This window comes from Sciurus carolinensis, chromosome 7, assembly GCF_902686445.1.
Source record: "Sciurus carolinensis chromosome 7, mSciCar1.2, whole genome shotgun sequence".
Classification (NCBI taxonomy): Eukaryota; Metazoa; Chordata; class Mammalia; order Rodentia; family Sciuridae; genus Sciurus; species Sciurus carolinensis.
This window is the reverse complement of record NC_062219.1, coordinates 141,708,343-141,833,056: the sequence shown is the minus strand read 5'-3', so window position 1 is coordinate 141,833,056 and position 124,714 is coordinate 141,708,343. Positions and strand designations below refer to the sequence as shown.

Below are 124,714 nucleotides of genomic sequence, written 5' to 3'. Positions count from 1 at the left end.
CTTTGTCATGTGCATAACCAGTTCCAACTGTTACCACAGGGAGGAACTCCAGTCAGCCTTAATATGTACCATAAACCTAGAACTTGACCCTGACACAATTCAATATGTAAACGTCTGAATGGAATTTTCCTGTTCAAAAATCCTTTGAAAACACAGCAGGACGTCTTTATTCTCTTTTTTATCTGTAGAAGTTTCGAAAAGACATTTCCTCAGATTTCCACCATCCTTTAAAAGAGTTTCTCCATCACATATCAGGATAGGAAAATTTCCATGCATGGCAATCACTGTAACATCAGTGTTTTAGTAAATTTTCTACATTTCAGTGATGAGTAAATTTCCTACATTTCAAATACTTCTCTATTTTGTGTTTAAGTTATCCTGTTGCTTTCTGTAGCTGTTATCCCTAAAGAATCTCGTGTTATTACTGTGGTTATTCTTTAAACTATTCCTCTTCTGTTGAGTTATCTTTGATGAACAACACTGGCAAGTCTAATGTGAATGCTTTCTGCCGGGTTCTCTGTAAAAGCCATGGTGTGAATGCTAATCATGGCCTTACCTCACCTCACCTGCTCAGAGGTATGTGAAAGGGGATCACAAAAGGCATCAAGCACCAGAGTTTAAATGTGTAGCCATGGCAATAATGAGCGCTTTCCCCCTCGCTCTCAGTGAGCCATTAAATCTACCTAGTAAGAAACGAATCTGAATCCAAGGTTTATAACCACTGACCTATGAGACCACAAGTCACATTTTAACCTCTGAACACCTGCTATCTTCTGTACCACTTTCTTGCGAGTTTGGAGGTTTTAGCAGGAAAACCATAGATATTCATACACCCTTGAAAGAAGAATGTCCTCTGATGGTATGCGAAGCTTCAGGAGGGACACACGTGGATTGGTTAGGGAAGAAGGGGATACCGGCCTTGCCAGCCTAATCAGCCCAAATCAACCCTGGCAATCAGTGGGGTGACAGATGTCACAGCTAGAGAGCCCTCGCATCCTCTTAGCGATATGACTATAGATCTTCTCTTCTCTCTTATTCTTCTAAAGCATCTCCATATTTGAAATAGAGATATATAGAATTTCCCTGTTGGAATGTGTCTGTTTGGGTAGCTGTTACAAAAATACCAACAACTGGATGGCTTATAAATATCAGAAATTTATCTCTCACAGTTCTAGAGGCAGGGAAGACACCAGCCAGCTTGATATCTGGTGAGGCCACTTTCTGGTTCATAGATGGCACCCTCGTGCTCTGTCCTTCCATGGTGAAGGGGTGCGGCAGCTCTCTTGGGACTTGCTTATAAGGGCACAGTCTCTATCACCTCTTAAAGGGCCCACCTGCTAACACCATCATATTGGTGATTGGGTTTTGGTGTATGAATTTTGGGAGCGCTCTCAAAATTGTCAAGGTCATCAAGAACAAGGCAAGTTTAACAAACAGTCACAGCCAAGAGGAGCCTGTTGGAGACAGGATGACTAAATCTAGTGTGGTATCCTGGGTGGGATCTGGGATAGAAGAGCATGAAGTAAAACATAAGGAAATCCGAAGTATAAAGTTTGATAATATTGAATTGACAGTGGCTCATTCACTTTGACAAGTGTATCATACTAATGTAGTGTGTTAATATTAGGGGGGAAAGAATGCGGGGTACATTGTGAACTCTACTTTCATTTTCTAAAGTTATTCCAAACTAAAAAGTTGGGGCTGGGGAGATAGCTCAGTTGGTAGAGTGCCTGCCTTGTAAGCACAAGGCCCTGGGTTCGATCCCCAGCACCCAAAAAAAAAAAAAAAAAAAAAAAAACCAAACTAAAAAGTTTATTTTAAAAAGGTCCAAAATAGTAGGTTGCAAAAGGATATAATTTCTATTACATGCCCATATAATCAACTTATTTTGAAAAAAGTATGTGTGTATTTCCATTCTCTATAAACACGTACAGGTAAGTGCTTTCTACCTTCAGGAATGTGCTGTTCAGTGCAGCAGCCATGAGCCACATGTGGCTATTTAAATCAAGTAAAGCCAAAGAAGGTTAAAAATAACATTTCTCAGTCATATTGAGAAATACTGGCCACACTTCAAGTGCTCAGTAGCTCCTGGGCATGGTGGCTACCATATTGGAAAGCACAGGTGAAAAGAATTTGTTACCGCAGACGTTCTACTGGACAGCACTGCTGGAGCATGCACACATATACAGTGTGTATGTCACTGAGTGCAAAAGTACTTCCAAAGACACATCAAAGAAGTGATTGCCTCCAGGGAGGGGAGTTCACTCTTTATTCTCTATTATTCCATGTTATTTCACTTTTATTCTGTATTTTGTATTATTTTCAATTTTTGAACATCTATTCTCATTACTTTTGCGGGCTGAAATGTTTTTCATTTTAGCTTTAAGATATTTTTCACTTAAACAGGGATATGTGGGGCTGGGGAGGTAGCTCAGTCGGTAGAGTGCTTGCCTTGTTAAGCACAAGGCCCTGGGCTTGATCCCCAGCACCCAAATAAATAAATAAATAAACAAGGGTATGTAAGATGCCTTTAAGTGGTTATTTTCCATAGTATTTATTATTTTCCATGTGTCTGTCAGAGGTGATGTTCATTTAGCAAACTTACAGCTAAAGTGCTGCTCAAAAACTTTAGCATTTGACAAGTAATTAGGATAGTATTAACACAAAACTTTTTCCTAAATTATATCTTGAGTTTAACAAATGAATTCCCAGGATAGGCAAATGGGGCAGGCAAACTCAAATTTTAAAATAGTTGTGTCCAACTTAAATAAAGCTGGTCTTCCATTTTGCTTTCTCCTCTAGCATTTCCAATTACTCTCCCCAACATCCTGCAAAGGGTAAGTTTAATTGTTTCTCAGGAGATGGAAATTTTTAGACAGGTATGTAAGTGTGAATGTATTTTGTTTTTCTTTTCTTTCCTGTCCTTCCTTCCTTCCTTCCTTCCACCCACCTAGGACAATCCTTTGTTGAGTAGGCTCTTATTGGATTTCAACTAACCACCAAGTAAACATACACAATATCCCCAAATGTGTAAAACAATATATTAATTTATTTCAGAGAAAAAAACACAGAACATTGTCATAAACAAACTTGGCTACAGTAGTTTCAGGGTATCTTGATGGGCTAGCAGAAATCCACTAGCTCAAACACTCCACTCCACTCTTCCAATATTATTTAAGATAAAGGAGAGATGACCAGCGATGGATGTGTAAACATCTTCCATTCCAGAAAACTCCTCATGCTACATGAGAAAGATCCAGTGTAAAACATTTCTTCTTCTCAGATGTTTCACTGAACTAATAAGTTGAAAAGAGACAACTTCATCTTGACCCTGGATGCGTTCCTTACCCTTCCACCCCTTACTACCCAATACGGTTCCATTTTTTTTTCAGTAGCAGGAAAAAGAAAGTTTTATCATAGTCATTCCCTTTAAATATGATTTACATTCAACAGGAATAATTATAGCAAAAAATAAAATTGTGTTAATTAAATCTATCATCTGTTGTAGTAGTTGTTTTCATTAGAATAAATAAATATTTAGGAGCTCAGAGGATTAGAGGAATACTAGAGTAGACTTCACATCTTTCTGAGGTGCCAGGACTTTTTCTCAATATTAACACTGAGACCATTCTTAAAATCTACCTTTTCTGGTATATAAATATGGCTTTATTTCATCTTCTCTCAATATGCCAGTTCAGGAAATGAAGACCAATAAGAGAATCCCAATTTTCAGATGACGAATATGCTTGCTAATGCTTGCTAACCTGAGTCTCGGTTACTTCAGCTGCAAAATGGGGGTGAATCATGCGGACCCCACAAGAGGGTGAGGGTGCTGAGGGTGAATGAAATGAGACGTTCAGGAGCCAGCAGAATGCCTAGAACCCTACCCGCTTCAGATTCTGCATCCTCCTCCTGTCTTCCAAATGATCTCTAACTTAGCCCTCATTTTATAATTACTGCTTTCCTGGGCCTGATGCCACAATATTTAACTGTGCCTAGGGATGTGTGAAATACAACACTTCGTAAGATTTTCCAGAGCAGGCTTCTCATTATTAACATTATTCCCAAGGTTTTGAGAGTGAGAAACCTGCCTTCATTTCCTTCTTGCCTCAGCATGGGTCTGAAGGATCATAAATGCTCAAGAAATAGTTTCTGAATGCAGGCTGAATGAATGGGCGAGGGATTGATGACAGTCACCCACAACTGAAAGCCCTTAAAAATTGAGACTCTCCTTATCCACCTGGAGCAGTGTATGGCTACTCAGAGAATAATAGCACGATATAGTTAAAAGCCTGGCAGAATTTGGTCTCTGTTTTGCAAGAAGGATAACCTTGGGGGAAGGGAGTCACAGAAGAAGTCATTCATTCTGAGGGGTTTCCGACTTGAGACTAGACCCATGCAATAGCACCTCTAGGAATGCCTTCATTCTTGTGAGGACTCCTCAGTTCTCTCAGTGGAAAAGATCCAAGAGAGATCAAAGAACATTCTGGCACATGATGGAGAAACGTTATTGCCCCCGAGATCCTTTCCCTGAAGTAGCAGACGGTGACTCCTATCTTAGAGCACATCCTCTCTCATTAATGGCTTTACACTGTATACATAACTTCAGACACCGGTAAACTGAAAACGTTAGTGTGGAAACTCAAGAACAAGGTCCATTTTTGTTTACAGCAAATTGGTGAGTTACCCAGAAAGCTGTTTCTGTGCCCATGTGTGGTTAAGCACAGAGTAAAGACTATTAAGGTGTTACAGAAGATTCCTTCTTCAAAGAGACTAAATTCTTTTTTTTTTCCTAAATAGGATCATCTACTATCCTCCTTTCTATTAGAATGTATTTATATGATGAGTATCTGGTGCAAAGATCCAATGATATTTAAATTCCTCATTGATCATAGCAAAGCCTAACACAGAGGTGATCACTAAGAAGGTGCCAGACTGGCCAAAGTGCCCAGGTGGCTCTGCCCCGCCAACCTGTCAGTGTGTTCACAGTGTCCAGTGGATATTTTAAGCATAATTAGGTAGCCAGGTCCTGAAGCTGTGACTGTGGTCCTAAAACCATCACCCTAACCAAGGCTAAAGTCTCCTACAAAGAAGGGCTCTTCTGTCCAACTGCAGTTTCCCTTCAGACGTGAGCAGCCGGAGATCAAAAATACCAGCTGGGTTGGATGGCGGTTTCGCTCTGATTGAGGGTTCTTTCTCGAAGCCTCAGTTCTAGGCATTCCACCGTAAGGGGATACCTGTGAAGCTCAAACTTGTTAGCAAACAGGCTTGGCGAACTCATCAGCCACTTTAAGTCTCCGTTGCCATAGATACAGATGCCATGGACGTAGTGGCCTGCAAAGGGCAGAACAGAAAACACAGTCACAACGTGCTTGTTCTCAAAAGCCAAGGGCAGGAAGGTAGAACTGACCCCCTGAGGAGGTAACGCCGAGCAGGTTCAAATGAAGTGTGACTGGGTAGTCCCGGCCCTCGAGGGACTTAAAGTCCCTCTAGCAGGACAAGAGCTCCAATTGTGCATTTGACAAAGAAGAGAGTTAAATAGCACAAGGAAATAGCATAGAAGGTGTCACCAGGTATGCAATGTGTTGGAGAATGAGGGTTGTGGGGTGCAGATGGCAGAGGTTGTTATGGGTTGCAATGGCTAAATCTCTTCCCTGGTCGAGCCTTTCCAAGCGCCGACTTTCACACCTCCCCCTAGGTGGGTAATAAGCCTCAGAATGTGATGTGACAGCCCTGAACTTCTTTTTCTTTTTTTCAGGTACTGGGGCTGGAACTCAGGGCTTCACGCATGCTAGGCAAGTGCTCTCCCACTGAGCTATACTCCCATCCTTTTTTTTTTTTCAAATTTAATTTTGAGACAGGGTCTCACTAAGCTGCCCATTCTGGCCTTGAACTTGCATTCCTCCTGCCTCAGCCTCCCAAGTCATCAGGATCACAGATGTGCATTGTGCTGAACTTCTTATTCTCCCTACAAACCTCCTCTTTAAGTCTTCCCCTTGGGAGTCCACACAGTAATTCTACTCTTCAGCGCCCCAAGGGCTTCTTCCCCTCTTTCTCACACCCCATGTCCCATCTGTCAGCAGTTGTACCCACTCGACCTTAAAAATACTAGTAGAGGGGCTGGGGAGATAGCTCAGTCAGTAGAGTGCTTGCCTTGTAAGCACAAGGCCCTGGGTTCAATCCCCAGCACCCCCCAAAAAAACAATACTAGTAGAATTTGACCACTCTTCACCCCTGCTCCCAGCACCCTGGGCCTCCACCATCTTCCTGTCTGATTTACTCCTCTGCCGCGTTCATACAGTCTTTCAGCACAACAGCCCGAGAGATTGTTTTAAAATATAAATGGAGCACGTCTCCTCTACTCAAGACCCTAACAAGGGCATTTCAGACTCAGACTCTGGTCACGCCTGGCCTTGCTGGATCCAGACTTCCCCTCTCTAACCTTTGCTTATTCACTTCAGCCACACTGGCTTCCTTGCCAGTCCCAAGCACACAGGTGGGCTCTCTGAGACTCTCCACCTGTTCCTCCTCCCGTCTGCCCTTCACCAGAGAGCCTTCGGGGCCCTCCAGCACACCCTCGGGACCCTGCTTCAATGCCACCTTCTCAATGAGGTCTCCCCGGACCACCATTCCCATTCCCTGCTGTTGTGGTTTAGGTGTGAGGTGTCCCCCAAAAGCTCACACGTGAGACAATGCAAGAAGTTTTAGAGAAGATATGAATGGATTATGAGAACCTTAACCCAATCAGTGAATTAATCACCTAATGGGATTAACTGAGTGGTAACTGAAGGCAGGGGGGTGTGGCTGGAGGAGGTGGGCATTGGAGGTGTGACTCTGGGGTACGTATTTGTCTCTGGCAAGAGGAGTCTCTCTCTGCATCCTGATCATCTGGGCGCCGCTTCCCTCTGCCACACTCTTCCACCATGATGTCCTGCCTCACCTTGAGCCCCAAGGAACAGAGTCTGCTGCCTATGGACTGAGACCTCTGTAGCTGTGAGCCTCCACATAAAATTTCCTCCTCTACAATTGTGCTGGTCAGGTCTTTTAGTCACAGCGGTGGCAAAGCTGACTAAAACACCTGATTTGTTTTTCTTTGGCACTGGCCACCAACTGATACATGCATATCAGTGCCAAGAGGGAAAATGGTATTTTGTTTATTGACTTGCAGCCCAGACTACACTGTAACCTCTGGAAGAGCCTGGAATTGACAGCATTAAGCTCACTTCTACCTCCTCTGCATCTGGAAACATGCCTGGCAAAGCTTAGGCATTAATGAATCACTGTGGGATGAAAACATGGAGAAGGGTGGGTACAGAGACCGTGGATAGGGAGAACTGGGCAGCACCGGGTGGCTTCAGACAGATTGGAGAAAGACCTCTGGAAAAACTGTAGGGTTGGGAATTTTCTCCTAGAATAGGGAATTTTGCTGGGAACAGGTTAGAGACAAGAATGGTAGGAAGTTGGAGCTATTTCCAGAGGTGCTCCTTGGCACATAATAGAACAACTTGGCCAAATGATGTAGAAGAAAGGGTGTGACCTCGTATCCTGTAAGCATGAATAATCCTTGAAGATTTTTGAACAGAAGAAACAAATGATAAAACTGATTATACAAGATTAATCCTGCAACATTTTTCAGGATGCAATAGAAACCAAGTTAACACAAATTAGATTTTATTTAACTCCAATTAGAATGGCTATTATCAAGAACACAATAATAAGTGTTGGCATGGATGTGGGGAAAAGGGCACACTCATACATTGCTGGTGGAGTTGCAAATTGGTGCAGTCACTCTGGAAAGCAGTGTGGAGATTCCTCAGAAAGCTTGGAATGGACCCACCATTTGACCCAGCTATCCCACTCCTCGGTTTATACCCAAAGGACTTAAAATCAGCATACTACAATGATGCAGCCACATCAACGTTCATAGAAGCTCAATTCACAATAGCTAGATTGTGGAACCAACCTAGATGCCCTTCAATTGACAAATGGATAAAGAAACTGTGGTATATATACACAATGGAATATTACTCAGTCATAAAGAAGAATAAAATTATGGCATTTGCTGGTAAATGGATGAAGCTGGAAAATATCATGCTAAGTGAAATAGGCCAAGCCCAAAAAACCAAAGGCCAAATGTTTTCTCTGATAAGTGCATGATAATATATAACAAGGTGGGTGGTGGGGGAGGGAAGAGAAGAATGAAGGAACTTTGGATGGTGTAGAGGAAAATGGGGTGGGAGGGGGTGGGGGATGGAAAGATAGTAGAATGAAACAGTATTACCCTATGTATATGTATGATTACATGAATGGTGTGAATCTACATTGTGTACAACCATAGAAATGAGAAATTGTACCTCATTTGTGTACAATGAATCAAAATGCAGTCTGTAAAAATAAAAAAGACATTAATAAAAAAATTAGATGATCAAGAAGAAAAGGACCATACTGTATTACTGAGTCACTATATGATATGCAATGTTCTACCTCCTTTGGAATCCACCTTTTTCTTCTCTATATAGTGGTTCGGAGGACCATTATTATGCCTGTAAACCATAAAGTTTGCAGACGTTTACTGGCATAATGGGTACTAAAAGAAGAAGAAGGGGAGATTTGTCTGAGAGGGAAGTGTGCCACCCAGATTTGGCACCATTTAGGAAGGTTCCTGGCTAGGACCATATTTTAGTCAGTTTTGCATTGTTTTGACCAAAATACCTGACAAGAACAACTTGGAGGAGGAGGGAAAGTTTATTTGGGGCTCCGGATTTCAGAGGTCTCAGTCCATAACCACAGACTCCATTGCTCTGGGCCAAAGATGAAGCAACACATCATGGGGGAAGGGCAGCTGCTTGTCTCATGTCAGCAAGAAAGCAGGGTGGAGGAAAGGCCGTGGGGAAGGACAACCTTTCTGAGGCACACCCCCGCAGTGACCCACCTCTTCCAGTCACAACCCCTCTGTTAGTCCTTCCAAGCTAAGATGGACTGATTAGGTTACAGGTCTCACAATCCAATCATGTCACCTACAAACATTCCTGCACTGACACAGGGGCTTTTGGGGAACAACTCATATCCAAACCATAACAGGTCAACAATCAAGGTCCCTCTGTCAGGTGATCAGTAAGAATCCTTACAAAAATGTAAGCCCAATGGGTTACACCTTCTCTACTGGAGAGGTCCTGGACAACAGTAATGGCAAGGAGACTGCAGGTAGCTCTCTACTTGTGGGATGGGAGCTTCTGTCACGGCCAGGAAGGCTGGAGCTGGAGGGTGATGGTGCCGTCCACACCACCTGGTGTGGTCAGGTGATGTCCTCTTGGGTTATAGCTGGGGATGCAGGGGGTGCCTGCAGGGGTCCAGGAGGGAGGGAGAGAGACAGTGGTTGATGGAAACATCTGGAGAAGATTACGTGTTGCCAATACTGGGAACCTGACTGGTGCTTGGGGTCAGTTTTCTAAAGAAAACTCAGGAGATCAAAGGGCAAAATGACCTCCTCCCCATCTTCCTCCTTTCGCCAGGGAGGACAGGCCATGATAAGAATGGAGGCGGGTGGAGCAGCCCCCCACCGGGGAGCACATGGGTTGATGAAGGAAAAGATGTGACTATGCCTTTGAAGAGATGGAAATGCCTGGACGGTGACATGAGGAGCTTGCTGTTCACAGCAGAGGGGGACGTCAAGAGCTGGCCATGAGGAAGAGGTCGGGTGTAGTTAGAGGAGACACAGTAACTGGAGGTTTTCACCTGGAACAGGTGTAGATAAGATAGGCTGATGAGGGACCCTGGACTGAATGGAAGGATGGACGCAAAGTCTGGTCACCCCAGGGAGAAGAGGCTGATCCGCATGTTCTCATTCATCCCCTCAATCACTCACTCACCCAGGAAATATTTATTGGGTGCTGTGCAGAGCTGAACTGTGTGCTCTTCCCGATTCACATGCTGAACCCTGTGGCCCAGCACCTCAGAGGGGAAATAGGATCTTTAAAGCAGCAATTAAGTCGGGTAGGGCCTAATCTAATCTGATGGAATCCTTACAAGGTATCAGGACACAGGCACACACGGGGGAAAGAACATGCGAGCACACGAGATGGTCATTTACACGGCAGAGCAGGAGCCTCTGAGAGAAGCAACTCTGCTGACCCCTGGATGTTGGATTTCCAGCCTCCAGAACTTAATCTCCATTGCTTACACCTCCCAGTCTGTGCTGCTTTGATATGGCAGCTGTCGCAGATGCATGCCCACCCAGTGTCAGGAACTATTCTGAATGGAACGAATAGCAGGATGGATACAAGTCCTTCTCCATACGATTCTAGAGACATGAAAATGACATAGGGTTTCTAGTCCTTGTCCATCTGGAAGGGGACCCTCTCTCTTTGGTGTCACCTGCCATTGCTGCCGCTCTCCAAGCCAGGTGGGAGAGAGGCTGACGTGAGGGACGAGGATGCAGCTTGCTTTGGTCAGAACATGACCTCACTTCTCCCAAAAACTTCACTCCCAAAGGAACAGTCAGAGGAAAGAGCGGTAAGAAGGTCGGAGCTTTAGTACTTTCTAAAGAAGCACTCTTATGGTTTGAGACTACATCTCCATCTCCACGGCTGTTTGGAAGCTGGAGAACGTCTGTGAGATATTTAAACTTATTTTCAAGAGACTATGACTTGAAGCCCCCGGCTTCCCTGTTTCGTAAATCCCAGATGGGCCTGAACGTGCTGCCTGAGAACCACGCACACGCTGTGTCCTGCCAACACCAGCAAGCACTGTGGCCAGAGCAGGACACAGATGGCTCACCGTGGCAGCCTCCATGTTTATCCTCCATGTCGATCCACTTCACGGCTCTGAGGTTACCGGCCCACGATGCGTTGGGCATAGAGCCAGGCACTCCTGCATGTGGAGAGAGGAGAGCAGAGATGAAGCATGAGACAAGGGCATCAACTGCATCCTAAGCGTCCCGATCCTGCTTATTTTCTTTCAGTGTATCTTCTTTCACATTTCACATGGATGGGGTGCCCCGATCCACACGTCTGGCTTCTTCCAGTTGATCTTTTGATCAAATTTAGTTGCTGACTCACTCATTGGTATTATATCTAATTCAATGGATGTACGGCTCCAATTCTAATCAACATACTAATATCAAACCACTAATTAGATATTAACTTAATATCTAATTCTTTGAAATGTAAAGAGCCTCAAAAACTAAAAGAGGTGGAGGTTGGGTGTCTCAGGTTGCCACTTCTCCAAGCCAGAGTCTCCCTACCTCTGCACCATGGTCGCTTTGGGCTGGAAGGACATCCTTTGTAGTGGAGGAATTTCCTGCTACTGTAGGGCACTGGGCAGCATCCCATAATACTCTCCCACAATTATGACAATAAAAAAAAATCTGCAGACACTGCCACATGTCCTGTGGGGGAGCACATCTCCCCATTTGAGAAACACAAGGCTAAGCCATCACAAATAGTCCTCTCATCTCCATAAATCTTGGATAAGTCACAGATTAAAGGGTTCATTACACCACACAGGGAATTTAAACCCAAAGATAATAATACAAACCTGACTACTGGAAAAGGAGTACTGTATCTAAAAATTGATACAAATGCAATCCCAAGAGGAACAACTTGCTTCATAAGAAGAGCATCGTTTTTCACCCAGGAGTGATAGAATCAGAACGTAATTTTTTTTTTTTTTGTACTGGGGATTTAATCCAGGGGCACTTAACCACTGAGACACTGCCCCAGTCCATTTTATTTTATTTTATTTTATTTTATTTTTTTATTTTTTTATTTTTTGGGTGCTGGGGATCGAACTCAGGGCCTTGTGCTTACAAGGCAAGCACTCTACCAACTGAGCTATCTCCCCAGCCCCCCATTTTATTTTGAGACAGGGTCTTGCTAACTTGCTGAGGCTAGCTTTGAACTTGTGATCCTCCTGCCTCAGCCTCCTAAGTCACAGGGAATTACAGGTGTGTACCACCACAACCATCCGGGAACATAATTTTGAGGTAATGGCACTATTCAAATATCCGTCCCCAAACTGCAACCATCCCTCTCTTAGAAGATGCTTCTTAAATATCAACAAGACACTCTAGAGTAGGCAGAATAATGTCCCCTTTTCCCCCAAACACACATACACAGACTAAAATGTCCACATCCTAATCCCTGGAACCTTGAGAATATGTTCCGTTGCATGGTAAAGGGGAAGGAAGGTTGCTAAGGAACTAACCTTGACCCAGGGGAACTTTACTGAATTATCTGGGTGGGTCTGATGTCCTGGCAAGGGGCGGCAGCAGTGGAAGAGGCAGAAGAGCTGGTGACAATGGTGTCCAGTGGTTAGACAGGACGAGGGTGGGTTGAGGGTGGGGAAGTGGCCGTCAGGCAGGAGTGTGGGCAGCTTCTAGGAACTGGAAAAGCAAGGAAGCAGATGGTACCCAGAGCCACCGGGAGGAACGTGACCCAGCCCGCGCCTTGACTTCAGTCCAGAGATCCGTGTCAGACTTCTGACCTCAGACCTCTATGTTGCTTGAACTGCCAACTTTGTGGTAAATTGTTGTTGAAGTAGCAAATAGGAAGCTAGTTCACAGGTTCACAAGAAAAAAAAAATTTACTGAAGACAATGGGTAGTTAATAAGAAAATAAATTGGACAAGAAAAATAGTCCGAAAGAAATGTAATGGAGTCAGGCATGTAGAATAACTTTTCCTCTTTAAAATCATTAATAAAAACATGCATTTTCAGAAGAAAAACAGCTCTGTTCTTTTGCCCTGTGATCACATGATAATTACAGGATGACCGAAATCTAGAATTGTACCCAAGTCTCACAACTAAAACTAAATTTTGTCAGTCTTCCCTGTAAATAGCAGGAATCCTTAACAATAATTCTCTGTATAGCAAGTCTTTTTTTTTTTTTTTTTGGGTTTTGGTTTATTTTTGCTGCCCAAAGTTGAAAGTATGTAAGAAGAGCATTGGAGTATTCAACAAAAACACTTTATTAGGTAACATTACTTCCTATCATTATACCTTGTATTTAATACTCTAAAATATGATTTTAGTGCTTGTCTATCCAAAGAGAATCTTCCCTGTTTTTAAAATTACTCTAAAAGAATTTAGATTAAAACTTGCCTTGGTTATGATGGGGGTTGAGCACAGGAGTCTGGTAAGCAAAGAGAGAATTTGGTTCCTTTTACTTACGTCAACAAGACTAGCTGACGTGTGGGATGTTTACAAGTCTATTTGGTTTGAATAACATCAGAAATGTGTGAATAAAATATTCCCAAGACCAAATGTCTCTTAACCTTTGGCTACATTTTTGAAAAGACATTTTCCTTCCTCTTTCATTCTCATTAATATTGATCATCCCAACCGACTCACCCTGAAACACATTCCATTTTTCAAGAGATAAGATGGTGCATGTATAATTAATGACCCACACTATCTTTCAAATAAACATATACACCTATTACCTTCCTGGTAATGAAACCCCAAACTTCAATTGCTCGGAAGTGTCTATGTTTAAATATTATCCACATTTGTGCATAAAAATATTGCATTTATTAAAGTGGAAGGGGAGGGAGGGGTGAGGATGGAGTTGAACTCCGCTTTGCCTTTCTGTTGCCAAAACTCTGGAAGGCACAGAAGGATCTGGCAGGAATGGACAGAGCCCCTTGCTGTTCAGGTGTGGTGCTGAGACTGGGAACACGGGCGTCAACTAAGGGCTAAGGCAGAATCTTGGGCTCCAGAACCAGCCTCTTTACAAGATCCCCAGAGGCTTGTGGACATGACCAAGCGTTGGAAACTACAAGTGACCGTGAAGAGGTCACTGCTTGACTTTGAGCATTGACAGTGCCTGACTTTTTTTCTCTTCTTGCAATCCTTTCTTTGTCTTTCAAGTTTCTGAGCTGGGTCTCTTCCTTGCTTTCCTCTTTCGCCCCATATCTGCTCTTATGATCCAATCTGCTACCTTTACATCCTTTGGTTAATTTAAATCATGTGTACTCAATTTTGGGAATATATGCATTTTTTAAAAACCTTTTTTCTCAGTGCTGGGGAGGGAACCCAGGGCCTTGCCTGTGCTGGGCAAGTACTCTTCCACGGAGCCCCGCATCTTAACAGACTTTTAAAACCACTCCCTTGAAGACATCAGTCCATCTATTGTGGAGAAAAGCTGTGGTCAGCAGAGAGCCAGTCCACCTGCAGCCTTTGATGTCACAGAGCACTTGGGGCCCAGGAACAAAGGAGTGACCATTCCCAGTGCAGAGGGCTGCCTCATCGATGCAGTGGTGAGAACCACTTAGCTTGTGTGTGAATCTGGCAGGTCCCATTGCTGTCTGGGTTTCCCAAAAGGCCACAGAAACTTAGGGTGTAGTAAAGTTCTTCTTCTTAATATTGACAAGTATTTCTTCTACCTTCCCAGCAAGGGACAACTCATTTCAGTCTGCCCCAAGGGAGTCACCCATCATCCATTCTCCACATCTGTCCTGCTAGCCCAGTGGTAAAGCCCTTTACTGGCATGCATGAGACCCTAGGTTTGATCCCTGGCACCACAAGATGGGAACAAACAAACAAACAAATAAAGAAAGATTTCTGGTGACAGCTCAATTTGAATATTTTGTAGGCATCACTTGGTTATTACTTTGAAGAGATAATGGCAAGTAAAACATTGAATAGGTCAAATACAATAATGCCCACTCTTTGGTAAGCAATTTAATTTGGTGTGGGTTAAAAGCTACATGCAGATCCCAAAGCTCCAATCCTATCCTTTGTGCCAACATCTAGTGGGACAGGTTGACATATTTGACTCCATGGAAATGTTATAGGCCAGGCTATATGGGCACTGACTAAACATTTTACCCTGAGATTCCATGTCATGTAGGAAATGCTTCTCCCGTGGGAACACCCCACCTCTGTACCCATCAACAGTTGCTTAGCATAGCAGGTTTGGCAGCATAAAATGACGATTCTTATATAATATAATATAAAAATTTTCTCTTTTTGATTCCTATTTTTCTTAACCAATGTACCATGTCAACAGTGATTGTCTAGATGTTAGTAACCATTCTTTGACTTGTACCTGAGTAAGGTCATTTTGACCCACTTCTCCTTCTGCTTATGAGTTTAGATCTCAAGATCTTAGTTTGCAGTTTTGAATCATAGCAACAGACACTTACGATTGAGGTACTGATTTATGGTATAAAAACCCTTGCAACCCTATGGTCACGGCTGTTCTCCCAAGTTATTTTGCAGGCAGTGTGTGAGACAGTCAGCCGGTCGGCTAATAAAGATTCTCAAATTTGAACTTTTCAGTGGTGATCGGTCTGTTCTTAAGTTGCGCCCCACAACACTATTTGCTCCCTCTACTCCCTAATAGGCTCTGCTAAGCCCAACTGGGCTTCCTGTTTTTCTCCAAGATTGACAGGCCAAACCCCCTGATGGCAGGGACAGTGGCTTCAAGATTAAGGAATTCTGTTCTCTTCCTAGCTTTGCTATTAACCAGCTGGGGTATTCTCGGGCATCTTTTAACATCTCTTGAGACTCACTCTCCAATGAAGTAGGTAGGATTAGATCAGTGGTTTTTCCTGCAACCCACAGCAGGGAAAAATTACATCATCTGTCTCTCCTACACACACTCATATAAAACAAACAGAAGTTTCACAAAACAATACTTAGGCTTATGACATGCAATGTGCTTGTTTATTTTGCTGTCTAGTCTCATTTCATTTTTTTAAAATACTGGTTCACAAACTACCAAAATGATTTCTGTATCTTGTAACGACACAATTACTACTTGAAAAATTCTGGATCTGATTCCATTATTATTGTTGCTGTTATGACTACCATTGCCCTTGTTTGTCAAGAATTTAGGAGGGTCATTATGGGGTATGTTGAGGGGTGTACCCTTGATTCACAAGTACCCTAGGAAAGGTCTATTTTTTGCCATTTCTAGGATGGGGCAAAAAGAAGACTGTCAATATTACCAGAGAAAATATTTCAAACTGCAAAATTCAATTTTCTCATTTACTCTTCATAGGCATATGTAAACAGATGAAGTTTGTAGAGTAACCAGGAATGTTTTTCTTGAGGTTCAGCCTTTATTGGTCAAATAACTGTATTTGTTAAATAAATGAAAATGATTCTTTGAAATGTAAGCTTTATTTACATTGACTGGCCTCCTTAGTGTTCTCAGGTGGTTTGGTCCTCATTTGGGGAGATCTAGGTGTGGTAGCAAATTTCAGCAAATGCTTATGATTTCAGGTCAGAGATGTACTTTTGCGTTTATTAAATAAACAAGAAATTTTGTTATTAAATGCTCAATAGCCAAGGCTGAGGAGACTGTATCAAAAAGGGTTTCTTACCATTTAATGTGGTGCTGGAAAATTGGGACAATCCTGGAAAATCAGTTTGGTAACATATAGGAAAAGCCACCGTAAGTGCCATTCCATTTTGCCCTTTATACCAACATCTTCAAAATAAGCTAAGGTAATAATTTGGGGGGGGGGGATTTACTGGGGATTGAACCCAGGGGCACTAAACCACTAAGACACATCCCCAGTCTTTTTAAAAAATTTTTTTTTAGTTTGAGACAGGGTCTCACTAAGTTGCCGAGGTTGGCTTTGAACTCTGATCCTCCTGCCTCAGCCTCCCAAGCTGCTGGGATTACAGGCATGGTGCCACCATGCCTGGCAAGGAAATAAGTTTTGGAAATGCAGAATTCTGCATATAAAGCTGTTCACTTTGGAATTATTATACATGAACTAATAGCACAGGCCCTGAAGTTAGATAGGATTTCCAATCTTTCTTTGCTATTAGCAGTTGCATGACTTCAAACAACTACTGAACTCTTTGAAGACATGGTATAATAACTTTAAAATCCTCACAGGATTTTGTTAATACAGTTATTACTTGGTATCCTTGGGAGGTCAACTCCAGGACCCTTATCTTTCTACCTCTTTGGATACCAAAATCCAGAGATGCTCAAGTCCCTCATATAAAATGGTGGAGAATTGGCCTATAAGCTTTGTACTCTGCCAGTACAAAGTACAAGTCATCTTCAGATGATTATAATATCTAATGGAGTGTAAATACTATGTTAATAGCTGTTATATTGTTCTGGTTAGGGAATAATGACAAGAAAAAGGTGTTTAGTGCAGATGCATTATTTTTTCCCAGTATTTCTGATCTGTAGTTGGTTGAATTTGCAGATACAGAACTAACAGATATGGAGAACTGACTCTATTAAACAAGATAATACATGCATTGTGCTTAGCATAAATAAATGTTCAATAAATGGTTGAAGACAATCTCCCTATTAGAATCATGTATCTGTGGAAGAAACTTGTTTTGTAATAAATCATTTATCAGTGGAAGACACTGGTTTTGTGTCTAAAGCAGATTTCTCACCCTTGGCAATACTGACAGTTAAACCAGGTAATTCTTTGTTGTGGGGGGTGTCCTGCATGGTTTAGGACATTAAGCAGCATCCCCGGCCTTTAACTAGCAGAAGACCTTCAATCCCAGTGTGTCAGTCAAAAATCTCTGCATATATTACCAAATACACCCTGAGAGGCAAGGTCATTTCGGGTTAAGAATATGTGCTCTGAAGTTTAAAAAAACATGAAATTGTATACTATTGAGACACCACACACAAATACTTGCATATGAAATGTAGGTGTAGGAAATACCAATTTTTCCCTATATTTACAGAACTTTTTAAAAACATTTTACTGTTTTTATGTTTTTATAAAAAAAAAAGTTTATTGACACACATCTGAGCCATATTTGTTTCAGTGACTTAGTAATTGTGCTTGTGAATGTGCTGAAGGCTGATGCAACGAAAGAAAAAGCACACCAAATATTCACGGCTGATCATCTTCAACAATAAAAAACTTGAGCATCAATAACAGGGAAAGATGGTGTTCAACAACGTATAGCCAGTTTTTCTAATTACTAATTTGGATTTTTTTTTAGAAATAAAAATATGTATATTTTTCACCTACTACCATTTCATTAATCTCTTAGGATTTTTAACCTGGGAGGTCCTGTCCTGTTTAACGTGATGTTTTCTAGAGTCCTGCAATGTCCAGGTGGAGGCCTAGATTTCTTAGTATGACATCTCTGTCTGTATCTCTGAAAACTGCCAATGAATTGACTTTCCCTCAGTGGGAAAAGGAAAAGATGGAATAGAAAAAAGAAGAAACCCTAGAATTTTAGAATTGAAGCAATTTTGGCAAATTTCTAATGTATTTCCCTTTGTTGCCAAGCTGTGCCCACTGTGAATTGCTCAGGAGCATGGAGGTGCTTAATAACTTTTTGTTTTTTCAGCGCTGGGATGGAACCTAGGGATTGCATGAAGCAGGTACTCTGCCATCCAGTTACACCCCTAGTCCAGCTTGTTGATTTTATTTCAAGATAACTTACTTTCTTACCCAAATGCTTTCTTGCATGCATCCTATGGGTAAAGCCATGCATGAGATATTCCTGGAGTTTGCAGCTTAGAATATCTAAAAGGGGAAGATTACATATACATCTCCTCAGTGCTGGGAATCTAACCCAGGACATTGGGCAGGCTAGGCAAGTGCTCTACCACTGAGCTATGTTTACATTTATGGATATTTTTCGTAGCAGCCCAAACACTTCGCACAAGACTCTTTCTCGGACAGTCTTCTGGTTTGAAACAGGAAAGCTTAGAGGAAACTGGAAACATGGGCAATCTTTGGCACAGAGCAGTTCAGATTTCATTACCTGACCGAAGTGCTTACCTTGACTTTGACCCGCTACCAGCCCCTCACTATAGGTTTATCACCTTTAGCATTTGTCAAATGCTCCTTTAATTAGGAACAATTTTCCCAGGTGGCAAAGTTTTTTGGCTTGTCAGTCTCAGACATATAGCCTGACAAGTTAGCCTTCTTTCCTCTGCTAAACCAAAGCATCTTTCCAAACCCTACACCCTCATGATTACTCCAGGTTTACTAATTAATCCCTTCCAGGTATGACTGTTTAAATTTTGTGCAATACAGGTGCTTTGCTGTTCCTGGCACAGGTACTTGACAGCTCTCACCAGTGCCTGCACACTGTTCTCTGCCTGCAGACTACCCACACTGTGGACAGTATCGCCAGCTGGCTCTTTCCATAGCCAGGGTTGATCCTGTCATTCTCCTGTTTTGGGGGTGTGGCTTGCTCTGCATGCTCCACCCTGCATCTGTTTCGGGAAGGCAGCCTGGGATGCTCACCAACTTCTCGCCCTTCCACAAATGAAAGCAAGATCTTGCCGTGGTCCCAGACTTCTCCTGCCGGTGCCCATCCCACATCTCATTAGAATTTCAACTCCTCACCCCACTATTCATTTAATATTTCGGGTTTTGCTCCCCCGGCACCCAGCTTAACACTTTTCTCCTTCCTCCGAATGTTGCCACTGAGCTGCCTGATGGTCACTAATCAAGCAGGCTGCCCCTTCCAGCTCCTCAGAACTGCAGCCTGGGCTTGGTGCATGACTTGGCTGCTGTGGATCGGTTCGGTCCGGGAAGGTGCCCACAGGCTGACCACAGCATGCTAGGGGCTTTACGGTCTTACAGCCTGGGAGCTCAGAATCAAAGTAGGTTGGTGGGTCTTTTGGGTTTGACCCCCCATAAGTTGGGTGGAATTGAGTCAATGCTGAAAAACCAGATTTCCCATGGAAGGGCAGACTCCCAGAGTCCCTGGAGTTACGGGCAGCCAGGAACTCTCCCGCCTCCCAGGGCCACACCCTGTTTCACTCAGCCACGCTGCCTGCCTAGCCCTGTAGGCATGGGGTTTGCGACCCTGGGTTCCAGGCCTCATCTTCCAGCACTGCCCTCCTCATCTTTCGTCACTGTCCACACACACCCGGCTCTTCTGCCACGCATCTGGGAATTCCTGATGGGTCTCCATCTTCCAAAGCTCTCTGTACCTTGGCTTATGCAAATGTCCAATATACGAAAACAAGCTCAACTGTGTTAGGAACTACAGTTACTTACATCCAAACCCTAAGACCAACTGTCCTCTTTTTGTAGTGTAAACCAGTGCGATTTGGGGAGCAACATGACATTCTGTATCAAAACTCTTTAAAATGTGCATCTTTTTTGACTTAGCAGTTTAAAATCTTGGAATTTGTCCTCAGAAAGCTATCCATCAATTATTAAGTAAGAGGCAGGGTAACGTGTTGTTAGGAGGAGAGAGTCTGACATTAGACTACCTGGATTCAAGTGCCTACTGTGTCAATTACTAACTATGAGACTGTTGACAGGGTAAACGCTCCATTCCTCAGTTTCCCTACCTGCAAATGGAGTTGCTGTGACATATGTAATATACTTTATGGTGGCTGGTACGTGGTAAGAGCCAAAGGAGAACTGGTCACCATTCATTATGACTACCCTCGCCCGGTTTGTCGGTGCCCAAACTGATCCAGATCTTCCTGGATTTGGGTGTGTGTGTAGAGAGAGAGAGAGAAAGAAAGAGAGAGAGAGAGAGAGAGAGAGAGAGAGAGAGAGAGAGAGAGAGAGATCTCAGGGACAGACCCAAAGTCTAAATGTGAAATTCATTTGTTTCCTATACATCTTATACACACAGCCAGAGGGTAGTTTCATGCGATATTTTTCATTTATGCTTAAGTTTCTACTGTGACCTGTTACAGGAGGTCAAGTGTAGAATTTTACGCTTGCGGCACCATGTTGGTCCTCCAAAAGTGACCAATTTGGGAACATTCTGGATTTTAGGTTTTCCAATTAGGGATGATCAGTCCGTAAAACGATTTATCACCAATAAGAGCTCTCAGCTGCTCAGAAGTTAGGGCTTTGCTAAATACATCACAGGGGACGCCAATGACAGCCTGCTGGCATTAAAGCCGTGGTGAGGGGCTCTTGGGGAGGGGGCACTCTGTAATGCAGTGTGCTGCTAAGCAAGGGCAGCTGGTTGTGAAACCAGCAAAAACGTGGGAAAATAAGCTTTTACACGAAAAATATGACTGTTCACATCCTGAGTCTGGGTGGGGCCCTGTGACTTGATTTGACCAGTGGGATATTAGCAAACATGACCCGAGCAGAGATTCAAATGTGCTCTTGCCTTCCCCTTGAGGCCACCAAGCGACACAACCCAGGTGAGTCTACTAGAGGAGGGCAGATCCTGTGGGGAGAAGGTCAGCCACGCCAGGTAGTCTGTCATCCGGGAACTCTTGACCCCAGGGAAGACATCCTTGATCAGAAGAACTCAGAGAATTATGACAGAATTTTTTCAAGCCATGAAACTCAGGAGGTCCTTTTCCTCCTAGAAAAATCTCAGCTTATGTGTGTGTGGTTCTTTTTTTTTTAAACTGGGTTACAAACCCAGGGGTGTTTAATCACTGAGCCACATCCCAGCCCTTTTTTTAAATATTTTATTTAGAGACAGGATCTCAGTAAGTTGCTTAGAGCCTCATGAATTTGCTAAGTCTGGCTTTGAACTTGCAATCCTCCTGTCTCAGCTTCCCAAGTTGCTGGGATTACAGGCACATGCCACCACACCTGGCCTTAGCTGAGCTTTTTAACAATAGCAACCAGTCGCAAATGGTATGGAATGAACGAGGGACAAGTTGACAAGTTAACAAACTCCATCGTTCAGTCTTCCTAACTTTAGCTTTCATCTCTATGGTTGTGCAGGACACCAGGGTGCACACCTGTAATTCCAGCAACTGAGGAGGCTGAGGCAGGAGGATCGAAAATTCAAGGCCAGTCTCAGCAACTTAGCAAGGCCCTAAGCAACTTAGAGAGACCTTGTCTCAAAAAATAAAAAGTGTTGAAGATGTAACTTAAAGATAGAGTGTTGCTGGGTTCAGTCCTCCCTACCAAATGAACAAACTCAAAATTATCTCTATGGCTCTTTCTTTACTCTGGCTGCACATTAGAATCACCTGAAGAACTTTCCAAAACCACTAGCGCCTGAGCCCCTCTCTCAGGGGTCAGGTGTGGGTCCTAGGCATTGTTTTTTGTTTTTGTTTGTTTAATGCCCTACATGATTATAATGTGTAACCAGGGCTGAGAACATTGGTTCTGCAGGGAAATCTGTTACTGAACGTCTCTTCATAGGTCTAATACTTTGTGGTATTACCTATGCTGCTCCTCTCCATTGCCCCGTATCATGCCTCAGTAAGGAGAGTTTACTTTTTCACCAAATAATAGCCACTTTCTCTATTTTAAGTTTCAGAAATTTTAAAAGCAAGGTTGAAAGAAGCAGCTGTTTACTTTCCAACTTGCTTAAATTAGCTAGTGTTACACTCGACTCATTTACCTGGTGAATCTTTATTTTTTTTTCTCTTAAAACTATTATTCTACTATTTGTGGAAAATAGGACCCTCTTATAAAGTGAATTCAAATAATGCTTAAAAGTACAAAAAGAAACATCACAGTAAAAAAATCTTCACACGCTACAAAATCTCAAACCTATAAGTAACGACCATTAACATTAAGGAAATGTTATATTTTTTAAGTGTGTGATGAATGTCTTCCCCTCCCCTCTCTGTGCATCCAGACTGATACCAGGGCTTTGCCATGTGACTCTGCATGGAGTCTTCGGCCTCTGAGCTCCAGGGGAACTGTGAATAATACTCATTTTTTCTGCCAATGGTAATAAAAAGGGGGAAAAAAAGAAGATAGAAAAAAACATGTTATTTCAGAAAGCATCTTTTTGCGCAAATAAGTACTTACATATCACTTTAAGACAGCAGCATGACTATTCAATAGCTAACTAACTATACTGAACATAGATTGTAAATAAACTTTCCCAAATTGCCTTCACCTTTGAAATCAGCATATTGGGCTTCCTTAAATCAAATGAGTACAGGTATCACTTACATACACGTTTGCTGCTTTGATGGGTTTGTGAGTTCAAAACACTGTTTCCTTAGGACTTAAGTTCTACTGGATTCCACCAACTTCAGAGATACTGTCATTTGTAGCACTTAAACATCAAGCAGTAACTTTTTTCTGCAATCATTTATTTAGGTGTGTTTGTCGATAGCTTGAATTAGGTGTTTCACATTTCAAGTGGCTTTTCCCAGGTTTTACGTGACTGTGTCAAATATGAGCACAACAGTATGGATCCCCCTCTTGCGGCAGGTCCTAAAAATCACAGAACACAGCGTGCCCATGGTTGGCTAGGGAAAATTCCTTAATGGTCTTATCAGCCAAATTTCCATCCTGCCCTACGCACGGTGCTGTCTTCACCTTTAGAACCAGACACCAGGCTACCTGCAGCTGGCTGTACATCAGGAGTTCATTCCACACTTGTCAAATCTCCCCTCCAACTCCACGGAAAGCAGCCAAATAAGAACTCATGCTCACTGATTTTAAGTCCTACTTGCAACCCGAGGCAGACCAACATTGTTCAAGGTCGCTAGTTGCAGACTGGACTGTCCTGGGGTATATATAGGCTGCTGGTTCTAGAAGTCAGTCCCTGTCCATGACAAGTCTAATCTTCAAGACAGAACAGCGGAACAGTTCTGTGCATAACTACAAATAGGAGAAACACCCAAATAAATGTACAACACAGAGGGAATGGGGAGAGTCCCTGCCACATGCCTGAGATGTGTGGGTGCATCTCCCCGCTGTCCCTGTTCCCCTTTCCATGGACTATGCATAAATCCAAGAGATCTAGGGCTAGCACTTCTTCCTGAATCATCCAATTAACCAGAACTCTGGGATGAAAGGCACTGGGTCTCAGCTGGAAGTTATATGGTGACATAAAAACAGACATCTTATTTCTGGGGCTGGAATAGTTATTACTTTGGGAAGCAACTGAGGTAAACTCAGGGGTTCCAGGAATACTGGGGACATGGTTTCTGGTACAGACAAAAGCAGTCTGAAAATTCGTGATCTGTTCAATTCTGGTGTGTCTTGTTTTCTCTATGTAATTTATCCCAAAGCTCAAGAAAGTGCCAGGTGTGGTGGTGCTGTAATCCCAGCGACTTGGGAGGCTGAGGCAGGAGGACTGCAAGTTTGAGGCCAGCCTCAGTCACTTAACAAGACCCTGTCTCAAAATAAAAAAAAATAAAAAGGACTGGGGATGCGACTTGGTGGTAGAATGCCCCTGAGTTCAAGTCCCAGTGTGTGTGGGGGGTGGGGCGGGGGTTGTTCAAAAACATGAGAGAGTGGACAGGAATACAATGTTTATATACATTTGTAAAATAAAACGCAAATCTCCGGTTGGCCCCTGAGTCCCTTGCTCTTGTGCCCTTGTCTGTCTGGGGTCATTTTAGGGACTGCAGTAGCTTTTGGGAGTACCTGGATTTTAGGAATTGAGAGTTTACTTCTAAACCCTTGAATTTTGGTATTTTCACTTGTGCAGTAGTTATTTCAATATTTTAGAAACTCTGAATTATGGTCTTCTGCAGATCAACACCAACCACTAAGATATTCAACTTACAGGGAAAAAAAAAAAGTAAACCCTTGAGCCACCTACAAATCTAGACAGAGCTCTTCTGTATGCGTTTTGATAAGAACCCACAGTGGGGTGTTGTCATGTGCTCAGTACGGGGCTCTGCCTTGATCTAACCCACTGAAAGGACCCGTGAGGGAAGTTCTGAGGGTCTGTCACATGTTTCTGGAATAAAAGTGGAACACAGCTTTGGTAATCATCGAAATATGCAAAATAAAAAGCATGCAACATTTAGTAAATACATAATTACACGCTGCGTTAGTTTATTACGCAAAGTGAATAGTATTACTAAAATAACCTTAGCTTTCGTGTGTGTGTGTGTGTGTGTGTGTATGTGTGTGTGTGTGTGTGGTGTTGAGGATCATACCCAGAACCCAGCGCCTCATGAATGCTAGGTAAGTGCTCAGCCCCAATCCTTTTAAATTACAGGTCCAACTGATTCCATTATTTATTAAAAAGTAAATAACATGTTGGCAGGGAAAGGAGTGGAGCAAAAGGAATCAATATTTAACAGCCATTAAAGCTGCCCGAGGAGCTACAGAAAACAACATATTCACCTTGGAATATACAGAATGATTTTATTATTTTCAAAAGGCAGACTAAGAAGGTGCGGTAGCACAGGACTATAACCCCAATGACTTGGGAGGCTGAGGCAGGAGGATTCCAAGTTTGAGGGTAGCCTCGACAACTTGGCAAGACTCCCAATAAAGTAAAATTTAAAAAAATTAAAAAGAACTGGGGATGTAGCTCAATGGGAGAGCATCCCTGGGTTCAATCTCTAATACTGCCAAACAAAACACCAAACAAACAAACAAAAAGGACCAAAGGAACTGCTTGCAGACTCCAATGGTTCCATACCCTATGATTCCCTTGTTATGACATTCTGGAAAAGGCAAAACTGTTGGGATGGGGAACGGGTCGGGATGACCCAGGTGAAGAACAGGTGAGAGCTGCCCAGGCTTTGGAGTATGGAGTGGGGAGAGGGGCTGCCTGCCAGAAGCAGCAGGAGGGATCCCTGGGACTGGTGTGATGTCCTTGATTGTGGGGGTGGATGCAATGATCAAAACACAGAGTGAATTATACTGCACAGAATCACAAAAATGAAAAGGAAGCTGCTTCAAGTTCAACAGCCGTGAAGAGTGAAGTGGATCTCCTTCACAGCAAGGGCAAAGATTATACTTAGCTAAACAGTTCTATGCTTCCTAAACATGTGTCTGGAAGCCTGTCATTGACATAGCACTTTCATTATTTAGATAACACAGATACCAAGCTCTTCTTCCTGCCCGTTGCTCCATCACCTAGGGCATTTCGGAGAGGCTCTGTGAGAAGCACTAAACATAGAAGGAGTATTGTCTTAAGACTTAGAAGGCCCATCTTTTGACTCGGTTCAGCTGCTAAATCATGTGCCATCAAGTTTGCAGGAAAACAGAAGAAACTTGAGACCCTTATGTTAAGAGAAATAAGCCAAACTCAGAAGACCAAGGGTCATATGATTTCTCTCTGAAGTGCAAGCTAGAGAGGAAAAAGGAAAAGAAAGGTGTGAGGATTTCATGAAATTCAAAGGGAGATCAGTGGAATAGAGGAGAGGGGCAGGGACCAGGGAGGGAAAGGAGAATGATACTGGCCCAACGAGACTCTCATATCATGTGCAAGTAACAAGTACAAAAAAAAATGCGCCAATAAAAAGGATGGGAAGAAATTTTTAAAAAATCATGTGACATGAAAAATCATTTCATCTTCCTGGGCTTAATTTCCTTCATCTTAAACCATGAGATTATCCCTTCTAATTGCATCATAAATTTCCCACTGCACAAAATCATTTTGTTACTCCAGAACAAACCTCTCTGAGGTCCCACTTCTTCCATATCTTCTACTTAACTCTACTTAACTAAGAACCATTACCTCACCCACACCGAGTGGGCCCTTCCTTCGTGCTGATGGTGGTAACTGCCCCTAGAGTTGCAGTTGTAAGTCATCAGATAGAGAGTTTTACAGAGCCGATATATTTCTCACAAGAGGTGCTCTTTCCCTCTGCCCCCAACTCCTGCCATGAGATTAGTGTGTGTGCACATATGTATCACTCCTTGGCTGAGAAAACTAAATTTCAGGAGTTGAAGGGACTTTGTCCAAGATCATAATCTAGAAGAAACCATGATTCAAGTCCCCACCCTTGGATGGAAAAGATCTCCATTCCAAATTCTCAATTCCACATGAACCACTGGTACTCTGAAGGTCCGTGAGGCCACATCTAATTCACTGGATACACTCTTTCCTTTCCCAGTCCCTGTGGAGACACACAGGTGGAAGATAACAGGGAGATGGCAAGATGCCCCTCACCGAGACACCCCGTTTCAACCAGGTTCTGGTGCTCCTCATTCTGGTGTAAAGAACACTGCATTTTTTACTGGGGCAGAGAAGAGATTCGGGTTGTCCAAAAGTTGTTGGTGTCCCTCTCCCCAGTGCCAAGACGTCAACCCTGACCTAGGACTGTTGGTGGTGACTGCTTCTGAGCACTGAGGCAATGAATGGATGTCCCTGCACACACTGCACCTGGCACCATGGATTCCGCTCATCAACACGATTTTCTCCTTTGTTCTGCATTTCCCTGCGCAGGGTGAGCCCTGGTGGTACAGGGAGCTGAGGGAAGGAGGCGATTCCCAAATGATTGAATCCAGATCCTTTGTAGTCATCTCAGAAGCCTCTCTGAGGGATTGCTTTTTCCAGCTCTGTTGCCCTCATCAAATGTCCTTACTGGGGGCAACTGTGGAATAAAACCAGCTAATATTTATGGATACTTACAGGCACCAGACACGTCCTAAGCTCTAGAGGTGTATAAATCCGTATAATCTGCATGCAATGGGAGGAACTATTATCATTTCCAATTTACAAATACAGAGACTGAGAGCTGGAGAGATTACATAATTTGCTGGGCTGCAAACCCCCCACCCCCACTAAGTCACTACACCAGTCTTGGATCTGATTAGCACTTATGGGTGTGCGTGTTCTCTCTCTCTCTCTCTCTCTCTCTCTCTCTCTCTCCAGAAACGACGGGTATTGTGCTACATTAAAAACACAACCAGAGAAATGCAGACATTGTGTAAACACTCAGTGCCCGATTTCCTCACTTTGTCAAGACTTTAGAATACAAAAATCTCCTCTCCATGATGCCTCTGGTCAACCTAAGTCATGGCAATGGTGGTGTTTGACACCCAGATACCCACAAGGAAAGAAATTTATGGCTCAGAGGACACTATCCCACCAATCTTACAGTGACAGTAGGAAAGTCATGACATTAATGACCAGGGGGTGGGGAGGAAGGGAGAAGGTAGCAATGAACAGTGGCTGAGCTAGAGGTCAGACTTCCTTTGCCTTGTGACTCTGACAACAATCTTACGCAATCAGTGCGTCCCCAATTTACACACAAGTGAAGGGATGCCCACGGAAGACCTCACAGCAGGAGACTGCCTCTAAAACTTCTGCTGCTTCCACTACGTGCACCGAAGTTAAAACAAAACAATACAGGAAACTCTTCTGAGATCACCTAGTCCAATTTCTTCATTTTACACAGGATACCAAGGTCCAAAGAATTTAAATGATATGTCCAAGGTCAAAGAGCTAGCAAAAGACAAAGGCTGGGAATCAGATAATTTTATTGCATGGGTATGTAGGTCCCTAGCACTTCTTATACAGTGGCTTGAGCTTAAAGTATTTAAATAAAAGGAAAATAAAGCATTCACACATGGCTTAATATCTGCATAATATTCTATTCTTAGTTGTGCATCGTAAAGTGTTTCAAAGGTCAGACTTGGGCCGAGGGTGCCGATCAGTAGTAGAGTACTTGCCTAGCGTGTGCAGAGGCCTGAGTTCCATCCCCAGCACTACATCATAATAATAATAATGATAATGATAAATAAAAATAAAAATTGCACGAGCTATTTTTCCAATCTTTTTAGCACACCTTCCAAACTTTCTCTTATGTCTTAAATCAAAATTAACTGAGGTTTGTGTTGGTACTGTGTTCACTGTCGATGGAGCTATTAGTGGATAAGGCTGGAATTGCAGTGGAATTGAAAACAGATCTTTCTTCCTCCAGAATCCATATTCTTCCCTCCACACTGCCCTGTAAGGTCAGAAAACCCTCACACAAAGTAATGGATCTCAATATCGGGTGCCTCTCAGATTAAATTGCAAATATGAAAATATTCACAAGAAGATCGAATGTACCAGAGATGGATCTAGAATGTGCAGGAATAAACACATTAAGTTTTGGCTCCAGCCAGGCACGTGCCCAATTGCTATGACAGGATTTGTAGAAAGATTTAGTCTGGATTACTGGAATTTTGTATTTTCTTTGAAAAAAGAAGGTTGTTCATTTCTGAGAATTGTACAGTCAACTCCAAGATCTGGCATCGATTTTAAGTTTACTTGCTTTGCATTTGTGTTACATGTTGTTGGTCCCTGAAACAGGCTGGTGGGCAAGAGAGGATGGGTGTACTATTCTCTGTACTACTGTGTGTTTACACATTTTTACAATAGAGTTTTAAAATTATGCCTGCGTAAGTGGCTAGGACTTAGTAAAATTCATTTTAACACTGAGGAAGTTGAACACCCAAAACGGGAAGGATGTGGCTAGGCTGGCGAAGACTTCTATAGAAGGTGAAAAAAACCTCTCTTTTCTTTCAAGTGTTGGCTGTGTTGATTTCCTTTTCCAAGAAATTATGTTATGTACTAAACAGACATGTTAAGTCCTTTCGGGAACATGGCAGAGTTTAAGAAAATAAAACAACCAGTTAAACCCAATTCCTGCTCCTTTCATGTCCAGCGATCTCAAAAATAGATACGCCACAGTACCACTGATGTTCTTTGTGTCTTTAAGGAAACCTTCTTTTACTGGAAAATGGGCACTTGGCAGTATTATTTAGAGGGTTCAGTCAAGCTTTCTGAGGGCTCAGTCAAGCTTTCTGAGGGCTCAGTCAAGCTTTTTAATAGTCTACAAAGATTGCACCAATAACATCAAGAGGAATCAAAATGATCAAGTGTAAGTATCCACCTGAACTTGTTAAACTCCTCACATTTCCCTGTATTGCCTACTATCCCTCTTTGGTTATATCTATAACTAGTTTCGCAAGGTTGGTGAATCAGGATGTAGACATTCTTTTGCAGCAAAAAGAGATTTCAACTGATTTTATTCAGTATCTGGCAGATCTCAGTAATGGAGGAAAATTAGGTCAGATTTAGATTTCTTATTAAATATTTATATTATTTAGTGCATAAACACTGAACCTCTCACTTTACACCCAATTTTTTCATTTAGTTCTCAAAACAACCAAACTATTATTATTATTATCATCATCATCATTATTATGAAGGTATGAGTGAAAGTCTGAAGTCTGATTTACACAAGGTCATGAAGTTAATAGGGACAGAGCTACAATTCATTGTCAACTTTATCTCCTTCCAAAGTCCTTGGTATTTTCATCACTACGAGTTCTTCCTAAGTATCGGTCATTTGCACACCCTTTTTATCCAGTCTGACACCAGCAATCAACACTGGAAATCTTTTTCTTGTATAAACTCACTTTCATTTTTACTGGTAGCTGCCTTTTTTCTCAAAGAAAGTCCCTGGTTGGAAATGAACAGAACGAACCTTTGCTGCAAATCTAAATGTGCCAGTGTCTGTAATAGATGATTTATTGGTCTATGTCATCAGTTCTCAAAGTGTGGTCCTTAGACAAGAAGCATCACCTGGGAATTTGTACAGAAATACAGATTCTGGACTGCTCCAGACCTGTTGAATCAGAAACTGTGAGGTGGGACCAGGCAATCTGTGCTGTAACAGGCTCTGCAGGGGACACTGGGCATGCTCAGCTCCAAGAACCCCACACTGTATGCATTATCTTATTCCTATCTCTGGAACTAAGTACTATTATACTCTGATATAATATCCAGAGATATTATTCATATCGCTGGAAGTAAGTAACATTATAGAGGAGAAAACAAGATCAGCCTAAGTTAAGTCTGATATCACCTAGTTCCTCCCAAATATTGGAAGGAAGGGCTTAAACCATGTTTTCCTGACTCTAAAGCCCTCTTCATAATATCTTAAGAACTCCAAGATTGGAAGGAAATGTAGAGAAGGTAGAAATATTTATGTTACAGAGATAATTTAGCTATTAAGTATATATTTATCATTTGCTATGTGCATTGATGTATACATATATCAATTATATGTGGCTTTGACATACAATTAATATTTTGTTGTTTTAAAGAGTCACTGAAATGCAATTCTATGTTTTCATTAAAAAAAAAAAGAGAAGAGTTGCTTCTAGAAAAGATTCGTCTTATATAATTGGTAGGTATTTAAATACAGTCAGTTGAATGAGTTGGAAAATGTCCTGCCAGTTCTAAAATAGTAGCTGCCTTAATCCTTTCTGCTGAGATTAAATTCGCGTTAAATTCAGCTTAATGAATGTTTACCAATCATGATTGTTATTTATACTTAATTCAATATTCATATATACTTTAATCCAATTTTTTCTTATCTTGTAAAAAGTTGTTCTAGTGACTGGGAATTAAAGAGCAATTAAGAGTAGAATTTCCTAATTATTTTCATCTGAAGGGTGGGGGGGAAATGATTGGGTACAGAGTCTACCGTGAAGGAGCTGATCTCATATTCCAATGGAGCCAATGGCTGGAACCATCGTAAATGAGTGTATAAGTGGCTAAGCTATAGCATGATTTAGTTATGTAAATACCATGTCGTCTGTCTAGGGTTTCCCCCCCAAGGAGCGCCACCTCTGATATGGTGTAGACTCATCAGTCTAGGTTCTCCAGAGTCAAGGTACACCATAGTTATAAATCTTCCTCCATAATCCTACCTGAATCACCAGCCCCAAAAGAGCCTAGAGTCCTTCACCACAGAGATCGAACAAGTCAAACAGGTCCACATGGCTAATACAATATTTTGAAAAAGATGTTCACATTTATGCGTATTTAGTATTATGTGGCTATATAAATATGATATCATTTAAAAACTCTGTTCATTGGATAGAAATCCACAAAAGTATGCTTTGTGGAGTTTCTCCTTCAACCAGAATTGATCTCCCACATTGACAAAGCAGGTGCCATGGTGGATTGTCCTCTGGCCATGGGAAAAAAAAAAAGTCACCCTGGTAAACCTGAGTATCCTGGTGATGCTGATTGAGGCAAAATTCTACCAGTCCATCAGTGTTTGTATTTCTCGGTCATGGGTACATGCATCCTTTGTGGTTCTAGAAACCGAATTCTAAATTTGGGCTGATGTACTGAGAACACAATGCATACTCTGAAAAAGACTAGGACTGATCCAGCCCCACCTGGTTGAAGGTCGAGGTGACCTTTCTGTAGAGAACACAAACCTACACATCTCAGTGTTTACATTTGCTGAGAGCAACACCTAGAGGGATGTCTTCAGTTTCGTCCCCCTGTTGTCTTTCCTTAACCTTTTGCATTCCTATATTCTTATTTTCTAACCCTGCAAACTACGGAACACCCTTCATTCCATCAAACAAGCTCAGAAACAATGCTCTCCATGAACCCTGAGTAACCCCGATGTGGTACTAACAGGAGGGTTGAATGGTGTCAAGTGTGGGAAAAACCCAAACCAGGTACATACAGGTAAGACAGAAACTCACTGGAGGTGTCCACACCTGCACCTGCTGGTGCAGTCTTGACCTCAGATGCAACTGCATGATGGGCCCAACTTGGCTGCCTGGGAAGCAGATTATTTAAGGAAGGCTTCTGTCCCTTCCACACTAATTCCACAAGGTCTCCCCCTTGTTGACTGATATTTGTTGGCCTGGCTGTGGTGGAATTACATCTTTAAGCTCTATTTTACCTATTGATAGTAATCTTGACTATTGAAATTATCAGGGTAATTTCACCCACCCAGGGTACAGGTCACTTTTCCATATTCCTCGCATCTTCTTATAACTATTTTTTAGCACATTTCTATCCCTCCCCAGACCCCATCCACAACCAGCTAGCACTTTGCACATCCTCAAATCAGGCAGATGCCCAGCGCACAAGTAGCAATGGGTAACACACAGGTGAATGTCACACTGCCTGCTTTTAAGGAGCTCAGCCACTGGAGAGGTAGGGAAGAGGAGATAGTTCTTAACAGGTAATCGAAATTCAGTGCTGGCAGCAGGGGCTTTGGGTATCAGAGAACCAGGGTGGGAGAACCCCCTATCTGCGAGGGGAGTCATCAGAGGTGACTTCTAGGCGAGAAGCCCAGAACACAAATCATAACGAACAAAGAGGGGTTGAATAGAGACGGTGGGAAGGGCATCCTTCATGAGAAGACATCATTAAAAGCCACCAAAAAATAGTGCAAATTGTGCTGGTGAATGGATGGAACTGGAGACTATCATGCTAAGTGAAATAAGCCAATCCCCCCAAATCAAAGGTTGAATACTCTCTCTGATATGCGGGTGCTGACTCACAATAGGGGAGGTGGGGAGGTCACCAGATTTCGACAGGGGTGAAAAGGGGAAGGAGGGGGGATGGAAATGGGAAAGGTAATAGAATGATTTGGACATCGCTTTCCTATGTTCAAATATGAATACATGACCAGTGTAACTCCACACCATGTACAACCACAAGAATGGGAAGTCACGCTCCATGTATGTATGATATGTCAAAATACATTCTACTGTCATGTACAACTAAAAAGAACAAATTTTTAAAAACAGAATGACAGTAGGTATTTAGTTGGAAACTCAATTTCATATTGCAGTCTCCATGCTTATTTGATCTGATTCAGTATTCTTCTGTTTCCTTCTTTCCTTCATTACTGCCCAGAGGGGATCAAAAAGGGTCTCTTTCCTTAAATTGTCATTATGTGATGCCCAATATCATGTCCCATGGAGGTAATCATTACAAAGCATTTTGAGGCGCTTTTAAGCATGAATACATAGATAGTTCAATATCTTAAATGAAGTATTGGAAGAATTTCAACTTAAGAATTCTAAGAAGTTTAATTCATATTCAAAGTGGAAAAAAAGGTTTTAAGAGGGAGATGACCTTTGTGCTGATCTGTAAAGTATGGTCAGACATCCCTGTGAGAAGGGTAAGAGTAAAGGGTAGGATCGATGAGTCGGTGGAGATTTAATTGATTGAGAAAGAGCATAAACCTGGCCTGTAGCTGGAGAGGTCAGTATCAGCGAGGAGTTAGAGAGACAGCTGGAAGTTCAGGCTGAGATGATATCTAGAAAGGTCCATGGAAGAGTATTCCGTTCATTTATTGGACAAGGGAAGGGCACTGGATTATGAAATAATCGGAGATAGGTGTTGGGAGCATCACTCCGGCACTATGAAAGATGACTTGGCAGAGGAGAGATTGGACAGCCTTGATTTCCATTGCAGATTCCCACTGTGCATAAGGACGCTCTTTCTCTTCTAGGAGTCACGACAGCCAGATGAAGCCATATCTATAAAGACAGACATGCCCCTGGCCTACAGCAGCTCTCCAGAGGGCTCTTTCCCCCTTCCAAATCTCCACTTTCTATGGTTGTTTTTCCTTCTTACACTATTCACAGGTCTCATGGATAACTGGGAGCTAATAACATACAACTATATGGAAAAGATGCCAGTAAACTACAGAAGCAGAAAAGAAAAAAAAATAGTGCAGATTGCAAAAGTGTGTAGGGCCAAGTATTTACTGGAATATAAAGTGAGTCATCATCAGAAAGAGATGAGAGTAGAGATAAGGGTGGGGCTCAGGTCCTGGAGGTCAGTCCACATTGCATGGTAATGACTCTTAAGATAAAGAAAAGCCATCACAGAGCTTCAAGCAGGGATTTGCAGAGTTCCACCAGCCTAAATGAGAGTACACTGATCATTTTTGAACACTGGGGAATAAAGGTTTCCTGGTAACCATGTCTTGCAAAATTCCTTGGACCTAGATTTTAAAATGCTTCAAAACGTTTTTTAAAGTTGAGCTTTTGAGTTAAAAATAGCATCCTAAACGTCTGTATAGGATCCATTTAAATCAAGAACACATCTTGCAGACAGAATGATCCCTAAAATAGGGACCATTTTTCTTTTACTGAGTAGCATTGTGGTGAACTTGCAAAAAAATCATTGGTAAATGTTTTCTACAGTGCCTAATTATTGTTATTGTTCATAAATGTAATAAATAACCTCTGGAAGAATAAATAATCAATAACATTAGTAGTTATGGAGTGCAAACAGTAAAAATTTTGAAGCTTTTAATATATTCAGTTTTTATTTTGGACACTGGGATTGATCCTGGGTCTTGTGCACACTAAGCATGTGTTCTACCACTGAGCTACCTCCCCAACCTCTCTTGTTTTTTTGTTTAAAAAAATTTTTTTAAGCCAACCTAGGGCTGGGGATGTAGCTCAATGGTAGAGTGCTTCTCTGGTATGTGCAAGGCCCTAGGTTCCATTCAGGTATGGAGAGAGGAAGGGAAAGAAGGAAGAGAGGAAGAGGGGAGGAAGAGAGGAAAAGAAAAGAATTCGTGAGAGAATAGGACAATTTTGCTCCTGCTTCTTGAGTAGGAATCTTGCTTGATCCTGAAAGTCTGGTGAGAAGACACAGTGAGCAACGGAGTCAGGCAGACACCAAGATGGCAGAGGACAGGAGAGACAGGGAGAGAACAGAGGAACTTGTTTGGATACCTCCTTTTCTTTGTTTAAGCAGTAATTGGGTTCTGCATCTCAGCCTGGTCGCTTCCCTCCTGCCTCTCTGAGAACATTAACTGAAGATCACTTACCATATCCACCAAATCAGAGAAGGAAGAGCCAGATCAAAGCCTGTTCCAGACTGGGCAGAAAGGAAACCCAGAAACAGAAGCCAGTAGGGGGTGGTGATGTCAATTCCAGAAAGGACACTTGTGACTTTGGTTAGCTCAGGGGACCCGACAGGCCTCACGTGCTCACTGTCTTCAACATGCGTGCGCACACGTACACACATGCACCCTCTTCACATCCCTGCTAACCTATGTCCAGTTTCAATGGCCATGTGCAGCTTACTTCCACACCCTTCCTCGTTTTTCCCAGTCACCTTTCTCCTTTCTCCTCTCTGGGATTCTGCAGAAAATTTATTTAGAAAATACAGGAAAGAAGAAAGGATTGTTTCTTCTTTTCCTGCTACAAGAGAAAAGCTAGAACTTCAGGGCAATCAAATCCAAGATCTGAACCCAGCTTAGCCTTGGAAGAGCTGTGTGAACCGCACAAGCAAAATACCTTCACTACCTGCAACTGCCAACAGTGATTAGATGCACAATGTAACGTCTGGCACAAACTATACCAACAAATACTGTATTCCATGCCATGTCCAAGATGCATGCATTGGTTTAAACTAGGTATTGGTTTAATGGGGTTAAAACTCACTATGCTAGGATAAAGGTTGGGTCACTGCCCCTCCACAAATATTTGTGACCTGACAGCTTAGTATCTCTGAAAAGAAAACTCTCACAGAATAGCCTATGCCAGCCTATCCCAGTCACCTTGCCCGTCCACTGTCTGTCCCTAAATAGAATTCTGTGACTATCACATTGGTTTAGTGCTTAGGAATGCTGAGTTATCTTGCTGCTTTGAGTCTACTTTCAGATATGAAGGTAGCTACAAACACCATTCAGGAGCGAGCTGGATAAGGCCACCACACACGAGCCAGTTGTTTCAAGAAGGGCAGGCAAAGGGCCACCCTCACACAGGACTCCTAACTACAACCCTGCTGGCAAGTATTGGGAACAAGTTTACTGGGCCATTCCCAGAAAGAGGCACCACAGGCCACAGGCTACCAGTGGGAAACGGGATTTTGAAAAGAAGCCCAGTTCTGAATCAAAGAGGGGGTCTGTGTGTCTTGTGCCTTCAGCTGCCTGGCAGACCTGGGACCCCTTTCTGAACCAACAACCCCAAAGCCTTCACAGAGCATAAAAGCACAAGGCTGCAAACTGGAATTAGTAATAAAAATCTGTGCCCTAAAAAACTGAGAATGCTCCTTGGATCAACTCCAGCTAGAACCTCTTCCTGTATGACTCCATTCAGTGTTAACCACTCCTCCAGGACACACACTATCAGGCTAGATTCGTTGAACAGAGATGACTCAAGACCTGGGTACTTGTTTGGATCCCATATCAGAGACATTTAAGCCGGAGTGATAATTTGTGAACACCTAACTGTTTCCAAGATTCTAAAAACAGCCCCACCCACAACAGTTCCAAGAACTTGTGCATCAATGAAAAGGATGGTTGTGTCAATGACAGTACATACCATGCCTCTGATGGAAATGTCACCCATTTCCAGAATGATTCTTTAAAAATCAGTCTCATTATGTTATAGCTGTGCTTACGAAAAATATTCATTCAAAATACTGAGCTCAAAGTTGGCAACTTTGTGATACACAACCAAAGGAAGTTTTTGTCAGATTTACTGTCAGGATTTCTTAGATCATTGTATACAACATATTTTTATAAGACCACAGAGCCAGCACAAAACTGTCACTAAAAGCAACCAAATGAATCATTTCCTAAGTATGTAAGGTTTTTTTTTTTCTTTCTTCCCCCCAAAGAATTTCAAATGAATCAGTTCTCTGGAGCAACCGAATGCTAGCAAACTCAACCTATCCATAAAAAGACATGGGAATGGACATTGGCACCTACCTGGAATCCTATTTAGTGTCACCCAGTAATGCTCATCAGGACTATAAGTGTCTTTGGACCACTGGAGCAAATCAACAGCCCTCGGGTCATGGAGAACGAAGTAGACAAACTCCCTGGTAAGGGCCACATAGGCAGTGCCAAAATAGATGGTCAGCCGGTGTGGAGGTGAGGTTTTCAAAATATTAGTATTTTTTACGAAAGAACCATATTTGCCTATGTATTCCCGGTGGACATACTTGGTCCGACCAATCGCATGAGCTGGGGGCAGCACCCCTGGGGTAATGTTCTTCCCTTTAAATCCTTTCAGATACTGAACTATTTCCTTGTTGGTTTTCAGGGGGAAATCTTGCCCACAGGTGTTGAGGACGTACTTCCAGGGGACCTCGGAGTTTACCAGGTCCTTCATGCAGTTCAGATCCGCCTGGAGCCTGGAAATCCCACCATAGACCACAGACTCCCTCTTAGAAGCCATGAAGGCATTTGGGAAGCAGCTCAGTAACCGCCACACAGATTTTTTAAACTCAGTTGAGGCTTTTTCATCCACGTGAACACAGTAGACATTTTGGGGCATATAGATGGCCCTAAAGAGCCTTTCGAAAGTATCGAAGTCCTTATGGATCACCATGACAAATGCCAACGAGAACGCAGCTTCTTCTCCTGACAGGGGGCTTGTGATGTAGTGACTCTGGGTCACATAGTCCTCGCAAGGAAGTCTTCCCAAAGGTGATGGTAGTGTCTTTCTCCACAAAAAGGTGTCCTTCTTTTCTAAGGTGTGATTGCAGGCACCGATCCTAAGAGACCTTTCACTGGAACCCTTTCGCCTCTCGTAACTTTTTGGTAGGCTTACCTGGCTATTGTAAAATAGCACCAAAGAAAACACACTGAGCACACTGATAGCCAGAAAGTAATTCCTCCAATAGTTCATTATTTTTACTTCCCCAGGAAAAGAATCTCTCTTCAGAGATTGAGAAATGATCCTCGTCCCCGAAACCACAAGTGTGAGAAGCTGAACTGACTTCTCTTGCAATCTTGAATTTCGACAGCTTCCCCCAGAAGGCTGGCTTGCTCTCCTCCAGTTCTTTAATCCTCCTGTGTCCTTGGCTTCAGTGTCTTGTCCATCCTCTTTGGGGCTGGCTGGAGATGTGATGCTTTCCCAACCGGCTCTGGTGTGCAGCCCCGCGATACTGAATCCCTGCTGCTCAGCCCAGCCCAGCCCAGCCCAGCCCAGCCTCCGGGAAGCCTCCTCATTTGCATATGAAATGCAAGTGATGGCTCTTAGCAAATTACAAGCTGGAATGGAAAGACGGGTTTCTCTTACATCACTCGCACTGCCTCCCCTACTCCGAGCCAGTCTATTCAGTTCCGATCTCCCTTCTCTTCCCCCATGCCTTCTAGAATAAGTGACTCTTTTCTGGCGAGCCCCAGAACTTATTAGCAGCCCTTGGAAACCACAGCACTTAGCACATCTGCTCCTTGGGTTTTTTTTTTTTTTTTTTTTTTCTCTTCTCGTTTCTCTGCTACCTCTTTTCATTTCAGGGTTATCTCTGCCTCAGGGCACACACAGATAAGGACAGATGCCTGATGATCAGCAGCAAAAAAAAAAAAAATAAATAAAACTTCAATGGGCAAGGTTTGCTGGATTAAATCAGACACATTCTGATGTGTGACACAGCCTATGAATGCACAGGCTATCAGCAGCAGAACTAAGAATGGGGCAGGGTGAGGGTGACTTTTCACTTTAGACGGGGGTGCTCATGGCATACAATGAAGCAAACACACCTTCCTGTGCTTGCTGGAAAGAAATGTGATAGTCAGTGTTCCCAGAGAGCACACGTTGGTTCCCATTTCACACAGAGCTTCAGATGACTTGAACAATGTGTGCATGACTGACTACCTGCAGGGTCTCTTTAAAGTCTCGGTCTCCTTCCTACTCACCCTCCTCTCCCACTTCTCCTACTCTGAAGAAAGAACAAATGCTTCCAGGCTGCTGCAAAATTCCTGGAAGTATCAGTCACTGTCGTTCGGGGGGAACCAGGAAGAGCAGGTCTGGTCACATTGCACAGGGCTTCTCGTTGCTCACCTGTGCAAGGTGTTGGTTTCAAGTGAGCCCGCAGTGGCAAATGTGGCGTACATCTGGGATTGAGGCTGGCGTTAAGGACACTTCTGGAGGGAAAGTGACGAGTCCAAGTAAAAGATGTACTGTTGCAGCCACAGAAAACATGTTAAAAACATGCCCTGTTCCCAGCTCACTCTGGAAGTTAGCCAGCTGTTCTACCTGTGTGGGCTCCATCAGCCACCAGGGTAGCAGCTCCGCCCCCCCTTAGGAAAACATTGGTGCATAAGGCAGCAATCTCCCTGCCCCTCCCTGCCTTTAATGTCCTATAGTTCACCTTACTAATCAATGACAGCAGAGAATGCATAACAGAGGCTGATTTGGAGAACCGCTAAAGAATTGGCAGAGAGCTTTGGGATCACCACACACAACCCCTTTACTTTTCAGATGAGGAAACTGAGGCCAATTAAAAAAAAAATATTCTTCCCCAAGTCATTCAGCAGAATGGAAACCAGAGCCTTCGTTCAACAGCTCCCTTGTCCTGAGGCCAGTCTGCCTGGCTAAATTCCAGCTGGTTGCTGAGATCAGGGTGAAGTTACTTAACCTCTCTAGGCACCAGGCCCTCTGTCTGTGAAATGGTAAATAATAGTGGTTCCTATTTCACATGGCTGGTAGGAAGATTCAATGAGATAACTCTTGGTCATGGTTTGGCAAGAATTTGGGCACTTAGCGTATTTTCCATAAGGCTTGGCTCTGACTATTGCTCTGGCTTCTCGTTCGAAACAATATTCAACACTTTGGACCCTGTTAATGAGCTTGTATTCTGATTTCTGCTCTGAGTAACGGAAAAAGGAAACATTTGCCTTAAAGCTTTTAAATGGGTCAATTTAGTCCCAGAGGTTAAATACCACTCTTTTCCTTCTCTCCCTGCTCCCCCTTAACACACAGGAAACGAAGCTGTCAGAGAAAGACAATCAAATAGCCCATTCTGCTGCCTTCGCTCCCTTCATTTGCTCTAAAGTCACATCCTTTTCTGCAAAATACATCTTTGAAGGACTGTGGAGAACAGGAGAGGAAGGCTAGGAAGTAGGAAGGGAAGCAAAGGACTTCCTTCACTGCAGGTCCTGTCTTTTCTTATTTTTTCCTTTCTCTTTGATCCTACAACAGTGAGCGTGTGGGGACCAATTCAAATTGAACCCACAAGATCTTTCATCGTGACTTAGTTAAAGCAGATTGCAAGCGGGGTAATTGCAACAGGACTTAAAGAGTTCAAAATAGCAGTATTCAACCTCGGCCCCCCTCAAAAAAAAAAAAAAACCCTAAAAGGAACCCCCAGGAAACATATATATAGCTCACCCTGGCTTATTTACACTAGTTGAGATGAACACACTGAGATGAGAGGGTAAGGACTGTTTATTGGCTGGCACGAACAGGTTTGTTTTGCCTGGTCTCTCTGGTAACAGAACATGCATTTTCTTCCAGTAAATAACTGGGAGAGCTGAGCTATTAACTTCCAAACCTGGACATATTTCTGGTTCACTCTAGTTGGTGTAACAAATCGAAAACTGTCATCAAGTGGGCATTTTGTATCCCACCTCTCTGTGCCCCAAGATAACCTTTACAGTCACAAACAAAGAATAGCTCCAAGGACTACAGCTCATAGGACATAATGGGCCCAGCCCAAAGAGTAAGACAAAGAGCTGGGCTCTGGGGGGGCAGAGGAGGACCTTCCAAGAGCCTGGGTGGGATCCCTTTTCCTGAACAATGACTTAGTTCTTATTAAACTTACCTAAGCTTTTGCATTCACCCTAGCTGGGTGGACAGAGGAGGGGGTGTGGGATTGGAACCCTGGGCATTACTGGCTGTTGAATCAAGGCAGTTATTTCTTTATTTAAATTGACAGGTCATATTTGTACACTTGCACAGCGCTGACATTCATATACATAATATATAAAAAGTGCCATGATTAAATCAGGGTGATTAGCATTTCCATCTGCTCAATTGTTATCATTCTATATGTTAGGACTCCTCAAACTCTTCTCCCCTAGTAATTCTGAAAAGTACAACTAATTGTTTCAGACTGTGGTAGCCCTACTGTGTAACGTGACACTGGAACTACTGCCCTCCTCTAGCCCAGTGAGTAAAGATAAATAATTCATGTTGTCATTCATTTGTGGAAGCTCAGAAAGGATTTTTTTTTTTTTTTTAATTGGGGATTGAACCCAGGGGTGCTCAACCACTGAGCCACATCCCCAGCCCTTTTTATGTTTTAATTTTGAGACAGGGCCTCACTCAGTTTCTGAGGCTGGCCGGAAACTTGCGATCCTCCTGCCTCAGCCTCCTGAGTCACTGGGATTCCAGGCGTGTGAAGGCAGTGCGCAACTCCAGCCAGACTGCAGCCGTGGAGGCTTTGGTTAGGTCAGTCTGGCAACCTCAAACCTTTTGGCCGGCCACAAGCAAGACACAGAAGGCAAACAAAACCAAAAGTCTCCAAGAAACCAAAATAATGATTGCACACAGCTGGCTGGATTGACATTCTCCCATGTGCACAGGTGGGTAAGATGCAGTGAGAGGGGAAATGGTGGAGGTTAGAGCAGCAGGGCTTAAGAATTGACAGAGGCAGCTAACACCCGGCCAAGCCCAAGGCGTTGACGCTGAGGAGGGTGGGGACTGGGACCGGAAAGAGCCTGCGCGCCATTCCCAGAGAACAGTGGCTCCCTCTCCACGCCAGCAAGTGATGCTCCACTGCGTCAGGGACCCGGCGCTGCCAGATCTCCGATGCGGAAGAGAAGTGAGGAAGTCCGGATTTGATCAGAAAAACTCCCAAACTTCCGAAATGTCATCACTAATTTGCAGATTTTAAAATCACAAATATCTACGTGCACGCGTGTGCACGCACACACAGGGCGATTGCGTTGCCGTCTTTGGTTGAAGCACCAAAGCTCCCGCGCCTTCCAATCCTCTTGAGCCCCAGCCTCTTAGCTCTCAGTTTAGTCACGGTCGCAACAAATGTTCTCAGAGCTAAGCAGATGAGAAGTCGCAAATCGGACGAGGGATGGGGAAGTGGCAGGTTGGAACGTTATTGTCAGCAACAGATAATGGTCTGAGAATGAACCAGGTTTGAGGTCCAAAGTGCAGCCGCATGAGGTCCTTTGCACTCAGAATAACCAGCACCGAGAGAGAGCTCAACACCCATTTTTTTCCCATTCCAAGACCAATACCTCTAGTATTTATAAAGATCACATTAAAGGACTTCCAGACTATGAAGATTGGTGCAAACGAGCCTCTAGATCAACACTTAAGACTTTCTTGAAAATAAGCAGAGAACAAAAAGTGAAATATCCCAGCAGCTCAGGAGGCAGAGGCAAGAGGATCGCAAATTCAAAGCCAGCCTCAGCAATTTAGGTGTCTCTTAGCAACATATCGAGACCCTGCTCAAAATAAGAAATAAAAAGGGCTGGGGATGTGACTCAGTGGTTAAGCGCCCCTAGACTCAATTGCCAGTACCAAAAAAAGAAAAGAAAAAGAAAGAGAAATAGAAACACACTAATAGATACATATTTATTCTACATGCTCTACTTGAAAAGGTATTTCTGAAATGCGTTTATTCAGAAAATCACTTTGCGGTGCTGGGGATTGAACCCGGGGTCTCATGCATGGTAGGCGAAAGCTCTACCACTGAGCCACACTCCCTGACCCCTTTTAGAAAAAATGAATCATTTTGTGCACAAAAGGGTAGATCTTGGCTTTCTAGAAAACTCACATTTATGACAAAACTTCTTGCTCAAAAAATTCTAGGCAAATCCATCTGTCGCATGCTGCTGCGGTAGGTGTCAGGACTTTTTCCGGGAAGAGCCAGGTAATAAATAATTTCAGGCTGCGGCCCAGCTGCTCAGCTTGGCTAGGATAGTACGGAAGTGGCCCTAACGACTTGTGCCTGTGTCCTAACTAAACTTTGTCTTACAGATGCAGAAATCTAAATTTAATAGACCCCTTGTTGTCATCAAGTGGGTTTATTTTTATGTTGTTTTTGACCACTCGAAAAACATAAAAAAAAAAAAATCCCTGTTCGCTCAAGGGCAGATTTAGCCCAGAGGCTGTAGTTAGGTGCTCTTAGATTTTAATCATCCTCCTCCGGGCCTAAATTTTGCAACTTCAGGGTTGTTGCAATCACTTGTTAATTTCCATGTCTTTCCCAATGAGGAAGTATGAGATGGTGGCAAATAATAGTGCTGATCATCCCACGGCCACATCATACCCTTTTGCAAACACAGTCTGGGTAGAGGGCAGAGTGCTGGATTTACCGAGTTTGGACAAGTAATGGGGAACCCTGAGCCTCAGCATAACAGCTGTGTGCGAGGGGGTCATTCTGCCACTTAAAAGATCCCTAAGTGCAGGCTGGCGCCCCCAAAACGTCAAGGTCACATTATCAAGGGCAGAGTCTTTTCTGCCTTCTGCTCCGACCCCAGCACAGTGAAACATCCCTTCATTCCCAATTGCAGTCTCTCTTTAAAAAAAAAAAAAAAAAAAAAAAAAAATTTATTTGTAGATGAACATAATACCTTTATTTTATTTAGTTAGTTTTATGTGGTACTGAGGATCAAACCCAGTGCCTCACACATGCCAGGCAAGCATTCTACCACTGAGCTACAGCCCCAGCCCGGATTATAGTCTCTTGAGTTTGTTTATTCAAAGTGCATTCAACTTGGCTACTTTTTTAGAGAGCTGGCCTGCTGGAGCACCCTAAAAAAACTGGAGATAGAGACAAATACATGGTGGTCAAGACTTCCGAGTGGGGTGTGGTGGTGCACACCTGTAATCCCAGCACCTTGGGAGGCTGAGGCAGGAGGATCGCAAGTTGGAGTCCAGACTGGACAATTTATCTTGAGACTCTGTCTCAAGATAAAATAGAAAAAGGGTTGAGGATATAGCTCAGTGGAAGAGCACCCCGGGTCCAATCCTCAGTACCATGAAAACATCACAAATCCATAACCTAAAATCTTACGCTCAATTGCAGAGACCAACATGGGTAACTTTCTTTCACAGAAACACTTCTCTGCAAATGTCGCCTCTGAGAAAAAGGACTGCAAATTCACAATGAAAATATCTGCCCAAATCTGGATATTATTCTGTTTTGTTTTATTTTTTTCATACCAACTACTTCCAAAGCCCCAACTATATGGATTTTTTTGTTTCTTTCACTGAGCTACACCCCCACCTCCAGAGACAGTATTTTCTTTTACTTTACTTATTTATTTTACAGTGCTGAACCCAGGGACTGCTAGGCAGCTCCGCCACTGAGCTACAGTACTTTGCAACATCGTTGCTGCCTGCCAGAGATCTGTATCTTACTGATCCCAGGGTCCTCAGCTTCTGGACATTTTCACATAAATGGAAACAAAACAATCCTAAAATAGAGACAGGCAGTGTTTTTCTCCAATTTCCACTTTTAATAGCCCTATTAAATTCTTGACTCATTTTTCAGTTTATCCAATCCTCTCTGCAAGCCAGCTGCATTCCCACAGAGTTTAGACAGTTTGTTAGGGCAGAGTGCTTGGAGAAATTCCCCCAAAAGCAGACATTTCTTCTACTTTCCTAGAAATTGAAACTGGAACCTATTTTCCTGCAGGATACATCCTGTGTTTGGACCTCACAGAAAGTAATATTTGTATCTGATTCTCCCACTGGTTAAAGTGATTTTAGATTCAAATGTTATATTTTCCAGTCGTGGCATCTAAAAAATGGACAGGTAAATATAAAATGTATAAACTCTAAACTCTGACCACAAAAGCAATTGGAAAATTGTTGCCTGATCTTGGTCTGCTTTGGTCGGACCCTCGTGCCTGGTACGGTGGTGTTGGTCGCTCCCCTTGGGGGTGTTGACATAACTAAGTGGTTTCCAGTAACACATTTTCCAGTTGTCCAGCAGAATTGTTCCATGGACATAAGTAGTTAGGACACTAATTCTGGATGGTGACTTGCCCTGGGAGTAGAAAGGTGAGCAGGAATGGGGTCGGAGAGGCTTGGAGTAAACAAGGTCTGTAGTCTGCTCAGGACTATGAAGGACACGTGTTTTGTTTTGTTTATTTGTTTTTGTTTTTTGAGAACATGTGTTTTTCGGTGCTAAGACTGGTTAAGTCCCAGGCAAACCAGGAAGAACTGGTCGCCTCAGATACCACTGATTCTACTCACTCCCTGATTCAGAATCATTTCTGAATGGAACCACTGAGAACACGTTAGTCGATAATTGATCAATAAGAAGAAAACTCAAGCCATTGTGGGTGGGAGGCAAGTGTGCCAATCAGCGCTAGGTCTATGGCATGTTAAAAACCCTACGTGATCCTTCTTCACATATCAGCAAATCACTGAGGCATGAGGACAAAGTGATTAACTGTCATGCGATGGCTTTGTAGTGAACCCAAATGAACGCACTTATGTCATACTAACTATATGAATGTTCCCCAGTAGATATTACAGGGTTTAGTAACAACCTAAATATTAATGGCGGGACTCAGAGATAATAATTACTACAATGTTACTAGTTCCCAAAGTCCCCTCCCTTCCATACCACAGTATGTCTTGGGTGATCTTTCTGTATGATTTATAAGTAACTGGACTAGAAATTCATTTTATGGAGTAGGACAATCAACCAGACATGTGATCTCTCTGGCTTGCAATTTCCAAATTTGTAAAAATTTTAGGATTGGGATGAGATGATCTCTATGGTCCCTTTTGTTTCTAAATTCTGTCGTTATTCCAGATTCGCATAAAGAGGGGATTTTTTATGGGAAAGGTGAAATTGGGATTTTTTATGGGAAAGTTGAAATTGGTTTGGATTGAGTGATCGATTGCTAGGCAAAGTCCAAAACGTGGCAGGAAAACAAAGCAGAGAAAAGTCAAGAAGGCCGGGCAGTGGAGTGGAGGGCGGAGAGGAGAAACCAGACAGGGAGGCGCTCCTTCTCTCTGGAGATGACAACACCTAGGGAGGAGCGCAGGGTCTCAGGGAAAGCAGTGTTCACAGGGAGCACCAGAGACCTAGAGTCCAAGGCAGAATCTTCCTTCCTAGAACCCCAGAGAGCTCAGACTGGGACCAGGGACAGATGACAGGGTTTCAATGGAGGAAAAGTGAACTGAGGATTGGGCTCAGGAAGGAGTTAGCTAAAAGATGAAACAGGAAATCTCCAGAAGAGGAGACAGACTGGTCACGGCACAAAGCTGACTCCATTAGGATGAACGAGGGTCTCCAGCTCACTCAGGAAAGATCAGAGTTTTACCTCCGATATTTTCAGTTAAGTCAGATCTTTTCAGTCTGGCTGCAGAGAAAGATAAGAGACAGTGACTGATGGAAGTTTAGTGTTCCAGGGCAAGAGCTTTGAAAGTGCCACCTCTACCCATGCATTTCCTGGAAGTGGGACAGTAAGGAGGACACAAGGTAAATGGCGAAAACTTCTGCCACTCACGCCTCTGTCCCGAAGCATATTAAGAAAAGAAGCCAGCCACGCTGTGCAGGCCAGAGGGTGAGAGAAAGACCAGTTTCTGAGTAAATTTGGCTTAGAGAAACCACCTGAAGAAAGGACTTCTTAAGAAAGCAATGAACACACTTTTACTTTGGATATAACTTTCTTTTTTTTAATGTAGCTGTGGGGATGTGCATGCTAGGCTGAGGCAGGAGGATCCCAAGTTTGAGGACAGCCTCAGTAACTCAGCAAGACCCTGTCTCAAAATAAAAAGGGCTGGAGATATGGCTCACTATTTAAGCACCCCTAGGTTAAAGTCCCCATAGCCAATTTTTTAAAAAAGACAATCAAGAGAAGATGCTTTAGAAAAACTGAATGGGAAAGATTTTCCCCCTTGCTGTTCCCAGGAGCAGTGGAGGTTCAGGAAATGTCCAATGTCCAGGAAAGACTGAGCTTAGCTGGAAGATGCTGTCTAAAGTTGACTTCTTAGGATCTGGCCATATAACCTAGGGTCTGTGTGTAGGAGGTGATGATGATTTGTGATTGATTGGGCAGCAACACCAAGTGGCATTGGCAGATTGAAAATTATTTCCTGGTGGGTTGGGTATGTAGCTCACATGTATGAGGCCCTGGGTTCCATCCTCAGTACCACAAAAATAAATAAATAAATAAGCAAATAAATAAATTAATTAAAGAATTGTTTCCTGGGGGTTGCCCGGTAGCTCAGTGATAGAGAGCTTACATACCATGTGCCAGGCCCTGGGTTCAATTCCTAGCATCATAAAGAAGAAAACAAGAAATTACTCCCTTTTGACTCGATGCAATAAATAAGTATTTACTGTCAGGCCACTGGACTTGCTGTATTAAGCTGCCAAAAACACAAACAACCATAAAGAGATTCCAGTCCAGTCAGGTAATCCACATTCACAATTATAATGCAAAGAGTATAGAAGGACATTAAAGAACCATAACGATGTCTGAAAAAGGTATAAAACCGAGGAGAAAACAGCAGCAGGAGCTTCCTAAGTGACAAGCCATCGAATGCAGTCACATTGAGGCCACTCTTCTAAATGGGAGCAATGGAGAGGAGCGGCACAAAAGTACCGAGGGCAGGAGAACAAGGCACGGTGGGTTTTCTGGAATGTTCCTTTCAGGTCAATTGGGAATTCTCAGAGTGGGAATGGACGATGAGGTGATGGAGGTGATGAGGTGATGAGGTGATGGAGGTGATGGAGGTGATGAGGGGATGGAGGTGATGGAGGTGATGAGGTGATGGAGGTGATGAGATGATGAGGGGATGGAGGTAATGGAGGTGATGAGGTGATGGAGGTGATGAGGTGATGAGGTGATGAGGTGATGGAGGTGATGATGAGGTGATGGAGGTGATGAGGGGATGGAGGTGATGGAGGTGATGAGGTGATGGAGGTGATGAGGTGATAGAGGTGATGGAGGTGATGAGGTGATGGAGGTGATGGAGGTGATGGAGGTGATGAGGTGATGAGGTGATGGAGGTGATGAGGTGATGAGGGGATGGAGGTGATGAGGTGATGGAGATGATGAGGTGATGAGGTGATGGAGGTGATGAGGTGATGAGGGGATGGAGGTGATGGAGGTGATGAGGTGATGGAGGTGATGAGGTGATGGAGGTGATGAGGGGATGGAGGTGATGGAGGTGATGAGGTGATGGAGGTGATGAGGTGATGAGGTGATGAGGTGATAGAGGTGATGAGGTGATGGAGGTGATGGAGGTGATGAGGTGATGGAGGTGATGAGGTGATGGAGGTGATGAGGTGATAGAGGTGATAGAGGTGATGGAGGTGATGAGGTGATGGAGGTGATGAGGTGATGGAGGTGATGAGGTGATGAGGTGATGGAGGTGATGAGGTGATGAGGTGATGGAGGTGATGAGGTGATGGAGGTGATGAGGTGATGGAGGTGATGAGGTGATGAGGGGATGGAGGTGATGGAGGTGATGAGGTGATGGAGGTGATGAGGTGATGGAGGTGATGAGGGGATGGAGGTGATGGAGGTGATGAGGTGATGGAGGTGATGAGGTGATAGAGGTGATGGAGGTGATGAGGTGATGGAGGTGATGAGGTGATGGAGGTGATGAGGTGATGAGGTGATGGAGGTGATGAGGTGATGAGGGGATGGAGGTGATGAGGTGATGGAGATGATGAGGTGATGAGGTGATGGAGGTGATGAGGTGATGAGGTGATGAGGTGATAGAGGTGATGAGGTGATGGAGGTGATGGAGGTGATGAGGTGATGAGGTGATGGAGGTGATGAGGTGATGAGGTGATGAGGTGATAGAGGTGATGAGGTGATGGAGGTGATGGAGGTGATGAGGTGATGGAGGTGATGAGGTGATGGAGGTGATGAGGTGATGAGGGGATGGAGGTGATGGAGGTGATGAGGTGATGGAGATGATGAGGTGATGGAGGTGATGGAGGTGATGAGGTGATGGAGGTGATGGAGGTGATGAGGTGATGGAGGTGATGGAGGTGATGAGGTGATGAGGTGATGGAGGTGATGAGGTGATGAGGTGATGGAGGTGATGAGGTGATGAGGGGATGGAGGTGATGGAGGTGATGAGGTGATGGAGGTGATGAGGTGATGGAGGTGATGAGGGGATGGAGGTGATGGAGGTGATGAGGTGATGGAGGTGATGAGGTGATAGAGGTGATGGAGGTGATGAGGTGATGGAGGTGATGAGGTGATGGAGGTGATGAGGTGATGAGGTGATGGAGGTGATGAGGTGATGAGGGGATGGAGGTGATGAGGTGATGGAGATGATGAGGTGATGAGGTGATGGAGGTGATGAGGTGATGAGGTGATGAGGTGATAGAGGTGATGAGGTGATGGAGGTGATGGAGGTGATGAGGTGATGAGGTGATGGAGGTGATGAGGTGATGAGGTGATGAGGTGATAGAGGTGATGAGGTGATGGAGGTGATGGAGGTGATGAGGTGATGGAGGTGATGAGGTGATGGAGGTGATGAGGTGATGAGGGGATGGAGGTGATGGAGGTGATGAGGTGATGGAGATGATGAGGTGATGGAGGTGATGGAGGTGATGAGGTGATGGAGGTGATGGAGGTGATGAGGTGATGGAGGTGATGGAGGTGATGAGGTGATGGAGGTGATGAGGGGATGGAGGTGATGAGGGGATGGAGATGATGGAGGTGATGAGGGGATGGAGGTGATGAGGGGATGAGGTGATGAGGTGATGGAGGTGATGAGGTGATGAGGGGATGGAGGGGATGGAGGTGATGAGGTGATGGAGGTGATGAGGGGATGGAGGTGATGAGGGGATGGAGGTGATGAGGTGATCGCTGACGGTGTGCTGCTATCCTGACAAGGCACCATGTTGACCTGCTTACATCGAACACCTCAGTTACTGATCGGGAAACTAGGGAATTGACAAGGTCGTGCTCAGAGCTATGCCTTCAAAAGAAAATTGTGTGCAGAGCTGTGTGAAGGTTTTGAGGAGCGAGACCTGAGCCGGAGAGGCCACTGGATGAATCCAACAATCTGTCTGAGCGACTGAAGTTAAGGGCTGAAGTTAAGGGCAGTGACGAGGAGACCAGGGAAAGGGGAGCTGGCGAGGCCCCTGGCAGAATGTGCGGAATGCGCAGATTAGATACGGGAGGCCTGGGGGCAGGGAGAATGGCGGGGACTGCAGCAGCAGTTAGTGAGGAGGAGGCAGAGCGAAGGCGGAGCCTGCCAGCAGGGGCTTGGGAAGAGATGTCCAGAAGGCAACCGAAGTGAGGGAGGGGGCCTGGGAGATGATGCAGGGCTATGACTCATTGGTTCAGAAATGGTGATGAGGCAGTGGTGGTGACGGGTTGCATGCACACCTATAATCCCATTGGCTCGGGAGGCTAAGGTCGGAGGATTGCAAGTTTGAGGCCAGTTTTAGCAATTTAGTGAGACCCCAAGCAATTTAGTGAGACCCTGTCTGAAATTAAAAATTGAAAAGGGCTAGGGATGTAGCTCAGTGGAAAAGTGCCCCTGGGTTCAATCTGCAGTACCAACAACAACCAAAAAACAAAAACAAAAACCAGAAACCAGAAAGAAAGAAAAAAGTTAGAAAACAGTGATTCTATGCATTGCATTGTGGACAGGGGACAAAACATTGCATCAGACACAGGATGACAAGAATTTGTGCCCTGGCTTTGTCAATTACTCACTGTTCCATAAATTCAGCAAATATTTAGAGTTGCTGATGTGTCCTACATCGAAGTTCAATTGCAAAGTTAATGCATTAGGGGAAAACAACATAACACTCAGAATTCCTCTCAACCAGTTCTTCAGGAGGCTGAGCTAGGAGGACCTCGAGTTCAAGCCCAGCCTGAGAAACTTTTATGAACAAAAAATAAAAAGGCCTGGGAATGTAGCTCAGTGGTAGAGTGCTTGCCTGGTATGTCCAAGGTCCTGGATTCAGCCCGCAGTAACCACAAAAGAAAAAGGGAAAAAAAATTTTCTCTGGAAAATCCCTTGGGAATGTGTCATGCTACGATGACATACAGTGTGGCTCATTTTCCCTTTCATCTTGATCTAGAGGGCTGTTTCTTCTAATGAGCACCAGATGAACAAGTTGGCCAGAAGATCAGCAAAGTCTTTGTCGCACTCTGAACCCCGCACTCACTGGGTGGAAAGGAGGCCAGGTTGAGATGACTGACCCAACTGGACCTACACAAAATGCGTGTGCGTGTGCGCACATGCACGTACAGTTGATTTGTATAAGTTAAATTAATACGAGCCTGGCTCCACATTCTACCGAGCACAGCTTATGGGTCAGGGGTTGTGCTATATTTAAGGACAGCAAAAATTGATACATGCCATTGCTGCCCTGAAGCTTTGTCTAGAGGGCCACTAGGCACTTGCAACAGAAGTGATAACAGCACAATGTGGCCCAGGAGGCTGGAGCAGTGAATTAGGAAAGGTTTTTGTAGAGAATGTGACTCTCAGCGAATTTTAAAAGCAGATGCAGGATAAGGGAGAAGGAGCACCCCAGAGCATCCTTGCAAGGGACTAGCACGCATCACTGCAGGGAGGCTGGAAGTGGCACAGGTGGGACCTGCAAGTTACCTGGGAGAGTTGGAGTGTGGCATGGGCTGGGGTGGGGTGGGAGCAGCTAAAGAAGACCCCGGGGGCAGCTGAGCTTTCTGTGCCCAACCAAGGGGCTAAGGTGTTGCACTGGGCATGCTGGATTCACAGAGGTTCTAAGAAGGAGAGAGAAATAAGCACATGATCAGAGGTGCATTTTATACAGGTCATTCTGTCACTCTGGAGGATGGATTAGAGTAGGCTGAGAATGGAGGCAGGGAAACTGGTTAGAAAAAATTATACTAGTGCAGGAGACAGAGGAGGGAGGATGACAACATCATGATAGGAAGACGGCCAACGGCTGGATCCCGGTTACTGAGTTTTCATAGCAGGTACTAAGCTTAGCACTTACACCCACCGTCCAGCTTCATCAGCCAATAACCCCACGCGGATGCTGTTGGGTTTGTCATTCAAGCCCGGCTCAGTTCGTATGCTGCCCACCTCCTCCTGGGCCAGTTCTTCCCCTGTCCACTTGGCTGCAGCTCCACTGGCTGCTTTTCTGGCTCCTGAATGCTCCAGGCTCTTGGTAACTCCAGGATCTTTGCAATCCCTAGTCTCCACCTGCAGCCTCCCTCCCAAGTGTGTGGCTGGCTCACCCTCGTTTTGAGGATGCAGTTCATACACTGCCGCTGCCAAGAAGCCTTCTTAGACCCACCTCATCTAAAGCAGTTCCCTTCCTGTACCAACAGGTATATTTCCTTCATAGCACTTTTCCTGATTCTAATGATCTTGCTTACCTGTCTGTCTTCCTCCTCCTAGAATACATACTCCATGAGGTGGGGACCTTATTTGTCTTATTCGCTACAATATCCCAGTACCTAGAACAGTTTCTAGCACAAACATCAGGTGAATGAATATGCATTTTGTAGATAAAAATAAACTACACGTTGAGTATCCCTAATACAAAAATTTGAAATCCGAAATGCTCCAAAATCTGAATTTTTTTGAGCACTGATGTAACACAAGTAGAAAATTTACACCACAAAACTATTTTTTTTCATGTACAACATTATTTAAAACATTAAACGAAATTACCTTCATGCTGTGTGTACAAAGCAGACATGAAATATAAATGAGTTTTGTGTTTAGACTTGGGTCCTATCCCTATCTCAAAGACCTATGCAAATATTCCAAAATGTTTTCAAAATCCAAAATTTAAAACACTTCTGGTTCCAAGCATGCAGGATGAGGATGAGAAATATTCACATTGTTCTACTGTTATTACGAAGAGTAACATAATAACATTAAAATATGTTCCAGGCAGGGTATAATTGATTTAAGCTCACAGATTGGGTAAATATTATTTTCTTCATTTTACAGATGAAGAAACTGGGATACCGAAGTTAAGTAATTTATGCAAAGTCACACTGCGTGTACACGGCAGAGTCAGGGTCAAACTCGTGCTGTCTGGCTGGCTCCTGGGTCCTTGCTTTACCATGTGAGCTGTATTCCCCCCACCCCCACCCCCACCCCCACCCCCTTTTTTTTTTTTTTTTTTTTTTTTTTGGTACCAAAGATTGAACTCAGGGGCACTCGACCACTGAGCCACATCCCCAGCCCTATTTTGTACTTTATTTTGGACACAGGGGCTCACTGTGTTACTTAGCACCTCGCTAAATTGCTGAGGTTGGCTTTGAACTCGCGACCCTCCTGCCTCAGTCTCCAAGCCGCTGGGATTACGCCCCACGCTGTATCCCTGCTCTACCGCTAAGGTTTGCAAATGTCAGGTCACGAGGGTGGTGATGGCTCAGCTGGGATTCCAACCTAGTTCCCTCTGACTCTGGAATCTGAGCCCCAAACACCTACACTCCAGGGAAAGTTATATGAGCAGGGAAGAGGGCTGAGAGATGGCGAGGAGAGAGAGAACCCAGCCTGAGCACACTGCGAATTCAGGGACACACAGGGAGAAGAACACGAGTTCAGCTGTGAGCATGCAGAGGTCCAGGTAGGCGCTGCGCATGCTCCGTTGTGCTTTCTGCTTTGGGAACAGAGCCCATCAGTCAACTCCTCTGAGCCCATCTCCACGTTTGCAAGATGTCGACTTCAGTACCCCCCAGCCAGGATTCCTGTGAAGATTTAAGAGAGATAATCTGGCCCCACCGGCAGATATTCAGTAAACATTATCTCTCCTCCTCTACTCTGTGCCTCTGCTGATAAGAAGAAGCTAAAATATCTGGGAAAAAGCGCTATCAGGAGGAAAGGGAGAATTCTTGAGTGGGTCCAACTATATAACCATAACACAAGAAAGCTTGTGTTTGCTAGGTCTCATCTTAAGATTTGCAGTTATTGCAACAACTGAATGAAAAATGAACAAAACTAGGATCAATTTAAAATAAGTATATAATGTATATGTATGATTATATGAATGGTGTGAATCTACATTGCGTACAAGCATAGAAATGAAAAGTTCTACCCTGTTTGTGTACAATGAATCAAAATGCAGCCTGTATAAATAAAAAAGATTTTACTAAATAAAAGAATAATAAAATAAAATAAGTATATAAATGTTACTGTTCCTCCTCTGGATTTTTCTGTTTATTGTTATTTCTTGCTAAGTCTATTCAATTTTTATCCCTGGATGAGTTATGTATTTTAGTCTTAAAGTTTCTGTTTTGTACAATGGAAACAACAGTCTCCCTTTAAAAGTTTTTTAAAAGGATTGAAGGAGATCATGCACAAGTGATCCAAATATAATAAAATAACATTATTTTTAAGTGTTTTTGTACAAGAAAAGGGTATGCTGAGATCATGCCTTTCCCACAAAAGTAAATTTAATTGGTATTTTTCAAGTTCAAATTGCTCAAGTGGTTAAAGCCATGTATATTTCATCTGTCCTGATATCACATGGTGATGTCATTAATAACGCCCCCAGTGTGGGGTAAGGAAGCAATCTGCAGTGGGCTTGCGTCTGCTACATCACCTTGCAGTGTCATCTCCACCAGGCCCTGCCCCTAGCCTTGAGCTCCAGGCAGACAAATGACCCAAGAGAGGCAGGTCAGCATTCAGCAGCCCCGGGGTTAGTTGCAGGACCTATCTGGACCAAGCAGGACCAATCTGAGGCCTCCCCTTAACTGGTGCTAGAAATATCAGGTAAAGTCTTCCTTTCCCCCCAGGAATGCCAGATGTCAAAACCAAGCAACGCCGGAGCTACTTCCAGCAGTCTCTGATACCGTATGGGGACAAACTGTCCAAATGCGGCCAAGCCAGAAAGCAGCAGAGATATAGGGAAACCAACTCATCTAGTTTGCCTGGGACTTTGCTGGTTCTTGACATGGAAGCTCCATGCCCAGAATGCCCACCTCAGATTTGGGCAAATCGGGATAGTGGTTCATTCCATAGAGAGATGACTTGGTAAGGGAGCGTCCTAAGCCAGGCATGGTGGCACATGCCAGTAGTCACAGGGACTCAGGAAGCTGAGACAAGGAGGACCACTTGAGTCCAGGAGTTCTGGAGCAGCCTGAGAAACATAGTGAGACAACGTCTCAAAAAGAAAAAACAGCAAGTGGGGGTATAGCTCAGTGGTAGAGCGCTTGCCTAGCATGCGTGAGGCCCTGGATTTGATTGCCAGCACCACAAGAAGGAAAAAGAAAAGGAAGGAGGAGAAAAAGGGTCCTGGATGCAGCTAGACTGGAGTCCCTGTGGGCATTGCAGTTATGTGATCCTCTAAGTTCTGATGTTTATTTAAGCTCCTTTGAGTTTCTGACACTTGTGACCTAAAAAGTCATAACCTCTTCTCAAAGAATGTGCACATATAAATAAAAGTCACAGTTAAAAAAACAAAATAAAGTAGGAAGCACACTATTTTTAGAATCAAAAAAACAAATGAGGAAATGTGGTCACGTGATCCTTTTGCGGGGTTGAGATAAATTTTTCGACCAAGAGGCTTTGAAAAAAAAAATGTATACAAAATGGAAAAAGGAAGAGAGACAAATGAAAACATTCCTATGGAAGATAAACATCCAGGCATGAGAAAGGTCAGAACAATGCAGTGGAGGAAGAAAAGAAGTCGAAACCAAAGCAGGTAGCAGCCCTGCCTTAGGGACGGGCCTGCCCTGGAGTGGGAGGAAAAGATAACTGAGTTACCAGACTGGACTGTGAAGAAACCAGCCCAGCCCACAGATGCCCAACAAGATCTTGAGATTCAAAGCAAAGTCTCCAAGGGGACTGGCAGTGTAGCTCAGTGGTCAAGCACTTGCCTAGCATGCACAAGGCCCTGGGTTCCACCCCCAGTGCTGCAAAACCAAACCAAACCAAACAGAAACCACCAGCCCTCTGGCGCTCTACCTTGAGGCAGGTCGGCAAAGGAAAATACCAGAATAACCAAAAGCGCTAGAGAAAATGGACTCTGCTTAAGGCAATATGTAACAATAACTACGAAGGTCTAAGAGGTCGCACGGGTGCCCCCGAAGGGAGAATGAGCTACTGCCATCGGAGCCCGATGCTCTGCAGTGTTGGAGGTTTGGGGTCCCGTTGGCCTTCCTTGGAGAAGGCAGCCAGATGGGAGAGGACCCCTCCCCAACACATACCTGCTCATGAGCCAGAGAAGAGATGTGACAAGTGTGCTGTGGGCTCCCTGAAGAGGGGCTTAAGGCCGGGACCTCCCAGGGCCTCCTTCGGGCCTGGTCGGGTACCATTGCTTATCTTTTCTTTCTTTCTTCCGTCCCCCACCCCCATCCCATGTGGGGGTGGAGTCCAGGCCTCCCGCATGATAGACAAGGGCTCTATCACTGAGCTATATCCTCAGCCCCTGGCCATTTCTAATAAGGTGTTGAAAACCAAGAGATATGCTATTCTCTCCCTAGAAAGACAACATAAAAGAAAGTAAAGAGAGAAAATCAGCTGACGCCATGCGAGTAAGTGAGCATCCTTTCTACCCAGTCTTTCCAGTTTTAAATGATTTCCACTTTGTCTTCTGACGCCATCTGATTCTAGGGTACTACTCATCTTCCTGGAATGTCTTTGGACACCGGGTACACCTGGGCAGGGTCTTTCCATCAAACACAATTTAATTGAGGGTGTTTAGGAGACAGGAGGAGCCTAACTTTGAAGGAAGAAATGAACAGCGCTGTTTGTATTCGCCCATTTGCAAAACACCACGCTGATGCTAATTTTTTGGGGGGTGGGGTACTGGAGATTGAACTCAGGGACACTCAACTACTGAGCCACATCCCCAGCCCTATTTTGTATTTTTCATTTAGAGACAGGGTCTCACTGAGTTGCTTAGCACCTCACCATTTTTGAGGCTGGCTTTAAACTTGCATCCTCCTGCCTGAGCCTTCCGTACTGCTGGGATTACAGGGGTGCACCACTGTACCGACCTGCTGCTGCATTTATAGAACTTTTCCCCTTAAAACCTGACACTAAAAATAGAGGATTTGATGTTATTCAAGGCTGTCTGGGAATAAAGAACCAGAGGCACAGTCCAAATCAAAGAAGGCTCAAGCATGGCCAAGGCTGAAGTCACCTGAGTACCTGAAAAGGTTTTACCTTGCCTGTGAAGATGGGAAAGCATTTGGTGATTTGTTCTCTTCAACTCACTTGTAATTTGGGAAGGCCCCATCTGCAAGCAGTATGTCCTTTCACCCTGAAGCGAGATGTTGCCAAGAATCTAAGAAAGGAAGGAGCGAAGCCCTAGGAAACGTCCCCTCATCCTGAAATGTATCTCTGACAGAATCAGAGTGGACAGGCCACTGACAGGGGCCAAGCTCAGCTTCCTCTCTGGGGAGATGCTCCCTAAAGACGCTCTCTCCTCCGACTCCTGCAAGGTGCCACTGCCAGGCTCACAGGCAGTGTGGACCCCGGATCACTGGTGTCCATGCTCTTGCTACAGTTTCCCTGCACGGCACGTGATGTCTTTACGGGGTTCTGGGCGTTACGTCTTCTGCAAAGAAAGGTGCATGTAGGAAGACAAGGGTTTTCCTCTATGAGCCCCATACTTCGAAGTTGGGGGTCTGAGGTTCTGTGAGCTTCTGTGATTTGCTGTTGCTGAGAGAGGGCAGACTCCAGGGCTCCATACCACAAACCTAGAGCCGAAAGCGTTTTTCTCCTCAACTGAATTATTATTTATTTTACTTTTTATTTTTTTTTTTAAGATGGGAATCTTAGCCAGGTGCAGTGGCGCTTGCCTGTAATCCCAGCGGCTCCGAAGCTGAGGCAGGAGGATCGCAAGTTCAAAGCCAGCCTCAGCAAAAGAGAGGCACTAAGCAACTCAGTGAGACCCTGTCTAAATAAAATACAAAATAGGGCTGGGGATGTGGCTCAGTGGTTAAGTGCCCCTGTGTGCAATCCCCAGTACAAAAAGAAAAAGAAAAAGAGAAAAAAAGAAAAAAAATGGGAATCTTGCCAGGCGCTGTGGCACATGCCTGTAATCCCAGCGGCTTGAGAGGCTGACACAGGAGGCTCACGAGTTCAAAGTTAGGCTCAGCCACTTAGTGAGACTCTAAGCAACTCAGCAAGACCCTGTCTCCAAAGAAAACATAGAAAAGGGCTGGGGATGTGGTTTAGTAGTTAAACGCCCCCAGGCTCAATTCCCAAAACCAAAATAAATAAATAAATCATCTACATCTTCAAAAAAAAGATGGGAATCTTGGTATGTTGCTGAGACTGTCTGTCCCCAAATGCTTGAGTGCAAGTGATCCTCCTGCTCAGCCTCCAAGTGGCTTTGACTACAGGTGGCTCTACCTACCACACCAAGACTTCAATTTTCATAGGGGGATCTTTTGTCCTTGATTTGCTTACACTGATTTTGAAAGATAGAGACACAGGCTTCCCCAAATTGCCCACAGCCCTGCTCTTCCGCACCTGTATAAACACAAGCTTTCCCAAATTGCCCGCAGCCCCGGTCGTAAAAATGGTAAATAATCCAATTGACAAATGGGCTAAAGAAATGAATAGACACTTCACAGAAGAAGATATACAAGCAATCAACAAACATATGGAAAAATGTTCAACATCTCTAGTAATAAGAGAAATGCAAATCAAAACCACCCTAAGATTCCATCTCACCCCAATTAGAATGGCGATTATCAAGAATACAAGCAACAACAGGTGTTGGCGAGGATGTGGGGAGAAAGGTACACTCTTACATTGCTGGTGGGGCTGCAAATTAGTGCAGCCACTCTGGAAAGCAGTGTGGAGATTCCTTAGAAAACTTGGAATGGAACCACCATTTGACCCAGCTATCCCACTCCTTGGCCTATACCCAAAGGACTTAAAATCAGCATATTACAGAGATACAGCCACATCAATGTTCATAGCTGCTCAGTTCACAATAGCCAGATTGTGGAACCAACCTAGATGTCCTTCAATTGATGAATGGATAAAGAAAATGTGGTATATATATACAATGGAATATTACTCAGCCATAAAGAATGATAAAATTATGGCATTTGCAGGCAAATGGATGAAACTGGAGAATATCATGCTAAGTGAGATAAGCCAATCTTAAAAAACTAAAGGAAGAATGATATTGCTAATAAGTGGATGATGACACATAATGGGGGGTGGGAAGGGTTAGTGTTGGGGTTGGAGTTGGGTTTAGGGAGGGGGGCAGGAATGGAGGAAGGAAGGACTGTATAGATGGAGGGGAGGGGTGAGAGGGGAGGGGGGAAGGGAAAAAATGGCAGAATGAATCAAACAACATTACCCTATGTAAATTTATGATTACACAAATGGTATGCCTTTACGCCATGTACAGACAGAGAAACAACATGTATCCCATTTGTTTACAATAAAAAAAAAAAGGACATAACAATAGTACATACCTTATGGAGTAGATGAAAGAGAAATGTATTATTTGTGTAGTCTTTAGCTTACGATCTGATAATAAATGCTTATTACATACGCCACAAAAAAAAAAAAAAAAAAAGAATGTATAAACACAGACCTCTCCCATCTTATCTGTGAAGGCCAGGGGAGCTGACCCGAGAACCTTGCTAACGATAACCCTCCTCCCGGAGGTCAGAGCGACTCAGAACTTAAGATAACATGCTTTACAATTGTATATGTTAACTAATTAGAAAGAACACTGTATAACTGCTTGCCTTTTATTATATAAACCCTGCTAACGAGGGCTGGGGGCCTCTCTCTTAGCGTCACTGGTTAAGGACACAGAGGAACAGGTTCGAACTTGCTAATAAATGACTCTTTGCTGCTTGCATTGATCGTGGTCTCTGGTGGTCCTTGTGGGGTCTCGAGCCTTTGGGCACAACATATGGGGGTTCGTCCGGGATGCCCCAAGCCCACCCAGACACCTGATCATAGAGTCATAAGTGACACCTTCGGCTGGTGAGTAAGGCATTGCCGTGTGTTTTCTGGTCTGGATTGCCTGCAGGTTCTGGTTCTGGGCTGGCATAGTCCTGGCGGACGCGCTATAGGACCCCAGCAGGGTCTCGGGAGATGTCCCCTCGACCCATTGGGTGACCTTGTCGCATCTGGTGACTCTGGCATCTGGGCAGCATTTGTGCTGCATTTGGGCGACTTTGTCGCATTTGAGTAACTCTTTGTCCCATTTGGGTGTTGTGTTGTGCCTGGGCAACTCTTTGATATAATTGGAAATTGTTTGTTTTTGTTGACAAAGTACCAGCTAGCCAATTTTTGATTTAGCGCGCTACGTGTCTGTCTGTTTGTGTATTGTACTATATGGTCTTTACTCCTGCCTTCTATTAAGTTCTTCATTGTGTTAATTCGATCTTAGGCTTAGGGATACTCATTGCAGGGTACTTTACAGTCCTTCTCCTTGTTCCTGAGAGATCTGTTTACTCCAATCCCCCTAGGCAGAGAGCTCAGCAGCTCCATTCCTCAAAAGTAGTAAGAAATAATGTTTTGTGATTTTCTGCATTCAAACCTAACCTGATTTCTCAACCAGGAAGAAAAAGGGTTAAAAAGTCCTGGGTGATCCTCCCTCCCCCCTGCCTGGCCTTGCTGAAGCCTGCATTGAAATGTAGGCTGCAGCAGTCTCAGCGGGAAAGGGGGGTAACCTGAAGATAAGAAAAAAAGAAAAAAAAAAGGTGTCCGTTTTAAACTTCTGGGCTGCTACACAGAACTAACTCATTCTCTAGGATTCTTGTTTTGTTTTGTTTTTCTCTAATGCTGTATTTTTGATCTCATAATTTTGATCCTGCATACCTAGGTTAATGATTTTTTTCTTTTTGATCAGTTCTATTTTTATTCAACTAGAGTTTTTGAACATCTGTTACATTGCAATGGAGATTCACCTGTAAAGTTACAAGGCCTTTGATTTTGTGTTATTTGTATGTCGTGCTAATGTCGTGTTTTGTCTGTATCAAAACTGAGCGCTCCTAAAATTGAAATTTAAAAATGGATCCAAATACTTTTATTCACGTGATTTAAAAGGGTTCAATTTAAATTGGGTAAACTAATAAAAGTAAAATGTCTTTAGAAATAACTCGCAAGTCTCTAGGTGGTCAAACTAATGGAATGTTGATGTTAAACAATGTCTAATCTCAATTGTTTCTAGGACTTTTCTTCAACAGGAAAAAGACAACAAATACTGTTCAGGGCACTTGTCTAATATCTTGGTTTTTACAGAATAAGTGAATTAGAGTTAACATGTATGGGATTACTCAAATGTGTTTGTTGGTGACATCTGATTAATTTGCAAAGCTAAAATGCTCATTGTTAAATGACATCAAGTACTTTTAAGTCCTTAAATTACATGGGGTAACATACTTAAACATTATTGGTGTTTTCATAGGTTGGTAAATTAAAAAGGGTTTAGAATTGCTTTGTGTCATTACTAAAAACAAGGTTATTAAGGGTTATGTTCTAACAGATAAAACCTCAACTCGGAGGGTGAGCGTTCCATCTGCTCCCTTACCACTTCCCCCTGCTCCCCCTCCAGTTCTGCAAAGCTCCAAGGAGCTCTTAGATTTGGATTTAGAGTTACCATCTCCCCTTTCATTGTGTTTCAGTTAGAGTACTATAAACCACAAAGTATTTTATCTTGTTAAATCGGAGTAATTTGTCTAAATTCAAAAATTTCATAAGAGTTGTTTCAGAATGTGAACAAAAAGGGGTCAACAGATAGGAAAGAGAGAATAAAAGGTTCTGGGTTTGGAAATATATTTAATAAAAAGGAAAAGAAAATGTTTCTGGGTAAAAAAGTGCCTGTGTGATGGAATACATGAGGGTCTAAGTAAGTGCTAAGAAAGTCTGTGTGTAAGTAAAGGGCAAGTTTCAACACGTCTGTGTGTAACTAAGTTGGTTGTGTGTATGTGAGACAGCTAAAGCTATTTAAGGTTTTTCCTAAGGTGAAATACTAATGTTCTGATATAAGCCAAAGTTTAATCTATATGGTAAAATGACATGGTAAAATAACAAGGATTTCTTAGAAACACTAATTTACTCTTAACTTTGTGTCTATTAAGTTTTATTCTTTAAAACAATTAGTCTTAAAAATTGGGGTTTATACAATTATGGTTAAACAACTGTTAAGAGTATTGTACTATGTTACAGAGTCTAAATTTTTCTTTAAAAACTGAATTTAGTAAGATTAAAGTGTCAAGGTAATTGTAAAATGGTCACTCCTTGTATATTAAATGTATTCATATTTTCCAGGTATACAAGTTTTTAAAGCAGGAAATTTGTCAAGCTGCTATTCTCCAAAATAAACTTGTCTGTACTGGTAATATTAAACTTAAATAGTACATTTTATTGGGGATTTATTTCTATCATTTAATGTTCTATTATGGGACATATTATCAGTAAGGTATATGTAAAATTGGTTACTTATTTCACTGAGATAAAAATTTAAATGTAAATGTATATCTAAGAGTTAGTGACAGCCTGATTTGTTTAAAGGTTCATATTGTAGAAGGTGAAAGCATTTTGCTACACAAAAGAAAAGTTAAAAGCTCTCTCAGCCTTTCTTTGATTGATTCCTGTTTTGGATATAATGTTAGACTGTGTTAACTAATGTTCATATGGACTCAGAAATCAATATATGTAAACTTCTTAAAATGACATTTAAGAAAGAGTATAATGCACAATAGCAAAAATGGGACAACAATGACTGAGATTGGGGTCCCTGACTTCATGACTGTAGCATGCCTGGTGCCTGGGAGTGTTCCTGTGTAGGAGCACAAGATGCCTAACTGCTGTGGCAGTAGCCTCCCTGGGGAGGCTCTGTACAGGAGTCCTATCAGCTCTTACATTGATATCAGGCACACAGCTCTTGGGCAGAAAGAAATTGTTTTGCTAGATAACCAGTGTTCAGCAGTTCCCTTCTCTAGTTCCTGCCCACCTTACAGTAACTTTGGACAGTGGACTTCTTTGAGAGCTACACGGAGTTCCTAACATTGTACTTTGCAGTTGTGGGAAAAAGTTATGTAGATGGTCTAGTCTCTGTAACTCTCCTGAAAACAAAGAATAATGCTTACATAGTCTTTAACTTAATAATAAGACATGTATAAATGTTGCTAACATAACTCTTTAGATCTACATTTCCATCAGAGAACAGAGCTCCATCTGATCTCAGCTTAATCTTCAAAATCTGTGTTTATAAACCTTTATTTTCTAATACTCCTTTGACCCTCACTGAACTTGAAAATTTGGTCATGCTGGTCATGGCAAAAGGGGCAAAAATTAGTTTTAGGATTAGAACATTTTACTTAAGACTTGTGAAGAGCCCTGCCTTACCTGAGATAAGGCTCTGTCTCACCCTGCTACATGTTAGAATGATTCCAAAGTAAGCCAGACTTTAACTCATTTAAAGTTGTGCTCAAAAGTTTGATGTTTGTTGTAAAGATTACTGTGATCTCAAACAGGGTATATAATGTAGAACTCAGCCAAAATTCAAGATAACTATTATACAAGCTAAATATGTTTTTACTCTTGCTAATTTCATTTTGTAAAACTGTTGCCTGTTACTATTTTGCAGAAGGAGCTGCTTCCAGAACATACAACCTAGGTAACTTGTGATAATAGGCCATCACCTTCAAAACAGATAGTATGTGGTAGTACTTTAATAAAAGGGTAAATGACTGTAAAGTTATGGACATTAAAGTTAAAGGCCAGTACTCTTACTGTATGACTGGTGAGACTGGCTTGCTGGATGATTAAGATCAAACTTAGAAATTGGAATTAAATACAGAGGCCAAGAAAACAAAAAAACAAAAAAACAAAAACAGTATCTTGCCCTCAAAGTCAGCCTGAACCCAGGGAATAAGAGGACTTCTCTAAGGAGTGATGCAACTCTGGGTCACACAACCTCCTGATCAAGGAGATTGTTGAGACTAGAGGATGAGAATCACTCAGTGCATCTGCTGCAGAGGAGGGTCATGGAAAAAGGGAGACACCCCTAATGCTTTCAAGGAAAGCCAACTCATCGAGAAGACCCTGCCTAACCAATGGCACTAATGGAGCTAAGAAGCTGCTCTTAAGTTCTCTATGAGTGGCCCCTGTGGAAACTCAGCTGACTCTTTAACAAGACAGGAACCAGGTCAATTTGACCAGCTTGGTCTTGGACACCCAGCAAAACAGTTAAAACCAAAATATAGCCATTCTTGGGCATTTAAAAGAAATAATAGTTAAAAGTAACTTAAGATGTACACTTGTGTTAACCCACTAAAATTAAGAGTGGAAGCTACAAAAGAAAGATTCTTAGGCAAATGTGCCTGATAACTATCAAGGGAAACTGCCAGAGTCAGAAGATTTTAGTCAGTTTAAGGCCTACAGTCACAGGTAGGCTTTATCTATGTATGCTCGTATGATTATCTATCCCTAAGTAACAGAAGTATAGAGATCTCTACTAAACACAGGTTATACCAATAAAGGGATATTTTACAAAAATCAGATGACATTAAGTAGCTTAACTATATTTTCTAGGGACCTCAATGACATTAAGAGTTAAATATTGTGTTTACATTCCTGATAACTTGGACAATGTTAAAGTCCCCAAATAAAGGCCTTGTGCTCTCCAGCCTTTGCTAGGCCTAGTTATGGGAACAATTTCTCAGTTCTTCCACCTCCTGGTGAGAGATTGACTTCCGTCATTTTCATGATACTCAGTGGCATGTTTCATATGCTGCAACATTTACTTTGTACTAATCTCATTTCAGTACTCATGTCTTTTTGTTCTTCTATCATAGAAGCACCCACCCCCAGATGAGTTTACAGCCTGCTCTTCCCCAACCATACTTCTATCTTGAACCCCTCAGTTGACCCGATTTCTAAAAAGGGAACTCCAAACTGCTTGCCCCACGCTGCCCACTTCCAGCTCGAAGAAGTCAGATTGGTCATCGCCCATTTTCCCTACAGCAGTGAAGGAGTTCCTAGTATTAGAGGGGTAAATGAAGTCAGAATTAAGGACAGGTAGTTAGTGTAAAAATAGGAAATCGGGTCAATTTGAGGAAATGAAGCCATGAAGCCATCTGCCTTTGGAAGTTGGAGACTGCCCCTGGAAGATGAAATGTCAAGGATCTCCGGAGCTCATTAATTACCAAATTTACCTGCCTTTAAAGACTGTAAGCAAGGAGGTCTATGTGCAGCTCTGGGAGAAAAATGTTGGTTTTATGCTAATCATTCTGGAGTAATGAGGGAATCCATGGCAAAAGTCAGAGAAGGACTAACAAACAGAAAGAAAGAATGGGAAGCTAGTCAGAACTGGTTTGAATCCTGGTTCAATTTTTCCCCTTGGTTAACTACTCTGGTGTCCACTGTGGTAGGACCCCTATTATTGTTGCTACTAGCTTTAACTATAGGACCTTGTATGGTCAATAAGTTAATTGCTTTTATTAAGGATAGAATAAATACAGTACAGCTAATGGTGCTAAGGGCCCAATATCAGCCCGTGAAGCCGCAGCAAGGGTTAAAGCAATAATAGAGACCCAAGATTGGCTCTCTAAATGCTCTTGGAGAGGGGGGAATGAAAGATAGAGACACAGGCTTCCCCAAATTGCCCACAGCCCTGCTCTTCCACACCTGTATAAACACAAGCTTTCCCAAATTGCCCGCAGCCCCAGTCATAAAAATGGTAAAGAATGTATAAACACAGACCTCTCCCATCTTATCTGTGAAGGCCAGGGGAGCTGACCCGAGAACCTTGCTAACGATAACCCTCCTCCCGGAGGTCAGAGCGACTCAGAACTTAAGGTAACATGCTTTACAATTGTATATGTTAACTAATTAGAAAGAACACTGTATAACTGCTTGCCTTTTATTATATAAACCCTGCTAACGAGGGCTGGGGGCCTCTCTCTTAGCGACACTGGTTAAGGACGCAGAGGACCAGGTTCGAACTTGCTAATAAATGACTCTGCTGCTTGCATTGATCGTGGTCTCTGGTGGTCTTTGCGGGGTCTCGAGCCTTCGGGCACAAAAATTTGACACGGATAAAATTAACCACCCTCTGGCAAAGTCATCACCAACATTTACCATGAACCCAAATCCATATTTTTCTTAAAAAAATAAGAATGACAAACCATTATGTTACTTTTGCTGAGTAACATAATGCTTTCATCTTAGTACAGCACCTGAGGCAGCTTGTGGCTGAGACCAAACCTTTATGAATTTTAATGGAATAGCAGAAGTAGAAAGAGAATAAATATTTAAATATGAAAATGGGCCTCTAAGTACCTAATGTTCCCAAGTCATATGCCATTCATGGAACAACTCAAGGGTGAAAAGATATAGCCAGCGGGGAAGGAAAGTCAGGGAAAAAGAAAATGTGTAATGCAGAAGCTAGATGGTTCATCAGACTAGTCACCCAGGGATGCAGAGGCCAAACGTGGTATTTTCCACAGAATGTGGGCGTGTTTATCACCCAACAGGCCCTGCCCTGCAGCCCCAGAGTACTTACCAGCGTTTCCAACTTGGCAGACCCCCAACAACCTGAACAATGATAGCTTTTCTCTTGCTATAATAATGCTGTCTAGTTCATTAGAGATCCATTTTGTATTTTTCATTGAGTCCAAAGCATGCTGTTTCTTTCCAAAGGAATTTTATCAGGTTTTACATATTTATAAATTAATCCATCAGGTAAATAAGTAAAGGTAGAAATGTGCTGATAAAACATAAATGAGTTTTTCCGGGGATCTCATTATTTATCTGAATTTAAATGTCTTTTTTCAGAAAAACAACAAACAAACAAAAAACCCACGTAAATATAATATGGCACCTGGGTCCAGATATCCCTTGGCTCACTGAGTTTAAGGGGTCTCAGTTGTGGTGCCCTAGTAAAGCCTCGCACTTTACATTCATTCATTCATTTATTCTCTTTCTTGCTCACTCATTCATTCATCTAATAAATATTTATGAAGCACTTCCTAAGTGTTCTGAGCACACAGATTATAGGGAAGTTAACAAAAGAGAAAATGTCCTGGACTTCACAGAGTTCATGCAGAAGAGGCCAACACCAAATCCATGCAAAAAGCTAAGTATGATTGTTATGGATGGTGACAGGCTCTCCGTAGGGAAAATGAGGTGGCGTGCTAGTGCTCTGAGATGCTGTCCCGAGAGCTGAGATCCTGCAGGCGAGGAGAAGGCTGCACAGCTCTAAGGGGAGGCAGGGGGATGGCCAAGGCAAAGACCTGGAGCTAAAAGCAAATCTGACAAATCTGGAGCAAAGCAAGTGCAGCAGGTGGACTGAGAACAGAAATACCTATTGTGGGAAAGATTTAACAAGTGATGCGTGCAAAAGAGCATGATAAACTGCAAAGTGATACCACAGAAGGGTATTATTTGGTAGTGCAAGAATCCTTGAATGAGCTCACAAAGAATATCATTCTGTATTTAGAAAGGACTAAGGCAAGAACTGTATATTTCAATTTTTTCATTTTGTATTTCCCAATAAAAAATGGCAGGCTCTTCAAAAGCCCTCTCAAATATAGTCACACCTCAGTATTCCTGGGGGACTGGCTCCAGAGTCCCCTTCAATAACAGAATCTGCAGATGCTAAAGTCCCTTCTACAAAATGGCGGAGTATTTGCATGTAACCAATGCGCATCCTCCTATGTACTCTAAATCATCTCTAGATAACTTAAATACCTACAAAATGCAAATGCTATGCAAAGAGTTGTTTTACCGTATTGTTTAGACGATCACAAGAAAAAGTCTGCATATGTTCAGCACAGACTCAAATTTTTTTCTAATTATTTTCCATGCAACATTGGTTGAATCCAGAGATGGGAACCTGTAGATAAAGAGGGCCACCTGTACATCCCCTTTATGTGAAATATGGAATTGCACCTACCTGGAATCCTATTGAGTGTCACCCAGTAATGTTCATCAGGACTGAAAGTGTCTTTGGACCACTGGAGCAAATCAACAGCCCTTGGGTCATGGAGAACAAAGTTGGCAAATTCTCTTGACAGAGCCACATAGGCAGAGCCAAAGTAAATGGTGAGATTGTGGGGAGGGGGTGGTTTCAGCGCTGTCGTTCTAATCACATAGGAAAGCTCTTTGCCCAGATGCTCCCGGTGGACATACTTGGTCCGACCAATCGCATGAGCTGGGGGCAGCACCCCTGGGGTAATGTTCTTCCCTTTAAATCCTTTCAGATACTGAACTATTTCCTTGTTGGTTTTCAGGGGGAAATCTTGCCCACAGGTGTTGAGGACGTACTTCCAGGGGACCTCTGAGGTGGACAGATCTTTGATACAGTTCACATCAGCCTGGAGCCTGGAAATCCCACCATAGACCACTGGTTCCATCTTAGAAGCCAGAAAGGCATTTGGGAAGCAGCTCAGTAATTGTTCCACCGCATCTTTAAATTCAACTGTGGCCTTTTCATCCACATGGACACAGTAGATATTTTGGGGCATGAAGATAGCCCTGAAGAGCCTGGCGAAGGTTTCAAAATTGTGATGGATGACCATTATATAGGCCAAAGGGAACTCCACTTCTTCTTGAGATAAAGGGGCTGTGATGTAGTGACTTTGGGTCAAGTATTCCCTGCAAGAAGACTTCTCATAGATCGTTAGTTTGTTTCTCCACAGGAAAGGAGTTTTCCCGTTGATAAAGGATGTGCAAACTTGAGTCAGCATTAAAGTGTCTGAGCTATTTAGCTTCTGGTAGCTTTGATCTCCCCCAAAAGTGAACACATAGAAGACGATAAAGATGGTTACAGTAGAGACAGAAACTATAAAGAGGTACCGCAGGGATGAAGGCATACCTCAAGGAGGGGAGAGATGTCAACGTGCGCCAGAATCTGTAACTCCTTCCCCAAACTTACTTTTTCTCCCGAGTTCCTATTGCGGCACATAGTCCAGTCATTTCTGCTGGGAAGGATACGCTGAGGATTCACTCAGTTTCATCCAGCTGCTGGTTCTCTCCCGGAGCTGCTATCAGAAACCGATCCCGCCTCTTTCCAGCCTCCTTTGTCTGAATCCCAGGAGCAGGTTGCCGAAGCCCAGCCTTTTCCTCCTCCCTCTGCCTCGCCGTGTGCGTCTGCGAGCTGCTTTGCGAAAACTCTGGCAACTCTCCCCGCCGCCCCCGGGATTTCGTTTCTCGGATCTCTCTCCTTTCATTTCCCGAGCTTCTTCCCGTGACCCCTCTTGTCGTTACCGGTTCGGGGTGTTAGCACAGTGACCCGCAAAGTTGCGATGAGCTCGGGCAGGCGCACAGCTTCCTGCAAATCATCCCGCGGGCTGCCGAGCTCGCCCCCTCTTGCTCCGGGCAGAGCGGCACAGCCGGGTCCCTCGGCGGCTCCCGCACCGCCCACGAGACACCGCGTAGCCTCTGCTCCCCGGGACGCTCAAGTGTCACGAAACCTGACTCAAGTGTCGAAACCTGAAATAAAAGGGAACCTCCCCCGTCCCCGCTGCACTGTCAGCGCTCCGGCCCCGCCCCGCTCTTTTCCAAAACAGCAGCTTCCAGGGGGAGGAATTCCAGTCCCGAGCATCTGGAACTGCAGGGGCTCTGGGCCCGCGGCTTTGAAGCGAGCCCCTCTCCCCTGGCTTCCAGCATCCGCCCCTGGTGTTTGTTGTACAACGTGGAGGTCAGATGAACAAGTCCCGAGCGACATCCCCTGGTGTGGATGAGACCGGAAGGCTTGCAGACAGGAACTTGAATCCTGGCCACCAGTCTGGTTCAGATACGGGATCAAAGGGCGTTCGGGTTTTAACCATCCAGAATGCGCAGAGAAGCGTCTTATAGAGTGTTTTACCAAAGGTAGGAAATGCATGTCTTTTCCCATATGTAAATTGTATTTTGGCCAAAGAGTTTGGGAGTGTCTCACTTTTCCATGACTTATGTTGTAACGAAATATAGAGTAAAGCTTCTTATTTAACAAGCTCTTTAAATGACTTTTAAAACACCAAATTACCACCTTTCCCATGTTCCCTATTTGTCTAAACTTAACAACTCAGAACCTCTAGCCCACAGCATTAACTCCTATTGGAAACTGGGCCTCGAACCCAGCCCCTGAAGAATGTCCTTGAATGCACAGCTGCTTCTTCCTTTTGGAAAGTCTGTGCCCTACTGTTGATGGCATCCTTAGGACCACACACTGATTTCCTGCTTTCACCCTGGTTAAGAAACCAATGCAACTACTGCCCATGACTCAAGGTACCCCAGAATCAAACTGAATGAAATATTATATCCTGAACTCACTGCAGTTTGGTTTTCTTTCTACCCAGTATTCACTGCATACCCATGTTCACTGCTGCAATATTCACAAGAGCCAAGTTATGGGTCAGTCTAGATGCCTATCACTTTTCTTCTCATTCTCCCAGCATTCATTGTATACATGTTTTATTTTCTGGTCTATATATATTTTTTTCTTTGCTGAAGTCTTCTCACACCCACCACAAACAAACGATTTGCAGCCCAACGCTGGAGTTTTAGGCCAATTAGAAAAAGAAAATGCAGCCATTATATGGACAAAGCAGATCAATTTAATTTTTTTTTTTTTTTTTTTTTTTGGGTGCTGGAGATCGAACCCAGGGCCTTGTGCTTACAAGGCAAGCACTCTACCGACTGAGCTATCTCCCCAGCCCCCAATTTAATTCTTAATGTCTTGTAGGGTAGAGCAAAAAATTACCTAATATTCCTGATAAAGGAAAATTCAATCTCCAACTTCTCTTTTTTTCAAATGATGCTTTTAAATATTAGGTTATTATGTCTACTATTTCTGAGCAACTGTGAGTAATTCAGTATCTGGCTTGGTGAAGTCTATGGCTTAAAATAAATATTAAAACTTTTACAGCTTGACAATATATTCAGTGTAGAGATACTACATAACTTAATTAGGGCAACAGACTCTATATTAGTATTTCCAACTGGTCTGTAACACAGGGGTTCAGATTTATACAAGCTTTTGGGGATAGACATTAATGAGGGCACTAAAAATATAAAGAAGTACAGACCCTGGCCAAAATAGGGACTTCCATACTATTTCTGGATTCAATCCAGTACTTCAAATGGCATTATTTATGAATGAAAAATATAGCTATTTTCTCCCCTCAGTGATTCTGCCTGTCTGGGCCAATCCGCCCACCTTAGGTTATAGTACTAAAAACCCCTACAGGAGACCTTTTAATAAAACCACATCATATTAAAGGATGTCTGCTGTTATCTTTCCTTCCTGATGATACAACCTGCTTATCCAGAAAAGACACTCCAAGCTTTTGTGCTACTGAGACTGGATGGCTCAGCCTTCCCTACCTGCCTTTTACTGCAGCCAAGGACAAAGTTGACGCTTGCAGGCCTAGCAACCAAGCTTGTTCCTCACTTTGAAAGCAATTATTCCTGAATCAGCTAATTAATCAGGCTAGACACATTTACCCTGCCCTGGGGCTAGTAGAAAGGCTTTTTTTGTTTGTTTATTTGTTTAACATTCAGAAGTCTTTATAGTCTACTCATCATTTAAGACTTTTTTCCCAATTATGAAAATAGGTAGAACAGAACTTCAACATAAAGAAGGTATCCATTACTTGAAATGAGGGAGGACTTGGAATTTCATTGAATAAGAAAAATAATCAAAGGAGGAAGGGAAGAAGTGTCCATGGGCCCCAGGCCTCTTGGCTTTCCCATAGGAAGGAGCAGGAGGTAGGCTGGACCTGACTCTGTGAGACCTAGAGAAACCAAGTCGGATGCACACAATCTGACTAGGCCGACTAGTGACCGAGGTAGAAAAGACTTTGTTGTTATATTAAAAAAATAAAAATAAAAACAAAAACAGAAACGTCTTATGCTTAATCTTGTTGTTAGAGAATCACACAAAAAGACAACTGTTGTAAGACTTCCGGTCACACTTCCTTCTGCAACCTTCCTTGGCTTCATACCAAGGCCCATAATTGTCCTGGGATTTGTTTTTCCATTCTCAGTCCACCACTAGTCTTTACTTGGGAAAGAACTTGAAAGGACACAGGTTTGAGCAGAAACACTAGATCAGTAAAGTTAAAATTTATAGCAAATAGGGCACAGCAAAAAGGTTTGACTTGGATAAAATTTGTTGAGGCAGCATCGAGGGGCTGAGTTTAACTGGTAACAGAGGCCAGCTAAATGCGAGGAGGGAGGTCTTGTCAATTCTTGGGAGTGCTGATGGGTTTTCTTCTGGAAGGGCATTTGGTTTATTTGTTATTGAAGCAGGTCAAATGACTCAGGGATTCATAATTATAACATACAGGGACTTGTCTTCTCCTTTGAACTTAGTCATAGGTAGGAAAGCAGAGGAGACTGGTGGCGGTCCCGTTCACTTTGGACATCCAATTAAGAAACTCTGTTCCAGGTGGTCAGATGGTTGGTAAATACTACTTTTATTTTATTTTTTGAATGGTGATGATCATGATGCTAGAGAGAAGAAGGAAGAAGGCATTTCTAAAACACCTCTTTAATTAGAACGACAATTCTCCCATAACGGAGATGTCCTCCAAGAGGGTTGGTTCACTGGGGAAAATTCTCCTCCTGGGACCCAATCATTTTACTTTCCATATCGTTCATCTAATTAACAACAGAAGAAGTTGTTATCTAGATTGTAGAACCCAAAGCATTATTTTAAATTATCTCACAGGGGGGAAAATGTTTAACATGCTGTATTTTATTTTGTTTTACTATCTTATTTATTTATTTTTTGCAGTACTGGGGATTGAACTCCAGGTGCTCTACCACCCAGCAACATCCCCAATCTTTTTTATTTTTCATTTTGGGACAGGGTCTCATTAAGTTGCTGAGGCTGGCCTTGCACTTTCAATTCTGCCTTGCCTCTTGAGTTACTGGGATTACAGGCATGCCCCACTGTGCCCAGGCTGGGAAACCCAAGGGGCAAGTCCAGTGGATCACTGTAGACCATGTCATTACACCTTGAGCTAGAATGAGCTGCACCAGCTTCAGATGCAGCGAAGATACCATGGAAACCTGGATGCTGAATGATTTTACGCAAACACTTGCAAAACACAAAACACAAAGTATTCAAATAGGCAAATGTTGAAGCACAGACAGGCAAGCAGCAGGCTTCTGCTAGTGTGCATTTAACAATTAAAAATTTAAAAAACTGGGCTGGGGAGATAGCTCAGCTGGTAGAGTGCTTGCCTCGCAAGCACAAGGCCCTGAGTTCGATCCCCAGTACCGCAAAAAAAAAAAAAAAAAAAAAAAAAAAATTAAAAACTAAGATTCTGACTTTTAGGGATTTAGAAAATAAAAATAAGTTACCAAAAATAAGTCATGGCCAATTCACATCTTTTTAAAAAATTTATATATATATATTTGGGTTTTTTTAGTTGTCAGTGGACACAATACCTTTATTTTATTTTTATGTGGTGCTGAGCAACCAACACAGGGCCTCACGTGTGCTAGGCAAGCGCTCTACCGCTGAGCCACAACCCCAGTCCCCCGATTCACATCTTAAGATGAAACTTACCACTGAGTTCATCTGTGGAAATCAACTATTTAACCTTGGGAGGGTAAATGGCTCATTAATTGTGTTACCAAAACATTTGTTTCTATAAGAAGTTACTCTAATTTGGTGTGTCTGTAAGCTTGGGGTGAGGATGATCCACATCAGTGGTTTCAAACTTTAACTTCATATCTCCTTGTCTGGAGGGGATGTTAAAATACAAAGCTGCAGGGTCCCACCTCAAGAGTTCAGTAGGTTCCCAGTCACTTGCTGATTTACATTTTGATCCCAGATAGTGCTGATTTTGTGGATCCCTGGAGTTTGAGAATCAATGGACCAGAGACCAAAAGTCTTTGGTTTCCTGCCCCCCCCCCACCATGGTCCCAAATGATCTACTTTTCTACAACTAAGAAACATACCAAAAGAAAAAAAAATAAAATTAAAAAAAAAAAAAAAACAAAAAACCAATGTTTGGGGGTAAACAGCATGGTACAATTTGCAAATAATTAATAAACATGTACTCAAATTCCTAGAGCACAGTTTACTATGGAAAACAAATATGTGGTAGAATTGCCCCTCAGTCTTCACAGGGATTGGCTCCAGGAACCACCCCTAACCTACCAGGATACTAAATTCCCGGATGCTCAAGTCCCTTCTACAAAATGCTGTAGCATATGCATATAACCTATGCACAACAGTATAAATGCTATGGAAATATGTGTTATGCTGTATTATTTAGGGGATAGTGATAAGAACAAAGTCTGGACATGTTTAGTACATATGTGAGGGACGGGTGCTTTTAATCTAAGTTTGGTTGAAATGCTGGTTTCAGAACCACGGACGTGGTGGGCCAACTGCACTGGGAAGAATGGGATGAAATGGGTATAGAGAAATGTGCTGGTGCACATTATTATTTAAATGACAGGAACCCTGGTTACACTTATCCTTCCCCAAATGCCATCTCTAATTACTGTACACAGCAGCCACACCTGTGCATAATCCATCTTTCGCAAATGATGGGACAGGGTACCCTATCAACAAATACTGCTGAATTGACTAGCTGGTCTTTCATAAGCCTGAGCTAGAGGAACACGGAGGCTTAGGACTGAAAAAGGAGAGGCAGAAAACATCGATGAAGCTGCAGAGCAACCAGAGTGCTCAGACACCGCTGGGGAAGTGTGAATTAGTACAACTCTGAGAAAATGACACCATCTAGCAAAGTTGAGCACATCTGCGCCTTATGACTCCAGCAAGTCCATCCCTAGGCATTGGATTAACAGAAGTGGATCTATACCTATCAAGGGCAATGGACTTCCATGCTCACTGCAGTCATATTGATCATGGGCCCAACCACCCATGAACAGTTATTACGTATCAGGTTTGCTCAACCTTGGTGCTATTGGCATTTGAGGCTCAAAATGCCTTGTGCTGGGCGTGGTGGCGTGCACCTGTTCAAAGCCAGCCTCAGCAACTTAGTGAGACCCTAAGTAACTTAGTGAGACCCTGTTTCAAAATAAAAAATAAAAAGGGCTGGGGATGTGACTCAGTGGTAAAGCACCCTTGGGTTAAATCCCCAGAACTTAAAAAAAAAAAAAAAAAAAGCCCTGTTGTAAGGGTCTGTCCTGTGCATGGGTACACTGTGGGATATTTGGGGGCATCCCTAACCTCTACCCACAAAAGGCCAGTAGCACCCTCGGCTTCCTCCCCACACCAGCTTTGACCACCAAAAGTGTTTCCGGATATTGGTCTTCCTCTCTGCACAGTAATAAGAATGAATAAATGAGATACAGCAGAAAAAGATGAACCTCCTAAACTTGATGTTAACCAAAAAGAGTCAGATAGAAAGAAAAAGTACATGCTTTACATTTCCACTTGTATAAAAAGGACAAAATCAGGTACAAGAAACCTATGCTGTTAAAGATCAGAGTGTCCACGGGATGCTGTTACGTGAATGTGCTGAATGTCTATTGCACGTGCGCCATTCTGTGTCACACGATACCTTCCCAAACAATGAGGGGTGAATGGGCGCATCATCTCTTTCCCCAGAAAAACTACTCCAAGAGGGTTTTCGAGGTGAGTGGGGAGCAGGAGCCCCTTTTGCATAGCTGGCATTTATGGAACCACTTATGGTCCAGTACTCTGCAGGGCTACATCCCAGGGCCCCTATGACTGCTCATGGTATCACTACCCTGGTTCCTCTGACACCACTGTCAGCCACAACGTAACCATCTCTCCTTCCTGCCCGTGAGCAGTGTCTAGCAGACACAGAGCCACAGAAAAAAGAGGCTGAAACTTGATTCAGAGCGGCTCTGAGTGTGAACATAGATCTGGGCGCCGGCCCTTTAAGGCACTTGGACTCTACAGAGGGTGGGGGCTGCACTGAGGAGCAGAATGGGTGGCAGAACAGGGAACCAGGAAGTATGAGTGACAATAGCTGGCATCTGGGGTGGCGACACACCCACTTTTCTAATATGGAAACTTGGGTGTCTGGTCTCTGGTCTTTGCCTGGCTCACCCGGCTAGGAAGGGGCGGACCTGGACTTGAACATGACAACTTTGTTCTAGCTCTGGCTCATCCCATCCCTTTACCATCCTGTGCCCTTTCTGGGAGGTCCAGGAATGTCTTGGCCTCAGGGTCAGATCTGCTCCACCGAGAAACACTGGGAAGTAGGAGAGTGTGTCGCTTCCAGTGAGGTGGTGGATTCCCTTCCCACGCCCTCCCTTCTCTCACATTCCATCCATCAGCATCGTCATGGACGACACACCTAAGCCAGAAACACTGCGGCCTTGCTTTTCCTTTCCCTCCAGAAGTTTGTAAGCGGCTTCCTTATTGCTCACAAAGCCACTGGGGGTGCATCTTCATTGTGGGTGCTCCCTCGTCCCCCGTGGCAAGCTCCTTCTGCCTGTCCACGCGGCCCAGCTGCTTCTTTCTGGCTCCTTCGTTGTTGGTCACATCAAGATAGCTGCATCCTTTGACCAAAGTCTGAAAGTCACAGTTCCCTAAGCGTTCCGTCCACAGTATGGTTTCCAACCGATCCCTATGTTCAAATGTGGTAACAGTTTGCTATTACTGCCCTGGGTCTTGCAATATCCCTATTTTCTCTCTACTCTGCGTACATCTTCAAAAATAGTTCCTTTATTAAGCATCCCTGCTTCTATTGCTTTTTTTTTTATCATACTGAGGACCAAACCCAGGGCCTCATGTATGCTAGGCAAGTGCTTTACCACTGATTACACACCCAGTCCTAAGCCCTCTCTCTCTGTGTCTGTCTCTCTCTGTCTGTGTGTGTCTGTGTGTGTGTGTGTGTGTGTGTGTGTGTGTGTGTGCGCATGTGGTGCTGGGGATTGAACCTAGGGTCTTGGGCACACTGAGCAAGTGCTGTACCACTGAGCTTCATCCCAACTTTTTCTTTTCTTTTCTTTTCTTTTCTTTTCTTTTCTTTTCTTTTCTTTTCTTTTCTTTTCTTTTCTCTTCTTTTCTTTTTGAGATAGGATCTTGATAAGTTACTGAGGCTGGCCTTGAACTTGAGATTCACCTGCCTCAGCCTCCCTAGGAGCTGGGATTACAGGTGCATGCCACCACATGCCCTTCTTAATTAGCCTAATTTGACTGTGATGTTTGTTTCTCCGTATTATATTGTACTGTATTCCCTGACCAATACAATAATGAAAGGTAGCATTGAGAGATACTTATAATGGCCAGTGTTTGGTCAGTATTTCATGAAGCTGATAATTCAGTGCTCACGACAACCCTTTGAAGTAGCACAATTACCATGCCATTTTACACAACTACCATCCTATTTTACAGATGAGCTGGTGAGGCTTAGGGAGATCCAACATATTGCCTGCGGTCTTGAAGTCAGGCAGCACTGGATTTATAACACTATCACAAATCATTCAGAGCTCCTTCTCTCTTCTCAGAGGCCATGGCTGCAGTTGTGGGAGGTGGGATCAGCACACCCTGGGGCCGGTGCTTCTGGACCCTGGAGGGAGACTGCTTATCTAGAGTGAGACTGAGGATAAGCAGACATACTGAGCTTTGTGGAAGCCAGGTTTCTCGCTGCTGGAGAAGTGGAAAGAATAAACTCCACATCCTTGTATTAGAACTGGAGATGTACTTGTGGCCTAAATATATAATTTAAAAATTAAAGCAGAGAATCATTTGAGCATGCGTGTGGGTCAGCATGAGACAACGCGAGATGGAATGTTTGAGAATGCTCGCTAGTGTGAGTACACAGCATGGTGCTGTGTACCAACATTCTGGGGACATACATGTATATACATATACACATATATACATATGCATATACATATACAGCATATGCAGTGGGCCTTCTGTGTCTGTGGGTTCCATAGCCCCAGACTCCACCAAACTTGGTGGGAAATACACAGAAAAAAATTGTGTCTAGACTAAAGGTGTATAGACTTTTCTGTCTTGTCATTATTCCCTAAGCGATAGTGTATTAACAGCTATTTACATAGCATTTTACGTTGAATTAAGTATTATAAATTATCTAAAGATGATTTAATGTATACAAAAGGAGTCGAAACCCAAAAATGAAGCCCCAGAATATGGCACTTTAACATGCCTGTACCTTGAACTAGAGTCAACCTCAGAAGGATCGCTCTGACCTTCTCCCCATCCCGTTTCTGCTGAAGCACAGAGGGGTTTGCTCTGACGTTCCCTTATGTGACAAAAGGAATTTCTTCCCCCAGGATAGCAGTTGACACAAGCCTCCTCCCCATATGTCATCAAACAGGGAAGATGAACTCACAGCAAGATACCTAGAGTTGATGCCATATGAAATTTGTCCTTTGAGTCCATCACTTACTCTTCCTCTAAAATACTCTGCATCTCCCACTTCCCTGTCCCCTCTGAAGAGAGTATATAAACTTGTAAGTGTCTCTGGATTATTGGCTACTCACTTTTCATTCTTGTGATACTCCTGTGCAAGTAATACTTTTGTTTGCTTTCTCTCTTGTTTTTTTTTTTTTTTTTTGTGGGGGGGGTGGTCAGGGTACTGGGGATTGAACTCAGGGGCACTCAACCACTAAGCCACATCCCCAGTCCTATTTTGTATTTTATTTAGGGACAGGGTCTCACTGAGTTGGTAATGCCTCACTTGTGCTGAGGCTGGCTTTGAACTCATGATCCTCCTTCCTCAGCCTCTTGAGACACTGGGATTACAAGTGTGTGCCATGTGCCCAGCTCTCTTGTTGTTGTTGTTGTTGTTGTTGTTTTAACATACAAGATATATACAGGTTAGATACAAAGACATTTTATATGAGGCACTTGAACAGCCACAGATTTTGGTGACTGAGGCAGGTCCTAGAACACATCCCCCATTGATACTGAGGCATGACTGCCTATTTTTCTCTAGTTCTGGCCCTTGAAGTGGTACCAGAGTAAGACTCATGCAGCAACAAGCATGTCTCATTCAGATTCTTGTAAGTTTAATTCTTTTGAAATAGTTGAAAATGAAAAGTTGAAAACAAAAGAGTTTCAAATATTTTACAGGTATTCAAAGAGTAGATTAATGAGCTGCCTGAGCAACAGGAACTTCTGAAAGGTGGTATGCAAGGTTAGAATGAGCTAGAATGAGCAGGAAGTAAGGTTTAAACCAACCCTGAGTAAGAAATTTTACCTTCTGGAATTGCAGTTTCCTCATCTGCATACAGAGGATAATAATAACCACCTCCCTCAGAGGTGTTCTGTGGAGGTCAAATGATTCAATTAAAGAAAGCTTCCATGTTAGTCCTTCTGTTCTTCCCTTGAAAAAATAATCTTGTTCTAGCGGGTGCAAGTGGCACATACCTGTAATCCCAGTGACTTGGGAGGCTGAGGCAGGAGGATCACAGGTTTGAGGTCAGCCTCAGCAACTTAGTGAGAACCTATATCCAAATTTAAAAAAAAAAATAAATAAAAGGACTGGGGGTGTGGTTCAAAGACTGAGGGTCCCTGAGGTTAATTCCTAGTACCAGAAAAAAAATTATGGTATCAAGAGAATAATGCTTCTGTTGAGAGATTTCTAGGGCTGGGGATTTAGCTCAGTTGGTAGAGTGCTTGCCTTGCACACACAAATCCCTGGGTTCAATCCTCAGCACCGCAAAAAAAAAAAAAAAAAAAAAAAAAAAAAAGAGAGATTTCTAGATGTAGAAATTGCCCTATTTTGTAGAATTAACATAGGATACTTATTAAAATATGATTTCACCTAAAGAACTATTAGAATTAACATAGGATACTTATTAAAATATGATTTCACCTAAAGATCTATATTCTGTTACAGATTCAGCTCTTCCTTCTTTTTATGAGCCGGTGGAACCTTTGCCTTTCTGAGATTTTGAAATCCAGTTTTTAATATGGGGTGGATAATAAGGAAGTACCTTTTATTGGTTTTCACACTGTGACACATATTGGAAACAATTACTCATTTGGTACCTGTTTCCAAAAATAGGACAAAGTTGCTCTCATCCGTAAGTGTCCCGCCAAGGGGCTCCAACTGCCCAGGGCTTTGCCTGGCTTAGGTGCTGCGGGGGGTCAGTATGTGACTCACGCCCAGCACATCCGCACACAGAGGTGTGCTGGGGGCTCCGCATTAAAACGGAAGTATAGCCAGGAAAGAAGCTTCCATTCTAGGGAAGCGGCTAGGAATAAGCTAAAAATACTCCATGCACACTGGGGAAAAATGAAGCAGTGTATAGCTGCCCCTGCCTCAGGTTGTGCTGGGCCCTACAACCTTCAAACACTGGGGGTTTCCGTCCTCAGACCCCACATCTTGTCATCTGTGACCTCTCATTCCTAACTCTGCCTTTTCCTTGATTCCATTTGACCCTTTGTCTTAACCTTCCTTTCCTTACTCTGATAGCAAGGGGAAACTTATGCCCTATCCCATTCTTGGCTTTTGCCTGATTTCAGAGACTGAAGATGCTGGAGTCCCACAGAATGGGACTAAGCCCTCCAAAGTCACAAGAGCAGCTAAAAACAGCTCTGCATGGCTCAGTATTTGAATGGAAAATTCTACAAGGGTCAAATAAGAATTGTTATGACTTTTTTCACCAAGGCTAAAAGGAAGTTAGAATTGCAACGGTTATAGGAATTCGAAGTTGACTTCATTCCTAATAAGGAGAAGATTAGGAAGAGACATATTTATGAATATCTGAGGTAAATCAAATGGCTGTGGAATCCTGTCAGACACTGTCCTCAATTTGACAAGATCGGTAACACTAGAATAAGTTTTCTTTTTTCCTTTCTTTTTCCTTTTTTCTTTTTTGGTGTATGTGGTCCTGGGAATGGAACGAGGTCTCATGCATGCAAGTCAAGCGCTCTCCCACTGAGCTACACCCTGGCCCAAGATTAGTATTTAAAGCAGCAAATCAAGAGGGAGGCCTGAAGGTGATCTAAACAACCCCTTCCTCACTTTCCAGGTGGTTGCATGTAGACAGCACAGACCAAGGAACACGTGCTAAAATGAAGACTCCAGCCAAGGGGCAAACCCTGGGTAACGAAAGGAACCAAGAAGCAAAGTCCACAGAAGCACAAACTAGGACTCCAGGACGAAGGGACAATGCGGTAACAAGGCTGCACTCATTTCTCCCCTGCTATTTTGCTGCTGCCATTATTCTGCCTCCTCCACACCATTTTACAATTTAAATTGCTAGCCCTCAAATTTCCTGGTCAGCCATTGGTCCAATCGTTTGCCTGTGAATTTCCTGGTCAGCCATTGGTCCAATCGTTAGCCCTCGAACTTCCTCATCAGCCATTGGTCCAGTTGTTAGCCTGTTAATTTCCTCATCAGCCATTGGTCCAATCGTTAGCCCTCGAACTTCCTCATCAGCCATTGATCCAATCGTTAGCCTGTGAACTTCCTCATCAGTCATTGGTCCAGTTGTTAGCCTGTGAATTTCCTCATCAGCCATTGGTCCAATCATTAGCCCTCGAACTTCCTTGTCAGCCATTGGTCCAATCATTAGCCTGTGAACTTCCTCGTCAGTCACTGGTCCCAGTTGTTAGCCTGCAAACTTCCTCCTCAGCCATTGGTTCAGTTGTTAACCTGTGAATTTCCTCATTAGACCATTGGTCCAATCGTTAGCCCTCGAACTTCCTCGTCAGCCATTGGCCCAGTTGTTAGCCTGTGAATTTCCTCATCAGGCACGGGTCAATCATTAGCCTGCGAACATCCACGTGAGTCATCAGTCCAGATTGTTAGGAGCCCGGGAAATTCCACTTCGTAAGAATAGCTCCCTTGCCATTTTCTCTCTCTCTCTCAGCCTGCGGGCAGACACTCTGCCTGTCCGATTAATACAATCTCTAGCGTGAGTTCCCATGTCTGGAGTGGTTTCCTGGGCGCTTTCACAGGACGCACCATCAGCTCACGGCTAATGAGCTGGGAGGAAAAGCAAACCTGCTGGAGACCGCAGGAGGGAGTCGTGGCCACTTGAGTTCCACGTAACTGCAGAAAGGGCTCTCATCACAGTAAGGACACAGGACAGGATTAAATAGGAGGCTTTATTTTTTTATGAAATGAATCTTAGCTAATTCCTGGTTAGTCCTGGTTTCTACCAGGTTTTTGCTCATGCAGTTTGTCCTTAATCCTTAATTCAATGCTGGACAATTTCACCTCTCTCCCTCTTTTGAGCTGGGGCCTTGCTATGTTGTCTGCTCTGACCGCGGCTCGTAAGCCTCCTGCCTCAGTCTCCTGAATAGCCAGCATCACAGGTGCCATGCCAGCTGGCTTGACGATTTCACCTCTTAGTGGATTCCATCTGCATCACAGAGGCAATCATTTCTGACACTGATAAAGTATTGGTTTGGACAAGTAATACAAACTCTTCTTACCTCAGTTTTCCCATCTGTAAAATAGAGGTTGCAACAGTATCTAGACTCAAAGAAATGTCCAAAAGGCACTGAAGTTCTCTTCTCAGATATATCAAAGGCCAACATGCACATGAAAAGATGTTTAGCATTGCTCTTCATTAGGGACATGCAAATAGAAACTATAAGAAAGTACCATTTCACACCCACTAGAATGACTAAAATGGAAAAGGCAGACTAAAGCAAGCGTTGAGAAAGATGCAGAGGAATTGAAACTCTCGCACACTGCTGCGTTGGTGAAACGTGGCAACCTCTCAGAAATCAGTCTGGCAGTTCCTCAAAATGGTAAGCAGAGAGTTTTCATAGGGACCGGCAATTTTACCTTGGGTCTCTACCAAGGAGAAGTGAAGACTTGTGTCTCCACAAAGAGTTGTTCAGGAGTGTTCATAGTAGCATTATTCATCCTGGCCAAAAAGTGGAAACAACCCAAATGTCCATCAGCAAATGAATGAACAAGCAAGTGTGGTGTAGCCATGGGTGGGACAGGATTCATCTGTGTGGAGGTGAGGTACTGTTCCTGCAGCGACAGGGATGGACCTCACAATCCTGATGGTAACTGAAAGGGCTAGACACCAAAGAGCACTCTTGCATAACTCCGTTTGTACAAAATATTCAGAAATGCTAGATACAATGGTGGGCACCTGTAATCCTAGCTACTTGGGAGGCTGAGGCCAGAGGATGGCAATTTTGAGACCAGTCTTGGTAACTTAGCAAGACCCTGTCTCAAAATTAAAAATACAAAAAGGGCTGGGGATATAGCTCAGTGGTAGAAAGCTTGCCCAGCATGTGTGAGGCCATGGTTTCAACCTCCAGTAGGAAAGGAAAGGAAAAAAAGAAGAAGAAGAAGAAGAAAAGAAAGAAAGAAAGAAAGAGCCAGAAAAGGGAAATCCACATACACAGAAAAGGAGGGCTGGGTGTGGAAACAGGAAAGAGGAAGCAGGTGTGAAGTTTTTGTTTTGTTTTTGCAGTGACACAAATACTCCGAATTAGATTGAGGTCGTGGTTGCGTGACTCTAAATCTACTAAAAATCACTGAACTGTGCACTTATAAAATGAATGACTTTATGATATGTAAATGATACCTCAGTAAATTTTGTGGTATGTAAATGATATCTCAATAAAGCTGTTAACTGAGTGGGGGCTGAAATCCCTTAGTCCCCTGCCATTGTAGAGATTTGTGATGTGATGATGGCAATTTCCATGCCTTCTAGAAAGGCTTTATAGTAAAAGGGAGGCTCGAAAAAACACTGTAAGTCTGTCTATATATTATAAGTTGCCATTGTTGTTGTTTTGTGCTGCTGGAAGTCAAACTTGCATGCCAGGCAAGCGTGCTACCCCTGACCTGCACCCCCAGTCTCATTTATTGTAAGTTCTCAGTGACTCAGTAGCAGAAGACCGGATCTATGGAAGCAGCACCATGTTTATTTTAGCAGTGCCAGGGGAATTAAATTCAACCCCAGGCTGTGTGGGTTGATGTTCACAAAGACATAAAGGCTCTGCTTTCTGTCAGGACCAACGGATGCCTAAACCACAAGCCCTACAGAGAAGCTACCAGAAGTTACCAGTAAAGTGAAAAGAAGCACTTGGTGCAAGCAGGGAGTCAGACCAGTGCTGCCTGAGACTACCCGGATGTCAGAGTTTCCACGGAACAGGGCAGCTCAGCTGGGCTGGGCTCTCGAAGGCAACCGGGGACTGGGGTGTAGCTCAGCAGTAAAACTCCATGGTTAGCATGTGCAAGACCCTTCCATTCTCAGTACCAAAAAAAAAAAAAAAAAAAAACTGGAATTTTCCAGGCAAAGAAGGACCTAGAAGAAAAGTTGGCATTAAGGCAAAAAGATCTATTTGAGGAACAATAGTTATACAGGGAATTCAAGTCAGAGCCAAATAAACAATTTTAACTACATTTGTTGGACATTTTAAATAAAAGCCTCTTGAGGTCAAAATTACTCTGGCAAATTGCCTTAATGCCTGATTTCACTTTTCAAGACCTGAACTAAAATATACACTTCAGACCTCAAGATGTATCAAGAGGGTAATTTACACTGACCTTAGCAGTCCCATGACTAATAACTCCCACAGCCCGATCACACTTCCCCAGGGTGATTTCTAATGGGTTTGGGCATAAGTGGCAAAGGTTGTCTGCCCTTTGGAATAGACAGCGTGGGGTGGGGACATGGGAGGGTTAGAATTCCTGCCCAAAACTGCCTAAAAGCTGAGCCAGAGTTAAAAATTCACAAAATAAACTGTGCAAAACAGAAGGAGAATTTTCTTTATTTGTAGAAAATATTTTCTGAGACAAGCAGAATAGTACAGTTATCTCTTGGTGTCCAAAGGTGATTGGTTCCAGAATCTCCCATGGATACCAAAGTCTGTGGATGCTCTAGTCCCTTCTATAAAAGGGCATAGTGTTTGCATGAACCTTATGCAATCCTCCTGTATACTTTAAACCATCTCTAGATGACTTAGAATACTTGGTTCAGTATAAATGACAAGAAAAAAGTCTACATAGGTTCTGTAACAGATGCATTTTTTTTTCCAGAATATTTTCTATCTGAGCTTGGTTGAATCATTAGATGCAGAACCTGTGCGTACAGAGGGATGACCATACTCTTCTCCCTCTTATTCATCCATTCTTTACTCCATGTGCTATTGGAACCCCATTGAATTAGGAAGTTAGGCCAAAGTCTAGATTCTGGCTCTAATCTCTCATTTACATTCTTGCATCTATTGGCAGGAAGAGGCACAAGGAGTAGAGGGTCCAGAGAGCCACACAAGAGTTAGATGCAAGAAGGGATATTAACACCTGCAGCCACGTACCCAACTTCTTTCTTTTTCTTCTTCTCCTTTTTCTTCTTTTTGGTGGTACTGGGGATTGAACCCAGGGATGCTCTACCACTGAGTCACATCCCCAGTCCTTTTTATTTTTTGTTTTGAGACAGGGTCTCACTAAGTTGTTGAGGCTGACCTCACAATTGCCATCCTCCTCCCTCAGCCTCCCAAGTCACTGGGATTACAGCCATGTGCCATCACAGCCGGCCACATACTTGATTTCTAACAAAAGATTATATATGCATTAAAGCTTTAGAATAGCAATGCTAAGACAAAACCTCAAGAACCAACATCCGAGTATTTAATGTATTTGCTCACACTTTCTTTTAATATTGAATGAGTTCCTACAATGTGCCAGGTACAGTTCTCTAACCCTTCCATCAGTCCGACAAGGAGACGTTTTGTCCCCAGGATCTACAAGAGGCATCAGGCTCAGTCAGAGACATTTGACATCTTGCCCAAAGAGACACAGACTCTCTGGTAGTGGATTCAGTTTTCTAGCCCAGGTCTGCTGGCTTCCAGTTCCACTAGTGAGAGTGAGCTCCTCTGTGACTCTACTGAAGGAGCTGATCTGGAGACATTTGTCCAACAGACTCGACAGTCCACTTAAGTCTAAAATGCATTCCACCTGATGATAGCTGGTTCAACTTCAGTGGAACCCAACTCTGACTTTCTTTCTTCTCTGTAATATACTTTTAGATTCATCAGTATAAAATTAAGACAGATCGTCATAAGAATAAATGCTGGTTTGGGTTTTTTTAAGAAGAATTGCTACTCAGAGGGACAGTGGAATATTGAAACAGGTTCCTGTCTCTGGCTATCCTAGAATATGGAATAATTAACGAAGCAAAGTGTTCACGTGTACCATTATTATTACTCAACTCATTTTCTTGTTAATATATCTGGGTATATAAAGTGCATATAAATCAATTCAACTATTAGGGCAATATCTGATTTGAGGAAATGATTTAAAAAGTGAATAAAATGCCAAAATCTGGTAGTCTTCAGTTCTGCTGAGTCACTCTATAAAAACAGTTAGGTCTGTTACACTAACCCAAACATAGAGGAGACTGAATTTCTTTCTCTTTTCTTTCTTTTCTTTTCTTTTCTTTCTTTCTTTCTTTCTCTCTCTCTCTCTCTCTCTCTCTCTCTCTCCCTCCCTCCCTCCCTCCCTCCCTCCCTCCCTCCCTCCCTCCCTCCCTCTCTCTCTCTCTCTCTCTCTCTCTCTCTCTCTCTCTCTCTCTCTCTCTCTCTCTCGTGTGTGCACGCATGTGCACAAACCAGGGATTGAACCCAGGGTCTCTTAACCATTGAGCCACACCCCCAGCCTTTATTTATATTTTATTTTGAGACAGGGTCTCACTGAGTTTCTCAGGGCCTCAGTAAGTTGCTGAGGCTGGTTTTGAACTTGTGATCTTCCTGCCTCAACCTCCCGAGCCACTGGGATTACAGGTGTGCACCACCGCGCCCAACTAAGACTGAATTTCTGTGTCCTGAGTCCTCAAGGTTTACTTTCAAGGTGACAGAGGTACGAATTGTCTTCTAGAGCGAAATGAACCAGGAATGGTGTAACTTAGCTGGGGAAAGAGGAAAAGTGATTAAGAATATGAAGTGAGCCACCGAAGGCCCAAGAAGCAGCCCAGTGACCACTGAAGGAGAGGAGACAGAGACAGCAAAGCTCACTCGCGGGCTGACCCCTTCCCACACTTCTTCTAAAGAAACTATAAAACTATTGCCACTGTTTCCTTGATAATCTACCATAAAAGGTGACGTCTCTGGGGCCATCTACCACCTTCCCAAGAGACTGGTCCCTTAAGCACTCACTGGGGTCTGACTCACTGAGCTCCTTTCCCAGGGGATATAAAGTGGAGATGGTTCAAACCAGGCTAAGAGTAAAACTTATCCCCTCACGTTTTCTCCCCTCCAGGTCTGTCTAGAGACCCAGTGATCTCAAAAGCCCTGTGAGGTGACTGATTTGGGAAACACCAGTGCCCTCCAGACCCCAGAGCCCAGGTGCACCATGGGCCTTGAGTGTCATCCCCGAGACCTCCTTGGTGGGAATCCACCTTTCCTGGCTCCCAGAGTCACCCCTCTTAGATCTCAGCTCCTGGCACCTCAGCATTCCACGTCATATGCATAGGGAGGGTCTGAAGGGATGCGCCAGTCTGAAGGAGTGACAAAGAACCAGGTCACTGTGAACTCTACCACAGGCGGACATGCAACCAGCCTCCTACATCAAGGGCGGGGGAAATGCCCACTCTGGAAGCCAACAGGGCTGGTGCACCAAAGCAGGGGGAAGCTGAGGGTGTTTTCGAGACTCTTCCTCTCCAGTTTTCCTCCTTCCTCCATTCCTTTGCTTTCAAGCACCTTGACATCTCTTCCTCCTATCTCAAACAAAGCCTGTCTGAGAAAGGTGCTTTTCTCATTCATTTGCATTTTTAAATGGGTTTGAAATAAACTCCCACGGGGTGCTGTTTAAAACGCTCCCTCCATCGTTGGTCAGTTTTGAAATCCTTCAGCCCAGATGATGGACACCTCAGAAGGAAGGTGGGCGGTGGCTGAAGTGGCCCCCTCAGGCCTACCAGGGGTTCTTTCTCCTAATCCTGTGTCATCCACCTCCAAGTCAGAAGATAAACTAAGAGACAGACATAATCCGTTGTGGAGAGGAGGGAAGGACTCAGGTGGACAAGACAGGGATAAGATGGCAGGAGGCCTGGGGAGCTGGTGAAGTTCACAGGCAACGTCTTCAGAGCCTCATGCGAGTGATTTTCTACAACCCACATCTTTCCCTGAGTAGGCCACGCACAGTCTCATCTTCTGGGAACCCTCCAGGTGACCAGCCACCTCTTCAGGGACATATTATGTACAAGTGACCATTTTTGTTTTTTTAAACCACATGACCCTGCCACGCTGGACACAGCGAACTGAACAACCTGGGGCTGATGTGGAGGCCAACTCTCGGCAGAGAGGCCGACATCAGCTCGGAGGTGGGGGTCAAGTGATAGCGAGAGCTCGCCACTGAACAGTGACACCGTGACCCAAAGCAAGACTCTCTGGGAGAGTCCGAATAAGGTCACTGTGACGGCGCAGAATCAAACAGCATTAAGGTACAGCACCTCATTAAGAAAGAAAGAGCTGGGTGCAGGGGCGCATACCAGTCATCCAAGCAGCTCGGGAGGCTGAGGCAGGAGGATCACAAGTTCAAAGCCAGCCTCAGCAACTTAGTGAGGTCCTAAAGCAACTCAATGAGAGAGTTGGGGATGTGGCTCAGGGAGGAAAGGAGGAATGAGGGAGATGAGGGAGGGTGGGAGGGTAAGAGTGAAGAAGGAAGGGGAGGAGGGAAGGAAGGAAAGAAATTCAGATAAGGAAAAAGAAGCAGATAAAGCAAAATAAGTAGAGATGGAGACTCTGAGAGGAAAGTGCAGCCAACTTCTTGCTGCTGCTAGGACAGCAGAGCTGTGGTCGGACCATTTTTTAAAATTTTTTCTTTATTATTTATTTATTTATTTCGGGTACTGGGGATTGAACCCAGGGGTGCTCTACCAGCAAGCTGCATCCCCAACCCTTTTTGAAATTTTTTATTTTGAGACAGGGTCTTGTTAAATTGCTGAGGTTGGCCTTAAACTTATGATCCTACTGCTTTGACCTCCCCAAGTCACTGGGATTACAGGTATGCACCACCACGCCCAGCTCTTGTAAGTTTTTGGAATGCATGACTCAGTGGATTTGTTTTCTATTGTTTTGCTCACATTGCGGCTTACCAGGTGTGTGAAAATCCAGTTGCAATCCCTAAATCATGCTGAGAGGTCAGGGTGTTACCATGAACTTTCTGCTCAATCAGTGATTACAACTGTGAACTCTCAGGGTGGGAAAAGACTCGGGAGACTTCTTTTCAGCACTTGGGGCTCCCTCGGCAGCATCTCCCTGGCCTCTGCATCCTTGGTTTTGTTCATTGCCACGGAAGCTCCCCTTCTACTCTCAGCTCCTTGGGTTCTTGCGTCTCTCACCCACTAACCCTAGATTCATCTTCCAAAATTACAGACTTGGTCCTATTTTTCTTTCATGTGGTATCTTTTGTTAAGATACTTTAAGCTGGTGCACACCTGCAATCCCAGCAGCTCAGGAGGCTGAGGCAGGAGGATCAGCCTGGGCAACGTAGCAAGACGCTCTCTCAAATTAAAAAATAAAAATTAAGGCTGGGGATGTAGTTCAGTGGTAGAGTGCCCCTAGGGTTCAGTCCCTAGTACTGGAAAATAAATAAGTAAAAGAATCTAAGTCTATTTTTAGACTGAATTTCCTTTTTGTTCGTCTGGGTCCTTCCCCAAAAAGTGGAGTTTAGCCTTTCAACCTTCTCGGCGACCGTCTCCGGAGACTGCTTTGTCAGCGTCTCCCCTGCAGCCTGTCACGGGCCTGGATGGTTTACATCACAGGCTAAGTCATATGTAAGAGAGAAGTGAGGTTTTTGTCATTCTCTACAATTCTTTCTGCACAGTAGCGGGGGCTGCCTCCCCTCCTGACTGCGTGAGCTCCTCTTTATCATGACATTATCCTTCCTGCTTTAGAAAAGCAGATTTCCAAAGCGTTCTACACCTAGGAAGCTTTGTGTGCCAACATCTCAAACATGCCTCTGCGGTGGCTCCACCTGAGAATCACCTGGAAGCTATACCAGCTCCGCTGCTAGGTCCATCCCAGCAGGGAGACCCTCTGGGAAGCCGACCTGGCCTTAGATGTGTTTAAAAGCTACAGGCGATAATAATAAGCAACCACCAATGTAAAGAAACCATAAACTTGATCCTCATATAGATTCCACTAACTTTTCTCCTTGAGCCCGACAGTCTGAATTTTTGAGCTGGACTAGCACAATTGAGAGGTTCACTGCAAACAACTTAAGGTTATCAAGTCGCTTGGAACTTAGGCCAAAGAAAAGGTAGAGTTAATTTAGAAACAACAGAGATCTAATTGAAAGTCATCTTTATTTTATTTATGTATTTTTGGTTACTGAGACACATCCTCAGCCGTTTTTATTTTTTATTTTGAGATAGGGTCTCTCACTAAGTTGCCGAGGTTGGCTTTGAACTTGTAATCCTCCTGCCTCAGCCTCCCAAAGCCACTGGGATTACAGGCATGCACCACTGTGCCCAGCGAAAGTCTGCTTTAAAAGAACATCAGGCTTAGGAGAGTTGGCTTAATGGGGGCTTTTTGTATTTACTGACTGGGTGATTTGAGCATATGGCCTAACCACACTGAAGTTCTTTTTCATATGAAATGAAAGTGTTGGTCTAGAAATCCTTAAGGCACTCTAAATTTCTGCTCCAATTCCTGGAAAGAATTTACAAATAAAAAATGTAAAAGTTGTGTGTCCTGCTCTGATTTTGAAAGGATGGAAATTTAGCTATGGGACTTACAACAGGAGCAAAATAATATTAAATATCCAAATTGTCACTCAAATTTTATTTTTAAGATTTATCCCTGATTTTAAATGCCGTTGGCCCTTGAAGGGGAATTAGACTGAATTTGATCCTTTGAAGGACTAGTGTTCCCTCAGTCTTTTGCCCTGTGTCTAGGGTGAGTACACAGGTGGACCTATGGGTCTCCGGGTCCAGTGAGGTAGCTTGGTATATCAATAGAATCAAATCAGATAGTCAAGTTTTTCAAATTGGCTTTGCTAATCTATGCCTCTGTTTCTCAACTGCCAAATAGAGTTGAGGTGTGAGCAGAGCTGCTATAAAGATTCTGATAAAAATTAACGTTGATGTGGTATATGTAGAAAAAAGGAATACTATTTAGTCTTTAAAAAAGGAAATCCTATTCCTTGGGACCACATGGATGAACCTAGAGGACATTATGTGAAGTGAAATAAACCAGACACAAAAAAGCAAATATCTTCTGGTCCCACTTATATGTGGAATCTAAAAAAGTTGAACTCCCTGACAGTGGGAGTTGTTGATCAAAGGTATGAAATTTCAGATTGACAGGAGGAATACTTTTGAGAAATACTGCACGGCAGGTTGATTATAGTCAATGATAACGTACTACATATTTCAAATAACTAAGAGACCAACTCTCAAACGCTTGTCAAAAGATCACATTGTCCCCATCAATGTCTATAATTATGATTTCTGAATAAAAATTAAAATTAATTTAAAAATAACATTGACAATTAAATGTTCCACATTTAAAAAATTAACATTTGAAACTGAAGTTTGAAATGTCAATTCTTTTACTATCTTTTAAGCAGCTTATTCAGTATACACAATGCCATATTTATTAAAAAAAAAGTCATGTGTAGTGGCTTGTGCCTGTAGTCCCAGCTACCCAGGAAGCTGAGACTGGAGGCTCACTTGAGCTCGGGAGTTGAAGGCCAACCTGGGCAACAGAAGGAGTCCCTGTCTCTTAAACCACCACAACAAAAGAGACATACGTACCAGGAATCCTATTGAGAGTCACCCAGAAATGTTCGTCAGGACTGTACGTGTCCCTGGACCAGGAGAGCAAGTCCAGTGCATGCTGGTCTTGAAGGACAAAGTTTGTAAATTCCCTTGTGAGGGCCACATAGGCAGTGCCAAAGTAGATGGTCATATTGTGAGGAGGAGGAGGTTTTAATTTTGTTGTTTTGTACACGTGAGGGTTTTTCCTGTTCAATAATTCTCGGTGGACATACTTGGTCCGACCGATCGCATGAGCTGGGGGCAGCACCCCTGGGGTAATGTTCTTCCCTACAAATCCTTTCAGATACTGAACTATTTCCTTGTTGGTTTTCAGGGGGAAATCTTGCCCACAGGTGTTGAGGACGTACTTCCAGGGGACCTCGGAGTTTACCAGGTCCTTCATGCAGTTCAGATCCGCCTGGAGCCTGGAAATCCCACCATAGACCACGGGTTCCATCTTAGAAGCCAGAAAGGCATTTGGGAAGCAGCTCAGTAATTGTTCCACCGCATCCTTAAATGCAGCTGTGGCCTTCTTGTCCACGTGCACACAGTAGACATTTTGGGGCATGTAAATGGCTCTGAAGAGCCTCTCAAAAGTGTCAAAGTCTTTGTGGATGGTCAGTGTGAACGCCAGAGGGAAGTCAGCTTCTTCCTTAGAAAGTGTTTCTGTTATATAATGACTTTGAACCCTGTACTCGTAGCAGGTAGATTCAGCCAGGGTAGTTTTCAGTGCGTTCTCTGTTAGGTACAACACCTCCCCCCTCAACATCTGGAGACAGGTTTCCGCCAGCAGCGTGGAATTGAAGGGCGCAGCCCTCAGAAAGCGTCGGTTCTCCCATAACTTACTATTGTAAATGAATACAAAAATCAGGGCAGTGATAAGAGACAGGCTAAAAAGACAGTACTTCCAAGAGCCCATCGTTCAAAATCAGGAAATGAGCAAACTGTCCTTTGAAATGTGATCAGAGCCCAGATCCAGTTAACTCACGTCTCCTGCAGGTTCCGACCTCATCCTCCTGGTGGACGGACGCACTTCTGATCAGCAGCTAACAGTTCTCATCTTTCTTTCTTTCTTCTTCTTCTTCTTTTCCCTCTTCCTTCCCTCTTCATTTACGGCTCTGTTGCGTTTTCACTTTTCTTTGACACATTTCTGAAGTAGCTGTTTGGCATTTGCCCTGCCTGCTGACCTGTTCCTCTGCAGAGCTCTCCGCCCCGAGCCTCGGTGGCCAGCGAGTGTACCTGCTCCCACAGTGAGATCCCTTGTGAGTGAGGTGGCCGTTCTGCAAGTCATCGCTCTAGGACTTCAAACCCGCTTCTTGTCCCAGCCCAAGGCTGGTAACTGTGTCAGCTCCCCAGCTTCCTGTTAATCATTGTATTCAACCGCCTGGGTTTGTTTGCTTAAACGGCACCACCAAGTTAAAAGCTGCAGTTGGGAGCATGTGAACATCGCCTGGAGAGAGATTCTGTCAATAAAAAACATCGTGCTTCAAAATGAATTGCTTAACCCCGTCTTTTTCCACACAAGCCCCCCCACCCTTGGCTGGGTTTGCTATAAAGCATAGCAGGGGACAGGCTGTTGAGGCAAATTCTTTCCAGGGTTGAATTTTTTTCTCTGGGTCTATGAAAAGGTCCTTAAAAAGGCATATTAATTAGCAAGCTGACCTCACATCTCGCTTACCACACAAAGTGACTGGGGCATTCTGTCCACTGGAGGCTAACTTATCTAAAACATACAAATACAGAAAGGACTCACAGTTTGTCCTTACCCCCCCAAAATTGCACAGAGGATAAAGTTAGGTGAATGGGAAGTTCAGTGCACCCTTGCCTTGGTGGGATAAAGAGCAGCCTGATTCCTAGAGATGTAGGGAAGAGGTAGACTCCTGTACTTTCCAGAACTTCAGGAGAGAGGCTCTCAGAGTTAGATTCATAAGCACTTTATTTTTTGGCAAGGGGGTTAAACCCAAGGGTGCTTTTACCACTGAGTTACACTTTTTTTTTTTTTTTTTTTTAAATTCTGAGACAGGGCCTCTTTCTAAGTTGCTGAGGCTGGCCTTGAACTTCTGATCCTCCCTGTCCTGAGTCACTGGGATTTTACTGCGCCACCACACCCTACTCAGATTTATAAACACTTTAAAAAGCATTTCCTTATGTATAAAAAATAAGAATAATTTTACCACCCTAGGTCAATCATGAGAATAAACATGAGATAACATATAAAAAGAGTTCATCACGGTGTCAGACAACAGATGAGGCTGGGAAAGAGGCATAATAATATGAGCAAACAAGAAGACCATTCTCTCTCTCTCTCTCTCTCTCACACACACACACACACACACACACACACACACACACACACAGAGCCTGCCCCACACCCCTACTTCAAGTAAATGACACAATTTATTGCTTCTCCTTTGAAAACTTCTTGCCCCTCCCTTGCCCCTTCCATCCAGGACCCACTGATGAGTTGTTATTTGGTAGCTAGCTGACTGTGTAGGGCTGTGAACAGAGCATCCCTCTTCTGCTGCCAGCTCCTAGCATTATCGTGCAGAGTAGACCATCAAATACTTATTGATTTTATCCTCAAGCTTTCATTTCTCCATTTCCCTGATCACATTAGTGTGAGACTCCAGATAATAATTTCTAAGAGATGAGTCACAACTACCTATTTTTCTAATACATCTTCTTAATTATAAAGATAATATAAAATTACAGTTTGCAGATGTTCTCACATCCTGTATTTTCATTTGCCCCTTGCCCCTAGACAGCACCTTTTGATTTTATTAAGAACACAGGGTCCAGGCATAGCGACGTAGGCCTGTAGTCCTAGTGACTCACGAGGCTGAGGTAGGAAGATCGCAAGTGCAAGGCCAGCCTGGGCGACTTAATGAAATCCTATCTCAAAATAAAAAAAAAAAACAGACAAAAAAGACAGGGGATATAGCTCAGTGGTGAAGTGTCCCTGTGTTCAATCATCAATACTGGAAAAAATTTTTAAAAAGAACACAGAGGAGGCTGGGTAGAGCATAGGCTTAGCATGTGCAAGGACCTGGGTTCAATTCTGAGGAATTGAACACGCACCCACCCACGACACAGAGGAAGATGCAAGTTTATAAGCTGCTTTTAAAATTTGAGATTCTAGCCTAACATGGTCCCTAGACCTACTGAACCTTCCTTAGGCATTGTCTTCACGACATTTACTTTTTGAACCAAAGAGTTGATCGAGTTGTTTTTTTTTTTTTTTTTTTTTTTAATTTCTCCACTCCCAAATGAAAGCTAACGCATTAATGAGTCAGTTGGCAAATGTATTTCACACACATCAGAAGCACAGGAAACCGTGCTAAGAAAGGACCCAGGGAGAATTCTCCAGAACTCAGTCTTCAACTGTGTTAGGAGTCATATTCTACAGCATGATTCAGCTGTTCACTATCTTGTCTACACGACCCAAACAGGATCCAATCAACCCTGATTTCTTTCCTTAGCTACTTTTTGTGGGTCTGTCTAAAATCCTTTTGAATGAATCACTCTTTCATACAGTCATCAGACAAAAGCATTTTCTTTTTTGGAAACGGCTAAAATTATCTAATTTGTATTTAATTTTTAATATCCCTGTAGGTAGGCACCGTCCACATCAAATGCATTCGGCCGTCGGGATGCTTACATGAAGATGTCCGTGCCTAATTATGCCTGTCTGAACGAGGCGAATCATTTTTAGTCTTTCTCCTGATTTATCCAGACAATGACATCAGCTCTCCCTTTGTTTATTTTGGCCGTCATCTTGTTCTTGGCCCAGTTCTAACTCTCCAGATACTGCAGGTATAAAAGCATCTTGAATCATTTGCCTGCTCCTTGAATTTATAGCTCAGAGCCATGGACACTTGGATTTAGTGCTTTGCTGCAGTAGATTCTTGTACCTCCCCTGAAAAACTACAAGGGTCCTTTGACTTCCGGCTCTGGAAACTCTTACATTTATTTAAAATAGCATCGTTGACAATGCTAGACATTTTCAAAAGAATGCATGAGAACCTGGTTTCTTCTTTGTCAGCTTGGTGCTCTCGGATATTCTTCCTCTTGCAGGTCACATGGGAGACGCTGGTTCTCCTGACCCTCCATCTTTCCTGATCTCTTTTGCAATCTACCACTAATCGTTCTTCTAAATTCTGGACTCTATGCTCTTGCATTTAGGTGAAATGACATGAGGGGATGGCAATGAATGACCAAAAAGAACAGAGATGGCTCATCTTGGCTTGAATATTAGATCAAAATTAATATCCCAAATTCCAGGTTGGAGGCAGTGATCAGACAGGGCATGGAGTGCTGAAGAAAATGGGAACCAGTTTTAACCCGCAGGTTGGTCCCTGCAGGGTATGCATTTATACCCCTTAGGTCAGTGTGCAATTGATTCCACCTCCAGAAGGCATACTCATAAGCTCTCAATCCAGGACAAAAACCAACTTTTCCTGCACTAAGATAGTGTCAAGCAATGTTTTTAGAAAAGGGTTTCCTTTCATCATCCTTCTTATTATGGAACACAGGATGCCCAAAGTCATTTTCGTATGTTCATTTTATCAGGACACCATCTCTGTGCCCAAGTTAGAAGCCTGAGAACCCAAGAGAAACTTTTCAGTGTCTGGGAAGGCCTGGTGATGTACCAGACAGAGGACGGCTTGGATTTAATTATTTTTTTGAAATCAGAAGGGTGTAGACATTTTGATTTTTTTCTCTACTCCAGTTGTTTTCCTGTGCTCCTCTTTTTATTCTTATGTATTGATGGAGGTTAAATGTACTACCTTGATTTACCCTCTTGGAAGTTTCTTTTCAATCACAGGACATGGGCTGAAGCTACAGGGTTTAAAATAGCCAGGAAGCATGAGCAGTGGCGTATGCCTGTAATCCCAGCAGCTCGGGAGGCTGAGGCAGGAGCTTCTCAGAGCTCAGAGCTCAGCAATTTAGCAAGGCCCCAAGCAACTTGGTGTGACCCTGTCTCAAAATATAAAAAAGCGCTGGGGATGTGGTGCCCCTGGGTTCAATCCCTGATACAAACACAATCCCTGGGTTATGTGTTTTTATCCCAGAAAGTCTCTGGGTGAATCAAGACCACTCTTGAGAGACTTGTAGCCCTTGAAGAAGTTATGTGATCTCATACCTCTTGGTTTCTTCTTGGTTGCTGAATGGAGCAAAGATTTATAAATGTAAAACACAGCTTTATAAATGTAAAACAGAGCTTTATAAATGTAAAACAAGAGCTCTCTGAGCTCAGGCCAGGAGGAGTGCTTTGTAAATGTAAAACAAGAGCTCTCTAAGCTCAGGCCAGGAGGAGTGCACTGATACTAATTATGCAAATTAGGTAACCCTAAGCTGTAAGACTAGATAAAGTACTAAGCTGTGTGTGGTAGATAAGATATGCCCTGTGTGAAACATATAAAAACCCCGGATTGTAACCCTGCTTGGGGCTATACCTGCTCCGCAACCGTCTGCGCACGGTCACGGTCAGGTTATTAAGCCGGCTGGCGTGCCCCCCTGTGTGTGAGAGCATCATAAAATAAACCATTCGTTGGTTTGCCATCTCCGTGTGATCGTGTCCTCAATCCCGTACGTCTCGTCGTCCTCTGATTGGCAACTCAGAGAAGTCTAGCTGCCCTTCAAGACAAAGAAGCGCTGCGGTGCTGCTCGCTTCAGTTGCTTTTAAGAAAATCACCTCCATGGGTCTCACAGGCAGTTAGGGTCTCTACAGTTAATTGAAGATCTCCAGCCCCGACTTTGGCTTCCATGGTAGCTGGTCATTCATACCTTTGAATCTGAGTCTGGTGGTTTTTGTTTTTCCTTTTGGAATCCTGGCCTTGTGCATGATAGGCAAGTGTTCTACCACTGAGCTTCCTCCCCAGCCCCAGAGTCTTAGTTTTTGAATTTTGAAGTCAAGACAAAAATCATTCAGTGTTGGGAAGGTTCCAGAGGAAATAAACTTACAACACCAAGCTCAGTTCTGTCCAGTGATGTCAGAGCTAATTTCAGAGCTTGAGCGAAAACCCTGAAGGAAAGTAAAGGTATGGGGAGAAAATCCTGCAGGCTTCAATAGTTTACCTGAAAACAGCTGGAAACAGGTTAATAAGGAAGTGGATGAGAAGCTGGTCTTTTCAAGCTCAATTAAATATCATTGAGGCGATGTGAGGTTGAGGTCAAAAGCTGAAAGACAAAGGGTATTGCCATGCTAGTTAGAGCCTCTGAGCCCAAGGCACTTTATAGCTGTGTTTGCACATAAAAAGGAACCTGGCAATCCAAGGCTTTTAATGCCAAATGCCAAGGGAGGGGTCTAAACCAAAGAACCTGGGGTATTTTTACAATGTAGATTTTCTCTGCTGCAGAAAGTCAACCTCAAGTTTGATTTGAGTATATTTTACAAGTTGGGTGTTATGGGGAGAACAAGGGCCCAACCCCAGTGCAAACTTCATTTCTCCTCTTTATAGTACATTTCTGTTCTTTCCTTCCTTCTCTCTCTCTCTCTCTCTCTCTCTCTCTCTCTCTCTCTACTGGGGATCGAACCCAGGGGCTCTGAACCACTTAGCTACATACCCAACCCTTTTATTTTTTATTTTATTTTGAGAAGGGATTTTGTTAAGTTCCTTGGAGCCTCCCTAAATGGCTGAGACTGACCTTGAACTTGTGATCATCCTGCCTCAGCCTCCTAAGTTGCTGGGTTTACAGGTATACATCCCCATGTCCAGCTTCCTTCCTTCTTTTTATATCCCAGAAAGTCCTTGATGTGATTTTGAAGTTGTAGGAGTAAAAGATTACTGATGCAGGTAGACGTCTACTCTGGGGAAGATGTTGAGCTTCTGATCATTAACAATAACATTATGAAAGAATGTAGCCCCCATTCTTCCAATTAAAATACATTGTTCCATCAGAACAGAATGCAAAGAAATGAATCCTTGAATCCTCCTGCTGTAGGGTCCCCAGGCCCTGGGATTGCAGTCTCCTATTTCTTCCTCAAAACCAGTCTACAAGGAACTGACCATTGTCTGCAATCTGGCTCATGGGTCACCAGGGGAGAGATCTTCCTTATAAGTGATAACTGTCCAAGGGCCCCAGGCAAAATATAAGGAAAGCAAAAAAAAAAAAAAAAAAAAAAGACTTAATTTTGCTGAAACTGAATTTACATGGTGGATCTGCCTTTAACATCAGAAGAATGGGTTTCCATAGAATTGCAATACTACTCAACTATTTTTCTACATGGCCCAAGGCTTCATTTTCAGTTTTTTCTATTACCAAATGAAATTCATACCTCAGGAATATTTTGGCAGTGACTAATTAAATAAAGTACATTTTAAAGTCCAGACAGTGCCAACATCTTATTAGATTCTAGAAACACTTGACTTTGCCTGAAGGGAACCGAGGAACAGAACATGACCCATTGAATTAGAGATAAGCATTGTCCTTTCCTAAGTCAAACCTTGTAACTAAGATAAATATGGGGACTAATGATTTAAGAAGACAGATGAAAAATCACAGTACCCTGTGGGCACATCGCATCTTAAGGCAACATACACACATGCTCATCTTTAAAAACCTTTAGAAACAAATCTCCCATGTCACAACCAAGTGATTCATTTATATGTTCAACTTTTTTTTTTTTTTTTTGAGTATTCACTTTATGCCAGGCACTGTGCTAGGTTTGGGGAATATGCACTTAAGTGTAGCTCACATAAGCACCAGGTTATTGGATCTTAATTGCTACCCAGGATTAAACCAAGGAGACCCAGGAAGACTCCATTTCCTCCTCCAGTAGTTTTCCAGTAAGTTGGTCTCTGCGGAGCTCTCCCTGTTCCCAGGAGGATAAAGTAGCCCAGAAGCATTTCACAAGAACAATCTCCGCCTCTTTAAGCTAAAGGCTGTTTAAACCCAATGTTTATATAGAACAATACAAGCTGGAATGTGGAAGGTGCAAAGATCTTTTTGCCCTTCAAAATCTGCCCTGAGTCGAAAATAGTCTCTGTCCCAGGGAACCTGCCTAGAGTCAGATTTCTCCAACTTCTGTGACCCAGGTGTGACAACACCCTACAGAATCTTCCCCACGGAATTCTGGAGGGCTTTGAGGATATCTCGCCACTCCAGGGCCAAGAAGAAACTGCTTAGGGAGATTGTTGGCCTGGAAGTGCCTGGATCTCCATTAAGTCCCTCCAACGTTGGACTCACGACAATTATTCTCTTTTCTTGGAACTTCCTTCCATATTTACCTACTCAGAGGATGTCTTTTCCAGAAAGGGAACTTTTGGATTCCCTTTACAGACCCCTCATCTTTAAGGTTCTACCCATAAATTTAGTTCATGGCAGGGAATCCCGTTGCATCTGGATTGAGATCCAGAGTGAGCTGTAACAGACCCAGATGTGCGTTCCATCAAATGCTCCCCACTGGGGAAGGGAAATCCCAAGGTGGCAGCAGGATTAAATAGAACATGCCTCGGGCTGGAGACAGGTTTTCACCTCAGTACTGCAAATTATATACCTTGAGCAAGTTACTTCCTCTTTCTAAACCTTGGTTTCTCCCTAAGGAAGGCAAACAGGCTCTTTACCTACCATTCCAGGGATGAAACTTCCTGTCTTAGGGAATAAAGCTATGTGCAACTGTGAGTTTTTCCATGTCACTCTTTCCCTAGACAGTTTGATGTTTGAAGCAGCTAATGTAATTGAATGAGGTTAAAATATTTTTGCAGACATAGAGTCAAGGGTCAATATAAACCAAAGGAATAGCAAATCACCAATCCTCTCCCTCTCTCCCTCTCTCTGTCTCTCTCATCAGGGACTGAACCCAGGGTCTTGCACATGCTAGACAAACAGTCTATCACTATATTCTCAGACCGTATTAAATTTTATTTTTCGAGAACGGGTATCCCTAAATGGCCTAGGTTGATCTTGAACTTGCCATCTTCCTCCTCAGCCTCCTGAGTAGCTGGGATTTCAGGCATCTGCTAACATTTCCAGTCACAAATCTCCAATTCACTTGAAAGACTAAAAGAAACTCAATTGTCTTAACAGAGGAATGTTGGGATTATGAGAAATTATTTTTTCTGTATTCTTTTTTTCTATTTTCCATTTTCTAAAATAGTCACAAATTAGTTTTCTTATTAGAAAAACAATTTTATGATAATAATAGTAGTGTAATAGTAATAAAAACATGTGCTCATTCTTACCAATCTGTCAAAAACAAAATAGAAGGTTTTTTATTTTTTACTTTTTTGAGTGGGGAGTGTACCTCCAATTGAACTCAGGGGCACTTGATCACTGAGTCACATCTCCAGCCCTATTTTGTATTTTATTTAGGGACAGGGTCTCACTGAGTTGGTAATGCCTCACTTGTGCTGAGGCTGGCTTTGAACTCATGATCCTCCTTCCTCAGCCTCTTGAGACACTGGGATTACAAGTGTGTGCCATGTGCCCAACTCTCTTATTTATTTTTTTTAACATACAAGATATATACAGGTTAGATACAAAGACATTTTATATGAGGCACTTGAGCAGCCACAGATTTTGGTGACTGAGGCAGGTCCTAGAACACATCCCCCATTGATACTGAGGCATGACTGCCTATTTTTCTCTAGTTCTGGCCCTTGAAGTGGTACCAGAGTAAGACTCATGCAGCAACAAGCATGTCTCATTCAGATTCTTGTAAGTTTAATTCTTTTGAAATAGTTGAAAATGAAAAGTTGAAAACGAAAGAGTTTCAAATATTTTACAGGTATTCAAAGAGTAGATTAATGAGCTGCCTGAGCAACAGGAACTTCTGAAAGGTGGTATGCAAGGTTAGAATGAGCTAGAATGAGCAGGAAGTAAGGTTTAAACCAGGCCAGAGTAAGAAATTTTACCTTCTAGAATTACAGTTTCCCCATCTGCAAACAGAGGATAATAATAACCACCTCCCTCAGAGGTGTTCTGTGGAGGTCAAATGATTCAATTAAATAAAGCTTCCATGTTAGTCCTTCTGTTCTTCCCTTGAAAAAAATAATCTTGTTCTAGCGGGTGCAAGTAGCACACACCTGTAACCCAGGAACTCAGGAGGCCTGGCTAGAAGTTGGTTTTTAGATGAGCCTGATTCAAGGACTACACTCTGCATTAGGCAGTGTTCTGAAGAAGAAGAGAACCAACATGATATACATGAAGGTCTGAGTATAAAGAGGAGATTGATTAGATTGGCCCACAGGACCAGCAGCTGGATAGTCCCACAATGGCCGCTGCAGACTGCAGAGTTGGAGGTACCAACAGCTGCTCAGTCCAAGAAGCTCAAACCTCAGAATAGGAGGGACCAAAGATTCAACCCCAGTCCAGGATCAAAGGCCTGGAAGCTCCCTGGAGAGTCTCCAGTCTGTCTGTTTTGGAACAGTGAAGGATCTGGAGTCTGAAGTCCTCAGAAGGTCACAGTAGCAATCGAAGCTCGCTCAAGAAGAACTGAGCTCACGTCTGCTTCTGCTTCCTCTTTCCACCTTTTAGTTCCATCCAGGACCCCAACCTGTTGGACTGTGCTGCCCACATTTAGGGTGGGTCTCCCTCTTAGTTTGTTGTCCCACAAGTGAGTCATTCCTGGAGACACCTCATAATCCTAGGCAGTAGCCTCTTAATCTTAGGCGTATCTTAATCCAATCAAGCTGTCAGTTCTCTCTCTCTCTCTCTCAAGAAAAAACAATTTTAATGGGCTTGCCCCCCTTACACTGCACTGTGTGTATCAGGCGTAGACAATTTAACTTCCATATTAGCAAGACTCGCAATTTCTTTATGGCTTGACATTCTGTACTTTTCACCGAAGTATGAAAAATAGATAGTACTCTGTAGGAATTTTGCTGGAGAGGTAAATAAAAAGCTTTATATGATTTTAGACCTTTTACCAATTAAGGAATGAAATCATCTAATATCCATGGTTGTATATTTACTTCACAAACCCAGAGTGTGGAGCTGGAGATTAAGAGGGAAGGGGGAGCCATTGAGAGGATTCGGGATTGGGCCCAGGCAAAGAGCCAGTTAAATCAGCAGAGGCAGGTTTTCTCTTGGCAATTACCTGATTATTTCACAATTTGGTTATGCCCACTCAAATGACCTCAGTCTTCCCTGCTTTTCCAGGCACTATTCTTTTTGCACCATACAGGAGCCAACCCGACTGCTCTGCTCCATCATTCACAAGAGCATTTCAGTCTCGCGCCCACCAGGCAGGAATCTGGCCATCCACAAACCCCAGCAAAAATGGCTCATACAGACTTAAAAGTATTCACCTCTATGAATTATACATGAAAACAGGAGTGCAGTTATTTCTGTTTAGTTGAAGCAGCTCTTAAAAAGAACACCCACTGTTAGCAGAGATTTGATGAAATAAACCATTTTGTAGGCCAGTGGACTATGGGAAATTCAAACATACTAGAAAGCAGTTTGGTCCTACGTATAGAGAACTTCAAATGTTCTTATTGTTCCATCCAGTAGGTCTTGATTCAAAGGGAACAACATGAAAGTGTGGTAAAGATTTACATGAAAAGATGTTTACTTGTGATGTTATGTAGCAGAGACTACAAGAGCATTTTACCCAGGGCAGAACCAGGAAGAAAACTTCAATCGTTGGTAAGCAAATTATGGTACATCCATACTAAGATAAAGAATGCAGTCATTTCGTATTTTTCAATAACATAGGGAAATTATTATGATATATTGCAGTAACAGGGAATAAAATTATCTCCTCTATCAGTGTGACCAATCTTTATCAGCCAAAGAAACTGCACATTATGCAAACTGAGAAGTCATTGCCATTAATGTGTTTGCATTATAAATAGATAATTTAAATATATAATTTAAATATTATATCAATATACAATTTATTATAAGTGTATATTTATATATATTTATTATAAGTATACATTTATATATATACTTATAAGTATATATTTATTGCTTAGGTCTTTCTATATCCCCACATTTTCTGCAACAAGATGGAATTTTATAATATGAAAAAAAATTTAAAAAATTTTTGTCTACCTATAACTCATGCAGGGTTTTCAAATTTTACATGACAGGTGAAGCCTTAAAGTTTTTTGCCAGCCTGGCCTCAGAGGGTTTCCATTCATCAGGCAAAGTGAGGTGACCATGTGACCATAGCCCACATAGTGGACCTGGCTGATAGTTTGGAAGTCTTGGAAAAAAAAAAATTTTTTTTTTTTTTTTTTTTTGGTTTTGTGGACAGACCCAGGGCCTCTTGCTAGGCAAGCACTGTGTCACTGAGCTACATCCACAGTCCTGAAGTCTTGAAATTCTTGATGATATTTTGAATTTTTAAAAATTTTTATTCGTGGAGATTTGCCAATTGTTCTTATAGACTTTTGTGGACATTTTCAGATCTCGAACTTTTCAAACTCGATAATTCGAATGCACACAAAATGAGACCGTAAGGAATACTCCATCCTGAAGATCTAAACAACATTGTCTTCACTTGAGAAAGGGCTGGAACTGTGAGCTAGTGGTAGACCTTTGCCTAGCAGGCATGAGGCCCTGAGATTGATCTCCAGACCTCCCTAGCACCCACCCTCTCAAAAAAAGAAAGAATACAGTTTTGGGTGTCCTATCAAAGGTTTGGGACATACAACATCAGGAGAAATTTAATAAGCATGTTCTCTAAGCAAACGCTACATTTAGTGATATGTGAAAAGTATAATTTATTTTATATTACTTCATTGAAATAGGCATGCAGAACAATCTCCAGGATGTGCAGAAAATCTGGGATGCAGTGAACACCCATAACACGGTCAAAGGCGTTTTCACTGTGCAAATCACGCACATGCCTGCAGCCCCTCCGCCCCGCCCAGGCAAACGGCACTAAGTTTATCAAGAAGTGAATTCAAATTTCACATACGGAATCCGGTTTAGTGTCACCCAGAAGTGCTCACCAGGAGACTAGGTGTTCTTTGACCACTTGAGTAAATCAATGGACCTCTAATCTTTAAGAACAAAAGAAGCAAATTCCCTTGTAAGGGTCACATAGGCAGCGCCAAGGGAACAGTGGGGCCGCGTGGGAGGGGCGTTGTTCTCCTCCAGGTCCAAGCGGGAAGGAAAGCAAAGGGCGCCTGTATTCGGGTACCACTCTGATGAATAGGGAGGGGGCAGCACCCCTGGGGAAATGTTCTTCCCTTTAAATCCTTCCAGATACCGAACTATTTCCTCGTTGGTTTTCAGGGGGAGATCTTGCCCACAGGTGTTGAGGACGTACTTCCAGGGACCTCGGAGGTTACCAGGTCCTTCATGTAGTTGAGATCAGTCTGAACCTGGAAATTCCACCATAGACCACAGACTCCCTCTTAGAAGCCACAAAGGGATTGAGGAACAGCTCTGTAGCTTTCCCACTGTGTCTTTGAAGGCCGCTGGGGACTTCTCATTTTGGGGAGCTTAAATCTCCCTGAAGAGCCTTTCAAATGTGAACAACCATGGTATGCGCCAAAGGGAACAGGGCTTGGCCTTTGGACAGAGGTTCCATTATATAGTGGTTTGGGATCAAATATTGCTGGCAACTTGTATTTCTCAATGATGTCACTGGTATATTTTCATCCAAGAAAAAATGTTTTCCTGTCAGATGTCACAGAATGCAGGAGGACTGAAGCATTTGTGATTTTCCCCTACTTGCTGGTATTTTAGCGGGACAAAATTACTGGTAGAGAAGAACAACAACAACAAAAAATATATCGACATAGCCATAGTAAACCCTATGACAAACCCAAACGCCTTCCACGCCATGCTCCTTGGATGCATCCTCCTTCTTCTGTCACTCATCCGACTTCCCACAATCGCCGAAGTCGGTCTGCGGGTCAATACCAGGCTGTAGAGGAATCTGCTCTGACTTCTTATTTTCAGCAGGAAGAGAAATATGACTATTCACTTAAGGAAAGGGGATCAACTGTAAGTCTGCAGCTCTTCCCTGAAAATGAGGGAAACGAGTGGCTCTGAGAACAGGAGCCCCTGGGACCAACCGACTAACAAGACCTGAGTACCTTTGGACTCCTGCATCTGGTCAACTTCACGTCAGGACCAGGCCAGGCAGGCCACAGCTGTAACTCAGGGTGGTCTTTCCACATGGGCTAAGGGCGATATGTGTGCCAACCTGCAGCCCTTTTCCCCTGGAGGGGGCCGCCATCCCAGTCACTGAGGTCACCTCTGAATACAAGGAACACGGTTTCCTCAATTTCAGGCAGCCGCAGGTGTCCTGAGGCAGGTCGCCACTGCCGTTGACAGCACCCAGAATTGCTCAATGGCAGGGTCTCTTCACCTGAAAATAAAGATCGAGAATCGGTAGCATTTCCAGGCTGGAGGGAACCTGCCCGTTATTCACACCAACTCATTCCATTCACAGAGATAAGCTGAACTTTGACAACCTTTGAGATAAGGATTGACATTATACTCACTTTGCCTGTAAGGGAATTGAAGTCCAAAGGTTCGCCAACTTGCCTGAGATGTGCTAATGAGCTACTGGCAGCATGAAGACTCAAGTTTGACTTTTCTGACCTCATAGGCCTTCTACCTGGAATATTCTCTCCCTCTCCTTTTTGAGGGGGTACCAGGGATTGAACTCAGGGGCACTCAATCACTGAGCCACATGCCCAGCCCTATTTTGTATTTTATTGAGAGACAGGGTCTCACTGAGTTGCTTAGAGCCTCACTTTTGCTGACGCTGGCTTTGAACTCATAATCCTCCTGCCTCAGCCTCCCCAGCCGCTGGGATTACAGTCATGCGCCACCATGCCTGGCTCTTTTCCATTTTCTTGATGAGGTCTTTTTTATCTTTCAGCTCCTGGTGTGACGTGGCTTCCCTGGTGACTCTCCCAAGTCTGGGTTGGAAGTCCTTCTACCTTCCCGTAACGATGTGTCTATTTGTTCTTCCACTAACCCAAGGAGTGTTCTTTCTGTCCACTGGTCACTGTGTTTTAGCATCTCACTTGTGGTAACTCATCACTGAGTTATGTTCAGTCCTTCTTCTTTCCTCTATACCAGGGGTCAGCAAAACTACAGTTGGGGCCGGGGCGGGGTGGGCCAGAGACTTCCAGTCCAACTCCACATGTGTTTATACAGCTTGCAGGTGAAAAATGACTTTGCATCATTCGGTGGTTGGAAAAGAATCCAAAGAATAAAAATATTTTGTGACATGTGAGAATAATATGAAATTCACATTTCAGTGTGCATAACTAGTTTTACTGGAACCTGGCCATGCTCATTTGTTAACCCACTGTCTGTGGCTGCTTTCACATGACGGTGGCAGAGCCGAGTTCTTGCCATAGAGACCCAGAGCCTGAGAGATCAGGCGGCCAGCAGAGCCTAAAATATTCACCATCTGACCTTTACCGGAAAAAGGTTTGCTGAGCCCGCCCCTGTTTCCTAATGCCCTGCTGATCACGTTTTCATGACATCAAGATGTCCATTGTAGACTTGGTGCTCTTTTACTTCTTGCTTTATTTTCCAGATTTGCCTGGGAATGACAGAATGACATCACTTTTGATAGAGCATAGAGGGTAGGCTTCAAGGAGGGACGTGTGTGGGCGCAGTGGTAAAGCAGTTTCCTTCCATGAGGTCCTGAGTTTGATTCTCAGCACGAGCGAGAGAGAGAGAGAGAGAGAGAGACAGACAGACAGACAGACAGACTTGTGTGGAATTTGCATTCTGCCTTGTGTGCTGGTTGCTGCTAGTTGTGGGCAACCAGCACACAAGGGCAAGTTACTTTACCTTTCTGTGTTTTGTAAAGTAAAGATAAAACTAATCTAGCAGGATCATTCTGCGGATCCCGGAGTTAGTCAGTGGAAGCGCACTCAGACACCTGGTTAAAACTCAAATGCTAGCTCTTCTCCTTCCTTTTAGGGTCTAGGTGCACCGCTAGTGAACTGGCTATTCCGCGCATGCCATCTGCCTGACTGCCCGCTTTGGGAAGGTGTGGTGCTGCCACCTAGTGGCCCTGTAGGGAGAAGCTTGGCATGACCTTCCTTTCCTTTAAGGGATGAACCGGTGGAAGAGAAGGCGGAATTTTCATGCTAGCATAGCATTTAATTCCCCATCAGACTGTGTGTAGCTTCAAGGGAAGAATTGCGTCTGCAAAAACATAAGAAGGACTGGTTCGGTGTGGCTTTTTATTTTTATTTTTTGGTACCAGGGGTTGAACCCAGGGGCGCTCCACCCCTGAGCCATATCCCCAGCCCTTTTTATAGTTTATTTTGAGTCGAGGTCTTGCTAAGTTGCTGAAGCTGGCTTTGAATTTGCCATCCTCCTGCCTCAGTCTTCTGAGCTGCTGGGATTTCAGGCGTGTGCCACCGCGCCCTGGTCAATGTGACTTTTGAGGGGCACTAAAAGACCTGCCTGCCCCAGGTTCTCAGTCCCCCAGCTAACCAAGGTGTGAACAGTGACATTTAAGAGGTTTCAAAGAAGCGATGGCTTCTATATTCTTCATTAAGCCATTGTCAACCGACGACTCTTAATAGAGGTTCTAAAAAAAGTGACATGAGGAGGTGCAGTTACCAGGCTGGAACGTGGGTACTGGTGGGGTCCTGTGAGATGGGCTGGCAGGGGCTGGTGGCTGGGAGAGGAAGATGAAGACGAAGGTCGCAAGGGGCGCCTGGGGTTAGGTACATCGCTCAGGTCATTTTTAGGGTTAGAGACAAGTCTTGCAAATCCAAAGTCCCCCAGTGTCCTGGGCATGGTCAAATAAAAATGAAATGGTTTTGATTTAATGATCTTCATGTAATTTTACTAAAGCCAAATTTTAAATTATCACTCTTTTGACTTTTTTCTTTTCATTCAGAAAAGTTGAACGACTACTTAAAGGTCCATGCAGTGACTGGAACGGAAAGAAGTTTAGAGCCCGTCCATCTCCTCATGCCATTTTATAGAAGAAAGAAAAAGGACCTTGAGCGAAGGAAAGTGACTTCTGAGGGTGGCCGGTGGTCACTGCTGGTCTGACCCAATAAGCTGCAAATGTTTCCTTCCTTTTGTTCCATAGGAAAAACTTCAGAAAACACAATGTCACAGGTAGGTGTCTCCGTCTAACTCCATATTCAACTCAAGGACAAATTGAACAGTGGTCGAGAAAGCTTAACTTCTACCCTCAGATACCAACCTAAGCTGAAGATTAATATCTTTGTACTTTTCAAAGAGGTTGGCGAAATATTTGCACTTTGAGACACAGAGTGATAGTACTCCATTCAGGCTACCTTATCTGGAAAAGGCAAATATACCCAAAGCAAAACAAAATGATTCTGAAAACATTGCCTGCAAAGTCAATAAGTATATACACCTCCTTCGAAGGGCACCTGGTGCTAATACCATTTTCTCTTATGAATGACCTCTAACTCTTTAGTTATCTTCTAAATTGTTAAATGGTTATAAACCCCAGAGTTAGCCCAAGACACCGGCCTGTTTCCAAGCACTGACTGGGTGTCTCTAGTCTGGGTTTGCTCTGCAGATTCCCACCCCTCTTCCCTCCCCTGTCACCCCTACCCAGCCTCCCATGTTGAACATCTTCTTTCATTTTGGTCAAATTAGCTGTGTTGGGTAGGAGTTCAGGGACACCAAGATGGCGGAGGTTGGTACAAGAAAAATGCCCCTGGAGGAGCAGACAGGGAGCTGAGTCATCATTGTGTCCCATAACCATGACAACTCCAGCCACTGAGGACTTACCACCCATGATAACTGTGCCAGGCTTGGTATTCTAAAATAACCAATGGGAGCCAATGGGGTACCGTCTTCACTCAGGTCTGTGTAGGGAGGAGACTATCTCCCAGCTCAGCGTGTGAGACAAGAGCTTCCAAACACAGGGCTCCTCCAGCCACTCCACTACCTTAGGACGACGGTCTCCTCCTTCAATGAATCTCCACTTGTTACTTCTGCATGTCTTGCTCAGTTCTTTGTGTAGGGCACCAAGGAAATGGACCCCAACTGGACACCCAACCATAATAGCCCCAATGCAAGAGTAGCTTTTGATCAGGTCCCCTTACTGCCACTGGAAAATCTGACCCAGAATCCTCTTCTGACCCCTAGCACTGAGGTCCACAACCGGACACTTCAGATTCTACTCCTCATGGCTCATGTTGAAGACTGGCTCAGACATTTTTAAAAAAAATTGTGGTGAAAAACACACAGCATAAAATTTACCATTGTGACCACATTTCCATGTACAGTAGGGTTAACTGTATGTTAACAGATTTCTAGAACTTTCTCCTTGTTGCAAAACTGAAGTTCTAGACCCATCAAAGAACGACCCCCAGTTTCCCCACCCCATCACCCTCTAGATCACCTCTACCTTTCGATTCTGGGTGTGTGAATGTTTTAGATATCCCACAGAAGTGAAACCGTGCCGTATTTGTGTTTTTGAGATGGGCTCATTTTGCTTAGCAGAACGTTTGCTCAAGCAGCTGCCGCACGTACTGATGGATCCAAGGAACGTAGGCTGAGGGCCTGGGCCTGGTCAACACCTCCAGGAAAGGTCGTTATGAAATGCAAGCAGCCTTGGCACTAGCGACATCTTAAACCAGATCATTCTTTGCGGATGGTTTGTAACGTCCTTGGTCTCCGTCCAGGAGATTCCAGTAGCACCTTCTCCTCACAGGTGATGACAGTCAAAAATAGCCCCAGGTATTGCCCAATGTCCCCTTGGGCGACCTGGACCGATATGCTAACTTCTAAAAGCAGTACAATGAAATCAACAAAATGTAGTAGATGAGGTTTTTATAATGACTGGTGAACAACATAGGGCATTGCCTGGCACTTAATAAGCATTGTATTATTTAACAATAGTAACATATCAAAGACATGACATTAATGATGACTCATTGATGTGATGTTGGACAGTGCACTGCAGTTTACTGGAGAGGAACTGTAATATTTTTATTGTAAACCTGTCTTCATCTCTAAAGAGCTGTGTGAGGTTAGCAAAATTACCAAATCTCTCTGGTCCTCAATTTCACCAACTGTGAAGGAGACTTAAATAAACTTGCTCTGTGTACTTTTTAGGGTTATAATGAAAGGAAAGTACTCTGAAAGTATAAACTCATTACAAACACAGTTATTATAAAAATTGTGTAACCCCTCTATTGAGATTTAATTCATCTACCATACAATTCACTCATCTGAAATGTACAAGACAGCGCCTGTTAGTATATTCTCAAGGTTTTACAATCATCGCCTCTAATTCCATAATATTTTATTATTCCCCAAAGAAACCATTTAGTCATTGGCAGTCCCTGCCCCAAAACTCCTGGTCCCTAGCAACCACTAATCTATTTTATGATTCTATAGACTTGCCTGTTCTGGACATTTCATATCAATGGAATGTGGCATAAATTTTAATGTGTATAATTTGTGTGTGTGTGTGGTACTGGGGATTGAACCCAGGCCCTCGAAAGGCTAGGCAAGTGCTCTACCCGTGAGCTACAACCCAGACATTTTAGATTTTAATTTTTATTTTGAGACAGGGCGTTGCTAAGTTTCTGAGTCTGGACTTGAACTTGTGATCCTCCTCCCTCAGCCTCCACAATAGAAGGGACCACAGGCAAGTGCCCCCACACCTGGCAACGTGTATAATCTTAATAGTCCAGAGTTTGATAATGTCTGAATAGTCTCCTATCTTTTTTGGAAGAGGTGAGGTATTTTTTGTTTTCGCTTTTATTTTGCAATAAAGAAAGTAAGCAGCCATGTTCCTTTTACCAAGAATATTTCAACAACATTTGGAGCATAGAAATAGCTCAGGAATGGATATGTGTTCTCAGTTTGCCATGTTGCTCAACACAAGTTTGTCAAATCACCTTTAAAACAGATGTCAACGTAGACGGTTTGTGAAACCGTTATCATCAGAAGCAGGTCCCACCACCAGTAAGGGATTTTTCCTTTGTTTTAAATTTTCCTACTCGCTCTTATTCTGTGATTCATAGGTGGTCCATTTATTCTCAGCTAACTTGTATAAGAAAGGAAGTTTTCTGAAATTCTTTTTGTTTCTTTGTAAAAGATTTATTGTACCCCACCCCATCCTCATGCCATATCATGATTATGAAATAAATCTCATCTTCTGAAATTCTTGATGAAAAAGATCAGGTCAATCAAACTTTCAACATTAGTCCATTACTGGATGGGCATTGGGCAGCTCAGATGGAGGACATAGGACTCTGATCTCCTACAATAATTTTGAAAGTCTTCAAAAAGGACTTACATAGACTAAGGCTTAGTTAAGAATAGACCTATAGTATCCAGGTGCAGTGGCACACATCCGTAATCCCAGCCACTTGGGAGGCTAAGGCAGGAGGATCACAAGTTCGAGGCTAGCCTCAGTAACTTGGCAAGACCCTCAGCAATTTAGTGAAACCCTATCTCTGAATAAAAAATAACAAGACCGGGGATGTAGATCCGTGATAAAATGCCCTTGGGTGTTCAATCCCCTGCACCTCCCCCACAAAAAAATAGACCTAGAGTGATCCCAGTTTTAAAATATTTATTCATGTAAGAATATTGTAGCACAGTGGTAGAGCGCTAGAGCGCTTGCCTGGCATATGTGAGGCACTGGGTTTGATTCTCAGCACCACATATAAATATGTAAATAAGTAAAATAAAGGTCCATTGACAAGTAAAATTTTTTTAAATAATAATAATAATAATAAAAGAATATTTAACTCTACTTTGTGTTCCCCATACCAGATACTGAGCTAGAAATGTGCTAAGTGCTTTGTATACTGGGGAGAAAGTCATGACTTCACACACACACACACACACACACACACACACACACACACTCTCACACGAGGAGGTACACATCAGAAGGCTAACAGTTGTAGCATTAGGAGTTATTTTTGTTATTTTCACTCTATCCCTGAGCATGCTTGCTTTTATAAATGAAGATGTTTCGCTTAGTCTCACTTTTAAGAGCAGAACCCTGAACTGCAGAAATGTCAAAATGCTCCAGGAATATCACAGGATGCTAACTCCAGGCACCCTGAGAAAGTACCATGGTTCTAAACTACGGTAGGACATCAGAAATCTCTTGAGAAATAACATTAATGAAAACAAAGAGAAAAGAGTATTTGATATTTTTATTAAGTTCTGTGTCTGGGAAAATTTGATTCAGTTTAATGGCATTAAGAGATTAGCCAGGAAGAAATTAAAACACTGCCTTATTGTGTCCAGTGTATCCTTCTAGAGCTAGGGAAGTCTGGTGGGTAGGCACGGTTATTTCCATTCACTTCCTTCCTCTGTCCTGACCTTGACTTCTGACCTCCTGCAGAAACTGCCAACACTGTTTTATTTTTCTTTTTTGGAACCAGGAATTGAAAACCAAGAGCTCTTAACCACTGAGCCACATCCCCAGTCCTTTTTATTTATTTTTTACTTTGAAACTGGGTCTCACTAGGTTGCTTACAGCCTCGCTAAGTTGCTGAGGCTGGCTTTGAACGAGTGATCCTCTTGCCTCAGCCTCCGTATATGCTGGGATTACAAGCATGTGCCCCCAGACCTGGCACTGCCACCACATTGAATGACCTTGTGGGGACAGATGCTTATCGAGTGCAACTGTGGTTTGATAAATTAAAACAGTACCTAAAATTGATGTTTTCTTTGGTTTCACTGACTACTCGTTCAAATGTCTATTAGTTTTTGACCATCTTTTATTAGGGATTTAGTCTGCACAAAAGGTCAGTTTGTGAAATTTTAATCTCCCCCGCAATCCACTGAAGGCTTACCGTGCAAAAAAGCCCACTAACGAAGGTTCTGGGCTACCACGCCATTAGAAATCTGCTTCTCTTTATTTAGCCCAGTGTTGTCCAAACTCATTCTTTTAGCATTTTATTATTTATTTATTTATTTATTTATTTATTTATTTATTCATGTTTAATTTTTTTGATACCCAGGATTGAGCCCAGGGCCTTGCACATGATAGGCAAGCCCTAAGCTACAACTTGAGTCCTTTTTAAAATTTTATTTTGAGATAGGGTCTCACTAAATTGGCCACCCTGGCCTTGAATTTGTGATCCTCCTGCCTCAGCCTCCCATCACTGGGTTTGAAATGAAAGAATAGTTTTGATTTGCATTTCTCTAGTTGCTACAGATGTTAAACATTTTTTCATATATTTTTCGATCGATTGTATTTCTTCTGTGAAGTGTCTGTTTAGTTCCTTTGCCCATTTATTGATTGGGTTATTTGTGGTTTTGGTGTTAAGTTTCTTGAGTTCTTTATGTATCCTGGAGATAAATGCTCTATCTTAGACAGGTTTGTTAAAGAAATTCTCCCATTCTGTAGGCTCTCTCTTCACATTACTGTTTCCTTTGCTGTGAAGAAGGTTTTTAGTCTGAATCCACCTTGTTTATTGATTCTTGATTTTACTTCTTATGCTTTAGGAGTCTTGTTAAGGAAGTCCTGAGCCAACGTAATGTAGATTTGGGCCTACCTCTTCTTCTACTAGGCTCAGGGTCTCTGTTCTAGTGCCTACGTCTTAGATCCACTTTGAGTTGAGTTTTGTGCAGGCTGAGAGACAGGGGTTTAATTTCATTTTGCTACATATGGATTTCCAGTTTTCCCAGCACCATTTGTTGAAGAGGCTCTCTTTTCTCCAATGAATGGTTTTGGCACCTTTGTCTACTATGAAGTAGCTGTATTTATGTGGGTTTGTCTCTGTGTCTTCTATTCTGTACCTACCTGTCTACTTGGGTGCCAATACCCTGCCCCAAACTCACTTTTGCAGAGGACACTGGCTTCTGCAAGTCCTATCCAAGGAGCAAGTTTCGAGGGAGACACCTGAGCAGTGCTGGGCAGTCCACTCAGCAAGTGCAAGATGCAACATCCTTTCAGGAGTGAGTTCAGTAGGAAAATGTCATGCACATTTGTTTTAAAAAGAATTTGCAGGAAGAGTTTTGTCTCAATTTTAACAGAGCAATCAACACCACTAACAAATATTGATTCCTATTTTTTATATATCCTTTGCTTTTTAAAATAAAATGTTGATGGTACTGGGGTTTGAACCTAGGTCCTTGTACATGCTGGGCAAGCACTCTACAAGGGAGATATAGCCCCTGCCCTTTTGTTTTTATTTTGAGAAAGGTGCTAATGAAGTGGCTTAGGCTGGCCTCATATTTGGAATCTTCCTGCCTCGGCCTCCTGAGTAGTCAGGATTATAGGTGTATGGCCCCACATCCAGCCTCCATTAGCTTTTAAAAAAAATTGTTAGAGGCCACCTCTCCCCATGGCAGAGCACTATCAGAACAGAGGTCAGTCAGGTACATAAACACACAAGTGCGTGCAGGTGTGTCCAGCTTCCATGTGTGCACACGTGCCTGTGCACCCGGGTACACACACTCGTCCTATGCACAACCACGTGGTTCTCCTTTCCATTCACAGGAATCCAAAAAATATACTTGTTAAAAATCAGGCATTCCAGCTAGGTCAAGGATTCACATACATTTATTTCAGGAAAAAAAATAGATTTTAATGGGTACACTTCTGTATCATTTGAATCTGTTATAATGAGAAGTACTCTTTGAAATAGCATGTAGTTTTTAACAGAGACAAAATGCTGTTAAAACACAGATATGCTATCGGTAGAGTGCTTGCCTTGCAAGCACAAGACCCTGGGTTCGATCCCCAGCAGCCAAAAAAAAAAAAAAAAAAAAAAAAAAAACACAGATATGCTGATAGAAGTGCCAAGTCGTTGGTGAGGTCTAGCTCTGGAAGACACACAAACTAACCAGGCAACAATAACCCTGTCAAATTTGGGTCCAGGGACAAACTTCTATAACAATTAGAAAATAAAGATACAGGCAGGTATGGTGGTGAACGCCTGTAATACCAGTGGTTAGGGAGGCTGAGGCAGGAGGATTGCAAGTTCAAAGCCAGCCTCAGCAACTTAGTGAGGCCCTAAGCAGCTCAGTGAGATCCTGTCTCAAAATGAAATATAAAAAGGGCTGAGGATGTGACTCAGCGGTTAAGTACCCCTGGGTTCAATCCCTGGTATAAACAAACAAACAAACAAACAAACAGATGTACTAAGAGTAATAAAGAGTCTGGTAATGGTGCATTTGGACTTCAGAAGAGAGGATGCGAGGAGAGACTAACGCAGGAGGAATAAAGCAGAAGAGGGAATCATCTCTGCAGGGTACTTAACAAGCAAGAGCAAAGTCAAGGATGAAGGGTTCCTAGGGTCAGAGCCAGCTCCCAGCACGTTCATTCCCAAGTGGAACGGGTCAAACCATCCAGGGAAGTTGCTCAGCCGCAAGAAGCATAGTTGGGTTCCTGGACAGCCATCCTCTCTCCCTGTCTCCCTGGGTCTCTCGGCACTGCAGACTGACCGCCTTCTCTGCTCACTCACACGTGGTCTCCTGACTGCCCCAAACCATTGGCACCACCAGCTCAGCCTCCCCACCGCCAACCAGCTAGCGCACGAACACTGGTTTAGAGGGGAACTCATGGAGAATGTTCCAGATCAGCCTGATGTGGGTCAGACATTCGTCTCGAGTTCAAACAGCGGTGACGGGGCCGCTGGAAGGCTGGAGGAGGGTAGAAGGGACTTTTTTAGGTCTCGTGGCATGAGAAGTGTGGAAAGAACCAGTTCTCTGTAAAAAGTGGTCTAAATAGGAGAGCACAGGCTATCTCTGGTTAGAAGGGTCTCTGCTCTATCAAACTCAACTATCATCCGGAAGAGATGGGGACCCAGATGTTAAAGAATTTGACTCTTCTAGAGGAGAGATTTAGAGCCAGTAGTTGGTCCAGACCTGGAAGGTGATTAATCAAAAGTGGCTGAATTCAAAGGACTCAGGTAGCAGAAAGGTCACGGTCCTTGAAGGAAATACTGAGACATTTATAGTATCTCCTGGAGGAGTCAGCTGCAACTTGGAGTCTGCTCTGATGACAGCCCCCACATTCTCTGGAGGGAAATTGCCCCCCACACCATGGAGTTGCACAGAGGTGACAATTCTTGGCAGCTATCTGAGTTCATTTTCTGTAGCTAATAGCATAATACCAGTGGCTGAGTCAGTTATAAAGAACGCAGGTTTGTTTTGGCTCATGGTTCTGGTTCAAGGTCAAGGTGCTACATGCAGGATGTAGCATGTACATGTACTCTTCTTGCCAACAGAGTCCCAAGACAGCACAAGGTATGTCATGGAGAGAGACAGGGCATGGGCAAGAGACCCAGTCAAACTGAAGTTTGATCCAGTCTCAAGGTAATCCACTAGCCCATTAATTCATTATCTGCTTGAATGGATTAACCTGTTATAAGTGCCGAGCCCTAATTTCCTCGTAAAGGTCCCCACTTGGACCCATATCTTCCTATCATCTCACAATGAAGAATTAAATTTCAACATGTGTTTTGAAAGGGACAGGTTGCTGGGTGCACTGATACATACCCTGGTGTCTCAGGAGGCTGAGGCAGGAGGATCACAAGTTCAAAGCCGGCCTCAGCACTTAGCGAGGCCCTAGGCAATTTAGCAAGACCCTGTCTCAAAATAAAATATAAAAAGGGCTGGGGATGGGGCTCAGTGGGTAAGCACTCCTGGGCTCGATCCTAGGTACCCCTAAAGAAAAGAAAGGACGGATTACACCATACTGAAACTACAGCAGCACCTTCTCCTGGGATATTTAGGTTCAGGATTAAGGACCATTGTAGTGTTCATTATCACTGAGAATCCAAACGAATCCAGCTCAGTTAGATAGCAATTCGGTGGTCAGGACAGGCTTACACTTCACAGTTACTGTTGCCAAGGTTTCAAACGGGACAGCACACAGCCCAAGACAGTGGATCCCCAAGAGCAGAAAGGACAGACGTGAACTCTCCACCTGCCCTGTACTTACTGAGTGCAGAGTCCCCCTCTCAGGAGAGTAAGGATGCTCAGTGGGAGGCAGCTGGCTTCCCAGCGGAGCAGACAGATCTGGGAGCCGGAGGAGGTCAGACTCCTGGGGTTCACAGTACAGACCCCGGAAAAGGAGGCAGTGTAGAGGGTGTGAGCCGGACCCGCACAGCAAAGTCAGGGCTGGACCAAGGGCAGCCCCTACATTAGGAAGCTGTAGAAGACGTGACCCATTTGACATTGAAAGAACACGTTCCCCAACCACATCAGAACACACTTTGCCCGTGCACTGTGTTTTATTGTAGTTGTAGTTTCACCCATTAATAGAAACATAATAATATTCTAAAACTCAAATTGTATACTTAGGTGCAGCATCTGGTATCTCATACCTTGATAGTACTGGGGAGTAGAATCTGAGAGAAAGAAAATAATTGTATCAGTGTAATGTCTACATATTTTGAACTCTGTAGAATGGTTAAATACTAAATTCATCAATGGATGCCTAGTCTAGTCTAGCACATGGAAAGATTAAATTTTAATCTATTGAATTATTTAGGATGGTTAAATCTTAAATCGAGGCATATTTCATTGCCTAAGATATGATTGTGTTGAAGGATACAGAATATTTGCAAACACTTGTAACACACTGAGTGCCAGACACTGTTCTGGGCCCTTTACATACCACAAATCATATTCATACCAACCTCATGAGAGGGATGCTGTTATTATTCCCTTTTTACCCAAGAAAAGGCGGAGGCACTGAAAGGTTAAGTAACTCGCCCAAGGTCACAGCTTTGAAGCAGGAGAAACATCTCAAAAGCAGGGGGTTCGGTGCCAGGATCCACTCTTGGCAGCTATGTGCCATCATTTACTTCTCAGTTAGCATTTATCAAGTACCTACTGAATACCAAACATTGCATGCAGCACCTCTGCATTCATATACAACTTACTTCTTACGGTTACTCAAGAGGACGCATTACTATTCCAACTTTTTAGATGAAACAGCTTAAATTCAGACCAGGTTCCACCCTGGTTTTATGCACAAGCCGGGTTTAAATCTCATTTTGCCAGTCTCCAAGTCTAGTCCCCTAGTCTGTTTCCTGCATCTCTCTGTCCTGCATCCCCAGTACCTAGAACTCCGTTTAATTCCTCAGTCAGATGGAAAAGGATTGACACTCTCCCACCAGTCATGCAAAGGAATGGCAGGTGACGAACAGGGTAAGGCAGAGCAGGACAATCCTCAGTTCTCAAAGCAAACACCTAACTCTGCTAGGCCAGGCGGAAGTCTAATCACCCCATCTCTGAGGGCAGGTTGACTTGGTAGCTCACTTTCTTTTTTTTAAACATTAAAAATTTTTTTTTCATTTATTTTTATGTGGTGCTGAGAATCGAACCCAGTGCCTCACACATGCTAGGCAAGTGCTCTACCAATGAGCCACAACCCCAGCCCGATAACTTACTTTCAAATAACGGAGCAAAGAAAGAGAAAAAATGTAACTGTACTGGTGGAGAAACTTGGCAAACATGAACTTGAACATGGGACCACGGTCATATCTCAGGGACCTCCTGTGGATATCCCCATCCTGATTCAGTGGGATGGGAAGGTGTCTCTCCTCAGTGGCCCCCTTTCCCCCAATACTCTTAACTGCAGTGTAATCATGAGAAAATACTTCAGACAAACCCAATTTGAGGACTGTTCTAGAGTATTCTCAAAATTGGCAAGGAGTCAAAATAGAAGGTGTCATTGACCAGAAGAGACTAAAGACATCTAAATGCAATATGGAATGTGGGTTGGATCCTGGAACAAAAAAGGACATAAGTGGGAAAATGGGTGAAAAAAATCTGAATAAAGTCTGGAGTTCAGAGTTAGTCGTATTCATTCACTTCCTGGTTTTGACAAATGGAGCACAGATGCAATGTGAGAAAAAAAATTGGGGGAAACTAAAATTGGGTGATGGATACATAGGAATTCTGTACTAGCTCTGAACATGTAAAAAATCATTCCAAAATCAAATTTATTCTTTTTTTTAAATTTTAATTTATTTTAACTGTAAACAAATGGGATACATGTTGTTTCTGTTTGTACATGGAGTAACAGCATACCACTTGCGTAATCATACATTTACATAGGGTAATGATGTTTGATTCATCCCAATTAGCCACTTTATTCAGGCAAAAGCAGAACCTTCCTGTTATGGCTCAGTAAGAGACATTTAGGGGCAATGCTGATGCACTTGGGTCCAGACCACCCCAGGCTCCACCTAGGGAGCTCTGACCCTGGATTCAAGTCACCAACACAAGCCCTGAATCCAGAGAGCACGGACTGGCTTAAGTTAGAACAACTCAAGCACTGACAGATCCAATCGGAAATTAACCCCACACGGAGAATAAAGGTAAGCGTACTGTAATTGTGGTGAGCTTGCATAATTTGATTTGAAGACATTCTAAAAAGTTTGGGATAAAGAGCAAAAAAAAAAATCTGCTTTTCGGGTTGGTGGTCTGGTGAGAAATGCAGAATTCTGGTTCTTGCATGGAACTGTGTGAACTCAGAGGGGCCTAGATGATAGACAGACTGACAGACAGACAGACAGACAGACGGTGTCATGGTTTGGATCTTCAATGTCTCCCAAAGGCTCATGTGCGGAAGGCTTGGTTGCCAGCCTGCGGTGCTACCAGGAGGTGGTGAAACTTTTAGGCTGTGGGGCCCAGCGGGAGGAAGTGAGGTCATGGGACTGTATCCTTGAAGAGGTGCCTGGGATCCAGGCTTTCTCTCCCCGTTCCCATGATGTAAGAAGCTCTGCTTCATCACGTGTCCACCACCACCCCGGCCCCAAGGCAGCAGAGTCCAGGCTACCACAGACTAAGACTCAAGCAAAATAAGACTTTCCTCTGTTAACTTGTTTTTTTTCTCCAGTATTTTACAGCAGTAAAAATAGCTAGACAGGCAGACAGACCTACCTTACAGGAACCCACCTAACTCCCAGACTCACTGGGAATCTTGGAATCTTCCAGAACTCCACATCTCTTCTACCAATCTTCCATTCAAACATAATCTAATTATTTCAGCTGTTTCCTGCTTTCACAGCCTGGGAAGTGGAGATGATCGCTCTGAATGGCTACCTGCAAGGACCCATCTCCACCAGGACACAGCACTGGGCACAAACAGAAATGACAAACCCAGACAGCGAATGCACAGAACTCTTGCCTTGCGCTGCTTTTGCAAGGTGGGGCCCAGATTCCAAAACCGCCAAGAGAAGGACTTCTAGAAGTGAGGTCCTTCAGGTCACCGGCTGCCAGGACCACATGCTTTCAAAACCTGGTGACTGGGTACTTTTTAAGGCTCAGGAACCCTAAAGATCCCTGAGGTGCTCCCAGCAGAAACCATTATGAATTGTTAGCATTTAACTCGATTTACCTTTCCTATCCCACCACTGAGGTTTTCATGCAAAAAGCCAGACTTGGCCTTTTTAAAACCTCAGCAACACCCAACCAAAAGACTTCAGTTACCCACCTTGATTTATAGCTGCCTCCTCTCTGCCGTCTCTTTCTCTCAGAAGTTATTTGACTCCCAGGACAACTGGAGACCTGGCTGCTACTTCCTTGCAGAAATGGGCTCTGCCTTCTGCAGGCACCCGCCTTCCAATCAGGAACTCAGAAATTGGCAAAGCTGCTCCAAGTCCTTCCGGTTCTTAGGGACTCGGCTCCACAGGAGTCAGGTTCAATCCAGAGTCAGGCCAGTTCTTTTGCTTTCCTGCAGCTTCTTTTTGACTCAATATTTATGTTCAGATAAATGTTTTCATAAGGAATGGTCGTAGAGAAATGGCTTGGGCACCTTCAGTAAGTTTTTTGTGAGATGTTCTCAAATCCTGACTTTGACTCAGGCAAGTTTCTGTGGCTGCTTCCAGACCTATGAGGCGGAAGACGGACTGTTAATCTTTTTAAGAGTGAGAAATGTAAACAGTCACATTTTTCTCCCGGCAGGGTTTACCTTGGGGCAAGTTCAAACGTGCGCATACCCTGCCCACCAATTTTATTTGTCCTCCAAAGAAATAATTGTTGATATTTCAAGAAGGTAGGCCCCTGAGTGCTCACACAGGTGTATCTATTCAGGTTTAAGAGTGAACTTTTGGGCTGGGGATATAACTCAGTAGGGGACAGAGCTCAGTTGATAGAGTGCTTGCCTCGCATGCAAAAGGCCCTGGGTTCAATACCCAGGACCACCACCAAAAAAAAAAAAAGAGTGAACTTTCACCTGTAACCCCAGTGGGTGGGGAGTCTGAGGCAGGAGGATCCTGTGATCAAGGGTCAACCTCAGCAACTGAGCCAGACCCTGTCTCTAATTAAAATACAAGTTTCCTGACCTATAGAAGGTGGTGGGTGGGAACAGCCCCATTGCCAGGGGCCTGTGTGGGGTGCTCTCCACTGGCTTCCGCAGGTGGCAGAGCGACCCCCAACTTCTAGAACAGGCTTTGGGAACAAAGAAACAAACAGAAGCCTGCCAAGCAGAGAGCTGGGCTTTTCAAGGTTCCAGAACTTCAAGATGCTGAAGCTGTTCAGAAGTTCTTCCTTGAAGAGAAACACACCTTGGTGAAGAGCAGGTAGCAGCTAGGTGGACATGAGGAAGGTGTGGGCCATCTGACCAACAGCTGGTGTATGGGGACAGCCAGAGCAGCTGCTGCAAGGGTTACGGCAACTCTTCCACCACAGTGTTCCAGATGCTTCTGACTAAGCTCCCAGCAAGGAGTCAGAGAATTCTAAGTGCTCAGAGCTTGGCTGAAGATGACGTGGATTGAGAAACTGAGTGGCAACACAAAAAAAATCTCAGTTAAAAAATTCTAAGAATTCTTAACTTGACAGTTGAGCCGCTCGGGAGGAATCAGGGCCAATGTGCTTGTTACAGACTGTCCTATGCTAAAGTCTACCAAAGTTAACATTGGCTTTATGTAGATCCATTCTTTTTTTTAATTTATTTTTCCCAGTAAAAAGCGTATTTTGATAGAGCTTTTCATTTTATAAATACACTGTGAGTTACCAAAATATCACAGATTTTATTTATTCCTAAGACATGCAGTTAAAGTGTAGGCCTGACAGAAAGTTTCTTGGGCTAAAAACACCCAGTTCTCAGTTTTAAAAGATAGGCAAAAAAAGTGTGGGACATAGCTGAAGAGTGCCCATATTTCTAAGCTAGTACATTTCACTGTAACTCAGAAAATTGTCTAGAAATCTACCGTTTGTGAAAAGAGAGCATTAATCTTCAAGAGATCATTCCATCTCTGAAACGTGAGGTGCTACTGTGCTCTGTTAACTTTACCCCTTCCTTGTGTATCAGTCCTAAAATCTTTTGTTTAAATCAGAGGGCTAATGTGTTCTGGGATTTGCCACCTTATTTTAAGTTTATGTGGTTGCACATGGTGCCAAGGAGTTAGAGCTGTGTGCACCCTGATGTCCTCACGTGAGCTTCGCCGGTTTGTGTCTGTGCACTTTCTCAGTCATAGAAGGAGGGATTGGTCTGCTGATCCCTGAAACGTCCCTTTCAGCTTCTGATTCATCTCTTCTGTTCGGCATCTTCACCTGAGTGTATTTGGGTAACCAGGTCTTGCATTCTTTTTTAACATTCTGAATTTTGCATGCTTACCTGAATTAGTACTTCTGAATTGACCTTTTTAAAATGGTACGACTGTCTTTGTTTTCACTGAGGCTAAATAATTGTGTCACTACTCTGTAAATTAATCTGAAACTTAACCTTTTAAGTCACTGGGATAACCTGCTTGTCAAAATGTTCCTTGTTTGCTCGTATCTCCAGTGTACCTCCTTAATTCTTCCTCAGCTTGATTATCTTGTGCAATGAGGTGTGATCCTGTGACTAAAGACTTGGGAAGGCCAGGGCTGGTGGGACCTCTTAGTTTCAAATAGTGGTATATTATCTGAGTCACACGCTCCGTTTCATAACTGAGAATAAAGATCCTTGGTACTTAATGGCAAAATGGATAAATACAGAAGTAAAATACAAAAAAAGTGCTGGGGATGTGGCTCAGAGGTTAAGCAGCCTTGGGTTCTCTCCCCGGTACCAAAAAAAAAAAAAAAAAAAAGTGAAACCTCTTTCCTCTTCTCTCCAGAGTAGTAGCAGAGTTCACTCCATCCACACACCAGTAGGAAACCATGGTCCTGGATCCTCAGGGCTGTGCCTTATCTGGGTTACTCCATGTACAGAACAGCAGTTTTCAGGCCAGGTCTAAATCTGAGTTACCCATTCTGTGAAGCAGTAGTTTGCCATAAGCTATTCCTTTCCGAGTTTCAGTGATGAGGTGAGATGACTCTATGCCTTGTTTGTACAAGTAAACAACTACCACCTACCTGGCACAAGCACAGGCACAAATGGATAAACTAATTATGCTAATAAAAATGACCACCTGTCAACTTACTGAATTAATCAGAAACACAAGGGCGCGTGGCTATATCAAACTCATATTGAAAAAACCAGGCCCACGAGTTTATCAAACGGTGACCAGATCTCCAAAGGAAGCATGAGACCTTGACGCTGTCACCTGGTCACTTGTCATGAGCCTTGCCCAGGAAAATTGCCACACTCTCACACACATAAAATTATGTGAAGTGTGATGTGTGACTTGAGTGTTCCAGATATTAGAACTTGTGATTGCCTGGCTTATGGCAACCAGGTACTCGGTGAACTGTTACTGCTGAAAATGGCACAGCCTGTGAATTTGTTTTATTCCATAAATTCTGACACAAACGTGTTTGGTCTGGGTTAAGCTCATGACACGTAAGGATCCACGCAGACGTCATGAATCTGTTGGGCTGGCTACTGGAGCTGCTCTTGGGATGAGCTCTCCCCGGCTAGACGACCCTCAGATCACCACGGCAGCTCAGGCGGGTGTCGCTGCTTCCACGAATCATGGTTTTGGGTTTTTTTTAACCCCAAATAATCCCAGCGATGTAAAGCTGATAGAGAAAGTAGATAAATTATCCGCTTAAACTTGAGGACCCTACATTTAGTTTTTCCCCCATTTTTCTCACTGTTGGTCTTGCTCTTAATCATTTATATGTTTCATCATTCATTACAAAAGCATCTAAAAATGATTAAATGGCAGTAGGGACACCAACCCAGAGGAGGTGGGTGTGTACTGGTAAATAGACCATCTTATACCCGTCTTCACCACAATTCCATGGGGAGGTGTTATTATCTTTTTTGACAACTAAGGAAACAGAGGCATGTGAGATTAAATAACTGATCTCAGGCGGAGTTAAGGAGTGCTGTTCCAAAACATGCTGAACTGGTATAATGGTC

The 124,714-nt window shown here is 43.4% G+C and overlaps 1 protein-coding gene and 2 pseudogenes across 4 annotated transcripts; 1 reads left to right on the top strand and 2 right to left on the bottom strand.

Annotated features, from left to right (window-relative positions):
* Positions 1–3,027: 3,027 nt before the first annotated feature.
* LOC124988358 (N-acetyllactosaminide beta-1,6-N-acetylglucosaminyl-transferase) lies at positions 3,028–121,322 on the bottom strand. Of its 4 annotated transcripts, none has more exons than XM_047557793.1 (4): positions 120,920–121,322; positions 91,600–93,065; positions 10,777–10,869; positions 3,028–5,334 (listed from the first exon to the last, which is right to left on the bottom strand). In XM_047557793.1, the coding sequence occupies exons 2-4, from the start codon at positions 92,519–92,521 to the stop codon at positions 5,144–5,146; spliced, it is 1,206 nt and encodes a 401-aa protein (XP_047413749.1). In that variant the 5' UTR covers positions 92,522–93,065; positions 120,920–121,322; the 3' UTR covers positions 3,028–5,143. The 4 variants fall into 4 exon arrangements, with proteins under 4 accessions (XP_047413749.1, XP_047413750.1, XP_047413751.1 ...); XM_047557794.1 differs by lacking the exon at positions 120,920–121,322 and adding an exon at positions 120,367–120,629; XM_047557795.1 differs by lacking the exons at positions 91,600–93,065; positions 120,920–121,322 and adding an exon at positions 67,892–69,820.
* On the bottom strand, positions 104,274–105,621 carry LOC124989455 (N-acetyllactosaminide beta-1,6-N-acetylglucosaminyl-transferase-like; annotated as a pseudogene).
* Positions 109,166–122,315, top strand: LOC124989454 (mitochondrial import receptor subunit TOM20 homolog; annotated as a pseudogene).
* The last annotated feature ends 2,399 nt before the right edge of the window (positions 122,316–124,714 follow it).

Coding starts and splice junctions, on each gene's coding strand:
- LOC124988358 (XM_047557792.1), bottom strand. CDS start 37,986: ATGAACTATTGGAGGAATTACTTTCTGGCTATCAGTGTGCTCAGTGTG. Junction 10,870..37,061: donor GACACTAAATAGGATTCCAG/GTAGGTGCCAAT, acceptor CTCCACATGCAG/GAGTGCCTGGCTCTATGCCC. Junction 5,335..10,776: donor TAAACATGGAGGCTGCCACG/GTGAGCCATCTG, acceptor TGCCCTTTGCAG/GCCACTACGTCCATGGCATC.